Below are 144,179 nucleotides of genomic sequence, written 5' to 3'. Positions count from 1 at the left end.
CTCATACAAAGTACACAGAGTTTGCATGAAGCTACAGCAAGCAGTTATGAAGGAAAATTACATCTTGGTCTTTGGAAATCTTGTACAGTGCTCTAGAAAAACTACAACTGGAATACCCAGATACTGATGTAATTTTGGCACATTTAAGGAAGGAACATTTCCAGATTTAAGGAAGGAATTATGCACCAGAGGCTATGCAGCGAAGGTTCACTTAAAGGGTTCTTGGGCTAAGATTCTTGTCTTACAATGAGAGGTTTATTAGAATGGGCCTATATCCTTCGGAGTTTGGAAGAATGAGAGGGAATTGAAAGATTGATGCTGAGATGTTGTTTCCACTTGCTGTGGAAGGCAGAACATGGGGGTACAATCTCAGGTCAAGGGGTCAATCAGTTAGGATTGAGATTAGGAGAAATCCTCCACCCAAAGGGATTTGAATGTTTGGAATTCTCTACCCCAGAGCATTGTGGGTGCTACATCATTGAATATTTTCAAGGCTGAAGTACACAAAGTTTGGATCTCTCTGTGAATGGTGGAATATGTGGAGCAGGTAGGAAAATGAGTTTCAGGCAAAAGATTTACCATGATTGAATTGAATGGCAGTACAAGCCATATGTTCCACTCTTGTTCCTATTTATTGCTTTTGATGGCCATTTATTATCGCCAGAACTATCATTTGCCTAATCAGATATACCTCTTAACTATGAATGATGGGAAAAGCATGAAAAGGACAACTCTGCAAACTTTCCTACCTGACTTTCAAAGAGCTTTTGGCCCCATAACCTTTCCATCACCATAGAGTATGGTTCCACCACTGCTTCCACTGACCTATTGCTGAAACCCGTACCCATGCTTTTGTTACCTTCAGACTTAACAATTGCAATGCTCTCCTAGCTGGCCCCTCATCTTCTGCTCTTCACAATCATGAATTCATCCAAAATTTTGTTGTTCCTATCCTACCTCAAGTACAAGTATTGCTCACTTACCATCCCCGAGTTTGCTGAGCTACATCATCTCCTGGCCCAGCAATGCCTCATGTAAAGATTCCCAAAGTCATGTTCAAATTCCTACACAGCCTCGCCTCCCTCCTCCTTGCCTCCCTCTCACTCGAACCCTGAAACCCTACAGGATCTCTGCATTCATCCAACTCTGGATGCTTGTGCATTTTTAAAATTCCTACCCTCAGTTGGCTTGTCAGCTATCCAGCCTTAAGCTCTGAAATTTTCTTATTTGACTCCTTTAGGATGTTGTTTTAAAGCCTATCTCTTTAGTAAATCTTTAGGTCATCTGTACTAATGTATATTTTTGACTCTGTGTCAATGCTCATCATAATGCCTTTGTGAAACACTTTGAGGTGCCATACTACATTAAAGACAAATGAATACCAAGTGTTGTAAAAAAAAATAGAATAGCTGCATACAGATGCCACTAGAGAGCAAGGATTGTAAACTTGCTATCACAGTAGTGGAATAATGGCGTCAACAAAGGAGATGGCAGTCAGTCATAGTTAGGAAAGGTAAAGTTGTTTGTCTTTATAAATCCTGATCATCTGAAAAGAATAGTTCTTAATTCTGCCACTGTAAACAATGCCACACTACATCCCCACAGAAACTCCCACTCCCTCCTTGACTGTACTAATGAATGCACTACATGTCCCACGTTCTTTAAGATTAGCCACATATCAATTTTGATTAAAAAAAAACAGATATCTAGAAGTTCTAAATCATGACTATCAAGGACAGATTGTTCTCAAAAAATTTCGAAGTGTTGCAGAGTAAGAAACCGAAAGGTTTTCTTGCCCATTTTTCCAGCAAGGTAAATTGAGGCTGTAATCTAACTCTTGCCAGTAGGGGGTGTGGGCAGAGCTATTCACTCCAGGAAGCCTGCTGCAGACGACAAAGCATATGCCCCGATATAGGAAATTTGTCAAATCCCCAGGGAGATCATCCTCCCCCAACACCCCCCCCATGATCACAACCTCTTGATCGTCGCTGGCCCTTGGATTGTTGGCCACAACCGCCAATCCTCTGACCGCTGGCCTCAACCCCGCCTCTTCTGTCAGGCCCCACGACCATCAGACCCCGCACCCTTAGACCACGGTCCCTTGGCACTGCCCTTTACCCAATGGGCACTGCCATGGTGCCAAGCTGACAATGTCGGGTTGGCACCACCTACTCCTGACCCCAACTACCTGGGGGGCTTCAATGGCCTCTGGTCTGATTGGTTGTTACCATCTGTGATCCTTGAGGTGAGGACCTTCACCAGCGAGGTTGGAAAGGTAAGTGAGCGTGTACTATAACATCCTGGGCTCACTAATGATATTAAAATCAGTTATAAATATTTAAATCAGCCTTGTGCTGATTTTTTGCCTCTTGCTCATATTTCCCACCCTGCTACACTACTCAATCAGCACAGTAAGGCGGAAAAATCCTGCCCAAATCTTTAAACAGTCTAGTCATCCGAGTATGTTGGAGATCTCTGGTTTCTGAAAGACTAGGTATATAGTATTTGATGCAAGATATTAAAACCAGGATCATTCAGTTTATGATTAAAATTAACATTATATTCAGTCAGTATGAGGTTCCAGCAGTCAGAAAGTTCATAGAATTCCCTACAGTGCAGAATGCCATCATTTCTAGTCATTTAATTTGATGGCACAGTCATCAACTATGATTTGTCTTGATTGGACTTATACATGACTTTTCAGATGGAGGATGAGAAAGTAGGGTCCTGAACCTGTGTCCTCTGTTTGAACAGAGGGGAGTATGATAGGATGAAAGCAGAATTGGCGAATGTAGATTGGGGGTGCTGATTGGTTGGTAGGACAGCTGAGGAACAGTGGAGGATTTTTAAGGAGGTCTTTTTCAGTACTCAGCAGAAATATATTCTGATGGTAAAGAAGGACTGCAGGAGAAGGGATAATCAGCCGTGGTTATCGAAGGAAATAAAGGAGAGTATTAAATTAAAAGCTGATGCGTTCAGAGCGCCTAAAAATAGTGGGCGATTAGAAGATTGGGAAAGATTTAAAAATCAACAAAGAATGACTAAGAAGGTGATAAAGAAAGGAAAGATAGATTATGAAGCTAAACTAGCTCTAAATATAAAAAATGACAGTAAATGTTTTTACAAATATATAAAGGAGAAGAGATTGGCTAGAATGAATGTTGGACCCTTGGAAGATGAGAGGAGGGATTTAGCAGTGGGCAATGAGGAAATGGCTGAGGCTTTAAATAAGTTTTCTGCCTCAGTCTTCACGGAGGAGGACACGAATAGTTTGCCGGATATTAAAGATAGAAGGATGGTAGGAGATGAGGGCCTTAATGCAATAACTGTCACTAGAGAGGTAGTGCTCGACAGACTAGCGGGGCTGATGGTGGACAAGTCCCCAGGAGCAGATGGAATGCATCCAGGGTTCTGAAGGAAATGGCAGAGGTGATAGTGGATGCCTTAGTAATTATTTACCAAAATTCCCTGGACTCTGGGGAAGTGCCGGAAGATTGGAAAACGGCTAATGTTACGCCGCTGTTTAAAAAAGGTAGCAGACAAAAGGCAGGGGATTATTGGCTGGTTAGTTTAACGTCTGTAGTTGGAAAAATACTAGAATCCGTCATCAAAGAAGAAATAGTGAGGCACCTAGAAAAGAACGGTTTGATCAAGTAGACGCAGCATGGATTCGTTAAGGGGAAGTCGTGTTTAACGAATTTATTGGATTTCTATGAGGTTGTGACTAGTGCAGTAGACAGAGGGGAACCGGTGGTTGTGGTGTTTTTAGATTTCCAAATGGCGTTTGATAAGCTGCCTCACAAAAGGTTGCTGCAGAAGGTTAGGGTGCACGGAGTTGGGGGTAAGGTGTTAGCGTGGATAGAGGATTGGCTGTCTAATAGGAAGCAGAGAGTTGGCATCAATGGGTGCTATTCTGGTTGGCAGTCAGTGACCAGTGGAGTGCCGCAGGGATCGGTGCTGGGGCCTCAACTGTTTACCATTTACATAGATGATCTGGAGGAGGGGGCTGAGTGTAGGGTGACGAAATTTGCTGATGACACGAAGATGAGTGGAAAAGCAAATTGCGTGCAGGGTGTGGAAAGTCTGCAGAGAGATCTGGATAGGCTGAGTGAGTGGGCGAGGACCTGGCAGATGGAGTATAATGTTAGCAAGTGCGAGGTTATCCACTTTGGTAGAAATAATAGTAGGAGGGATTATTATTTAAAAGGTGAAAAGCTGCAGCATGCTACGGTGCAGAGGGACCTGGGGGTCCTTGTGCGCGATTCGCAAAAACCCAGTCTGCAGGTGCAGGTGATCAAGAAGGCAAATGGAATGTTGGCCTTTATAGTGAGGGGGATAGAATATAAAAGTAGGGAGGTCTTGCTGCAACTGTACAGGGCACTGGTGAGGCAGCAACTGGAGTACTGTGCGCAGTTTTGGTCGCCGCACTTGCAGAAGGATATATTGGCCTTGGAGGGAGTACAGAGAAGGTTCACTAGGCTGATACCAGAGATGAGGGGGCTAGCCTATGAACAGAGACTGCATAGACTGGGTCTGTATTCGTTAGAGTTTAGAATATAAGAACATAAGAACATAAGAAATAGGAGCAGGAGTAGGCCATCTAGCCCTTCGAGCCTGCCCCGCCATTCAATAAGATCATGGCTGATCTGTTGTGGCTCAGTTCCACTTTCCCGCCCTCTCCCCATAACCCTTAATCCCCTCTCTTATCAAAAACCCATCAACCCGCTTCTTAAAAATATTTAGCGAGGCAGCCTCCACCACTTCAACGGGCAGAGAATTCCAGAGATTCACCACCCTTTGAGTGAAGAAGTTCCTCCTCAACTCCGTTCTAAACCGCCTCCCCTTTATCTTGAGGCTGTGCCCCCTAGTCCTACTGTCTTTTTTGAGCGGGAAGAGTCTCTCCACCTCTATCCTATCCATCCCATTCATCATCTTATATGTCTCAATGAGATCTCCCCTCATTCTTCTAAACTCTAGCGAGTACAAGCCTAGTTTATTCAGCCTCTCCTCATAGCTCAACCCCCTCAACTCCGGTATGAGGGGAGATCTTATAGAGACGTATAAGATAATGAAGGGGATAGGTAGGGTAGAGGTAGAGAGATTCTTCCCGCTTAGAAAGAATAGCAGGACTAGAGGGCACAGCCTCAAGATAAGGGGGGGTGTACAGTTTAGATCGGAGTTGAGGAGGAACTTCTTCACTCAAAGGGTGGTGAATCTCTGGAATTCTCTGCCCGTTGAAGTGGTGGAGGATACCTCGCTAAATATATTTAAGTACGGGTAGATAGGTTTCTGATGTACAGGAGAATTAAGGGTTATGGGGAGAAGGCGGGAAAGGGGAGCTGATCCACTTCAGGTCAGCCATGATCTTATTGAATGGCGGGGCAGGCTCCTGCTCTTATTTCTTATGTTCTTAAGGGCTTGTAACACATCCCCACCAACTCCAGGAGCTCTGATGTCATATCATACTTGAACGAGGATTGATAGGTTGAAGGCGGGACTTACACCTCCTCTCAGGAAGAAGTCGCACCTTGGAGAGTTGCTGGCCAACTCTCTAGTCCCCCTAGACACTGCACTGCAGTGGCTGGAAAAGGGACTGCAGAAAAATGCCTGGGACTAAGTACCAGGAACCAGAGGACAGGTAAGTGGCAGGGGTTTGTGAAGATGAACGTAAGGAACATTTGGACTGGTCATCAAAGGGAAAATGTCAGGAAAAAAGACTTGGAGAATGAGAGTGGTCTGGTGTCTTAAGGGGAGGGAACCCCAGTGTGAAGGGATCTTCTGATGGGGGTGCCCACCCCATCCTTCCACTTCTTTCCATCCAAAATTCAACTCTGTTCAATTGTGGGTTTCCCTTCCTAAGCTATAATCTAGCCATTGGGTTGCTACCAGGTTGGGTCAGGTGGGATTCCAGAAAGGATTCCCTCCCAAAGTTTCCCACTCTCCAAATCACACCCCCCCCCCCATGCCCCCACCCCTTAGAATCCACCAGGGAGAGCATACTATTCTGGCCATCATGTTCTCACTCGGTACAGACCCTCCTTCTTGCCTTAGAATTACAACAATACATCACAATACTGTCACTCTATCACTCTACTTCGAAATGATTGAATGAGACATGGTCAGGTGAAATTGCTAACGCAAAATGGGCAATAGCAATTTGGCAGCTCACTCAATGTGGAGTGCTGTCTCTTTCTGCTGTAGATTTTGGGTGTGTAAATGTGCTGCTGATTTACAATCACTCATTTTGTGCTATATCCAAATCTAATTTCATGCTCTGTGATTAAATTTGTAATGAAACAACATAGTAGGGTAAGGCATAACCTAATGGTTATGCAGGAATGCTCAAAAGTTGCTCTTGCCAAGATAAATATTCGAAGGGTGTATTCTGGACACACTTCAATGCTTTTCATGAATCTTTCAGACTGAGTGTTTGTGATTATCCATTGTGGTGTGATTTAATGATGACAAAATCCAGGGTTTACTGCCAACTGAAAGAATGTTTATGTTTGAGTTGGAGATTTGTTGTCCTGGTTAATACCTCTGGAATTTTGTTTACTGGAAGTATCATACCAGCTGTGGAGTTGAGGCTCCTCTTGCTCTAGATTCGGTTATTGCAACTACCAAAAGTCACATGGAATTTTGAACTGTTGAGCACCAGTCTCCTGATGAAAACATCTTCAAAGATCCACACTAATTCTCTGTCAGGAATAACCAAATAGTTCTGATATGCTATCGTGCATTCAACAGCTGTCACATGACGACAAAGACATTTCAGCTTTTTTATCTTATTGTCTACGTCTGGGAGTCATATTTTAGTCCTGCGGATGGCTAAAGTATTGTTTATCTGTTTTGGCTATTGTAGGAACCAGATATTATTCCATTCTGCAGCTCCTTTGAAATTACTAATAACTCAATGTATATAACACAGTTGGGTGGAACTACAAATACCTGGGGTGCAATTCTCCGGGGCCATCAGCCCCAATCGGCATTCCCAATGGCCTGCTGAATCTGGCGAGAGGCCCAAATCGAGATTCCCGCTGAGTGTTAAGCCTGGTTCGAGTCTCCCAGTCCACTGGGCCTGGTGAAATCATGTTCTCGCCCTCTAATCTACATTCATTTTAACATAATCACAGGATTGAAACCTGAATCTCCAGTCTCCTGATATGCTTCCACTTCCCCTCTGATCTCCTGCCACTGGAAGTCCAGCAAGCATCAATCTCTTCTGGTCCTGACAAATAGGAACCTGGTGCCATGGACTCCGAAGGGGCCAAAGGAGTAGGTACTGTCTCCAACTGCACCCATAGGCTCCTCTGCCACTGCCAGGTTGCAGAGGGTGGTCCCTCAAGGGACCTGGGTTGTAGGTGCTCAGGCTGGGGAGAAAGTGTTGATCTTTAATGATTCCCCCAGGATGGGGGTCTTGTGGCTGGACTTCTCCTTGTTGCCATGGAAAACATGGAGATCATGCTTAGAATGGTGACTTTGGACTCCTTTCTGGTAAAATTCTTTATTATTGTTTATGTTCTGCAAAATCTTGGAAGTGGCCTGGTCCCATTAAAATCCACGCCTCCTCAACACCTGGAAGCCTTCAAAACCACAGCAGTAATCCATTCTAAAGTAGAGATTGACATTGGTTAATTTCAGAAGCCCTAGGATTTACCAGATCTCTTTGAAGTACTTTGATTAACAAGGAGCATTAATCATAATGGGGAGATCTGCATGCTTTGTCCTGTAAGCCCCAGCTGCTCTGAAACCTCTGTGAGCTAACTTGATCAACAGCTCAAGAGCAGATCAAAATGGGGATTAGCCAAGGTTTGTTTATACAAGGAACTATGGTCCATTAGCTGCTAGAAGTTTTTTTGACTGACATCTCCAGAGCAGATCAAAAAGTTAATTGTTGATACAATCAGTTCACACTTCATTAAAGTGAACTGCTTTCTCTTTTCACCACACCTGTTCTATCTGGCCCCATATTTTTAACACTGCAGATTTTTTCAAGTCTTGACTCTTCGTAGAAACCAGATACAGTTTCTAATACTGATTTTTAACAATTTTTGTTTCTTGCCAACAAATCTTTTCTTTGAATTCACAGGGCGGCACGGTGGCACAGTGGTTAGCACTGCTGCCTGTTCAATTCTGGTCTTGGGTCATTATCTGTGTGGAGTTTGCACATTCTCCTCATGTCTGCATGGGTTTCCTCCAGGTGCTCCTGTTTAAAGATGAGCGGGTTAGGTTAATTGGTCATGCTAAATTCACCATAGTGTTAGGAGTTTAGCAGGGTGAATATGTGGGGTTGCAGGAGTAGGGCTTGGGTTGGATTGTGGTTGGTGCAGGCTTGATGGGCCAAATGGCCTCCTTCTGCACTGTAGGGATTCTATGATTCTACGATAACCTTAAGTTAAAAGCAAATTTACAAATGTTGGAATCCGAAACAAAGGAAACAAAGAATCTGATGAAGGATTATCCAGACTTGAAACGTTAGCTCTATTCTTCACAGACGCTGTCAGACCTGTTGAATTTTTCCAGCATTTTCTATTTTAGCTTAACTTACTGTTTTCCCCCCTTAGCTTCAAGATTGGATAGGCTGGGGTGTTTGACATTGACATAGAGGAGGCGGAGGGAAGATTCAATTGGAGTACATAAAATAATGAGGGTGGTTTTGACAGAGTGGATTTGGAAGGACCTATTTCTAAAAGTAGAGAAATCACGAGGGGGCATAGGTTAAAATGATAGGCTGAAGGATTAAATGGGAGTTGAGGGGAAATTATTTTAATCAAAAGGTGGCGTGGGGGGTGTGATGGTGGTAGAGGCATTCGAGTTCTAAACCATGCAGTGCATGGTTATCCATTAGAAGTATGGGGCTACTGCCAAGGGCTGAAACATTAATCTTTCAGCCATCAGACACCTGATGGCCCAATGGGTTGCCTCTTCTGCAATTATTAGTCTATAGCCATCCTCTGCAATTATTAATCTATAGCCAATCTCCTCACTTAATCCAATGAGACTCTCAAAAAGACCATTCACATTAGTTAAATAAGACATCAAAATAATTTTGCCAATGACATGAGATGAGGATGTAAAATTTTGTCCATTTGAAAATTGGCTCTTAGAAACTTCACAAGTCTGACTTTTGTTATGGTTACCTCGGATTTGAAATTGACCTTAGAGTTATGACAATACCACACTAACAACAGATCCAACATAAGAAAACAATTAATTAAAGCACTGGATTCTTTCAATGTGATTTTGCTTTCTCTTCATCAAATATTATGTTAATAATATTTCAGTGTAATTCATTGCCACTCATGAGGACATGATAAGGTGCTGTGCAAGAATTCAAGTCTTTTCATGATGGTATTCTCCTGATTTTCAATATCTACAAGTGAAATGGTGGGCAGCTGGTCATTAGGAGGCATGCAAGAGCTGGTATTGGGGTAACTCTCCCTCCCTGCGTGGGGAATGTTTCCCTTCCAATGCTTAGGTGAGATATATATGTGCCAATCTATATATCTGCTTTTATTGTATAGAAGCTCAAAACCCTAGTGTACTGTGCCAACCTGATACTCCTGCACTAGGTACAATTTCAGAACTACATTAGTGGTAGGTTGGGCAGAATATAAAAAACAACAAAGAATGATTTAAAAAATAATTAGGGAGAAATTCGAGTATGAAAGAAAAATAGCTTGAAGTACAAAAACAGACTGTAAAAGTTTATACAGGTATTTAAGAAAAAAAGAGTAACCAGAATTACTACTAATCCTCTAAAGAATGAGTTTGAGGAACTAATAATGGGAAATAAAGAAATGGTGAATGCATTGAATAGAAATTTTGGGAGCAATTCTCCCAGCCCACTGTGCTGCTTGAGTAACGCTGCAAGCTGGGAGACATCAGTGGGGGCTGTTTTGCGGGATTCCCGCTGGATGTAACAGCCTCCGCAAGTCTCTGTGACTAAGATTTCGAGTGTAATCAGCTCCACGCTGGAAATTGTGTCTGTCTTGGCATTGAAGACACAGATAACATCCCTGAAATAACTGTGAATCAAGAGATGAAAGGGATGGAGAAACTTCAAACAATTACAATCACTTGGGAAAGGATACGGAGAAAATTATTAGAACTAAAGATTGACAATCACAATGGTTTTCATCCTCGGGTCTTAAAAGAACTGGATGCTATGATAGTAGGTACATTGGTTCTAATTTTCCAGAGTTTGGCAAGGTCCCATCAGATTGGAAAATAACTTCGCTGTTCAAGAAAGGAATGAAAGAGAAAGCAGGAACCGATTGGTAGTTTGCTTAACATTTGTCATAGGGAAAATGCTAGAATCTATTATTAAGGAGATTATAGCAAGGCACTTAGAAAATCTTAATGCAATTAGGAAGAGCCAAAGTGCTTTCGTGAAAGGGAAGTGCTTGATTAATTTATTTGCGTTCTTTGAGGAAGTGACAAGTAACATGGACAAAGGGTAAATTTTCTTGGATTTTCAAAAGACATTCAACAAAGTGTCACACTAAAAGATACTACACAAAATTAAAACTCATGGTCCAGGAGATAACGTATTAGCATGGATGGAGGATTCATTAGTTAACAGGAAACACAGAGTGGACAATCTGTGACTAGTGGAGTGCCATGGGGATCAGTGCTGGCGCATCAAGTATTTACAATTTATGTAATTGACCTAGATGAACAAATAAGATGATGCTTGTTTTAAATAATGCTCCTTGTGGATGAGGAGATGGCCAATCTTGCTGAAGTAGCCTGATTTAAATTTGCTGCATCAAGTGCAACTCAGTGGTGCTGAACTCATCACTTTTCTCCCTAATACCCCTTTTCCCAGATCAGTATTTTGGCTAACAGTGGACCTGTGAACCTATGGCCGAGGAGGCGAAAGTCACTGCATTGGAGCTGTTGCCATTCAGCATAGGGCTGTACAGAACTTCTGTACAGAGAAAGAAAACCTCAGCATGCCTCAAAGACACAATAGCTGAGAGCAGAAATTTTCAGCTTTTTCATTGAGATTTACCCATAGGCAAAAGGATTTGCACCATACACATCTGGGTAAGATGCTCAGTTGAAGAGTTGGTGCAGACTTTATGGGCCAAATGGCCTCTTTTGGCACTGTAGAAATTCAATAATTATCCTCAATCTATATCTACCCTCAGCTAATATCCCCCACTTCCGCCTGCTGCCTTAACACTCTCAGGCCACCGCCCAGCCTTTAAAATCTACTACTATGACTCTTAAGAACGCAAGAACATAAGAAATAGGAGCAGGAGAAGGCCATCTAGCCCTTCGAGCCTGCTCCGCCATTCAATAAGATCATAGCTGATCTGAAGTGGATCAGTTCCACTTTCCCACTTTCTCCCCATAACCCTTAATTCCCCTGTCTATCAAAAACCTATCTACCCGTGACTTAAATATATTTAGTGAGGTAGCCTCCACCACTTCAACGGGCAGAGAATTCCAGAGATTCACCACCCTTTGAGTGAAGAAGTTCCTCCTCAACTCCGATCTAAACTGCCCCCCCCCACCTTATCTTGAGGCCGTGCCCTCTAGTCCTGCTATCCTTTCTAAGCAGGAAAAATCTCTCTACCTCTACCCTATCCATCCCTTTCATTATCGTATATGTCTCTATAAGATCCTCCCTCATCCTTCTAAACTCCAACGAGTACAGACCTAGTCTATGCAGTTTCTCTTCATAGTCCAACCGCCTCATCTCCGGTATCAGCCTAGTGAACCTCCTCTGCACTCCCTCCAAGGCCAAAATATCCTTGCACAAGTGCGGCGACCAAAACTGCACACAGTACTCCAGCTGCGACCTCACCAGTGCCCTGTACAGTTGCAGCAAGACCTCCCTACTTTTATATTCTATCCCCCTTGCTATAAAGGCCAACATTCCATTCGCCTCCCTGACCACCTGCTGCACCTGCAGACTGGGTTTTTGCGACTCATGCACAAGGACCCCCAGGTCCCTCTGCACCGTAGCATGCTGCAGCTTTTCGCCCTTTAAATAATAATCCCTCCTCCTATTATTTCTGCCAAAGTGGATAATCTCACACTTACTAACATTATACTCCATCTGCCAGGTCCTCACCCACTTGCTCAGCCTATCCAGATCCCTCTGCAGACTTCCCACACCCTCCACGCAATTTGCTTTTCCACTCATCTTCATGTCATCAGCAAATTTTGTCACCCTACACTCAGCCCCTTCCTCCAGATTATCTATATACATGGTAAACAGTTGAGGCCCTAGCACCGATCCCTGCGGCACTCCACTAGTCACCAACTCCCAATCAGAATAGCACCCATTGATACCAACTCTCTGCTTCTTATTAGACAACCAATCCTCTATCCACGCTAACACCTTACCCCCAACTCCGTGCACCCTAACCTTCTGTAGCAACCTTTTATGAGGCACCTTATCAAACGCCTTTAGAAACTCTAAAAACACCACATCCACCGGTTCCCCTCTGTCTACCGCAGTAGTCACATCCTCATAGAAATCCAATAAATTCGTCAAACATGACTTCCCCTTAACGAATCCATGCTGCGTCTGCTCTATCAAACCATTCCTTTCTAGGTGCCTCGCTATTTCTTCTTTGATGACGGATTCAAACATTGTTCCAACTAGAGACGTTAAACTAAATGGCCTATAATTCCCTGCCTTTTATCTGCTACCATTTTAAAACAGCGGCGTAACATTAGCCGTTTTCCGATCTTCCGGCACTTCCCCGGAATCCAGCGAAGTTTGGTAAATAATCACTAAGGCATCCACTATCACCTCTGCCATTTCCTTCAGAACCCTGGGATGCATTCCATCTGATCCTGGGGACTTATCCACCTTCAGCCCCATTAGTCTGTCGAGCACTACCTCTCTAGTGACAGTTATTGCATTCAGGCCCTCAACTCCTACCATCCTTTTATCTTTAATATCCGGCAAACTATTTGTGTCCTCCTCTGTGAAGACCGAGGCAAAAAACTTATTTAAGGCCTCAGCCATTTCCTCATGTCCCACCACTAAATCCCCCCTCTCATCCTCTAAGGGTCCAACATTCACTCTAGCCAGCCTCCTCTTCTTTATATATTTGTAAAAACTCTTACTGTCTTTTTTTATATTTAGCTTCATAGTCTATCTTTCCTTTCTTTATCAACTTCTTAGTCATTCTTTGTTGATTTTTAAACCGTTCCCAATCTTCTAATCGCCCACTCTGAACGCATCAGCTTTTAATTTAATACTCTCCTTTATTTCCTTCAATAACCACGGCTGATTATCCCTTCTCCTACATTCCTTCTTTACCATTGGAATGTACTTCTGCTGAGTACCGAAAAAGATCTCCTTAAAAATCCTCCACTGTCTCCTTAAAAATCCTCCACTCTTAAATTCTTATCCCACTGCAATGTGAGCAACAATGGGATGAAGTATTGGATGATGATTCATTAGACTGAATGCATGAATCTTCAGACATACCATCCATAGATCAAGTAAGGCTTGAACCTCTGAAACCAAGATTGGCTAATATATTAGCATTGAAAGATAAACTAACCATTACTAAATCCCATGTTAATTGTTCCTTTTGATAGGATTCTGGAGACAAAATGAAGCAGGGTGCTGCTTCATTAAGACACTATTGATGATCTTGGGGCTTGTGGAGGATCAATCACATAGGATCCATCACATAGGATCCATGTAGTTGACTTCAAATGTGATTCAATCTCAAACAATTGGAACCAAATAAAATCAAAACACAGCTTCATATTACTAATGATGATTGCTACTGACAAAGCTACCTAGCCTCAGTAAATGTGAGGTCATCCATTTTGGTAGGAATAACAGCAATATAGACTATTATTTAAATGCCAAAAATTGCAGCATGCTGCTGTGCAGAGGGACCTGGGTGTCCTTGTGCAGGAGTTTCAAGGAGTTAGTTTGCAGGTAATTAAGAAGGCAAATAGAATTCTGTCCTTTATTGCTAGAGGGATGGAGTTTAAAAACAGTGAGGTTAGGTTGCAGCTGTATAAGGTGCTGGTGAGGCCATTCCTGGAGTACTGTGTACAGTTTCAGTCTCCTTACTTGAGAAAGGATATACCGGCACTGGAGGGGGTGCAGAGGAGATTTACTAGATTGATTACAGAGTTGAGAGGATTGGTGTATGAGGAGACACTGAGTAGACTGGGGCTATACTTATTGGAATTCAGAAGATTGAAGGGAGATCTTATAGAAATATATAAGATTATAAAGGTAATAAGGTAAGATAGAAGCAGGGAAGTTGTTTCCACTGGCTGGTGAAACTAGAACTAAGGGGCGTAGCCTCAGAATAAGGGGAAGCAGATTTAGGACTGAGTTGAGGAGGAACTTCTTCACACAAAGGGTTGTGAATCTGTGGAATTCTTTGCCCAGTGAAGCAGTTGAGGCTACCTCATTGAATGTTTTTAAGGCAAGGATAGATTAATTTTTGGATAGATAAATTTTTGAACAGTAAAGGAATTAAGGGTTATGGTGAGCAGGCGGGTAAATGTAGCTGAGTCCATGAAAAGATCAGCCATGATCTTATTGAATGGCGGAGCAGGCTCAAGGGGCCCGATGGCCTACTGCTGCTCCTGGTTCTTATGTTTTTATTTCTTATGTTTATTCATTACATCATGGCCAAAATATGCCCTGTATGGCGTGCAAGATATTCGTTTAACTTTCTGCGACAATTTCCATAAGTTCCTGAATTTGTGAATGTATCCTGAATTGAGCAGCCAGAGGCTTCACGCTGCTTTGAATGGTAAATGTTTCCTCTTGACCCTAGCTTTGAAGAAAGTTTTTAAAAGGACTGGTACTGCAATATAGGATGGCAATTAGCCATTAACTGAAACTAAATTAATGCCACGTTCCTATCCTCATGATACCATTCCCACAAACACTGTTTCACATTCACTCACTGCTTTCCTTTACACATGCTTAATAAACACTTGGTCATGAAGCTGAAGAGAGTCAACAAGAACAAATGCCGTTGATGTTGTCTAAATGGACTTTAGCAAGGCCTTTGACAAGGTATCACATGGTAGGTTGTTGCATAAGGTTAAATCTCATGGAATCCAGGGTGAGGTAGCCAAATGGGGGTAAAATTGGCTTGGTGACAGAGACAGAGGTTGGTTGTAGAGGTTGTTTTTTATAACTGGAGGCCTGTGACCAATGGTGTGCCTCAGGGATTGGTGCTGGATTCACTGTTACTTGTCATTTATATTAATGATTTGGATGAGAATTTAGTAGGCATGGTTAGTAAGTTTGCAGATGACACCAAAATTGGTGGCGTAGTGGACAGTGAAGAAGGTTATCTAGGATTGCAATGGGATCTTGATCAAGTGGATCAGTGGGCTGACGAATGGCAGATGGAGTTTAATTTAGATGTGAGGTGATGCATTTTGGTCGATCAAACCAGAACAGGACTTACTCAGTTAATGATAGGGTATTGGGGAGAATTATAGAACAAAGAGATCCAGGGGTACAGGTTCATAGCTCCTTGAAAGTGGAGTCATAGGTGGACAGAGTGGTGAAGAAGGCATTCCGCATGCTTTGTTTCATTGGTCAGAACATTGAATATAGGAGTTGGGATGTCTTGTTAGAGTAGTACAAGACATTGGTAAGACCGCACTTGGAAAACTGTCTGCAGCTCTGGTCACTCTATTATAGAAAAGATATTATTAAAATAGAAAGAATGCAGAAAAGATTTACTAGGATGCTACTGGGATTTGATGGTTTGAATCATAGGAGAAGTTGGATAGACTGGGACTTTTTTCTCTGGAGCGTAGGAGGGTAAGAGATGATCTTATAGAGGTCTATAAAATAATGAGGGACATAGATCAGCTAGGTAGTCAACATCTTTTCCCAAAAGTAGAGGAGTCTAAAACTAGAGAGCATAGGTTTAAGGTGAGAGGGGAGAGATACAGAAGGGTCCAGAGGAACATTTTTTTCACACAGAGGGTGGTGAGTGTTTGGAACAAGCTGCCAGAGGTAGTAGGTACAATTTTGTTTTCTAAAAAGCATTTAGACAGTTACATCGATATGATAGGTATGGAGGGATAGAGGCCAAACGCGAGCAATTGGGACTAGCTAAGGGGTTAAAAAAAGGGGTGGCATGAACAAGTTGGGCGAAAGGTCCTGTTTCCATGCTGTAAACCTCTATGACTCTAAGACAAAGTCAGTGAGGGCCGCTGGAAGGGCATTCATTTTAATTATCATTCGATGAGCTACTGTTACCAGCATGTCAGTGCATGAAGGCAAAAGCAATGTTGTTGGTTCTAATGTTCGACATAAGGTTCTGTTTATCATCTGCTGCGATGTTTCATTCTGCAACTTGTACATTCATTATCGGAGAATTTGATATTTAAGTCCAAAAAGTTAATTCTCGATAAATTATTTTCCAGCAATGCAGTCAGCTTACAATTCCATTCCATTGTCTGGACTTCTATAGTCATATCTGTTCTTTCAGAACTCTTGAAGATAAAGAGGTATCATGCTCCAATTGTGAGCAGATGTATGTCATTAAGAATCCAACCATTGACAACTTTTTTGACACTTCTGATCTTAAGTCATAAATGCAGAAACTCTTCTGAAGAGACAAAGTAGGGGAGTATCTGAAGTGCAGAGAAAACTAGGGGTGGCACAGGGGCAGCCTAGCACCAGGGGCCTGGGTTCAATTCCTGGTTTGGGTCACTGTGTGAAGTCTGCATGTTCTCCCTATGTCTGCGTGGGTTTCCTCCAGATGCTCCAGTTTCCTTCCACAGTCCGAAGACGTGCTGCTTTGATGCATTGGCCAAATTCTCCCCCAGTGTACTCAAACAGGCGCTCTTGCGTGACAACTAGGGGATTTTCACAGTAACTTCATTGCAGTAATAACGTAAGCCGACTTGTGACATGAATAAATAGACTAAACTTTAAACAAGAAATTCGGAAGAGGGAAATACTGAGGACATATCTTATGGAATGCATTACAGAATCAAAACTGAGGAAGGCCAACCACTTAATAATAACTTCTCATGCATAATCAACGAAGATGGGATTCCAGTATTTAACTCTTCCAAATGCTCATTATGGCCTTTGTAATTAATGATCACCACAACACTCAGAATTAGTAATCAATATGTAGTTAGATTTTGGTTCAGGAAATGTGAACCGAAAATGTAATTATTTCTGGATAAAGTTTTAATGAAGCAAGGAGACTGTCAAAAGAAGTGTTTGAATGGAATTGAAGGGGAAAGTGGTAACCAGCAGATTGTTTCCACTTTGCCGCTATATGGGTTCTCCTGCATGTACAGCAATGCAGAACAGTCACATTTAATGGATAGCAAAGATGTGGCTTGTGCTACCATCCTGGGAAGACAATAGACCAGGTTGTGAAATATTCAATAAGTGTAAGGATGCATGATGAAATACTTAATATTATGACATGGGCACTGGCAGAGGGGAGGACAGTTTGAGGTGTTAAGGGATCTAGTGCCTTTGTGAACTTGTCACTCCTTCCGTTATCTTGGGGATTTCCCCAGACTTCATGCACTGTCTTCATCAGCCATGATCATAAGTGAATGCTGGAGAGGGTTGAAGTGTCAAATGGCTCCCTCCAGTCCCTATTTTTTATGTTTCTATATCTTCTACTGGAAGTTGCAGGACAATTAACTGAATTGTGGCTTTCCTTATCAACAGATAAGAAATTTTATATGAGGGTCTCCCTGTAATAGTGCTGGATGAGCGCCTACATTCCATTAGGTTGCCAGGTTTCGGAGCAAGGTCCCAGGATGATTAGCTGAAAGGAAATACTGGAAAGCCTCCAAAGGTACATGTGGCTATTGTTCCTACAGCTTGTCATTTTTAAGAGGGAAATGTTCTGATATGTATTTAAATCACTGGATGCTGTCGTGCAGTCTCTTTTCTCCATTTACAAAAATCAGTATCTCCAGTTGAGGTAAACAAATGTGATGAAGTGATGTGTTAATTTATTGGCAGGGCAAATTCAGTGCAGTGACGCTGCCATAACCTTTAATGTACACTTGCTGACACATTTTCCAAAAAGCATGCCGCGATTCAAGCTTCCCTTTGAGGCATATAACTAGCAGCTGCAACAAGAACTGAAAGGGTATAGGAAATTTATCTCACAACTGATGCTTCAGTTTCTCCTTATGTAAGATACGCCATGCACGGTGGGTGAGTTTGCAGATTCACCATTAACTTAAAGATTCTGTTGTGCAATGCTAAGCCCAAAAGAGGGTGAGGGCAGTACCCATAAAACCGTCAGAGCTGTAGACCTTTTTGGCAAAGGTGAAATGCAGGCCTTAATCCTCAAGAAGTAACAGCTTTGGCTAGAAGGAGCCATACTGCTGCTGGGATGAAATGGATCATGGATACAACAGAATGCACAACGATAGTGTGTTCTTTTGTACATCGCAGTACAGAGTTGAAATAACTCTCTTGTTTTATTTGGCAACAAACAAATTGGATAGCTATAAATCATCTTGACATTTCAAGGTCATTGCTAAATTATCAAAAAAACTAATGATCCATGACATTTGCCCATTGCAGGATTTGGAAACAGGATGCATTGTACATCTGAGGATCTGCTCAGGCATTCCTCCTGGCATCCAAGCAGTGCCAACAGAAGAAGCAATGGCCACCTGTGTTAAAAAGGAGAACAGCAATATGTGCAATGTTTCACTGTTTCCAAATTACATGGCTCTGAACTAAACCTCTGTTCATTTGAACATTTTGAAACCGAGACCTAGTTGTTCTGAGCCAAGGGAGCCAGCAATTCATACTTACAATAATGGGAGAGAAATTTGTTAATTAGGACGTCAAGTTATACAACCCCATATTCGTATAACACCTGTAGGTGTGAGGGTGAATGCTTTCTAAGGGACTGCAATGGAATAAAAACAACGTACGTGATTGATACAAAGTAATCGGTTTATTGCCTTTGTTGGAATGATGCCAATAAAACAATAATACATCACTTCACAAAAACAGTGACTCTGCATATAAAAGTACAAAGATGAATAGTATATGAATGTACAAATACATTTCCACACATGAAAATCTCATTTATGTAATTTTTGTAATTTTCCTTCTGCAATGAAAACAAAAAGGGACAATCAACATGCTCTCAGACAGAACTTCATTAAGAAACACATCAATCACGAGACCATATAAAATTTAGGGATTGTGATAGTGGGGAGGGTAAAGACTAGAGAGGGAAGAGGCTAATGGAAAGGAATAAAACAGAGTGGAGGGGCAGCAGTGTTTGCAGGATGGGAAAGATAGCTGGCACTGGGGACATAGAGGGAGTTGTTACACTGTGGGAATAGAGGTTGTGGTGGTGGTGGCAGCGGTAATGTCCAATTTCTGCATGGAGTAGCGGGGAAATTGCTGCACCTAGCTGGCAAGCTGCATACAATCCCAGGGAAATTCAGCTGGGGGGTGCAAAGGGGGTAACCCCAGAGCTGAAGAAAAATGGAATTTAAATGAAAAACAAAGACAGCGACTGAAATTATGATGTAATCAGAGAGGGATGGGAGAAAGGCATTCGTTAGTGTTTAGTGAAGTAAAATTGACAACGGTTGCCACATGATTCTTGGATTCTTTCTTTTGGATTTCTAACTTCTGGACCAATATACAGGTCAATGTGGGGTAAGTAACAAAGGTGAAACAAATGAAGAGCTAGTTTAAAAATGACTTGGAGAGAAGCTGTTCACTGTTCATCAGGATTTAATTGCAAAGTTATGACCATCAACTTCATTGTTTGTATTATCTGAATTGTACTGCGCAGCAATGTCAAAGTATCTGATCTTCACCCAGAGATAGCAGCGGAATCTACAGGTCTAATCAAGTTACTGAATGACATTGTTGTGTGTTATGTATCCAGGAATATTGTACTGTCTAATTTGACAATTTGCAGAAATGTTACTGTAGGAACATGGAATGGTACAATGGTTCAAAATTGTGAATTTCATTCAATAAGTTGCTAACCTCAGCAAGTTCTAACAAAAGGTCATTTGCCTGAAACATTAATCTAATATTGTTACTTTTTCCACAAATGTTGCTGAGTGCTTCCAGCATTTTGGTCCTAAATCCAGTTTCACTCTGGCTATTCCAAGGTGAAATATTTTCTTATATGTAAGAAAGGAACAATAATCCCACTTATGCCCAATTCTTTAACATTTGAATTAAGACTGACAGTAGTAGAAAAAAAGTAGTTTATTTAGTAGTCAGAAGTAAGGCTTACATTAACACAAAGCAACAAAGCTACTGGGAAATTCCCTTAGTTGCCACAGTCCAGCACCTGTTCGGGTCAATGCATGTCTTTCAGAATTGTGGAGGAAACCGGAGCACCTAGAGGAAACCCATGCAGACATGTAGAGAACATGCAAATTCCACACAGACTGTGACACAAGCCAGGAATTGAATCCAAGTCCCTGGTACTGTGAAGTAGCAGTGCTGACCACATTGCTACCGTGAAACGGAGAAGCAAGCCATTGAAGAAAACTGCAAAATATTTTGTGCATGATTGTGTTTAAATTCACTGACAACAGCACTTTTAAAAACACAACTGTAGTTTTTGGTATTTCACATGCCACAATATTTCTGCAAGTACTTATTTACTTATCTGCCCTCTCATCTCCACCTATATACGCTTTAAAATCATTACTGTATCTCACCAGAAACAGAGTTAATGTTTCAACCCCATATGACTCTGTTTCTCTCTCCACAGATACTGCCAAACTTGCCGAGTTTTTCCAGCATTTTTTGTTTTTATTTTGATTTCCATTTTCTGCAGTATTTTGTTTGTTTTAGGATTATCTTTTCTGTACTGAAAACTGTCTTTTTAAACACCTCACCTACATTTTACATCCAACAATAAGTGTGAAGAGTTTGTGGATTTCTTCATGATTAAAACTAAAATCATCTGCCTCTGCCTCCTCCTTTCCCACTAGTCTACTAGCCAAATATCCCCCAGAATTTCCCACTGTCCTAGTCCCTAACATATTCTTTCTATCTCATAAGACCATAAGAAATAGGAGCAGGAGTAGGCGATGTAGCCCTTCAAGCCTGCCCTGCCATTCAATAAGATCATGGCTGATCTGAAGTGGATCAGTTCCACTTTCCCGCTTTCTCCCCATAACCCTTAATTCCCCTGTCTATCAGAAACCTATCTACCCACAACTTAAATATATTTAACGAGGTAGCCTCCACCACTTCAACAGGCAGAGAATTCCAGAGATTCACCACCCTTTGAGTGAAGAAGTTCCTCCTCTGATCTAAACTACACCCCCCCCCCCTTATCTTGAGGCTGTGTCCTCTAGTCCTGCTATCCTTTCTAAGAGGGAAGAATCTCCCTTCAAGTCCTCTCGTTTTGGCCATGGGACCCACCTCCTGCTTCTTTTACCCTATTCTCATTTGATTGCTGACCACCCAACTTCCCCCTCCTGGTCAATATGTTAATTAATATTGCTCATGGTTCTCTCCCTTCAGGTGCTGTCCTTTGCCTCTTCAAACCTACCATCATCATGCTTCTCCTCAATAAACTACCCTTGACCCCAGTTGGCCTTGCAAATTACGAGTCCATCGCTTTTACACTAATTGCCAAATATAAAAATGCTCATTCACCAGTATAGGGAAAATACCATCATATTTATTTACAGGTTAAAACTATTCAGAGGCTTGCAATGACCCAGAGTACAGAACATTCTTCCCCCCCCCACCCCTTATCTCCCACCCTGCTCCCTAATTGGTTCCCTGGGTCATGTGATCCTTGCTGTGCAGTTTGATCTTTAAAGGGGAATCACCATATATCAAGTTTTGTTTGATAACAAGTGCTCTAGATGCTTAACCAATGTCAAATTGTTGTACCACTGGGAGGCATGCAACAAACATTCAAATCATCCCATTGTATCTCGAACTCTGGCCATTCGCAATGAGATTGTTCACCGCAAACTGAAGGGGGTGATTGTGTGCGGATAATTCATTAACCTAGCGAAATGAGGTAGCGGCTTTATTCTACATAACAGTGTGCATAAACACTGCTTTTACAGCTTACGTGTCTTCCACGCATGGCACTGAAAAATTGGAAAACATAATTATTCAGTGAGCACAGAAAGGAAAATCCCCCCTCTTGACGGGATGCTTGGTCCTTTCCCAGCGCTTTGATTGACTCCATAAATAGCAGGGAGCCGGCTGCTGGGCTGAAGCAGTGGAAAGAATTGTGTTGGGCGAGTTGTTTTTGATAGTCATGGAGCAGACAGAAATGCCGGGACTTTCCAACTTGGCGGATTTAATTCGGGCTTTGCATCAAATTTTTGCGAATGACAAGATTGATGTGAAAGAGGTGCAGAATCTGCTGGAATCATACAAGAGTGACCCTCGCGAATGGTTAAAATACGCTAAGTTCGACCAGTACAGGTGAGAGATAGGACGAGCTGCGTTTCTAACACTGTAATAGAGTCGGGACTGGAAGGAGCGCTCACATTAGATTTCAACCAGTAGAAAGTCGGTGTCCTTTGTATTAGCCCAGGGCTGTTGGGCAAGCCTGCGCTGGACAACTGACCACTGAGCAGATCCTGGTCTTTTGTGTGACTATGCGGAAATTTCGCGCTAGTTTCCCACAGATAAAGGAATGCTGCACTTTTCTAAAAGTGACGCCAACACCATAAGGTTTACTTTGTAACTGGCGATCCACTTTTGTATTTCATGATGAATTCGCACAGTTCTTAAAATCACGGATTTTGCACTTTGTAACGGGAATTTACATTCCCTGGGCACGACTTTGATTTCTATTAAACTCGATGTATGTTTTTCTTTAGATCCTATACTAAAGTATTTCTGGAACATGCTAGTCTCAAATTGCGAATGCCTGGCTGCTGCACTCCGTGCTGGAACTGTTGGGGACCATTACAAAACAGAATTTCGAAATCGCACCACTTTCCTTGCAGCTTGATTACCCACACCCTCTGGGGTGTTTGTCAAGGAGTAAAGTAAATCAGGAGTACCGGTTAACTTTGAAAACAAAGTTGTATTACGGAGGACTTTTCACAGCCCTGAAACGTTCGTATCTCTGGTATCCTGCCAGACCTGCTGAATGGCTTCAGCATTTTTGTTATTGTTGATGTGGAATTTTTTTAAAAAAAGTTCTTGCCCTCCTTGTCTAAGTGTAACTTTTGACCCTTGTCCTATAATACTTGGCTTTACCGATTTTGTACGTGGAGGCGCAATAAGCGTGACTACAAAATTCTGGTGCGAAGGCCACGAAATGATTCTTGCTGCAAGGTTTTACTTTCTGATAAGGTCATGATAAACATGCAAAATATCTTCAATAAGAACTCTAGGAGGGATCAGGCAACGGCGTTCAGTGAATGAAACGGTTTGGGTTTATCATAAATTAATTGCAACTTCTAGCTAAAGGTTTACTCGCTTTTTTCTTTTCCCTCCCGATTTATCTGGGTAGTAAACACTTGTGCTAAATGCCTATATCAGACTATATTTTAAAGAGATAATGGAATGGAGGTGTAGAGAAATAAAAGTGAGACCACAATTGCTGAAAATATGAACTGTCGCACTTAAATAGACTCAGCAGATCAGGCGGCATCGGTAGAGGGAGAGACTTAATACTCTTGAAGGTTTGTCCGTATGTATAAGTGAAAGGCACTTGATCACCAAATGATAAGTTTGTCAGGAATGCTTTGCAAATGATATGTGGTTTTCCAAAAGGAAACAATTCTTTATCATTTGAGAACATGGGGATTGGGGGTGGGGGAGGCAGGGGATGGTGTGAAGAAAGTAGCTGAGAACCATTACTGTTCGGGCTGATATTTCTGCTATCAATTTTAAATCTTAGTATTTTTTTCCTTGTTGCTCACTGACCAGTAATTCTTTCATATCTGGAGCATTTGCAGTTTTTAATCTAATCTGGATTTCCTGTACTTAATTTATATTGCATTTAAAAAAGCTTGAATGGAATTTACTACTAATTGAAGTACTGTAAGTCAACTTCAAACTTTTATTAGACAAGACCTTTTTTCTACTTGCTCTCACCTGATTAACTTTTACCACTAAGCTTTGGAATACCTTGCTTCTTTTTGTGGAGTGAGCAGAACGGTTTTGCTTTGCACTGATGCTGAGGTTGTCAGTGCAAAATTGGACATCTTCAAAGATAACTTGGCTTCTGCAATGGCATTGATTAGCTGCCCTATGACATACAGGCTGTTAAATGCAGGGTAGGTGGAGGTTTGTGCTCTCCCTTTGCCTTAATGTCATCCTTGCAAGTTCTGAACAAAGTCAGTGTGGGACTTTCCTAAATGGACACACTCAAACCAGGGACTCCAGTGAGTAGGCAGGTATGCTTTGGGGTATCTGTAAAGTGTTTCTGCTCTGCTCCTGGGTGTTCCCTACATGTTTTTCAATAGTCTAATTCTTGCTACTTACACCTGCTTCAAGTGCAAGCATGGTAAATTGCCTCTACCACCACCTTGTGGTAGGTGGCAGGGTTGATGAAGGTCATGCATCAAGAGTTAGAGACCCAGTGTGATGGAACTCTGTTCCTTTTTCTGTCCCATATGCTGGATTTAAATGTGCATCAGGCATGTACATAAAAATCTTTCACTAACTATTCTGGCACTTGTCCTAATTTATTACAGGAAATGAAAGTTAATTGGTAGGACTGTGTAGCATAAAAGGCAAACAGATTTGGCATTTGAATTTTTAATTAGACTAGTATTGGCATAATAAGAGTAGAAATGGCTTCAAATAGTGGAAGTTGTTCCACAAATGATTCTCAGGTGAAGGTCCCATCTGGAAATGGTCAGCTCCAAGGCTTTCAGATAATGGCCCTGGAGGCCAAAATGATCTGATTTTTCATAAGGAATTAGATGTAGCTTTGGGGGGGAGGGGTTGGGAGAGAGATCAGGAAATTGAGTTTGATGAGCAAATGAATGGAACAGTCTCAAAGGGCCAAATGGCATACTTCTGCTTCTAGTTTCTACCTTCTTTCTGGTTTAAAACAAATTCTCCTGATTTCAGTCCTAAAAGGTTTATCCACTACCCTTAGACTATGACGCCTGACTCTGGACAGCCCCACCATTAAACATTCATCTGAACCCATTGAACATAATTGTAACTGACTCCACCTCTCCCTTTTGTCAGTCCTCTGTAGCAAGAACAACCCTCAATAAGGAGATGAAAACTGCACACAATACTCCAGGTGTGGCCTCCCCAAGGCCCTGTATAATTGCTACTGTACTCAAGTCCCCTCATGAAGGCCAGAATACCATTTGCCTTTTTCACTGCCTGCTGTGCCTGCATGTTTATTTTCTGCAACTGGTGTATGAGGACATCTAAGTCCCTCTCTCTGTCTATTGACAATCGGATAATCTGCCTTGCTGTTTTTGCTACCAAAGTGGGTAACCTCTTTATCAACATTATAATGCATCTGCCTGCTCACTCAGTTTGTCCAAATCTCATTGATGCATCTCTGCACCCTCTCCACAGCTCCAAGGACCTGAAGTTCATTGATGGCTAAGATCAGGTGTACCACTGGCATTGGCCATTTAATTTATTATACACCTCCCTGTCAGTCACAACTCCTACCTAAATATTAATTGTTTCGTTTCATTTCATCCATAATGAATTACAAACTATCACCTGGCCAATGTGACAGCCGCCTTTGTCAAACACACTACCAACATGTCATGCATCCAAAGGCAGCAGAAGTTATCTGCTCCAATGGCTTTTGCAGTTGTTTGCCTCTTTCAGGTGGACTTCTTAGGTCAGGTGGGATCTAGAATCATGAAGATGTCTTGTTTATTTACTCATTCTACAGTTACAACACAGATTGCCTGTGTGGGCTTTCCTCCACTCTGTTTCCTTCATATCCATACAGCTGTTTATTCCACAAGCTTCACTTCTATCCATCATGGCACTATTAGATGCTTTTTGGAAGTCCATGTACACTACATCAACTGCATTACCTCATGTCACCTTTCCCCCAAATGAATCCACACGAGGTTTCCTTAATTAACCTACAAAGTCCCAAATTATAATTTTTAAAAGCTTCATACCACTGGGATTAAACTAACTAGCCTGTAGTTGCTGTAATTATTTTTTTACACCCTTCTTAGAATTTGCAATTTTTCAGTTTTCTGGCATGACCCCTGTATGCGAGGTGGTTCAGAGGATTGACCAGTGCTTCTGCAGTTTCCACCCATCCCTGTATTCTTGCTTGAATATCATCCGGTCTTGATGTATCAACTGTGCAGCCTGTCTTTCTAATATGACCACTGCCAATCTGTACCCATCCAGTGTCTTAAGCACCTTCCCTTACAGTGGGACTTGGCTAGCATTTTATTCCTTGATCAAGACAGATACAAAGTACTTCATTTAATTTCTCTGCTGCCATGCAGAAAATCCTCCCTTGAGATCCTTGATCTGCTCCTCCTATAGATATCTTTATTAGTGTCACAAATCAGGCTTCCACTAACACTGCAATTAAGTTACTGTCAAAATCCCTAGTCTCCACATTCTGGTGCCTGTTTCTGTAAAAGAGAAGACTTTTATAGAACGTAGAACCCTACAGTGTAGAAACAGGCCCTTTGGCCCATCGAGTCTGCACTGACCACAATCCCACCCAGGCCCTATCCCCATATCCCTACACATTTACCCACAAATCCCTCTAACCTACACATCCCAGAACACTAAGGGGCAATTTTAGCATGGCCAATAAACCTAACCCACACACCTTTGGACTGTGGGAGGAAACTGGAGCACCCAGAGGAAACCCACGCAGACATGAGGAGAGTGTGCAAATTTCACACACAGTGACCCGAGCCAGGAATCAAACCCAGATCCCTGGAGCTGTGAAGCAGCAGTGCTAACCAAGGTGCTACTGTGCTGCCATTTTGGGTTCCCTTAGTGCCAGTCTATCTTTGTTTGCTTTTGGTTTTTTAATTCTCATTCAGCCTTATTTTCACTTGTATTATCCCTGCTGTATACGTCTTTTTCTGCTTCATCTTGCACTTTGAGCTCCTTGGGTGATACAAGCAATTTTTTTCCAACTATTCCTCTTCATGAGAATAGGTTGGATTCAGGAACAATCCAGTGTTCAGTTCCATTTTGACTGAAGATTTAATATCAATTTATCTGAGCTAGATCTGTTCTCTCTATTGAACTCCACCCATTCCCCAATTAACTATCATTAATCTGGATTATGCCACTTTTTTCCATAGCCAACCTAACCTTTTAAGATAGTCATAGAGGTTTACAGCATGGAAACAGGCCCTTCGGCCTAACTTGTCCATACCACCTTTTTTAAAAACCCAATTGCCCACATCCCTTTATACCCATTGTACCCATGTAACTATCTAAATGCTTTTTAAAAGATAAAATTGTACCTGCCTCTACTACTACCTCTGGCAGCTTGTTCCAGACACTCCTCGGCGTCTATGAAAAAATTGCCCCTCTGGACACTTCTGTATCTCTCCCCTCTCACCTTAGACCTATGCCCTTTAATTTTAGACTCCCCTACCTTTGGGAAAAGATACTGACAATCAAACTTGTCTATGCCCCTCATTATTTTATAGACCTCCATAAGGTCACCCCTCAGCATCCTGTGCTCCAGAGGAAAAAAGTCCCAGTCTATCCAGCCTCTTCTTATTACTCAACCCATCAAGTCCCAGTAGCATCCTAATAAATCTTTTCTGTACTCTTTCTAGTTTAATAATATTCTTTCTATAATAGGGTGACCAGAATTGCAGAGTATTCCAAATGTGGCCTTACCAATATCTTGTGCAACTTCAAGACATCCCAACTCCTGTATTCAGTGTTCTGACTGATGAAACCAAGCATGCTGATTGCCTTCTTCACCGCTCTGCCCACCTGTGACTCCACTCTCAGGGAGCTATGAACATGTACCCCATTTCTTCTTGTTGTGTAACTCTCCCCAATGCCCTACCATTAATTTTCCTGGTTCAACCTACCAAAATGCATCACCTCACGTCCATTCAAACCAAACTCCATCTGCCATTTGTCAGCCCACTGGCCCAACCAATTAAGATCCTGTTGCAGTTGGAGACAACCCTCTTCACTGTCCACCATGCCACCAACCTTGGTGTCATCTGCAAACCCACCAACCATGCCCCCATATTCTCATCCAAATCGTCAATGCAAATGACAAACCGTAATGGATCCAGCACTGATTTTCCCTGAGACATTCTGCTGGCCACAGGCCCCCAGCCTGAAAAACAACCCTCCACAACCACCCTCTGTCCTCTGTCAAGAAGCCAACCCTGCATCCATTTAGATATCCTGCAAGATCTAACCCTATGCAGCACCCTGTCAAAGGCCCTGCCACAGTCCATGCAGACAACATTAACTGCATTGTCTCTGGCCACCCCCCCCCCAACAAAAAACACAACCAAATCTGAGACATGACTTTCCACTCTGAAAGCCATGCTGACTGTCCCCAACCAGTCCCTGCATCTCCAAATACCTGCAGATCCCTTCTCCCAAAACCACCTCCAACAATCCACTGACCATAGATGCAAGGCTCACTGGCCTGTAGCCCCCAGGCTTTCCCTGCAGCTCCCTTCAAACAAAGGCATTTGCCACCCTCCAATCCCCAGGCACCAGATCCATGACTATTGATGACCCAAACATCTCAGCCAGGGGACCTGCAGATCTCCCAAGCCTCCCACAACACCCCAGGACGTGTCCCATCAGGTCACGGAGATCTATCCATCCTGATGCACTCCTCCCCTGCAGTATGTACAGTCCTCAAGACGTCACCGTCTACTTCCCCAACATCCATGCCTTTCTCAACCAAAAATACTGATGAGAAACACTCATCCAGGATCCCACCCATCCCCCATCTATCTGCACATAGACAACCCCACTGACCCTCAAGAGGTCCCACTCTCTCCCTTGCCACCCTCCTGCTCCCCAAGATGTAATGATCATTTGCTCACTCTGCTTGAAGTGAGGTCTTTGGCCTGTTGTAATGTTTCCTTGGCAATTTTCAGTGGTGGTTTGCCATTGCCTTCTACTTCCAGGGCAGGAGGAGGTTGCAAACTCTAAATCTACCCCTGCCACAATGAGAATCAACCTGATGTTTGCTATAGTTATTAAGGATTGAATTATTCCACAACAAATGGTTGGAAAATACCTCAAGTGAAGAAATCAGACGTTCAAATACCTTTTTGCTTACAGAAGCATGGTAAGAGCAAAAATCAGGGCTGTTTTGAAATTTAGTCCCCCACCTTTTTTTGTAACAAAGGATTACTGTTCACTCATTTCATAACTCCAGACTAGAGGACAGAGGGATAATCTAAAATGAGACTGAGAAAGTTAGTCACCATTATAACTATTCTATTCTTGGACTGCTTTGCAATTGTCTTGCAAATTTGTTCTTGTAGCTTTATCAGTAATTGATGGCCTATAGAATACACTTGAACAATTTAATGGTATCTCTATGGTTTCTGGGTCTGGCCAAATAGTCTGTCATTGACCAATACTTCTATCCAAGCAACCACTTATTTTATGACCGTAGGATGAAGACCTGTCAGCTTTTACTTCTAAAAATTTTCTTCGTACCCTTTCTCTGGTTGTAATTGTTTTCAATTTCACCTTTATTTGAAAGTAGATAAATCTGTTCAATGGATCTGCCATTTCTTGTTGCCTGTTCTCACTCTCTAGATGACCCAACTTCCTTTCATTGCTTTTATTACCCTTTTTGTATATCTGTGGTATCTGTTTTTAAATATTTTTAGCATGCTTTCTCTTGTATCCCTCTTTATTAATATCTAGTCTGTCTTTGCATTTTATGTTCTGACCTCCCAATAATCTTTGGAATTGCATGCTCCTTCTTTCAGTTTGATAGTATTTTAGCCATGGATGGTGAATCTTTCCCTTAAGATCTTTGGTTGGCGTTAATGTTATGAAATATTGTTGAACATCTTCCACTGCACCTGTACTGACCTACCCTAATATTGATCTTAGAACTGTAAGAGGTATGGTCAGTGGAGAGATAAAAGTATAATTCATGCTGAAAGCCTGGTCCAAGGTGTTAACATTGAATAACATCAAAGGGCAGAAACACTATCAATAGTAAGGTAACTTAAGTACAGGAGGAGAAAGAGAAACAGCTAGCAAGCAGGACTCCCTCAAAGCACACAACTCCAGTCTAAAAGCTGCACATTTTTAGATACTTTGGAACCACCATGCTGAATGGAAGATAAACTTAAAAATATCACATTTGGTAACTATTGGCTGGTTTTAACTTGTAAATTATACTGTGTAGGATTTTTGCTTTCAGACAAGCGATGTTTCTCAAGAGTTCAGGTACATTGATAAACAGAAATGATTAACTTCAAGATGCTGTGTGTACAGTCATTATTGCAGTTAAGTATAGTGTTGTAGTGTATTTCAGTCAGTCTTAGTAATTTAGTAATTGATTACAAGACTGGAGTGATCAATTATGTTATAATCATTGCTACATAGAGGCCCCTGTACTGAGATTATTAATCCTGTATCATGCCACATTACTGGACTGAGAATGACCTGATCTTTGGTTCTTAAATGTGCTGCTCTAAGCAACTGAGAATGCCCTATGAAGTCCAAGATTACTGATTTAATCCAATTCATTTTTAGATTAAAACCACCATGATTTATTGCCGTACTTTTTCACAGGCCCCCTTTTCTGTCATGGATACCAATGTGGACCATGACTGGCTGTTCACCATCCCAGACTTTCTCCATCCTGCCCCCACACTCACTCCTGAGTGACAAGGGGGGTGAGGGAGGCAAAATACCATTCTGGATTCACATCAGTGGTTACACCTGTCCCCCCACTATCTAATGCTTTATAGCTTTTCAAATCTTCCTTGTACAACTGAGCAAGCTAGAGTGCCTTTCAGTTGGTTCTGACTGTACTCCCCAGAAGGGCCAATGCCATCTATCATTAGAGCCTGAGATGCACTCAGGACTCTGGTGCTGCCTTCCTGGTTATCTTGCCTCTCTGACAAATCAGCCATTTGCTTGCTGCTTGTGTACCCTTAACCTGGGGTGTGACCATGCCTAGCAATGGGCTATCCACAAAAATCTCAACCTTCTGGATGTGTCAGTGATGCCAACTGAAGCTCAGGTTATGAACTTGCTTGAGCTGCTAACAGTACTTCTGGTTATCCAAGACACTACCCTGGACTTCTCGCATGGAGCAGGATATGCACTCCATGGGACTACTAAATAGTTACTTGATTGAGCTGCTTCTTGTGCTACAGTCACTTTTTTATATATAGAGAATAATTGAAATGAGTATAACTGATTTTTCATAAGCTTTAATATAAACTATAAATTATTAGCACATTTGGTCACCTGCTTAGTTTGTTTGCTTCTCTCCATTTGAGGTGTCACTCCTCAATCCCAAATTTGATTTGGCTCCTGATCAGTGCTCTTCTGACTTGCTGCTGGTATCTCCTGTTGCACCCTTACTACTTCCCTGCTCTCTCTAGCAATTTCCATGTTCTTATTGAACCAATGTTTTAAGTACCCAACAGATCAAGCAGCATCTGCAGAAAGAGTTAATATTTCAGATCCAACATCTGCACCAGTTTGCTTTTGCTATATTCTTGTCACTCTGGTCAATGACATTTTTCCTGAATTCTCCACTGGATTGATTTTAGTGTTTGTTATCTCATGTTTTAAATTTGAACAAGTCAAAATATTTTCCCATCTATCCCCTCATCACTTGCTTTAGCCTTCTCTCTGGAGAGCCCAACCATGTTCAGATATTCAGTTCTTGTGAATGTTTTCTTGAACCTTCTCCAGTACATATTTTTTATAAAATGAAGATTAAAACTGTACTTGGTACTGTTCTAACCATTGCTTTTACTGAAGCTTAACCAAATCAAGTTTTCTAATTCTATACCTAATAGAAATGTTTTGTTAGCCATCTTGTGCGTACTGCTGTATATCATGTGTCCTTGGATCTCTACTTATTTATCTGTTAATAAATAACTTTGCAATACTGTGGGCAAGATTTGGCATTTAACAACTGAGGAAGCTGAGTTCTTGAAATATCAATATGGGCAATAATGTTGGCCTCTTTAACAAACCCAAATACACCAGAGTCAGGATCTCAGTTCCTCCTGCATATCCAGCCCACTCAACAGATGCAGTTTGTCTTCACATTTGACAGGCAAGAGAGAAGAGACAGGAGGTGTATAAAACTTAGGTGAAGTGGCTGGATATGAAGCACCACAGCCAGCAGGTCTGAGGAAGGGATAGTGAGAAATCCCTAGGAACAGACAGAAACTGCCCCAAGTAAAGGGGGATGGGGGAGAGGGGGGAGAAATAGAAATATCTGCTCCCTGCAGCCTAAGCAGAGGGGGTTCATGTAAAATCCTGGTAATTGAAGAGGACTGTTAGGACAAGGGCACCCTTGTGCTAGACTAAACCAACACTACTCAAGTTGTGCCTAGCTGTATGTTTGGAACTCTCTGGACAGAATGTCAGAAGGCTAGATTGAAAAACTTCCAGATGAGCCATCATTGAAATTAGTTCAAACGATAGAACTACAAGGCATCTGCTTGAAAGATGAAGGTACAGTTTCAGGGAAATTGGCTGACTCATCTGTGATTAACATCTAGGTGGATTGTTGAGAAGTCCATAGGATCAATTTTGATTGCATCTGTCAGTTGTGCGTAAAATGTCTTATCAATGTGCTTATTAATTCTCGTGTGTACCTCATTAACCCCAAATGTACAATATAAATGTTGTAAATTGTTTTCTCTTTCTAACCTTGTATAGTTTATTTTTCTTTAATACCCATGGAAAATTTTGGCCCTTTTTCCTATTTTAGTAAGTGTTCTGAATCTCAAATGTTTATTCTTTCACAGGATACTGGTGTCGACAGCTAAAAGTCTGACAACACCAGGTTTTAGTCCAACCTATTTATTTGATAATATACTCAAGCTTTCAGGGTTAGCCCCTTCGTCAGGTGAATGGAGAGTTCTGGCCTCAGACAGAGCATATAAAGCACAGGCAGTTTAGAGATTACTGATTAGAATGCAAATCCTTACACCTAACCTGCTGTTCAAGACCTGAAGTGGCTGATAGTGTGAGTGGAAGGAGCACTGATCACAGTTTAAAGAGATGTGTATTGTCTCCAGACAGTACAGTAAGTGAGGTTTTGCAAACCCAGGCAAGTCACGGGGGTTACAGATAGTGCGACATGAACCCAAGATCCCTGTTGAGACCGTCCTCGTGTGTGGAAATGTGTACCGCAAGCCCACAGACAATCTCACAATGCTCCTTCTCCAGTTTCCACCCTAAACATGTTAAAGAAGCCACTCCCTATGGACAAGCCCTCCATATACACAGGATTTGCTCAGATGAGGAGGATTGTGACAGACACCTCCAGACCCTGAAAGATGCCCTCATAAGAATAGGATATGGTGCTCGACTCATAGATCGGCAGTTCTGATGCGCCACAGCGAAAAACCGCACCGATCTCCTCAAAGGCAAACATAGGACACAGTGGACAGAGTACCCTTCGTCGTCCAGTACTTCCCCGGAGCAGAGAAGCTACAACATCTTCTCCGGAGTCTTCAACATATCATTGAAGACGAACATCTCGCCAGGGCTATCCCCACACCCCCACTTCTTGCTTTCAGACAACCACACAACCTCAAACAGACCATTGTTCGCAGCAAACTACCCAGCCTTCAGGAGAACAGTGACCACAATACCACACAACCCTGCCACAGCAACCTCTGCAAGACATGCCAGATCATCGACATGGATACCATCATCACACGTGAGAATACCATCCACCAGGTACATGGTAAATACTCTTGCAACTCGGCCAACATTGTCTACCTGATACGTTGCAAGAAAGGATGTCCCGAAGCATGGTACATTGGGGAGACCATGCAGACGCTACGACAACAGATGAATGAACATCGCTCGACAGTCACCAGGCAAGACTGTTCCCTTCCTGTTGGCGAACACTTCAGTGGTCACAGGCATTCAGCCTCTGACCTTCGGGTAAGCATTCTCCAAGGCGGCCTTCACGACACACAACAGTGCAGAGTCGCTGAACAGAGACTGATAGCCAAGTTCCACACACATGAGGACAGTCTCAACAGGGATCTTGGGTTCATGTCGCACTATCTGTAACCCCCGTGACTTGCCTGGGTTTGCAAAACCTCACTTACTGTACTGTCTGGAGACAATACACATCTCTTTAAACTGTGATCAGTGCTCCTTCCACTCACACTATCAGCCACTTCAGGTCTTGAACAGCAGGTTAGGTGTAAGGATTCGCATTCTAATCAGTAATCTCTAAACTGCCTGTGCTTTATATGCTCTGTCTAAGGCCAGAACTCTCCATTCACCTGACGAAGGGGCTAACCCTAAAAGCTTGTGAGTATATTATCAAATAAATAGTTTGGACTAAAACCTGGTGTTGTCAGACTTTTTACTGTGTTTACACCAGTCCAACGCCGGCATACCCACATGTCGCCAGCTAAGCCAGCATTTATTGACCTTGAAGGTGGTTGTGAGCTCCCTTTTTGAACCACTGCAATCATTGTGGTATGGGTACGCCTGCAGTGCTATTAGGGAGGGAATTCCATGATTTTGACCCAGCAGCAGTGAAGGAACACTAAGTCAGGATAGTGTGTGGCTTGGAGGGGAACTTGTAGGTGGCAGTATTTCCATGCATCTGTTGCTGTTGTTCTAGGTGGTTGAGGCCATGAGTTTGCAAGGTGCAGTCAAAGTAATCTTGGTGAGGTGCTGCTTGCATTTTGATGACGTACAATGTGTGATGAAGGGGGTGTATGTTGCAGGGAATGGAGGGGGTGTCAATCAGATGGGCTGCTTTATACTAGATAGTGTTAATTAGAGTTGTGCTCATCAGACAAATGAGTATTCTATCATATTCCTGACTGTACCTTAGGTTTTGGTGAGTCAGGAGCTGAGCTTTATGCCACAGAATTCTCAGTCTCTGACCTGTTCTTCTAACAGTGATGGATCCAGTTCAGTTTCTGCTTCATGGTAACCCCAGGATTTTATTGGGAATCAGTGATGATTATGGCAATGAGATTCTGTCTTGTTGAGGTGGTTTATTGCCTGTTACTTGCCAGTTAACAGCTCAAGCCAGAATGTTGTCCAGGTCTTGCTGCAAATGGGCAAAGACTGCTTAAGTGTCTGAGGAAGTCACAAAAATTTCAGCATCAATCATTTGTGAACATTTCCACTTGTCCTTATGATGGAGGAAAAGCCATTTAAAGATGGTTGAGCCTCAGTCTACATTAAACAAAACTTTATTGGTCCCAGACCAGATCTTGGCAACAATTTTAAGTATCATAACCTGTATTTCAAGTAATTCTCAACTCTGTTCATGTACATTGGTTGAAAAATTATTTAAACACCTCTTCAGATGTAACATTTGAAAGCAAACATTAACTTAGCAAATTGAAGTGATTAAATCTTGTGCTTTGGTTTTATCAACATTTTCTATTGTGGTTAAAATTAGTGCCAAAACATCCACATGACAAATAGTTTCTTATTTGTTTACAGGTATACAAGGAATCTCGTTGATGAAGGAAATGGAAAATTTAATTTGATGATATTGTGCTGGGGTGAAGGCCATGGCAGGTGAGCTGTTTAAATGATTGAAAAATTATTTTATGTTTTAACTTGATATTTCAGCTTTTATGTTAAAGCATTATCAAGCCTAAAAAGTCACTGTTTGAAACCTTTTTTTTTCTCCCATATTATAGCAGTATCCATGACCATGCTGATTCCCACTGCTTCTTAAAAATGCTTCAGGGCCAATTGAAGGAAACGCTCTTTAAATGGCCTGATGGTGAGAAAAAAGAATTGACTAAGAAATCTGAGGCAATCCTACAAGAAAATCAGTGTACCTACATCAGTGGTAAGGCTTCCATATTCAAAGATCTCAAATGTATATAATTGTAATGATAAAATTAAATTTTGCTTTTCATGGGCTCACATGCACTTCCTGTGATCATTGCTCATGAATCTTGTTTATTATTTTTGATCTTGGTGTTCTCTTGCATGCCAAGTACAATTCTGTAATTGGTGGGTAGAAATATAATCATATGTCATTCAGTAACCAGCTGTTAACTATTTGTAAAAGTACATCATTCTTAAATGCAAGAGGCTTATTTTCACATTTGGAATTGGAAACCCAAGCCTGTCACTTCTGCCCAAAAACCGCCATATTTTCATCTCCTGGAAATGTGGGCTGACTAAGTTTGTATCGTGTTACTGCAGCATTGGAGGATTGCAGGTGTGAAGGTAGGCTGTCAGAACATCCACTTTGGTTTGCCAAGACAACAGCTCAGCTCTCCAATATAGTAGTTTTGCCACTTACCCAGTATTCAATTTGTACTGTCCTCAGGAGCCATGTAATAGCAATGGGGATCCTATGATATATTAAAAATATACCACAAACTATCAATGGAAAAGCACAACTTTTCATTACATCATGGAGGGATAAAAAGATAAATTCTCTTACATGGTCATTCTGTTTTAAAACAAACTGCTTTCAGTAACATCAATGATGGATAATCCTTCAATGACCTAGTGAACACTACCCTGCTGAGAATTTTTTTAAACTTTTGAAACTCTGCCAAACATTCATAATGGCCTCAGGTATCCAGGCATGCCCTTGGAAATGCAAAAAAGGAGCCTAGTGAAACACCAATTTTTTAAAGCTGAACCAATATCCTGTCAGTTGAAGCTTACAGACCATCTTGATTTAAATCTTTAATAGTTGTGGGCAATTAAATCACTTCAGATCATGACAAGGTCTCACAGAATGCATAAGAGCACTTCTGCCAAGGAGAACAGGATTCAAATGCAGTTCAATACTTGCACAGTCCTTGTCAATTTGTCTTTGCAGGACAACCCTATAATCAAACATTGCTGTTGAAAACATATGTAACTGTAATACTACATCTGTCGGAGGACATGCCTGTCATCCTTGAGTCCAATCTGGCAGACTTGACTTTTTTAACCCATATCTGTTCTTCCCATTTTTGGGATATGGAAATGTGACAAGGTTCCAAGACTTGTCAGTAATTCCCCCACTATTTTATGTAGTGAAGAGGGCATTTTTCCTGCATTCCTATCTTTAACAATAGCAGTATTAAACTTGCCATAACTGCAGAAGAATGTGGATAAGTACTGAAGGTAACTCAGGACTTTCCCTTGGTCCTTGAACTTCAATTATCTAACATTTATTTACATGAAAGCCATTTTGAATTTAAAAAAAAATTGTAATGCTGTGACAGGAAGACTATCAAACTTTTCCATATCCGTTCATGATGATCCTGATCATCAGTCTACACAGCAAAGTAATGGAAGGGATCATCAAGCAGCACTCCTTGATACTCATTTTGGGCTATACCAGGCCCCTCAGCTCCTGACTTCCTTACAGATTTGTCTCTACATGGACAAGGGCTACATTCAAGGGAGGTAGAAGTTATTGATATCAAAATCCTAGCAGAATTGGGGGTGGGAAGTCCCAGGACATCCCTACAAGAATTATGTCTAGCCCTGACCATCTTCAGCTGCTTCTTCAATGGCCTTCCCTCCATAAGTTAGAGCTGGGGCTATTCACAGATTTTTATTCTGTGCATTCTCAACTCGTCATACCTAGACTGCTTCAGTATCTATGCACTAAGACCCAGACCAGATTCAGGCTTGAGCTGATAAATGGCAAGTAACAATGACCATCTCCCCTTGATGTTCAAAAGCATCACTATACGGAATGCCCCACTATCAAACCCCTGGGAGTTTTCACTGACCAGCATATAAATACTATCTCTGAGAGGACAGAGGGTGGGTTAGAGCAGAAATAGGCCATCTAGCCCATCACATCAGTTCTGCCATTCAATGAATTGATTTATTATTGTCCCATCTATTGGGATATAATGAAAAATATTGTTTGTTGCAAGCTAAACATACAGCATAATGTTTGAGTGCATAGAGAAGGAAAGGGCAGGATGCAGAATATAGTGCTGCAGTTCCTGATTTGGGTGAAGAAAGATCAGCTGAATATATGGTAGATCATGCAAAGGTCTGATGACAGCAGCAAAGAAGTTATTCTTGAGTTGGTTAGTACTTTATCTTTTTTCTGCCCAAGGTGAGTGGGGTCCTTGATTATGCTGGCTGCTTTCCTGAGACAGTGGGAAGTACAGATGGAGTCAATGGACAGAAGGTTGATTTGCATGATGAATTAGGCTACATTCTCAACTCTTTGTAGCTTCTTGCAGGCTTGGTCTGAGCCGGAGCCATATTAAGCTGTGACATATCCACAAAGGATGCATTCTATGGTGGATCTGTTTTTAAAAAATTGAGCCATTATGCACATGACAAATTTCCTTGGTGTACTGAGAAAGTAACTGCATTAGTGGGCTTTCTTAAATATAGCATCAGCTTGGAGGGCAGATTGTTGGTGATCTGAGCACCTAGAAACTTGAAGCTCTCAACATCACCCCATTGATGTAGACTGGGCATGTCCTCTACTACGTTTCTAAGCCGATGCCTATCTCCTTCGTTTTACTGACATTGAAAGAGAGATTATTGTTGTCATACCATTTCACCAAATTCTCAGTCTCCTTCCTGTGCTCTATCTCATCATTGTTTGCGATCCAACCTTCTATGGTGTCTTCAGCAAACTTGAACATAGAGTTGGAACAGAATTTGGCTACACGATAAGTGTATAAGGAGTATAGTATGGGGCTGAGGACAGTCTTGTGGGGCACTGGTGTTGAGGATAATCGTGAGGAGGTGTCATTACTTATCCTTGCTGATTGCAGTCCAATGGTTAGGAAGTCTAGGACCAATTGCAGAGGGAGGAGCAGAGTCCTAGGCCATGAATTTTGTTGGGATAATGGTATTGAAGCTGTATTCAATAAATAGGCATTTGACTTGAGTATTCTTGTTGTGCAGATGTTCCATGATTGTATGGCTAGAGAGAAGGCATCTACTGTGGACCTGTTGGGGCAATAGACAAACTATCGTGGATCCACTACAATCTGGGAGACTGGAGATGGTGTGCCATGACTAATCTGATATGCTCAATTCCATGTTCCCATCTTTACCTTTTGATTCCCTTACTGATTTTAAAAAATCTGTCTATTAGCAACTTAACAAACCAGCCTCTACAGGTTCTGCTGAGAGTAACTCTCCTCTTCCCAAAGCCAATTCACCATCTACAAGGCATATATCAGGGGTCTGATGGAATACTCAGCAGTTACCTGGATAAGTGCGGCTTCAGAACACAGAGCTGATACTATCCAGGACCAATAGCCTGCTTGATTTTTCACCACGTAAAACATTCTATTTTTTCCCCTCCCCTATCCTGACCATGGTTTCGCAGTGGCAAGTGTGCACCAGCTGTAAGGTGCACTGCAGCAGCCTTCAACTATCTTCCAAACTTCCACATCTAGAAGAAAAAGACAGTAGAGGCACAGGAATGCCAACTCCTGTGTTAATACCATTGTGGCTATGTATATACCATATGAAGGGGCAATTATAAACATCCATGAACAAATTAAACTTTCTTTTCCCTATTGTGAATCTGTCTCCTTGTAAGCCTCAGTTAAGAAGAATGAATATACTGTTCTTACTATGTCTTTAGCCTCTCGATTTTTTTTTTCTCCCCAATTTTTTTGCTTAATTCCAAAAAGATTCCATTTGTGCACAGCCTCCACAGTTTCTCTACCTCTCGTTAATCAAATGATTAGTACTTGAAACTATTTCTCAACATACCATGAGTATGACTTCATGCTGCTGTTGTCACCATCCCATAAGTCCTGAGGAAGTTGTATAATGCTGTTGATGCATTGTAGAATGCCATGGCCACCAGTTGTTAAGCTTGACTTGCTTATTTTAAAATATTAGCAGCAAGACTAAGACTTGGACTGTTTTTGACCTCCCCATCCCAGTCATCCTGTTTAGCACTTTTGCTAGATTTGATATGAATACTCCATATTTTGGTGAAGGAGGAGCAATATATTTTAAACTAAAGTAACAACAAAGTTAGACTTGTATAGCATTTTTAACATAGCAAAATATTCCAACCCATTCACCACCTTCTTGAGGGTAATTATGGATGGGCAATAAATGCTCTCCTAACCAACACTGCCTAATTTGAAAAGTAAAACTAGTTGAACTCAAAATCAACAAACTTTTTAAGCCTTTGGAATGCTTGTTGCATTGGTAATTGTTAGTATCTACCAAGTAGAATGGTGGTGGCCTTCATTTTAATGTTATGCCTTATTTTGGCAAAAGAAAACTTGAAACTAGAAATATCAGTTGGATTTTCTGTAGAATCCTATAGTGTAAAAGGAGGTAATTCAGCCCATCAAATCTGTGTGCCAGTTCTACAAAAGAGCATCTTACCCAGCTTCGCCCCCCCCAGGCCAGAGTTGAACCCATGTCCCTGGAGCTATGCAAAGTTACAATTTGATTATCTCTTGCAAACTATCTATTCTATGTTAGAACATAGAACATTACAGTGCAGAACAGGCCCTTTGGCCCACGATGTTGCGCCGACCAGTTAAAAAGCAATGACCCTCTAACCTAAACCAAACCCTTGCCATCCATAAACCTATCCACGGATCTCTTAAATGCCCCCAAACTTGGCGCATTTACAACTGCAGCAGGCAGGGCATTCCAAACACTCACCACCCTCTGGGTAAAGAACCTACCCCTGACATCCGTCCTATAACTACCACCCCTTAATTTAAAGCTATGGCCCCTCGTGCTAGCTTTCTCCATCCGAGGAAAAGTCTATCACTGTCCACCCTATCTAAACCTCTAATCACCTTATATGTTTCAATAAGGTCCCCTCTTAGCCGTCTTCTTTCTAACAAAAACAACCTCAAATCCCTCAGTCTCTCCTCATAGGACCTCCCCTCCATACCAGGCAACATCCTGGTAAACCTCCTCTGCACCCTCTCCAAAGCCTCCACATCCTTCCTATAATGTGGGGACCAAAACTGCACACAATACTCCAAGTGCGGCCGCACCAGAGTCTTGTACAGTTGCAACATGACGCTGCGGCTCCTAAATTCAGTCCCCCTACCAATAAACGCCAAGACACCATATGCCTTCCTAACAACACTATCTACTTGATTCCCAGCTTTCAGGGATCTATGTACACATACACCTAGATCCCTCTGTTCATCCACACTATTCAGAGTCCTACCGTTAGCCCTATACTCCACACATCATCTGTTATTCCTGCCAAAGTGAATTACCTCACACTTTTCCACATTAAACTCCATCTGCCACCTCTCGGCCCAGCTCTGCAACTTGTCCAAGTCCCCCTGTAAACTAAGACACCCTTCCTCACTATCTACCACACCTCTGACTTTGGTGTCATCAGCAAATTTACTAATCCACCCAACTATACCCTCATCCAGATCATTTATAAAAATTACAAACAGCAGTGGCCCCAAAACAGATCCCTGAGGCACACCACTCGTAACTGAACGCCATGACGAATACTTACCATCAACCACCATCGGTGCTCTGTCTCCTATCTGCCAGCCAATTCCTGATCCAATTACCTAAATCACCCTCAATCCCATACATCTGCATTTTCTGCAGAAGCCTTCCATGGTGAACCTTATCAAACGCCTTACTAAAGTCCATATATACCACGTCAACTGCCTTACCCCCATCCACCTCTTTGGTCACCTCTGGTGTCTGAATTCTTATTTGTGCATCTTGTATTCTTAGTTATTGTAAAATATCTTTTCCAAATAAAGCTGGTGGATGAAAAGTGAGCCAGACAGTGCAAGTCCAAGCTTGTTGCTCAAGTTGAGATTTTTTCAGAAAAAGCATGGCAACTAGTTATATTGGTGTTCTTTCAGTTACTTAAATGAGCATCAACAAAAGTTGTGTCTTTGTTTCTAGGTGTTAAATGAATCATGACGGATTTAAATATATTTCCCAGCAGGTACTGTTGGACCTGAGTATTTTCACGCTTTGTTTAATCTACATCGTGCTGCTTTTTGTCTTTAAGATTCAATTGGGTTGCACAGAGTTGAAAATGTGAGTCACACAGAAGTGGCAGTCAGCCTTCACTTGTATAGTCCTCCCTTTGACTCTTGCAACTGCTTTGATCAAAGAACTGGACACAAAAAGAGAGTGAGAGTTACTTTTACAAGCAAGTACGGGGAAATAACTCCTCTTGTAAGTATTGTGTATAAATAGTCAGTTGGTAATACAGAATGGGTATTGCTTGAAAAATTGATGCTTTTTGCCTTGCACTGACTAGGACTGAATTGGTAGAGAATGCTGATTGACAGAGCTGTTCTATCAATGGAGAATTCTCCTCCAGGCAACAGTTAACTGCCAAGCTTTTGTTTAAATTCAAAATTGGCAGATCACTGATCAAGACACTGCCATGGGGCATGAATCAGGGAATGGCTGTCCCCCAAACTTTTTTCAGTGGAAAGAAGTACAATGCAAGGATATGCTTTTGCAAACAATAGCCCTATGTGAAACATGTAGCTTATAGCACATGTACGTGAGCCACTATGAGCTCAACTGATCACCACCACCTTTAAATTGGGTGTCAGTGCACAGGATTGTTAGCAAGTATTTTTCCAACTGTGCAATTGCATCTAATGTTTGACACTTTTAAAGTTTTGCAAGCCCAAGATTGTTTGGATAAATTTTGTACTTTGCCTATGGCAAACAGTTGAAAGGACATACTGTTAGATTACAATCTGCCAGTACTTGGATGTACAGCTAATGTACCTGGCACTGAAATTCATCTCCCACATTATTGATTTGGCATCATCCAATGCCAATGGGCCAGGAAGGCCATCTACAATGTTTTCTGCCCAGAATTAATGGGGGTGATGGTGCGGTAGAGAGATGGGACAGTGGTGCAGTCCCCACCTGTGTCCAGTCACCAAACTCAGGTGAGCATTAAGTTTTGTCCAGCGTGTAGGTCGTCAAGTTTTGTTTTTAATGATGGAGCACTTGTACTGCTTAATATCTGTAAGCTGCCTGGATTGAGTTTGGTTTCCCATTTTAATGCTGTATTTATACCAGAAGTTTTAATTAACCAAAAAGTTGAGGGTCAGAAAAATGCAGCTATTCTTGTATCGATTACATTAAATCAAGATTTGTTTCTCTCTGCTCTTCAGCCAACTTAATTTTGCAACATTTATAGTATTTTCCAATTCATATTGGGCATCGAGGAATCATACTGTTTAAACTAATATTTAGAACAACTCTTTCAGCATTTGTGGAATAAGTGCATGGCCTTGACCATTTTGCAAATAAACTAGAATATTTAATTGTAAACCTGAAATTATTGCTTCATTCATTGTTTCTTTATAACTGGCCCCTATAATCAGCAGGAGAAAGGAAGTATTCTTCTACAATGGCCCAATTTTTTTAAAGTTTGCAAACCTCCTTGGTTATAATCAAAAACATTTAAATCCAATAATGCTCAGTTTGAGTAGCCAATAAGTAATGCTCAGTTTGAGTAGCCAATAAGAATTGTGGCTTAGATTGCACTACTGAGGACCTTTTTTTCCTGTGATGTTGGTACCTTGCACTGAATTTTCAAAAATAGCTGCAGAATAATTCCCAATCTAAACACTTTTTTTTTCCTCATTTTGTTGCAGTGATAGGCAACCTAGGCTAGTGAGTGGGCCACATGAGGCCCTCTATCTTAGTGGACTGCAAGATTGAAATCAGTTATTCATGGGGTCATGGTTAGTAAACAAGATTAAATACGTTTTAATACACAGAATATTTCATAATGAGTTGAAGTCAAAATAAATATTTGCACTTTGGATGCATGGCTCTTACTTCACTTGACCTTGTTTCATTATGGAATTGCTACAGTGCAGGAGGAGGCCATTTGGCCCAATGAATCTGCACTGATTCTCTCTGACAAAGCATCCAACCCAGATCACATCCCCATAACCCCACATGGTTATCCTGCTAATTTCCTTAACCCTCATAAATTGGGACACCCAAGGATCAATTTGGCATGACTAGTTCACTATCCTTGGGCTGTGGGAGAAAACTGGCACACCAAGAGGAAACACACAGACACAAGGCAAATGTGCATACTCCACACAATCATCAAAAGTGGGTCCATGACACTGAAGCAGCTGTGCTAACCACTGTGCTATCTACAGTACATGCATATCACTTCAGTCATGCTGGTAAGAAAAATACTACAAGTAGAAATCGCTGAAAGAAGCAATCTCATCCATGGTCAGATGGGTCACGTGTGTTCCTCCCCTGGGCTTCGCATTGCCCAAGTCTGCTCTGCTGCCTATATGACATTTAGGGTCTGTCACATGCAGCATTAATGTAGTAGTGAGTACAATACCACCTACAGTGATGTAAGAAGGCACATAACCCAGACCTAGGGGGCCAATGTGACATTGAGTATTGATGGGTTAAGACCCAAGCATGGGGACAGCTCCTACTTTGAACCTTTTTACTGTGCATATATAAATAGTTATGCTTTCATAAAGTCACACAGTTAACTAAGACTACTTTCACTTCTGTAACCAATATCTTCGCAACTGGAGTTTTCTTTGCCACAACAAATTGTATATGGTTAAAATTGGATTAGAATGTTCTTAAAGTATTTCATTCACTATGTGGAAAATGAATGTTTCAACTTACCTTCAGTAATTCAATAAACCCCTAAAGTGTGAGCATTTCTCAGACTAATGTTATGATTAAAGCACCATGACTTAGTCAATAAAAGAATGAATGTAGTAATAATAATTAGCAATGGACTTTTCTATTTTCCCCAATAGTTTTTGGGGAAAACAGTGGTTAAACCACAGCTGGCATGTGTTGACCTTCATAAATGAAAGAGCAAAACCTCTTGAACTGTTAGACTGTGACATAGTCTAAATTTTTGTTTTTATTACTTGCAGGTGAAAACAGATTTTCAAGAGAACAACTGATGTGAACTACCAGGCCAGCTCTGAAATCTGTGAATATGCTCATGTAATGTTGCAGTACATGTGAAACTGACCACGTGTTTAGTCTTTTTTTGGGTGGGGGGAAAAAAAGAAAAAATGTAATTCTAATCAATTATCTCTATCCCTATGTTGTAATTTTAAATGGTTAATCTTTATTTCAGTCTTGTATAACTATTCCTTTTCATAGAAAGTGTGCATTATTCACTTTTCAGCTTGGGGGTGGCAGAGTTTAGTGTTACACTTGTAACAGAATGTGCTAATGGTTCGTGAAGACTCACTCCTTTTTAATGCTAACTGAATTTCATAATATTGACACACACACACACACACACACACACACACACACACACACACACACACACACACACTCTGAAAATGCCAAAATGTTCTTTCCTGTAGCATTTTTGGAGACTGCGATAGCAATTTGATTAAAATATGCAATATTTCTTTCTGCAAGAAAACTCTAAATGTACTGATCATATTGCAAATCTGTTGGCTTAACATTTTAATTTGTGTATATATTTTGAAAAAAAGCATTTAGTTTTTAGTTTAATAAACTATGAACTTGTAGTTACTGCCTGTATACATGTGCCTTTAGTTTGTGTAGGTAATGAAAATAGAGTGCAGTTGGTGGAATTAACTTATCCTCCCTTTGGTTACCTGAGAAGTTCATTTGAAGTATACCATGCAAATGAGCTTAAATGGATCTATTTCAAGGACAGGAACTGAGGAATATGGTGGGTACAAAGTACAGCATAGGAACAGGCCCTTTGGCCCTCCAAGCCTGCATCAATCATGCTTGTCTAAAATAAAACTATCTGCATCCTTCCATTCCCATCCTATTCATGTATTTGTCTAATTGCCCCTTCAATGCTGCAAACATACCTGCTCCAACCACCTCTTCATCAGGCAGCATATTCCAGACATTAACCACCCTCCACATAGGTGGGGGGGCAGGGAGACTTGCGTCACACATCTTTTAAACTTTTCCCTTGCACCTTTTAAACTTATGTCCCCTAGTACTTGACTTTTCTACCCTAGGAAATAGCATCTAACTATCCACTCTGTCCATGCCACTCAATCTTGTAACCTTTTATCAGGTCACCCCTCAACCTCTTCTCATTCCAGTGAGAGCAAACTGAGTTTATCCAACCTCTCCTCCATAGCTAATGCCCTCCAGATCAGACAATGTCCTGGTAAACCTCTTCTCTCCAAAGCATCCACATCCTTCTGGTAGGGTGATGACCAGAATTGTACAAGTATTCTAAATGAAGCCTAACTAAGATTCTGTACAGCTGCAGCATGACCTGCCAATTTTTATTCACGATGCCCTGACCAATAAAGATGAGCATGCCTTTATGACTTCTTGTCTACCTTCCACCTGCATTGCTTGGTTAGGTTAATGTGTTTAATCTTGAGGCATAGAGCAAAATTGATGCTTTTGTAATGTGTCATCAGTTTTTTGCTGTTACTGAATGCTGTTGTTTCTTTTCCTTGAAGTGACAGATTGGTATTTGAGTGTGGATAAAATTAGTATGGAATAGCAATGCGCCTGTCTCAACTGACCTTCCTGACTTGGGCTACATGGGATTGAGCAGCAAAGTTGGGTCCATAGCTCCAGCATTGGGTGTGAAAGGAGTGGACAGAAGGAGGACATGCCACTTCTTTTTTAACAGCACTAGTTTTACTTTAACACTATCACTCACTTATTCCACAGAAGGGTTAAGAGAAAGGATGTTCAAAATCAAACCTTGATTTCCAGTGCCTGACTTGTTCGCTATCTTGAACTTATTCATCTGATTATAAAGTTAACATGTCTGAAATTACAAGTTTTTAAAAAATTTATTACCAAAATAATGCCTCTCATTATTGATATGTAAATGGTCCAGCAATTTGTGAATCACTATTGATTGCTGCATGATTTGTGATATTTGACATTTAGCATCACAAAAAAAGCAACTCCTGGTCAAGTTTCACAATTGCTGTATTTGTGTATTCATTATTTAACCACAGCAGCATGTTGGAACTGGTACCTAACAAACATCTATCCTTTCAATAAAGTTTAATTTTAGTGTCACAGTTAAGCCTACATTCTCACTGTATGAGATCACTGGAAAAACCCCTAATCGCCACATTCTACCTGTTCAGATACACAAAGGGTGTTCCTGCAATGTCAACCAACATCCCTGGAAAATAGGGAATAATTGAAACTGGAGCCTTATTCTTGAAAGTAGCATTTGAGAGCGAGTGTTTTATTTTTATCTAAACTTTTTTCCTTGTTCACATTACACACTATGAAATGCTTCACTCTAGCAAAACTTGTGCAATTTATTCAAATCAGTCAGCATTCAAGGAACTTTTAACAGCTACCAATCTCAAGTAGCTTTTCATAATTCTATAACTTGAAACTAAATTGACACAAAATATTAAACATTTGAATATATTTACTGAAATTTATGAATACTCAACTTCAACAGTGTGACACTTGAAATTGGTAACTTACTGGCTACATAGGTTTAAAAATGCTGCAGTTGTGAAAACTATTGTTGCATTTTGAAGATTGGAGAGAAAAGAAAACAATCTTCTAACAAATAAATCAAGGAATGACTTTCAAAGATTTGACTTGAGAATTGCCAGCCATATAATGTTATTGGCATAGATCAGGTTGTTAGGAAGGCACATGGTGTCTTGGCGTTTATTGGTAGGGGGATTGAATTTAGGAGCCGCAGCGTCATGTTGCAACTGTACAAAACTCTGGTGCGGCCGCACTTGGAGTATTGTGTGCAGTTCTGGTCCCCACATTATAGGAAGGATGTGGAGGCTTTGAAGAGGGTGCAGAGGAGGTTTACCAGGATGTTGCCTGGTATGGAGGGGAGGTCCTATGAGGAGAGACTGAGGGATTTGAGGTTGTTTTCGTTAGAAAGAAGGCAGCTAAGAGGGGACCTTATTGAAACATATAAGATGATTTAGAGGTTTAGATAGGGTGGACAGTGATAGACTTTTCCTTGGATGGAGAAAGCTAGCACAAGGGGGCATAGCTTTAAATTAAGGGGTGGTAGTTATAGGACGGATGTCAGGGGTAGGTTCTTTACCCAGAGGGTGGTGAGGGATTGGAATGCCCTGCCTGCTGCAGTTGTAAATGTGCCTAGTTTGGATAGGTTTATGGATGGCAAGGGTTTGGTTTAGGTTAGAGGGTCATTGCTTTTTAACTGGTCGGCGCAACATCGTGGGCCGAAGGGCCTGTTCTGCGCTGTTATGTTCTATGTATTGAGCTGTGGGAATAGGACACACTAGCTATAGTGAAAGGACCACCCTAATTTATAACATGTTTGTAACACTGATACCTCTTTAATGGTAAATTCAAAACTCTTTAAGCTTATTTCACTTAGTATATACTTAAAAGGTCAATGAAACTGTCCTGTGATTTGTATTAAATATAACTTTTCACTTTACAATATCAAATGTTTAGTTCTTTGTCACTGTTAGACAAATGCATATTCACAAACAGTACAAGAGTTTTTCAACAGGTGATTGAATGTTTTTGTCAATGGCAACCATTTATTTGATTTATTTTCAATATTTTATGAATGTTAAAGTATTAGTGTGGCAAATATTAATTTTAGTAAATTTTTTGTACACAGTTCATGTGAACTATTACCACAATAATTTCAGTGATAATTATTACCTGTGATTTTTTTCTTCCAGAAGTATCAAAATGTATCATTTGTCTTTCAGACCAAGAGAACAAAAAATAATGAAGCAGTTATCTGTATCAAATAGAGCAGACATGAGCAACCTTCTTATCACTCAAGGGGCTGATGAGCAAGATAACTTCTTGGCATAGAATTAAACTATATTTCCATAACAAAACATTTCTAAGGAAAAACAATTGCTGAGCAAAAATTCAATCAAGTTTTTTTTAAAAAATGCTAAGTAACAAAAAAACCAGCATGTGGGTGTTATATTTGTTGGTATGCAGTAGTAAGAAAAGCGTGAGAAACAGAAAACTAGCTGTAACATAGACTCATGTTCACATGTCAGTTCTGAGTCAGATGTACATGTCTACCTGGGCTCTAGCCTCGTTTTTCCACTTCCCTCAACACACTCACTGATGTGGTGTTCACTACTCCTCCAATCAAACACTGCTTTACTCCCTCATTTGCAGGTGATAGGCTCACTAGTTCACCCATCAGAAGCAACGGCAGGCGAGAACTGGCAGTACCCATGATCAAGATCAAGGTGAATGGCGGAGCAGACTCAAAGGGCCGAAAGGCTTACTCCTGCTTCTAGTTTCTCAGATGAATAATTCACAGGAGATTACATATTCAATCAAGCCTGTTGACCTGCATATTTTCAGCATTTTATCAATGTTCTTCCAAGAGCAATATGTGATGTCCAAACCTAACTTCACAATGATTTCTAAAACAATTGTTTCCAGGTACTCAGAAGTGCGGGATTGTAGCTGGACAAAACAGAGAAATCGCTCGACAACTTCACCATCACTGGTTACAAATCTTAAAGTTAATGTTAATTGATCCACATGACTTACATCTAGTGTTGACTCAACGATTATGGAATAGTATTTGGCATCTTTAACCTCATTGGTGAATTTCTGAACCACTCTGGCAGTAGAGTGATGAAGTTCTGTGTGTTAAAAGTTAGCCATCCTTGAGCCACAGTATTGATCGCTTTTCAAATGCTCTTTGAGAAGCTCATCAAATTCACTGAGATATTCAAGGCAGATTTAAAAAAAACTCTTTAACTTGACATCAATGACTCATCACGTCCTCTTAAAGGAAATCCCAAGGAAGACAGCAGTTTGACTTCGGCAACATTTCAGCACTTCCCTCCAGAAAGAACGTTTTTTTTTTCCAAACTGAGCTGATAACATAGGATCAAATCTTCCACATCTTTGAACGATCACAAACATTGCTTTGATATGGCATCCTCTGTTCCCCAACCCACTTAATCAATTTCTGCTCTTGTGATGCCCAAATGCAGAGTGTGCTGCTGTCTGCCTTCCCTTAGACCCTGCTCCTTACAGGCCCACGTCTTGGACTTCTCAGTGCCTGGCAGGCAATGCCAGATTGGCAATGCCAGGTACCAGGCTGGCACTGCACAAGGTGCACTGTGACTCCATCCCTGACCACCTGGGGCACCTTAATGGCCTCCGGTCCAACTGACGAGGACATCATGCCTGGTCCCTGTTGCTGATGAGGACCTCCAGCCATTGGTGCAGCCGTTAAGGCAAGTAAGCCTGAATGATTCTGTCCCGGTCTCACTAATAATATTTAAATTCTAATCAGGTAATTTTAGCATAGATGTGACAGAGGTTGAATTCTTCATCTGTGTGGTATTTAACGTTGACACCAGTGGGTAGTTGTTCAATGATGAATCGTCACAAGAAGTAGATGATGCAGGAGAATAGGCCCCAAATTTTTGAAAAATTGGAAAAGCTCTGCACCTTAGCCAAAATTGCACTACAGCCCCAATTCCAGAAGTCCTGCCCCTGCACCCAGCACTCACCATTTTCAGCAGGGGTAGGGAAGAGATGCACTTTGGAATGTGGAAGAATGTGGCCCAAAGGAGGATTCTCATTGTCAGATTTCCTCTTTCAAACAAATAACCTACATGGCACTGACAGAGCCTCTCTCCAATTTCATTAGATCCGTGAAAGCACCTAAGGGGTGATCTTATCATTGCAAGCTGTAGGCTGATGGGTGGAGCGAGTTGGTAAGATCGCGAGAGAACTGAGAAATCAGGTTTGCAACCTCTTTCCCACCTCCTGTAATCTTACTGGCACTGCATATTTCGTGCAATCAGCCTTGCTCCCATTTCCAGCGTGAGGCTGAATAAATTATTTAAATTTATTGTAATGCTGAATTTGAATAAAATTAACGTGCCCGGAACTCAATAATCTGGGCGGCATGGTAGCACAGTGGTTAGCGCTGCTGCTTCACATCTCCAGGATCTTAGGTTCGATTCCTGGCTCGGGTCACAGTCTGTGTGGAGTTTGCACATTCTCCTTGTGTCTGCGCGGATTTCCTCCGGGTACTCTGGTTTCCTCCCACAGTCCAAAGATATGCGGGTTAGATTGATTGGCCATGCTAAGAAATTGCCCCTTAGTGTCCAAGGATGTGTAGGTTAGAGGGATTAGTGAGTATAATATGTAGGGATATAGGGTAGGACCTGGGTGGGATTGTGTTTGGTGCAGACTCTATGGGCCGAAGGGCCTCTTTCTGCACTGTAGGGTTCTATGATTCTATGACTGATTTTGTGACCTCATCAAGGGAGATCCTTTCTGGCGATGATCACGGGAGCCAGATGTGATGACTCACCAGTAGAACTGGGTGGTGAGTTGCAGGGGCCGTTTATTCCAGCTGGGGGTGAGTGTCGATTGGTCCGGCCAGAGAGCCATGGGGGTGGCAGTTGATCAGTCTGGCTGGATGGGGGAGGGAGCTCGCTATCTGCTGCAGAGTCCCGTGATAGCACGGGGAGGGTGAGTGCTTTAAACACCTGAATATATATAAATTCAACTTAATATATATTATTCATAACATCACCCATGAATGCCATCCACCTAATTTTGAACCACACAGTTTGTTTTCTAAGTAGGTTGACTGAAAATGTTGCCTTTAATGAGAACCCAAATTTCAGGTGAGTACTTCAGATGGTTGTTTATATATTCTAATCTCATTCCTGTCCAGTTCAGGACAATTGGAAATTGCCTATGTGTAGATTGCTGCCTATCCTTCAGGTGGCAATAGTCTGAGGCACAATATCAAGGAAAGTGAAAATAATAATTACTGTTATGGTATACAGTGCACACCTGACACCTACTGGTGAAGATCATGGCTTCAACTCCTAATTGGGAATTTTAGAAAACGATCTATTACAATCCATTACTTTGACATCCTTCACATTGGTTAGCAAAAAAAGCACCAAAAAAATAGCAAAATGAGAGTAGTGAAATTGGAGGGAAGTTTCTGCAGCTGAATCAAAAACATTTCAGTCTTTATTTTTAAAAAATTAATTGGATCTTTGCTTTCCCAACTTGTCTAAAAAGGCTAAACATCTTTTCCTTTCTTCCTCTGTGAGCGCCTAAAAATATTTTCCAACATTAAAGGGTGTTATGCATTTTTTGTTGTGAATGCAATACAGCCAATGTGACAAGAATGTTCTTCCCATGTCTTAGTTAATAAAGTTCATGATTAAACAATTGTTGCCTTTGCAAGTAAAGCACCTTGAGCTGATCTTAATTTTGCCAGTTTAGTAGACTTTAATGTGGAGTTTGTTCCTGCATTAACCAGGAATGCTGTTAATGGTGTGTGACTCCAAATTACATAATTAAAATACTCCCACCAGTGTCACCAGGAGTATTATTTGCCTGTTTAGCTTGACTCCTCCACTATTGATAATTATCAGACTCTTTATCTGACATCCAGAAGAGAATAATCAGAAAGTTCCTCTAATTAGGGGTAGTTAGTGGTTAGTACTGTTGTCACAGCACTAAGGACCCTGGTTCAATACTCAGCTTGGGTGACTGTGTAGAGTTTGTACATTCTCTCCTTGTGTGCGTGGCTTTCCTCCTGGGTGTTTCAGTTTCCTCCCACAATCCAAAAATGTGCGGGTTAGGTTGATTGGCCATGCTAAATTGCTCCTTAGTTTTAGAGGGATGTTGGGAAATTAGGAAGGTAAATATGTGGGTTTACGGGGATAGGGCTTGGATGGGATTGTTGTTGCTGGCTCAGTGGGCTGAATGGCCTTCTGCACTGTAGGTGTTCTATGATTCTCTGAATTAAGTATTGGGAAGACTGAAGCCATTATTTTCAGTTCCCCCACCAAACGCCATTCCTTAGATATCAGCTCCAGCCTGCTCTCTAGTAACAGTTTGAGATTAAACAAGTTTGTTCACAACCTTGGTATCGTATTTAACCTTAAGATGAACTTTCAACCATATATTCGCATAATCACTAACATCACCTATTTTCACCTGCATAACACTGCTTGACTTTGTTCCTGTCTCAGCTCATCTTAATTGAAACTATCATTCATGCCTTAGTTAGTTCCTAGTCCCCAACATTCTACCCTCAGTGAGGTCATTCAAAAACCTGTTCTCTTTGTCTTTATCTGAACCCAGTCCTGTTCACCTATCACCCTGATGCACCCTGGCCCACATTGGCTCCTAGTCAGGCAAGTTTCCAAATCCCTCCCTGTTTCTGTGATCTCCTCCAGGCCCGAAACACATTGAGATACCTGGACTCATCTAATTCAGAGCTGCATGAACATCCTTGATTTTAATTGCTCCACCATTGTTAATTATGTCTTATGTTGCCTAGGGAAAGCCCTGGAATTCCCTCCCACACCTGTCTACCTCTCTACTGTGCTTTCTCCTTTAACACAATCCTTGAAATCAACCTCATTGACTATACCTTTGGTCATCTGACCTAATATATCCTTATGAGGCACAGTGTCATGTTTTAAAATTCACCAGTAAAGTACCTTTGATGTTTTATTACTTGAAATGTACTATATAAATATAAGCTGTTGTGTCCTAGCCAGCCTCAAAGTCATAAAGAGCTTGATGTTGGCAGAACTAGGACAGTAATTAACACACCATGATTTTTAGTTAGTTGAGACTTAATTTCCTATTGACACCAGGTATAAAACTTCCAACTCAAAGTGAACAATATACTAGCAGATCCATATCCTGTTGAAACACCAAGGCTGGAATCTTAGCACTGTTCACACCAATGGGATTTTCCTATCCTGCTGCAGTGAACAAAGTTTTGGCTTATAAAATATTTTGTTTTGTAAAATTGCTGATCAGCAATGTTGTTGGGTTAAAGTCCAGACAATAAAGTTTCATAATTATATGCCAAGTCTTTCCCTCAAAGGAGGGCACCACCAATAGAAAGATTCATGATATGTCCAAACTATGATCCTGTCATATTCATTTCTCATGGAAAGCTTCTTGCAAACTGTTGGATGTAGTCATACTTCATAGTCACTGGAGTTTAAATATTTTCAACCTGTGGGCAGATCTAGTCAGTTGTTTGTACCTTGGACTTGTATATGATTAAGTGGGTCTCTGGTCGTCCTGCAATGGCAATGTTAATTAATCAATGACAAACATAATCTTGGAAGATAAGATGCAAATCTTTCAATAAACAAACAAGACTACAATCTCTAGCAATACATGTGGAAATTGATCATGTCCTGGTTACAAGATGGATGTGCCATTAATATTCATTAAGTGGTGGAAGTAGTCAATATACAGCACCAAATGCCCAGCGGTGATGGGAAGCATGTATTTTTTGGAGTTCCAGCTGTATTTGGCCTGGTATAGCGAAATAAAAATAGAAAATTCTGGAAATACTGAATAAGCCAGGCAGCATCAATGGAAAATCAGAAATACATTTAAGATTGATGATCGTTTGTCAGAACTGATGAAACATCATTGATTTGAAACATTAACTGCATTTAACTCTCCAGAGATGCTCCCTAACCTGCTGGTTACTTCCAGCATTTTCCATTTTCATTTCAGGTTCAAGCATTTTCAGTATTTTACATTTGTGGACTTGGTAAAATTCAGTTCTACCAGAATAATTTTTAAAATCCTTAATTGTGAAGGTAATGACTAGTAAAGTAAATTCAAATAAATATCAATGGCCAAATTAATATGGATAAGACATTCAAGTTCGTATGATGTTCACAGGTTACAAATTGTTAGTTACACTCTTACATTAGCCAGGTACATCAGGATTTGTGTGTTATTTTCTGCTTCTACATGTTTGTCATGTACACTGAAGCTATTTTAGCATGTGTAGCATCCAAAAATGCATGAATCGTTCCTTAGCAAATTGTGATCTATAAATTTAGATGCTTTGCCAATTCTTTAATGTACTAACAAGAATATAGAATCTCTTTCTTAATCACTTTCTAAAAGCACAAGTCCATTAAGAAGCACCAAAGAAAATGCACAATATAGTGACTAAATAGAAGACACACTATATATTGTCAGAACCATTGATTTATAGATGAGTAAATAAGTTAAATTACATTTTTATTATATGGTATTTGAGGATTTTCTGTGGGGCGAAATAACATGGGGGGAGGGAGCACACAGATAGCTGAAATGACATACTCCGCACCTACTCACCCTACAGTAATGAAGCACAGTGGCGCTGCCTAATGAGGACTGAGTGGGGCTTCTACCCTTCATTACAGTCCTCTGGATCAGCCAGCCAGTCTGATTGACCAGCAACTCCATCAATCAATTGAGGGGGTTGAGCTATGAGGAGAGGCTGAATAAACTGGGCTTGTACTCGTTAGAGTTTAGAAGAATGAGGGGAGATCTCATTGAGACGTATAAGATGATGAATGGGATGGATAGGATAGAGGTGGAAAGACTCTTCCCGCTCAAAAAAGACAGTAGGACTAGGGGGCACAGCCTCAAGATAAAAGGGGGGCGGTTTAGAACGGAGTTGAGGAGGAACTTCTTCACTCAAAGGGTGGTGAATCTCTGGAATTCTCTGCCCGTTGAAGTGGTGGAGGCTGCCTCGCTAAATATTTTTAAGACGCGGGTTGATGGGTTTTTGATAGGAGAGGGGATTAAGGGTTATAGGGAGAGGGTGGGAAAGTGGAACTGAGCAGCGACAGATCAGCCATGATCTTATTGAATGGCAGGGCAGGCTCGAAGGGCTGGATGGCCTACTCCTGCTCCTATTTCTTATGTTCTTATGTTCTTATAATCCTAGCAGCAGCCAAGTGGCATTGGTGGCCATTGTTGAGACTGCAGAAGAAAAGAAGATCAGGCTTATGGATCCCTGGAGCAGCTAGATCTGGAGTCTTGAGCCAGGAGGATTTGGGTAGGTTTGGGAGAGGAGCAGAGGTGAGGGGGAAGTTTAAAGGCGAGAGGGTAAGAAGGAAGGGGGAGTTTGACTGAAGAGGAGGTTGACCCATTATCAGCAAAGGGCTGCCCCTGAAGACCAATTCCCCCAACTTCCTTTCCAGTCTTTAAACATTTAAGTAAAAAAAATTGGGTTTCCCGCTCTGTTGCCCACAATAAATGTTTTATGGCACAGGCAGTGCATTATCAGGGTCAATTGACTAGATAACAAGCCTAATTGACTCTTAATCATTCATTTAAATACGGCAAGTGGGCTGCTGATTTAAGCACCCAACTGCCCCCTGTTTTATGGAGGTGAGCTTGGAGTGGGTGAGGACGTGATGAAATGGGAACCCCACCCTTTTTATGTGCCATTCCACCACCTCCCCTTGCAGGATACACATTTGCCAGGGGCATGTAAGATTCAGCCCATAATGTTTCGTAGATTAAATAAATTCTACCTATTTTTCCTCTGAAAACTACATATTAGTGGACTTATTTATTATTATGTGCTCTTTTGCCAACATATTCAATTCCGATCTCAAATTTTTAAAAGATCCAGATAAAAGGCTGTATGTTATGCTTAGAACATCTGTGCAAAACTATGCTTGGTAAACTAAAGAATATCATTATACACAAAATAATGTGGTTTTTTTTGACTTGCTTTAAGGGGTAAGGAAAGCCAATTATTTTGTTTGTTTCAATATACATCTTCAGTGACTTGTTCCACACATCAATAAGTTTTGTATAAAACTATACTTCCAAATTCCCTTATTATAAATTATTTTATTTTTAATATGTTCCTTAATTTTCAATGTGCATATCACCGTTAGTTTTATGAGTTATTTGTGCTAACAAGTGTATATCTTTAGTAGGCAGCAAATGGCTCTTATCACATGGTTTTCCATCTGCAATTGAAATTGATTAACATCACTCCTTATCATACCATACATTAATGCCAGAAAAATCATGGCAATCTTATGCGCTTTATCTGCAGATAATGTCAATAATGCATGCCATGATTGAATAAAGAAAATCATAAAATGAACATTATTTCTGAAATGGAACTAATGATTTCCTTTGAAGTTTTTTTGGGTATGGTTTGAAATTTGATAGCATTTCAGCAATGAACCAGTTTCAAGATCCTGGAGGAGGATTGTATAAGTAAATCTAACTTTTCTATCAGTGCTATATGATACATTTCATTATTACTTGCATAATAATTTTTTTATATTGTAAAATTGGTTTAGTTCTACTATATTTTACATGGCTTCACAAAGAAGTGCAAGGTGACCCTGTATCTACAATCAATTCCTATAAGGCCTTCTGTTTGTTTATCTGGACACATCATTGAAAGTTTAGATCCTTGCTTAGATCTCAAGGCAAAGATGGATATTTTTGAAAACTTGGAGAATAAGGACTTGAGCATGATTTGATATAAGAGCTAAAATATTCTAGATTCTAGATTAACAAGTTAGATGATGTCAAATAAAGTAATATGGATGTTCCCAGTCATGGTTTTAAACACGAATAAATAATCAGTTGAGAGTAGACCTGTACATACATATGTTAAGGCTTTGTCACTAGTATTATGATATGGCTCAGAAAGGACAGTAGGACTAGGGGGCACAGCCTCAAGATAAAGGGGGGGCGGTTTAGAACGGAGTTGAGGAGGAACTTCTTCACTCAAAGGGTGGTGAATCTCTGGAATTCTCTGCCCGTTGAGGTGGTGGAGGCTGCCTCGCTAAATATTTTTAAGACGCGGGTTGATGGGGTTTTGATAAGCGAGGGGATTAAGGGTTATGGGGAGAGGGCGGGAATGTGGAACTGAGCCACGACAGATCAGCCATGATCTTATTGAATGGCGGGGCAGGCTCGAAGGGCTAGATGGCCTACTCCTGCTCCTATTTCTTATGTTCTTATGTTCTTATGTAACTGGAATGTGATAGAGCCAGTTCTTGGTACGTTCCTTTCCCCATATGAATTACACTGAAAATCAACAAAGGGATTGAATCAAATCCTCACTAGCTATGTTATGCAAGGAATGGCAATTGTATGGAATGGATTAACAAAGCAGACTGTTGAATCTGATTATGTCAGCACATCCAAGATGAAGTTCCTTACACTTCTAAAGTAAATTTTGTAATGAGACATGTGACATATCATGACATGACATTTCCTGAAAAATGCAATCATTTATACCCATCCCTTGCGTTATCAAGCTTGATTAGCTTTAAGTATACTGTAAGGTGCATTAAAAATGTTAAAGCAGCAAACTATTCAGTCTCAATGACTGTAGTGAAGACTAGAACATAAAATACAAAATCGGAGCAGGAATAGGCCAAATGCCTTTTTGAATCTGTTCCAGCATTTAACAGGATCATTGCTGGGCTTTTATTTCAGAAATAAATTCCCACCCAATTTCCGTATGCCTTTTTTCCATTAGAATGTAAAGATCAATCAGTCTCAGCCTTGACCAAATTCAACAATTGAGCACCCATGGTAGAGATTTCTGAAAATTCACAATTCTCTGAATGAAAGAATTTCCCACCTCAAACCTAAATGGCTGATGCCTTATCAAAGGCTCTGCCCCCTAGTTCTAGACTCTCCACTAGAGGAAACAATCTCTCAGCATCAACCCAGTTGAGCCCTTTGACATGAATGCTTTGCAAGGTGATTATGATGTTTTAAAATTGTCCTTTAACTCAAAGTAAAACAAATAGTTCTAAAAGAAAGTTGTTGAATTCCTGGTAAACATCTTTGTTCAGAGAAATGCTTGTGTGACTTCAGGTTGCCCTGCGGATGAGAGCTGAGAAGGAATAGAATGTCAAACTGAGCTATCGAGTTGCAGTTTTTCTAGTGTCTTTCATAGTAGCTCAAAGCACAAAAGTTGCTACTGTGGAAAAGCAGAAAAAAATGCTTGTGTTAATAAACAATGCAGGATACTTTAATGATTTTATTTCTGTTGAAAAGAAACGTAAAAATGGGTAAAGCTCTTCAGGATTCAGGGAAAGGAGAACAGGTAAGTTGGAGACAGGGTTGCTGCAGAGTTTGGATGGAAAAGTTCCATTCCTACTGTCTTGGTTTTACTAAAGCTGATTAGGTCATCTGACATGGTGTATTAAAGGGATTGGATCAAGGATTCTCTGGTGATTTGTAGCCCTATGACCACATATCAGGAAAAGAGGATTCATTGAAGTGTGCCTTGTTGGTGATAATTGTATCCAAAAGCTCAGTGAGAGTGGAGCAATTGGCAATGGACACTGAAAGATAGTACTTGGAATGGCAAGGAGTTATTGGACTTGGGCAGAGAGCTGGGACTGCCTTTTGATATTACTCATGTGCCCAACATGATGTAAATTTAAAGAAATTTCTCTCTTATTTTTAGCTTGTATACTGATTGTCTGTTGTTTATATTTGAAATATGTCACTTTTAGTTTGCAAAATTTTGTCCTTTTGTATATTTTGTTATGGACAGGGGAGGAAAGCTCTCAATCCATAAATTTTAGAAATAGACTATGATATGTTTCCCCAAAATCTATGTCTGTGAGGCCAAATTTTAAAGTACATCACAGCAAACTCTTTTATGGTTAACTCAGAAGTAAAGCTTACTCACACATTTAAACCTGGGGAATGGTCACAACTTCATGTATACATAATAAGAAGATAGGAAAAAGGATTTTTTACAACAATAATAACTTAAAGGAAAAGCACCACAGACATAGGTATCAGTACATGTGATCATGATTTGGAGATGCCGGTGCTGGACTGGGGTGGGCACAGTAATAAGTCTCACAACACCAGGTTAAAGTCCAACAGGTTTATTTGGAATCATGAGTTTTCGGAGCACTGCTCCTTCACCAGGTGAGTGGAGAGCTAGGTTTTACAAACATGGCATATATAGACAAAGACACAATTGCAAGATAATGATTGGAATGCGAGCCTCTACAAGTAATTACATCTTTACAAGTACAGGCAGTGCGAGTGGAGAGAAGGATAATCACAGGTTAAAGAATTGTAAATTGTCTCAAGCCAGGACAGTTAGTAAGATTTTGCAAGCCCAGGCCAAATGGTGGGGTTCACGTCACACTACGTGATGTGATGCTTGCAGGTTGGAGTTTAAACAGCAGACTGAGTTATGGACCTAAAAATGTAATATTAAAACTTTCAATAGTCCAGCAGTTTGGATCATGTATGTTGCCCATTGGTGAGTCAGTTACAGGCTAACCACAGTTTCTATGCATCTGCTCTAAATCCATTGTTCACCTTAGGATGTAAATTGTGGCTTTTATTGCACCTACACGTACAGCAAGTTTCAATAGCTTCCCCTTTGTTATAGGATCAGGTTAGGAGAAGAATTGCCTGGTGATCCTGGTTTCATTGATTGTAATATGTCATCACAATGACAGGTGTAAGATTCCACAAGGGAGAGGGTTTAGACTTTGTCCTGTAACTTCTGTTGGAAATTTCCAGAAACTGTAACCAACTTGTGAATCATGTGACCAGTAGCAGCAATCTTTCGGTGCAGCAAAGTTCACCTTTTAGGTAAGCAAAAAGGTAAGGTTTGATCTCTGAGTCCAAAATCTTCTTCATGTCTTTGGGACATGGCAATTTTCAGTGGATTGTTTTGGAAATACATCTCTTCTAATATGTTATTGGTCTCCACAGGTGTAAATACCTTTCAGAAATTCTCATTATTCTAAAGCTATGATAGTATGGGTGTCATTTTACTCAAACCCTCTTCATAGGATGACCACCTCAGCTCAGGAATCAATCTAATGAACTTTCATTACAATCCCTCTAAAGTAAGTACATCCTTCCTTAGGGAGAAAGACAAAAACTATGCATAATACGCCATGTGTGGTCTCGCCAATGTCCAGTACAATTGCATTAAGACTTCCTTACTCAACTGAAATCCCCTTGCAATGAAGTCCAGAATACATTTCAACTACTATACCTCAGGCAAAATTTCTAAATTGTAAGACCCATTTTTTCAGCCTGGTTGGCAATGGTAATTTAAGGCACTCGGTGTAATACAGAGATCATGATGTGAATCTCACCAGTAGGGGGAGGTTGGAATCTCAGCATACCTGTGAGACCAGCTGCTGAGCTGTGGAGGCACCATCTCAACTGATGAAGAAACAACGTTCCAAAAGCTAGTGGCTTATGCTACCAAATAAACCTGTTGGACTTTAACCTGATGTTGTGAGACTTCTTACTATGTTTACCTCAGTCCAACACCAGCATCTCCACATCACGGCACCATTGAGCAGACGCTCGAATCTCCCAGTAAACTGTGCACACAGTATACCGGGAGAGCTATCACTCACTCCCCCCTCTCCACTGATATCATCTCCCTCACTGATCACCACTCCAAAGATCGCCACCCTCCTGATCAAGGTGCCAAACATGACAAGCCCTCCCCTGACTCTGCTGCCTATTGTGATTCCCCCCTCTCCCAGACTTGTCTATCCCCCGACCTACACCCATTCTGGTCGGATTGATCCCCCATCTGATCGGACTGATTCCCCTTCCAACTCCCCACCAATTGCAACTGCAAAGTGGCAGCAGGCCCCTCCCTCCCTCCCCCACTGATTGTAACTGCAGAGTGCACAGCAGTTCCCCCCCTCCCCTTCCCCACTGATGACAAATGCAGAATGCCCACCTACTACCACTGTCTTAACAAGACCTGAACATTATCATTCGGGCTCACTTACCTTTGCCCCCTCATCAGTCAAGGTCCCCACCAAATGTGATGGCCACTGGGTGGTTGGGGGGGCAGGGCTGGGCAGTACCATGGGGCAGTGCCAGGCTGGGCTGGCACTGGACAGTATTGGGGTGGTGCCTGATGGGGGCAAGGCCATGACAGGGGAAGGGGGGAGCCCCATACGGGATGGGAAGGGGGATAGTTGATCAGCCAGGCAATGAATGGAGGGGAAATCCACTGGGGCCATGATCAGGGGAGGGGGAACAGTGATCAGGGCTTTCATTGATAGCTACAGTAAGTGTCTAAATGTTGAGTACGTGTCCAAAAGAACAAGTGTCAAAACTATTAAGATTTTGAGAAGTTGGTATGCAATTTATGAGTTACCAGGGTATTGGTGTCAGTTAATTGTCAACAGTTTATGTCAGAAGAGTTTGAAATATTTCTGAATAAGAACTACATCAAAGACACTCTAATATCATCATATTACCCAGCGCTGACCTATGCTATCAAAAGAATTGTACAAGTTGTGAAGAGATTTTTGCAGAAGTATTTACTATTTGAACTAAGCAGTAAGTGCCATGTTTCTCTTTGACACAGGCTAAAAAAATGTACTTTTTTCTTGCAAAATAACCCCACAATCTACAACAGGTTGTTCAACTTTTGAGTTAGTATTTAAACACAAGCCTAGGCAAGGTTTAGTTTTTTAAGCCTGATGTGAACAAAGTACAAGATAAACAAGATAAAGTGAAGGTGTGCCTTGATACCTCAGGCATGAAACTTGAAGAGCTTGGTGCTAGCCAGAAGGTCACAGTGAAAAACCACAGAGGTGATAATGAGAAGTATGCAATTGGAGTTGCTGTACAGAGACTAGGAGCATTCAAATATCTCGTGAAGATAGACTCCATTAGTTCATGCAGATTATTTCCTTGAACGATGAAATCTGGCACCAAGAATGCAGGAGAAACTTCTTCATACAAATTTCTTTTGTGGCCCAAAGTGAAAGTGAGAAAGAAAATGAGTCACAAAGAAACTGGAGGTTTGCTGGTATTACAGGCTCCATAGTAGAACAAAGTGAATCGTGAGACTTAACAAAAAAATTTGAAGTGCTAAACGATCATGAAAACAGGAAAGAATTGTACCCTTTTTTGGATGAACTCCCAGGCACTATCTTATGCCACTTAGCAAAAAATTGAGGCCAAATGAGATTCTCAGCAGTGGGGAAGTGGGCAGAATCAATTCATGCTGGGAAGGTAGCTGTTGACTGCAAAGTGCGCTACTGTGCATGTGCCCCAATCTCCCATTGCAGTGTACACAGTGCACTGGGAGATCTCTCACTCCCCAACTCCACTGAACATTGCTCCTCCTCCTTCAGAATTGCTCCCCTGATCACTGCATCCCCCCAGTTGCTGGCAGATCACTGATCCCGATAACCCCCACCCCCACCACGCATGCCAATCGCCTTTGCAGAGTTCTTTACCCTGCCTCCCCATCTTGGCCTCACCCCCATCATGGCCCTGCCATCTTCAAGCCCCGGCCTCTTGGCAATTCATGAAATCACAAGAGGTGAGAAATTGGGTGCAATCCCGATTTTTTGCCTCTTGTCCGATCTTACTGGCTTGCCTCGCTGATTGACCTGTGTGACGAAAGGGGAATAGCCTTTCAGGGGAAAAAAGCAACAGCCAAATCCATTGCATCACGGTTGGTTCTGCCAGTAAAAAGTGTGGTAATGCAAAAGTTATAGGGGATTCAAATATAAGGGGAATTGATAGATGTTTTTGTGGTTTGCAAACAAGATTCCAGGATGGGATGTTGCCTCCCAGCTGCTAGGTCAAAAGTGTCTCATAGCAGCTGCAGAAGAAGGGGGAGGGTGAACAGCAAAAAATTCTGAAGAGGGAGGGTGAACAGCAAGTTGGTACAAATGACATAGGTTTAAAAAAAGGAATGAGATCCTAAAAGCAGAATATAGGAAGCTAGGAAGCAAGCTGAAAAGTAGAACCTCAAAGGTAGTGATCTCAGGATTAATACAAGTGTCATGTGTCATTCAGAGTAGAAACAACAGGATATATAGGGTGAATTCGCGTCTGAAAAGATGGTGTGAGAGGGAGGGTTCAGATTCCTAGGTATTGGGACTGTTTCTGTTGGAGACGAGACCTGTGCAAACTGAATGGGTTACTCCTGGGCAGGATTGAGACTAATGTCCTTGGGGGGTACTTGCTAGAGTATTTGGGGAGGGTTTAAACTAATATGGCAGGGGGATGGGAACCTTTGTAAGGATTCAGATCGGGCGAATTTAGGGTAAGAGGAATAGATAGTAAGGAGAATAAAGTGGTAGGTAAAGAAATCAAGGGCTAGAGTCAGATAAGGAGGGGTGATTCTGCCATTCTGCTGTGCTAATTGTTTGCTAGAGCGGTTGGGGAGGGTTTAAACTAATATGCCAGGGGATGGGAACTTATGTAAGGAGTCCGAGAAGGAGAGAAGCAAGCACAACATGTGGGGAGAATGTTCCAACTACATCAAAAATCAGGAAAAATGTTAAAAGGAAGGAGAACTCAGGAGATGTTATTAATGAAAGTGTTAGAATTCAAAAAGAAGGTACAAAAAACTAACATAAGAACACTTTATCTGAATGCTCATATCATTCGAAACAAGGTAAATGAGTTGACTGCACAAATCATTGTGAACGAACATGATTTGTTGGCCATTATAGAGACGTGGTTGCAGAATGGTCATGACTGGGAGTTAAATATCCAGGGGTCTCTCACTGTTCGGAGGGATGAACAGAAAGGTAAGGAGATGGTGTAGCTCTGATATTTAAAGATGACATCAGGGTGGTAGTGAGAGATGGCATAGATTCTATGGAAAAGAGGTTGAATCCATTTGAGTGGAAATTAGAAATAGTAAGGAGAAAAAGTCCCTGATAGGCGTAGTCTATAGGCCACCAAATAACAACATCATGATGGGACGAGAAATAAAGCAAGAAATCACTGATGCATATAAAAATGGTACAGCAATTATCGTGGGGGATTTTAATCTACATATCAATTGGTCAAACCAGGTCGGGTCAAGGCAGCCTTGAGGAGGAGTTCATAGAATGTATCTGCGATAGCTTCCTTGAACATTATGTAATGGAACCTAGAAGGCAGCAAGCTATCTTAGATCTGGCCCTGTGTAATGAGATGGGAATAATTAATGATCTTACAGTTAGGTATCCTCTTAGAAGAAGTGATCACGGTATGGTTGAATTTAAAATACAGATGGAGCATGAGAAGGTAAAATCCAATACCAGTGTCTTGTGCTTAAACAAAGGAGATTATGAAGGGATGAAGGAGGGGTTGGCCAAGGTAGACTGGGAGCAAAAACTTTATGGTGAGACAATTGAGGAACAGTGGAGGACTTTCAAAGTGATCTTTCATAGTGCTCAGCATAAGTATATACCAGTGATAAGGAAGGACTATAGAAAATGAGATAATCAGCCATCGATATCTAAGGAAATAAGGGAAGTTATTGAAATTGAAAGAAAATGCATACAAAGTAGCTAAGATTAGTGGGAACCTAGAGGATTGGGAAATCTTTAAAGGTCAGCAGAAAGCCACAAAAAAAGTTATAAAGAAAAGTAAGATGGCTTATGAGAGTAAGCTAGCTTAGAATATAAAAACTGATAGCAAAAGTTTCTACAAACACATAAAACGAGCAAGAGAGTCTAAAATAAACATTGGTCCTTTAGAGGATGAAAAGGGAGATGTAATAACTGGAAATGAGAAAATGGCTGAGGCATTGAACAGATATTTTGTGTCGGTCTTCACAGTGGAAGACAAATAACATGCCAAAAATTGATGACAGGAAGGATATGGCAGGTGAGAATCTAGAAACTATCATTGTATTGGGTTGTTCGGTAGCACAGTGGTTAGCACTGCTGCTTCACAGCTCCAGGGTCCTGGGTTCAACTCCAGCCTCGGGTCAGTGACTGTGTGGAGTTTGCACGTTCTCCTCGTGTCTGCGTGGGTTTCCTCCGGGTACTCCAGTTTCCTCCCACAGTCCAAAGATGTGCGGGTTAGGTTGATTGGCCATGCTAAGAAATTGCCCCTTAGTGTCCAGGGATGCGTAGGTTAGAGAGATTAGTGGGTATAATATATAGGGATATGGGGGTAGGACTTGGGTGGAATTGCATTCAGTGCAGACTTGATGGGCTGAAGGGCCTCTTTCTGCACTGTAAGATTCTATTATCACGAAAGAGGTAGAGTTGGGCAAGTTAATGGGGGGGGCTAAAGGTAGACAAGTCTCCAGCTCCTGACGGAATGCATCCCAAAGTACTAAAAGAGATGGTGGGAGAAATAGCAAATGCACTAGCGGTAATTTACCAAAATTCACTGGACTATGGGGTGGTTCCCACAGATTGGAAAACAACAAATGTGATGCCACTGTTTAAAAAAGGAAGTAGACAAAAGGTGGATAAACTATAGGCCAGTTAGCTTAACTTAAAAAGTTATAAAGAAAAGTAAGATGGATTATGACAGTAAGCTAGCTTAGAATATAAAAACCGATAGCAAAAGTTTCTACAAATACATAAAACGAGGAAGAGTGGCTAAAATAAACATTGGTCCTTTAGAGGATGAAAAGGGAGATGTATTAACTGGAAATGAGAAAATGGCTGAGGCATTGAACAGATATTTTGTGTCGGTCTTCACAGTGGAAGACATAAATAACATGCCAAAAATTGAAGACAGGAAGGATATGGCAGGTGAGAACCCAGAAACTAGTAGGGAAAACGCTTGAATCTATCATCAAGGAATAAATAGCAGAACATCTGGATATAAATTGTCCCATAGCTAAGACGCAGCATGGGTTCATGAAGGGAAGGTCATGTTTGACTAATTTGATGGAATTCTTTGAGAACATTATTAGGGATTAAATTATTAGGGATAGGATTTATAGTTATTTGGAGAGTAATGAGTTGATTGGAGATAGTCAGCATGGTTTTGTGGCGGGTAGGTCGTGCCTTACTAACCTTATTGAGTTTTTTGAGAAAGTGACCAAAGAGGTGGATGGGGGTAAGGCAGTGGACGTGGTGTATATGGATTTTAGTAAGGCGTTTGATAAGGTTCACCATGGTAGGCTTCTGCACAAAATGCAGATGTATGGGATTGGGGGTGATCTAGGGAACTGGATTAGGAATTGGCTAGCGGATAGGAGACAGAGGGTAGTGGTTGACGGTAAATATTCATCATGGAGTTCGGTTACAAGTGGTGTGCCTCAGGGATCTGTGTTGGGGCCACTGCTGTTTGTGATTTTTATTAATGATCTGGATGAGGGTATAGTTGGGTGGATCAGTAAATTTGCTGATGACACCAAAGTCGGAGGTGTGGTAGATAGTGAGGAAGGGTGTCATAGTTTGCAGGAAGACTTAGACAGGTTGCAGAGCTGGGCCGAGAGGTGGCGGATGGAGTTTAATGCAGAGAAATGTGAGGTAATTCACTTTGGTAGGAATAACAGATGTGTTGAGTATAGGGCTAACGGGAAGACTTTGAATAGTGTGGAGGAGCAGAGGGATCTAGGTGTATGTGTACATAGATCCCTGAAAGTTGGGAATCAAGTAGATAAGGTTGTTAAGAAGGCATACGGTGTCTTGGCGTTTATTGGTAGGGGGATTGAATTTAGGAGTCGCAGCGTCATGTTGCAACTGTACACAACTCTGGTGCGGCCGCACTTGGAATATTGTGTGCAGTTCTGGTCCCCACATTACAGGAAGGATGTGGAGGCTTTGGAGAGGGTGCAGAGGAGGTTTACCAGGATGTTGCCTGGTATGGAGGGGAGATCCTATGAGGAGAGGCTGAGGGATTTGGGGTTGTTTTCGCTGGAAAGAAGGCGGCTAAGAGGGGATCTTATTGAAACATATAAGATGATTAGAGGTTTAGATAGGGTGGATAGTGATAGCCTTTTTCCTCTGATGGAAAAATCTAGCACGAGGGGGCATGGCTTTAAACTAAGGGGGGGTAGTTATAGGACAGATGTCAGGGGTAGGTTCTTTACCCAGAGGGTGGTGAGGGATTGGAATGCCCTGCCTGCTGCAGTTGTAAATGCGCCTAGTTTGGGGGCGTTTAAGAGGCCTGTGGACAGGTTTATGGACGAAAAGGGATTGGTTTAGGTTAGTGGGTCATTGTTGTTTTTTTTTTAACTGGTCGGCGCAACATCGTGGGCCGAAGGGCCTGTTCTGCGCTGTAATGTTCTATGTTCTATGTTCTATGTTCTATTACATGTACAGTGGACAATGGGGAACCTGTGGATGTGGTGTATTTGGATTTCCAGAATGCATTTGCCAAGGTGCCACACCAAAGACTGCTACATGACATCAAGGTGCATGGTGTTACGGGTAATGTATTAGCATGGATGGAGGATTGGTTAACTAACAGGAAGCAAAGAATGGGGGTAAATGAGTGTTTTTCTGGTTGGTGATCAGTGACTCATGGTGTGCCTCAGGGATCAGTGCTGGGACTGCAATTGTTTACGATTTACGTAAATGATTTGGAGTTGGGGACCAAGTGTAGAGTGTCAAAAATTGTAGATGATACTAAGATGAGTGGCAGAGCAAAGTGACCAGAGGATGCTGGAAGTCTGCAAAGGGATATAGATAGTCTAAGTGAGTAAGCGAGGGTCTGGCAGATGGAGAACTATGTCGGTAAATGTGACCTCATCCATTTTGGTCAGAATAACAGTATATTGGACTATTATTTAAATGATAAAAAAATTGCAGCTTGCTGCTGTGCAGAGGGACCTGGGTATCTTTGTGCAGGAGTCTCAAGGAATTGGTTTGCAGATAATTAAGAAGACAAATGGAATTTTGTCCTTTATTGCTAGAGGGATGAAGTTTAAAAACAATGAGGTTATGTTGTAGTTGTATAAGATGCTGGTGAGGCCACACCTGGAGTACTTGTGCAGTTCTGGTCTCCTTACTGATAAAGGATATTTGGGACTGAGGGGTGCAGAGGAGATTCACTAGGTTGATTCCAGAGGTGAGAGAGTTGGCTTATGAGGAGAGACTGAGTAGACTGGGGCTATACTCATTGGAATTCAGAAGAATGATGGGAGATCTTATAGAAATATATAAGATTATGAAGGAAATAGATAACTTAGAAGCAGGGATGTTGTTTCCACTGGCGGGTGAAATTAGAACTAGGGGGCATGGCCTCAAAATAAGGCAAAGCAGATTTAGGACTGAGTTGAGGAGGAACTTCTTCACACAAAGGGTTGTGAATCTGTGAAATCCCCTGCCCAGTGAAGCAGTTGAGGCTATCTCATTATATGTTTTTATGGCAAGGATAGATAAATTTTTGAATAGTTATGGAATTAAGGGTTCTGGTGAGTGGGTAAGTGGAGCTGAGTCCACAAAAAGATCAGCCATGATTTTATTGAATGGCGGAGCAAGCTCGAGGGGCCAGATGGCCTACTCCTGCTCCTAGTTCTTATGTTCTTAATTGCACGTCGGCCGATTTGTGGAATTCCTGTGAGCATTCGTGCCGTGCATGCATTTCCCAAGCCTGGATTTCTGGCGGCTGGGAGGTGGGTTAGCAGTTAAAAAGTATTTTAAATGCTATTAGTGGGCCTGGGACTGAATTCTCCAGGCCCGCTAGCCTCTTCCATCCTGCCTGAGTGTTTCACTCCAGTGGGGCTTACTATAGCTCCCCACTTTTGAGGAACTGACGGGATGACCCCACTGGAGTGAAGGGGAGAATTAAGGCCGCTCAGGGAATTGGGCAGCATGGGGTGGTGCCCCCTACGTATGGGCACCCTGGCAGTGCCAGCTTGTGTCCCTTGGCTCTGCACAAGGGACAATGTACCCAGGCCCAGAGATATCTTGGCACTGCCCACCAGGCATGGGACAGCGCCTAATGGACAGGGTCTATTGGGTGTGGGACGTATTGTGGCGGGGCCTGCTGCGCAATTAGTGTTGGTGGGGGGGGGGTGTCCTGCTGCCACTCTGCATTGGGATTTGGTTGGGGTGGGCTGGGTGTATGGTCAGCTGGAGGATCTGCAGGGTGGGGGTGTCTATTGGATTGGGGTCTGCTTGCAGAGGGGGGTCTGCCTGTGGGGGAAGGTGGGGGGAATCATCCCTGCTGGGGGAGTGGGCTGGAGATCAGGGCGGGCTGAAACGGGGTGTTTGGGACTGGCCTGCAAGTAGACGGGGGATTGCAATCGGGCCATGGAGGGGTTGGGGGACAGCATTGCAGCACTCAGGCTGGGCCATGATTGACTAGCTGGCAAAGAGGAAGGCTGACAGTTTGGAGCCACTGTGCATGTGCACAGGCCTGCTGGTTTCAGCCTCCCTGAAATTGAATGAGATTAATGCTGATGGCCTCTGCAGTGGACAGAGTGTGGGAAATTTCTAGTGTGTACTCCCACTGAGAAAACCAATGTGAATTACTCCAGTTTTCCTGTGAATTCAATACTTAGAATATTTTTGGGAGAATCACCCCCAAGGACCTAGTAAGAACTAGTAGAAATATGAAAATAAATGTTAAAAGTGCTCATCTTAAGGTTTTGTACCTGAATGCTAGGAACATTTGAAACAAAATGGATGAATGATTTGCATAGATAGATGTAAAGGGGTATAATATAGTTTTCATTAGGGAGATGTGGCTCCGAGGTGGCCTAGGATGGGAACTAAACATTGAAGGCTCTTCAGTGTTTAGGAAGGACAGAAAAGAAAAGGTGGTAGAGTTGCATCGTTGATCAAAGATGATATTGATATCATATTGAGGAAAGATATTAGCATAAATGATATGGAACCTGTATGGTCCAGTTAGGAAACAACAAAGGGCAAAAACATTGGTGAGGGTGGTACACAGACTACCAAACTGTAGTGGTAATGTTGGAAAAGCATTCAACAGGAAATCAGAGATGCATGTGTAAAAGGAACATCTGTGATTATGGGTGACTTTAATCTGCATATAGATTGAGAGAATCAAATTAGTCACTGTACAATAGGGGAGGAATTTCTAGAGTGCTTACAGGATGGCTTTCTAGGGCAAGACGTTGAAGAACCAACAAGGCAATAGGCCATCTTGGACTGGATGTAGTGCAATGAGAAAGAATTAGCTGGCAATCTAGTTGTGAGAGAACTCTTGGGGACAAGTGACCATAATATGGTAGAATTCTTGGTCAAGGTGGTTAGTGATGTAGTTGATTCTGAAACCAGAGCTTTGAATCTCAATAAAAGTAACAATGATGGCATGAGGCATGAATTGGCCATGATGGACTGAGAAACGTTACTGAAAGGAATGACAGTGGAAAGGCAATAGCAGGCATTTAAAGAACAAATAGGTGAACTCCAGAAGCTGTTTATTCCTGTTTGGCGCAAGGGTGGTAAGGGAATTGTAGCCAAATCATGGCTTACAAGGGAATTAGAGACAGTATCAGATTCAAGGAAGAAACGTGCAAATTGATAAGAAAAAGCAATAGGCCTAAGGGTGGGAACAGTTTAAAATTCAGCAAAGGAAGATCAAGGGATTGATTAAAAAGGGGAAAATAAGAGTTTGAAATTAAGCTGGTGGAAGCATAAAAACTGACTGTAAAAGTTTCTATAGGTATGTAAAAAGAAAAAGATTGACAAAAACAAATGTAGGCCCCTTACAGTCAGAAATGGGAGAATTCATAATGGGAAATAAAATTATAGCTGAGGAATTAAATTCATACTTTGCTTCAGTCTTCACAAAGGAAAACTTGAATAATGTACCAGAAGTTCTAAGAGAAACAAGTATTAGTGAGGAGCTGAAGGAAATCAGCATTAGCAGAGAAATGGTTCTGGGGAAATTGATGGGATTGAAGATGGATAAATCTCCAGGTCCTGATAATCTTCATCCCAGACTATTACCTAGAAATAGTAGATCCATTGGTGGTTATTTTCCAAAATGCTTTAGACTCTGGACTGGCTCCTACAGGTTGGAGGGTAGCTAATGTAAGCCTGTTATTCAAAAAGGTAGGTAGGGAGAAAACAGTGAACTATAGACCAGTGAGCCTAACACCAGTACTGGGGACATTGCTAGGGTCCATTATCAAAGATTTCATAACTCAGCATTTGGAAGGCAGTGGTATAATCGGACAAAGTCAGCATGGATTTACAAAAAGGAAATCATGCTTGATGAATCTATTGGAATTTTTTGAGATGTAACTAGTAGAGTTGACTGAGGAGAACCAATGGATGTGGTTTATTTAGACTTTCAGAAGACTTTCAACAAGGTCTCATATAACAGGCTACTATGAAAAGTTAAAGCACATGGGATTCCACATAATGTCTTGACATGGAAAGAAAGCTGGTTAGCATTTATACAGCAAGCAAAGAGTTGGCATAAATGAGTCTTTTTCTGATTGACAGTAACTATTGGGGTTCCACAGCGATCTGTGCTAGGACCCCAAATGTTCACTCTATATATTAATAATTTGGAAAAGGGAACTGAATGTGTTATCTCCAAATTTGCAGACGATACAAAGTTAGGTGGGAGGATGAGCTGTGAGGAGGATACAGAGATGCTTCAGCATGATTTGGATAGGTTGAGTGTGTTGGCATATACATGGCAGACATAGTGTAGTGCAGATAATTGAGAGTTATCCACTTTGGTAGCAATAATAGGAAGACAGATTATTACTTGAATGGGTATAAGTTGAGAGAAGTAGATAGTCAGTGAGACTTTGATGTCCTTGTGCATGAGTTGCTGAAAATAAGCATGCAAGTACAGCAAGCAGTAAAGAAGGCAAATGGTATATTGGCCTTCATAATAAGAGGATTTGAATATAGGGATATTTTGTGGAAATTGTATAGGGTATTGATGAGGCCACACCTGGAATATTGTGTGCAGTTTTGGTGTCCTCATCTGAGGAAGGACGTTCTTGCAATAGAGGGAGTATAGCAAAGGTTTACCAGGCTGATTCCTGGGATAGCAGATCTGTCATATGAGGAGAGACTAAGTTGGTTAGGATTATATTGTAAAAAGTCTGACAACACCAGGTTTTAGTCCAACCGATTTATTTGATAATAGACTCACAAGCTTTCGGGGTTAGCCCCTTAGTCAGGTGAATGGAGAGTTCTGGCCTCAGACAGAGCATATAAAGCACTTGTCTGTGCTTTATATGCTCTGTCTGAGGCCAGAACTCTCCATTCACCTGACGAAGGGGCTAACCCCGAAAGCTTGTGAGTCTATTATCAAATAAATCGGTTGGACTAAAACCTGGTGTTGTCAGACTTTTTACTGTGTTTACGCCTGTCCAACGCCAGCATACCCACATTAGGATTATATTCACAGGAGTTTAGAAGAGTGAGAGGGGATCTCATAGAAACTTATAAAGCTCTAACAGTATTAGACAGGGTAGATTCAGAAAGAATGTTCCCAATGGTGGGGAAGTCCAGAACTAAGGGTTATATTTTGACGATAAGGGGCAAATCTTTTAGAATTGAAGCAAAGAGAAACGTCGTCATCCAGAGAGTGGTAAATGTGTGGAATTCATTACCACAGAATGCAGTTGAGGCCAAAGCATTGCCTGATTTCAAGAAGAAATTAAATATAGCTCTTGGGGCTAAAGGGATCAAGGGATTTGGGGAGGGATCAGGATATTGAATTTCATGATTAGCCATGATCAAGATGAATGGCAGAGCAGGATCCAAGGGCCAAATGGCCTATTCCTGCTTCTAGTTTCTATGTAAAATTGCCTGCTCATGTTTGATTATGATAAATCAATCATTGCTACAGTCCCAATGATGCACTGATGTTAAGGACAAACTTCTTTTAACATATAAGTTACTCAGGAAGTACCAGCTATATGTGTTTCAGTTGTGATTATGATTACAGCATAAATAGGTATGTAATGCAACCTGTTAAATTTTCAGGTATTGTTGATTGTTTAGTCATATTTGAATATTGCTGAGAGACATGTCATCAAAGTTTTTCATTGTGTATTCATCAGGATAAATGCAAGAATGCCAAATTTCATTCGCTCTCAATCTTTTATATATGGGACAAAAAGGTGCTGATTGGCACCATGGAGCCGACAGTTTTTTATTCATTCATTGGCGTGGGTGTTGCTGGCTGGTCAGCATTTATTGCCCATCCCTAGTTACCTGAGGCCAGTTGAGAGTCAACCACATTGCTGTGGTTCTGGAGTCATATGGAGGCCAAACCAGGTTAGGTCCACAGATTTCCTTCCCTAAAGGACTTTAGTGATGGGTTTTTCCAACAATTGACAATGGTTTCATGACACCAGTAATTTTTAATTCCAGATTGTTAAAAATTGCATTCAAATTTCACCATCTGCTAGCTGGCAGGATTTGGATCCAGGTTCCAGCACATTAGCTGAGTCTCTGGATTAATAGTCTAGCGATGATACCATTAGGCCATCCCCTCCTCCTAACCAATCAACATGCCAACCAATCAGCACCACATTTCTCCAATAATATAAATGGTTGTGATCATTTGAAATTTGACATTCCTGTTCATCCTGGTGAGTGCAAGATGAAAAACTTCTGCAACATTCAAGTTATGTGCTGACAAACCAATTATTTGGTCACACTGGATGTATTCTGGAAAATATGTAACGCATAAGATTTTTAAGTAAGGGAGGAAGTGTAGGGTATTGCAAAATTTTGTTATATTGTCCTGTCTGTTGGAGAGGTGTAAACAAGGGTGTTCAAAAATTGGTGCCTGCAGTTGATTATTTGTTTTATTTGGTGTAATTCAGAATACCCATAGACTATCATGAAGTCACTTGCAGCTTAGACAAGTATAATAATGAGGGCCACTACATTGCCGACTGCAGCAACAGTAATTTAGTGCGTGCGACACGCTTTAAGTAAGTCCTTTGCTAACTAAAGCAAAACTAAAAGCTGTCTGAATTAGGTAAATATTTGATTTTTTTTCTTGATTAGATTCCTATTTCGATACCAAGTCAGGTATTCCAAAAATAATAGCCGCATGCTCCTCACTGGTTGGCATTGCGAAATAGCACAATTTACTTTTCTGCTGCTGGTCTTGAACTCTGGCGGCCGCCGTCGCCGTTAAATCGGTCTTGCGGATGGGGGAGTTCCCAGCGGACTCGGTCCCACCCACCTCCTGTCCATTCGTTCATGTTTCGGAGAAATTCCGCTTCGGTTCCTGCTGTCACTCGGTGTTCCGGAGGGGTAGCAGTCCAGTCGTCATGATCAAAGCCATTCTGATATTTAACAACCACGGCAAGCCGCGCCTCTCTAAGTTCTACGAGCGCTATGTGAGTAATGAAGAGGGCCGGCAGAGCAGGGGGGCCGTTAAACTGTCAACTTCCGCGCTAAACCCACCCCGGGACACGCGCTCCAGGCCACATTCCAAACCAGAGCTCAGGATAAGGAAAGGCATCTTTGCACTTTGAGGCTGAGCGTCGATGTTGGGCAATCGAAGGGCATGAAGCAGGTCCGCCCCGCTTCACTCCACTCCATAGCACTGTGCTAATTTAAACTACACTCGTACCCACGGAGTGTGTTTTGAATTCCAGGATTGTTTGCCTGCGCGAACTTATCCCCCTGTTGTATTTTATTTAAGAGCACGCAGCACGATCTTTTTGTTTTCAAAATTGCTGAATGAATCCTACCGTATTCTTTGCACGAAACATTATAAGTATAGAATTACACCACGACAGACTAACTGAATAATGTTGCTTGCCGTTCAGGTCAGCTGTAGGCAATGCTCTTTACTCATCTGTCGTACAGATGCACGGAATGAGACAATCTGCTGAAACTAGATCAAGAAGAAACACAGAACCCAGTGAAAACTAGGATCAAATTAGCCCCCTGGATCACAGAGTTTTAAACTTATCGAAAACAAAAAGTTTTAGAACTTCAGTACTTTGGAACTGTAGTGTGATCTTAAAGCTAACAGCGACTGACTTGCAACAGTTTGCTTTTTAATTGGGTAAAGAGCGATTGAGAGATAGCAAGGTGTGATATTAATAATTAATGTTGAATAGTGCTGATCAGTGAATTGAGCTGATGCTACTCCATTACTCCTGTCAAAATAATAGCAAAGGGTATGTTTATTTAATTATTATCACAAGTAGGCTTACATCAACATTGCAGTGGAATTACTGTGAAAATCCCCTCGTGGTCACACTCTGGCGCCTGTTTGGATACAGTCAGGGAGAATTTAGCATGGTCAGTACACCTTACCAGCGCGTCTTTCAGACCGTGGGAGGAAACAGGAGCACCTGGGGGAAACCTACGCCGTCATCGGGATGGGGGAGGGGGAGACACAGGTGCAAACTCGACGTAGTGGCCCAAGCCAGGAATTGAACTTGGGTACCTGGCGCTGTGAGGCAGCAATACTAAGCACTGTGCCATCATGTTGCCAATATTTACTGCAACCTAATTATTATTGCAAACAGACACATGACATTCACAAATTTGGCCTGACCCAAAGTCCTTTCAACCAATGAGATACAGTTTTTTTTGCACCGGAGGAAACGTTAAAGCTAATTTGAGCACAAGTTCCCACAAACAGCGATGATAATTAGATAATCTGTTCTTGAATGTGTTGATTGAAGGTTGAATATTGATCAGGACACTACAGATAACTTCCCTGTCTTCAAAGAAGTGCCATGGGATCTTTTGCATCTTAATTTAGACAGCAGATGTGAACATCTGGTCAACACCTCTGACTGTGCAGCTCAGACTTTTGCACTCAAGTCTCTGGAATGGGACTTAAAACCTTATGACTTGAAGGGAGAGTGCTACATGTGAGTTATAGTTGACATCATGCAGACAAGGTACTGAGTCATTGTAATTCTGTGCGACTTTTTTTGGACTAATAAGTCTAACAGCATCAATGTCATTTAGGTCTGAGACGTTACAAACATTGCGTTGTCATTCATGTCACATCAGTGATATCAGTTGCGTTAACATGGTTTCACTAAGTTATAAATTATTCTTATTTATGATTGATCATTATCATTCAAAATTACTCTTTTGCGTTCCCTTTATTATGTTGTGAAAATTAAAGTTGGCGGATGTTTGCAGTTGATTTAGTTTTCAATGCTTGGTGTGTATAGTTGTGTGGGCACAATATTGTTTTGTTTGTAGTGAACCCATTTCTGTTGAGTGCACAACTTTGAACTGATATTGCCTTAAAGTTTTGAAGCACATTATTTTTCCTTTTTCTCTGTGTAAAACATTACTGGATGCAGATTCTCTGAGAATAGTTTTATGAACTGAGCTCATTAAATTTCAAGTTATCACTTTGAAATTGGTACTTGCTAAGAGTGATGTATAGTTAACAGAGCAGTTGAGCTTGTGCATGGTGTTGACCTTCAACATAATGTTAGGAGAGTTGATTGTGTTGTTTTCTCTGGTCTTTTGTTCAAAACATTGGTTCAGTTGAGAACTTTTGAAATATCCAATGCACTGTCTTGTTTCACCCAAGTTCGGTTTCAGTAAGTTCTGCTTTTGAGCACATCAGCCTATAATCTTTCACCTATGCACTTTAAGCCTGAAATTATAGGCTAACAGTTTGTGGGCTGACAATTGCAGAAGGAGGAAACCCTGGTTATTTCCAAATTGGACAGTTTACATCAATTCATAAGAACATAAAAAAAGGAGTAGGCCTTCAAGCCCGCCCCACCATTCAATAAGATCTTGGCTGATCTGAAGTGGATCAGTTCCACTTTCCCGCTGTCTCCCTATAACCCTTAATTCCCTTGTCTATCAAAAACCTATCTATCTGTGACTTAAACATATTTAGCGAGGTAGCCCCCACCACGTCAACGGGCTGAGAATTCCAGAGATTCACCACCCTTTGAGTGAAGAAGTTCCTCCTCAACTCCATTCTAAACTGCGCCTCCTCCCCCACCCACCCCCCTTTATCTTGAGGCTGTGCCCTCTAGTCCTGCTGTCCTTTCTGAGCGGGAAGAATCTCTCTACCTCTACCCTATCCATCCTCTTCATTATCTTATACATCTCTATAAGATCCCCCCTCATCCTTCTAAACTCCAATGAGTACAGATCCAGTCTATTTAGTCTCTCTTCATAGTCCAACCCTCTCATCTCCGGTATCAGCCTAGTGAACCTCCTCTGCACTCCCTCCAAGGCCAATATATCTTCCCGTAAGTGCGGCGACCAAAACTGCACACAGTACTCCAACTGTGTCCTCACCAGTACTCTGTACAGTTGCAGCAAGACTTCCCTACTTTTATATTCTATTCCCCTCTCTATAAAGGCCAACATTCCATTCGCCTTCTTGATCACCTGCAGACTGGGTTTTGCGACTTATGCACAAGGACCCCCAGGTCCCTCTGCACCTTCGATTAGGAAATTTGAATAAGGAAATGCTTTGCATTGATGCCAACTATAGTATCACTTACCTTGACTTCATCCTATTAGAAAACTTTGCATCTTTAAATAATTGGATTATAGCTTTGGTTTTGATTTTTTTTGTCTATTGTTAATCATCATAAAGATATTTATTTGGTTTCCGTGATCAATGATGGTGCATTTTCCAGTTTTGTGGTCTGCAGCTTGAGATGGGTTACCACGCAAAATAAAATTGGTTTCAAAAGGTATTACAGTTAAAGAGAACACGTGTTTTCTCTTTTTGATCAGTTAGTTTTGGATCTGTTCAGTTCTGTTGTGGTTTGTTCTTTTTGCAGCTAAGAAAGCCAGTTAATTATAACTGTGCCTGAAGCAACAACAATTGGCTCGCGCTATAATAAGTGGTTGAATTCTCTGTTATGATGTCTGTACTTTTTCACACCACCAATTGTGCAGATGGCAAAATATTACTTTTGGTTTATTTCACAAATTCAAAATAATTTGTCCAGTATCTGCGTAATCTACTTTGTTAAATGGGATTTCAGAACTACCATAATCTCTTGGACTACTTTGCATAGCTATTATCAGAATTATAATAGGGATCGTATACAAAGTAATTAGTAACATTAGTGCTGCTCCAAATGCAGGTGTCTGTTTAGTGCCATATCTATGCTGATGCTTCAGTATAAACCTGAGTGAGCGAGAGCATTCTCTGAATTGCATTCCAGTGGATAAGACTTTGAAGCAAAGGTCCTGCTCAGTGGATGTTAATGAACCTTTTATGTCAAAAATAGTAGGTTTTTAATTCATTAATGAGATGCAGGCATTGCTGGAAAGGCCAGGACTTATTGTCTATCACTAATTACACTGGAGCACATGGTGGTAAAACTGCTGCAGTTGGTGTGGTGTTGGTATACCACAAAGCTGTTAGGGAATTTTAGGATCAATCAGGAGTTTTACGATTTTGATCCAGTGACAAAGTAAATCTGGATGCTGTGTGACTTGGAAAATATGGAGGTAATGGTTTTCCCATACATCTCCTGCTCTTGTTCTTCTGGATGAAGGAGAGCCTGGGTTTGGGAGGTCCTGTCAAAGAATTCTCAGCAAGTTGCTGCATCTTATAGTTGGTACACATTGCTGCTCCTGTGTGGTGGTGGAAGAAGTGCAAGTTTAAGATGGTTGATGGAGTGCCAATTAAGTTGGCCACTCTGTCCTTGATAACTTTCTGTGTGTTGGACCTGTGCTCATCCAGACAAGTGGAAGGAAGTGTATTCCATCACACTCTGACTTATGCCCTGTCAATAGTGGGAGAGACGGTTAGACTCTCTTATTGAAGATGGTAATTACCTGTCCCTTAAGTGGGAAGTACTATCACATGATGTATTGCCGGGTGTCCCTGGAGAGGGAGCATGCGGTGTCCGCGGGCACAGTCAATGCCTTCCGCGCCCGTTGGGCACTGCAGGGGCTGAGGTGTGTTATAGACCCCAACAATCACATTTTGATTTGACGTGTCTTAAGTTTCCTTTGTACTTTTTTTGTTTTTGTTCGGGCCGTTCCCCCTCCTTTTGGAGAGCTGCCCCCTTTTTCTTTGTCCTAATGTAATTTGAGTTTGTTTACTTGGTTTGACCCAAAACCTCCCACCCCCCCACCCCAATCTTGTATGTTGTCCAAGTCTTGCTGTACGTGGACACAGACTGCATCAATATCTGATGAGTTGAAAATAAAGCTAATACTGCACTCAACAGCATCCCTACTTTTGACCATTTGATGGAGGTCAGATTCTTCATGAAGGAGCTGAAGATGGTTGGGCTTAGGACATAATGCTGAAAAACATAATCAGCAATGTCTTGGCTGAAGTGGTTGGTCTCCAACTAACATCATTTGTGCTGGCTATAAGCAGCCAGTAGAGACATTTTCCCCCTTGATTTCTATTGATTCATGCTGGTAGATTGGGTGGGCAAAAGATTGACAGAGCATAATGTTGGAATGTGTGAATTTGTCCACTTTAACAGGAAGAATGGAAAAGCAGGACATATTTTAAATGGAGTGAGATTGCAGAACTCCAGGGTCGATAGGTCAAATGGCCCCCTAGGATCCCTATCAAGTCTGCATCAACCGCAATCCTGCCCAGGCCCCATACCTGGAACCCACACGTTTACTCTACTAATCCCCTGACACTAAGATTGATTCGCCATGCTAATTTAATCTGCACATCTTTAGACTTTGGAAGGCAAACGGAGCGCACGAAGGAAATCCATGAGACACCAGAAGCACATGCAAACTCCACACAAACACTGACCTAAAGCTAGAATTGAATGGTGGTCCCTGGCGCTGTGAAGCAGCAGTGCTATCCACTATACCACTAGGATGTGCGTGTTCTTGTACCAGAAGTTAGTATCCAGGTACAGGAATTGATTGGGAAGGTAGATGGAATGTTATCATTTATTGCAAGGAGAATAGAATATAAAAGAAGAGCTGCTACAGTTTCACAGCATTGGTGAGACCATGTCTGGAATAATGTGTAAAATTTTGTCTCCTTGTTTAAGAAAGGGCTTGAAGTGGGGTTCTGAGAAGGTTCACTCAGCTGGTTCCTGGGTTGGAGGTTAGTTTATAAGAAAAGGTTTGGCTTGTCTCCACTGTAGTTGAGAAGACTGAGAAGGTGACCTTATTGAAACATAAAACCCTGAGGGAACTTGACAGAGTGATGCTGAGAGGATATTTTGCCCTTGTAGAAGAGACTGGAACTATGGGACACTATTTTTAAAAATGAGGGCTTTCCAATTTAAGTTGGAAATTAGAATTTTAGTTAGTCTGTGGCATTCTCTTCCCCAGAGAGAACTGCAGGTAGGGTTATTGAATAATTTTTCAAAGCTGAGCTGGATAAATTCTTGATTGACCAGGGAGTCAAAAGTTAGCAGACATAGACAGGCAAGTAGAGTTGAGGCCATCATCAGTCATGGTGTTCATAAATGGCAGAACATGTTTGTGTGAATTCAATTTTACGACTGTTCTTTTCTGCATTCTTTCAAAAGAATGCCTTCAGGTTACCCTCACTGTTGAATTCCACAAGTTTTTGTTTGAATCTAGGGCTGTAATAAGGTTTGGAGTAGAGTGGTCCTGGCAGAACCCAAACTGAGCATTGGTGAGTGGATGAGTAAGTGCTGCTTGATGGCAAGGTCAACGCCTCCCATCACTTTGATTTAAAGTAGATTGGAGTGGTAATTTGCCAGAGTAGATTTCCTTTTTTTTGTGGGCTCACATATGTGGACAATTTTCCACTTGTTAGGTTGATATAATTGTACTAACGTAGTTGACTCGAGGCATGGCTAGTTGTGGAGCACAGACTTCCAGCACTACAGTTGAGATGTTGTTAGGGACCGTAACCTTTGTTATATCAAGCTTGCGCTGCTCTTTCTTTATCACCCAATAAGGGAAATAAATTGGCAGAAGTCTATCATCTATAGATATTTCAGGAGATGGCTACAGTTGATGATCTACTTGACATACCTGGTTAAAGGTTGCAGGTGTTTCAGTCTTGCCTTTTACATTGAAATGCTAGGCTTCCCCCATCCAAGTGTGGATGGAGAAGGTCACGGAATCTCCTTCTTTACCCCCCCTTGCCTAGTTGGTGTTTACCAGGATTGCGAAGGTTAAATGGTCTGTTAACTGAGAGATCGCTTACCTGTGTTCATAGCAATCTGCATCTGCTTTTAGCATGTTGTCCTCCTGCATGTAGTGCTGTAGTCTCAACAAGTTGATGCCTCTTTTTGGTATGCCTGGTGCTGTTCCTACAATGTCCTTCTATGCTCTCCTGGATTGATAGTAGTGGTAGAGTAAGGGATATGCTAGGCTGAAAACTATAATAGCATATAATTCTGCTGATGACCTCAGTGCCTCATGGGTTTGAGTTGTTAGATCCGTTCTGAGCATAGTGATTCTGCTACACAATACGATTAAGGATGTTCTCAGCATGAAGGCAGGACTGACAAGTGTGCAATGGTTACTGCAACTCGTGCTTTCAAGGACAGATACATCTGTGTTAAGTAGGTTATTGAAGATTGTCATAAGCTTTCCCTCACATTGGTTGTCTTGCCATCCATGATTTATCAAGCCAGGCAGCTATGTCCTTCAAGACCCAGTAGCAATGCTAGTCTTGGTGGTGAACATTAGAGACCCCACTTAGAATATATTTTGCCCTTGCTATCCAAAGTGCTTCTTCCAAATGTTGTTTAATGTCGAAGGGTATTGATGAAGGCGGCTAGGTCACAATCAGCAGAGGGTTTCCTTGTCTGACATTGACTTACAGGACAGGCCATAATCAAGTGGTGATGGTGGTGTCTGGAATGTTGGCTGATTCTGTGCGCTTTTGCTTAAGTGGACTACTGGGACAGCTCTCCAATTTTGACACATACCCAGATGTCAGTATGGAGAAATTTGCAGATTTGACTGGCCACATGCACCTTCTTAGCTGATGACAGGTGCTGTGTCAACCTTATTCTTCCTTGACTTTTCTGTAATGGTTTGATTTGGATTGAGGTGGTTTACTAAGCCGTTTCAGAGGGCAGTTAAGAATTAACCATATTGTGGGTCTGGAGTCAAATAAAGGGCAAAGTGGATAACAGGATTTTATTCCCTAAAGTGAACCACAGGGTGTTTCTATTAAACCGGTCACTACTATGGAGGCTGGCTTCTTTATTCCTGATAAATTTGTTTAACTGAATTTAAATTCCCCCGCTGCGGTGTTGGGATTTGAACTCATTCCCAGATCATTAGTCCCAAGTCTCTGGATTATTAGTCCAATAACGTTACTACGCTACCTACCCTATCTTGTAAAGAATTGCAGCTGCATTTGACCACATGAAATGCAAAAGGTAATTGTGTAAAACAGCATTCTAACATTTTCAAGGCCTTCTTGAGTGCCAATATACAAATACAATTGCATTTAATTATGGAATGGAAGAGAAATTGGCTTTCCTAGCAATGTTTAAGCATACTGTAACTGAGTAATTCAGCCTGAGCACTCTAATGGAGATGGAATGTGATATTCACAGTGCTTGTTTACAGATGGAATCATTGATAATAGTGGCGGAATAATGTGTGATGGTGATTTAAAGACACAATGTACAAAATTAAAGCATATTGGCTTGTGTTTCTTTTTGTAGTATTGCTATGAATCTGACAAATAAACCCAGTGACCACATTTGTACAATAGAAAAATAATTTGATATTTTCTTCTTGGTTTTGAATTTATATTCCTCACATGAAATGTAACTGGTAATTGAATTTTAGCATCAGAGCTAAATTATTTGAATTACTGAGCCATATCTTGCTGCTTTGTGGATTAAACAGCACATCTTGCACAAAGTGACCTTGCCTTGATATATTGTTATAGGATTACCATTGAGCCGCGTTTATGCTCTATATGGTACATGCAAATTTCTGAGGTTTTAACTTCACCATCATTAAAAAATTTTAGTTATCAGTATTTACAGTCATTATTCTCTGAAACTGACAAGTTGCTTCGGATGTCCTGTGGTTTGGTTGTAAAATTTTATTTGGTAATGCTTCTTTGAAGCACCTTTATAATGCATGTTGTTTTAAATATTTATCCATTTCCTTTTAAAGATGTAATCACTATTCCATTAACTCTGTGTCAAAGAATCCCATACATTTTTAAAAAATCTTTCTTAACATTAAACAAATTGAGAGCAATTTTCTTTTGGCTATAAAATATTGCAGTGTGGCTTGAGTATGCTGCATGTGGTAACTCATTCCTTCACCAAGAAGTCTTGTAGGTTGCCATAAATGTCTGTGATGTTCTGCAGGTCCCACCTATGAGATCCATAAGAGTTGCTCTCCCTTTAGTTTTCGTCTCCCAATTCAAGATGTAGCTGAGGTTAGATGTGTAAAGGCATCTGGAAGTGGAGTGATCTCAAATCAGGACTCAGTGAATAGTGTAATTCTTAAATATGTTAAGAAAATTTATTTGGCTGATTTACATTCTGAATAGTCCTGTTTGTGTGGTTGTTCTATGGTATGCACCACTTCTCCATACAACTTGCTGGAAGTGTAAATGGGGGCCCTGCAGTGAGGTATCTGGGTCCTTGGTGAATGATGGAACCAACAGAATTACATTTAACGATTGTGAACGAAATAGGCTGTTTAAATTAAACTCTCTGTCGAGTGTAGGAAAGAAGAGGGGGAAGATAAGTGAAATAAGCAGCATATGTAACATCTCTTAACATTTATTACACAAAGAGAGCTGTTCCCTTCCTGCACCACAGTGATCAGTGACATTACAATAATTAATTCAATACTATTGAAGGATATTTACACTATTCACTGAGTCCTGATTTGAGATCAGTTTAATAGAAATTTAATGTACAAATTCACAAAGTTCTTAATAATAAGGAATCTAACGGCAAGATGCCATTTGCATGAAGCAAACCACAATGCAGTCTAAATTGATGATAACATTCTGGAAAGCTGCAATTTGAGGTGTATTCTTTTTATCTCCCAAAAAATGTGTTTGCTGATTTGCACATTTGACAGTAAATTTGTGCTGATTTGATGTTTAACTTTTTTTTTGGGGAAGTTTTAATACTTTTAAGTTATCGGATTTCAGGAAGCGGAGGGACAAGAACATGTGCTTGCCACTTGGTCTTCAACCACATATACCATAACTGCATTGAGACAAAATTAAAGCAGGTAAAATGCTTGAAATGCTGCCAGCCTGTGAACACCTCTGGAAAGATCAGTGGAGTTGGCATTTCAAATGTGGACCCTATGCAGGCACACAAAAATGATTGGAATTAAAAGCTCATCCATCAAGCCTGCCCCACGGAAAAAATCAGTAAGGGTTGCGCTTGAGGAAAATGAAGCAAAGCATGCCTCAATGTAGAGGAGACTATGAATAAGTAAAGCTGTTTATTTTAGCAACCTAATAAATATGGTCAAAGTAAGAATTACACAGGAATTTTTTAGGCAACTAAGATTGAGTTGATGTGTTTTCATTTGTAATTAGCGGCATTTCCATATGTGGAAACTGTGTTCAAAGCTCTTGTTGCTGTGTGCATTGCTGAAATTTAGTTGGACAAGAAAAATAGCTGAATGCCCTTAATGAATACAAGGAAAGATTAGCACGTCCATTACGCTGTGCCTATGGCACCCTGCTATTTCATTATCTACATATTGTCACAAGAAATAGGAGCACGAATCAAACATATGGCCCATTGGGCTAGCTCCACCATTCACTAGAATTAAGCCTGATCTTGGGATTCAATTCCATTTTCCTGCTTGCTCTCAATATCCCTTGATTCCTTGCGACACCAAACATCTGCCTGTCGCAGCCTTAAATTTTTTTAACAATGAGCACCCACAACCTGCTGGGTGAAGAATTCCAAAGACTTAAAACTGAGTGAAGTAATTTTTCCTTATCTCAGTCCAAAATGATTGGCCCCTTACTCTGAAGCTGTGCCCCTGTGTTGTCAAATTATCAGACTGGTCATCTGACACCCAGTACTGGATGAGTAGAGGTTGCTTCCAGTTAAATTTTGGGAAGAGTGAAGCTGTTGTTTATTGCCTCTGTTCCAAATTGTATTCCCTAGTTTTCAACTCCATTCCTCTTCCATGTAACTCTCTCGACTGTTTGCAGCACGGGTATATGTTGTCACGAGATGTCTGTTTCCATCTCCATAACATTACTTAACTCTGCCCTTGCTTTAACTCATAAAAGCATAGAAACCCTACAGCGCAGAAGAGGCCATTTGGTCCATGGAGTCTGCACCGACCACAATCCCACCTAGGCCCTACCCCCACATCCCTACATATTTATCCGCTAATCCCTCCAGCCTACTCATCTCAGGACATTTGGGGACAATTTTTAGCATGGCCAACCAATCTAACCCGCGCATCTTTGGACTGTGGGAGGAAACCGGAGCACCCTGAGGAAACCCACACAGACACAAGAATGTGCAAACTCTACACAGACATTGACCCAAGCCGGAAATCGAATCCAGGTCCCTGGAGCTGTGAAGCAGCAGTGCTAACCACTATGCTGTACATCTGCTGCTGAAACCTTCCTTCATACTTTTATTATCCATAGACTTGACCATTACAATGCACCTGGTTGACCTTCCACAAATTTGAAGTCATGCAAAGCTGCTGCCCATGTCCTTCAGAAGAATGAGGGGATATGTTATAGAAATATAAGATTATGAAGGGAATAAATAAGACAGAAGCAGGGAAGTTGTTTCCACTGGCAGATGAAACTAGAGCTAGGGGGCATAACCACAAAATAAGGGGGAGCAGATTTAGGATTGAGTTGAGGAGGAACTTCTTCACCCAAAGGGTTCTGAATCTGTGGAATTCCCTGCCCAGTGAAGCACTTGAGGCTAACTCATTAAATGTCCTTAAGGCAGGGATAGATAAATTTTTGGACAGAAATTTTTGAACAAAGGAATTAAGGGTTATGGTGAGTGGGTGGGTAAGTGGAGCTGAGTCCGCCAAAAGATCAGCTATGACCTAATTGAATGACGGAGCAGGCTTGAGGGGCCAGATGGCCTACTCCTGCTCCTAGCTCTTCCGTTCTTAAAATGAAGCCCATGGAGTCCAGGGGGAGTTGTTTGAGGGGGTGGGAGGGAGGTTGGGCGTGGTTTGTTGGTGGTGGGAACTAAAGAAAAGGCTTGAGAAAGCAGGGAAGGTTAACAAATAATTTCATGATGCAACAGCTAAAGGGAGTAGTGAAGGATATAATGGGGGGAAAAAAAAAGTTATGTTGACGGCTGTAAATTGTTGCATTAAAAAAATCTGAATGCAGCATGAAGAGATAAAGAAGACAAAGACTGACCCAGCAAAGTGAGGAAAAAATAAGATGAGATGTAAGCAGAGATGTTAACTCAGATTGAATCCAGAAGATTGTACTGACTCAAAAGATAAATGTTCTTTCCCCAAGCTTGCATTGAGCTTCACTAGAACATTCAAAGGCATATTTCAGCATGGGAGCAAAGTGGAGAGTTAAAATGACAAGTAACCAGAAGCTCTGGGATGTGCTTGTGGTCCGCATGGAGTTGTTACACAGTGGCCACCCAATCTCTGGTCACTCCAGAGAATAAAAGGTAACTATCTCACCATGTATTCAAAGGTATTATTGTCATCTAATCCCCATCATCAACCTTCTTGGGATGTCCATGAACAAGAAAATTAACTGGACCAGCCATGCAAATACTGTGGCTACAAAGAGCAAGGTGGATGCTAGGTATTCTGTGGTGAGTGACTCTCACCCTGACTCCTCAAAGCCTTGCCACAAGGCATAGGTTAGAAGTGTGGTGGAATACTCTCCAATTACCTGAATGAGTGCAACTCCAACTAGCACACTAAGCTCGACACCATTTTGGACAAAAAACCTGCTTCATTGATGCTGTTCCAGCATTTTAAGCGTTCACTTCCTCCACCATCAATATATTATATCTGCTGTATGTACCATTCAGTGGTGCACTACAGCAATTCACCGAGGCTTCTTTGGCACCTCCCAAACTTGTGACCTCCACCACCTAAAAGACCAGTACAGCAGTCTCATGGAAACAGAACCATCTTCAAATCTCACACCACCTTGATTTGGAGTCTTATTGTCATTCACTCAATGTCGTTCAGTCAAAATCATGGAAGTCCCTAAGTGGCATGCTGTGGGCATGCCACTCCCAAACAGACTGTAATAGCTTCTTGAAGACAATTAGGAATGGGCGATAAATTAGAGAATTAACCAAACAAAATATCGTGAGACAAGAATACATCGTGAAGGAAGCAAAGATATGCTATAATAAACTGGACTGATATAATTAACCTCCATAGCTGCAGGAAAATATAAAGTACGTTAGTTACCAGTCATTTCGTCAAGCTATTAATGTTGTTCTTAATGCAGGAATTATTTTATATTATTTCTAATATATTAGGCATTTCCTTTCTCCTCGGACCTTCAGCCTTAAATATATGACAAAGCAGTGCATTGGTTCCTGCATTATTTTGCCATGGATTCAGATATTCTCTGAGCCTATCCACCTTCCTTAGCCCCACTACTCCCATGTCCTTTTCCCATGACTAACGTCCAACTAGAGCTTTGGGTTGGAATTCTGCAGTCTCACATGCCCTTCTACTGTTGCCAGTGGGAACGTAGAATTTGAAGCTCAGCCAAATCTCCATTCACAGCATTGGGATCGGAGAATCCCAGCTGCAGGAGAGGTCAGAAAATTCTGGTCTTGTCTATTTACACGGTTTGAAGGAGAAGGCAATTTTATGTATGGTATTTACTACTATTTCTTTCCTTTGCTGTTCAGTACTGTCCACTTTGAGCTTTGCAGCTACAGGTGTCAGCATAAAATACTATTTCAAAAGATGCATTATCTTTTTTATGTCGTAACGGATGCTTTTAAATAATAAATCAACCTGTATCCATTTACAGAGTGAAGACACACAACAACAAATTATCCGGGAGACATTTCACCTGGTGTCAAAAAGAGATGAAAATGTCTGTAATTTCCTAGAAGGTGGCATGTAAGTAATGTGAATCTGAGCAAAAACACTGTTTAAGACAAGCACTTCACATGAACCAAAGACACAAAATTACATTTGTGTATAGAATATCATTGAAAATGGATACAGTATAACTGCTCAGAATTTTAGACCAAGCTGCGTATTGTGTTGCATTATGTTAAGCTCAGTGTCTTTGCTGAAGGTAACCTGATGCTACATTTGTTAAAGCCTTCAGAGTTCAGGGATAACAAGTCACAAGTTATGTTTACAATTTTTTAATGCAAGTATTGCAGTTATTCAGTTAAACAAGCAACTTATCAAATTATAGTTACATTCAGGTCTGGGTTGTGTTTTGACAACAAGCCCCCTTTTTTGTGACTATGGTGAAAATGCTTCCAAAGCAAGCACAATGCATTTTCTGTTTGAAACGTATCGAATGCATGCCTGTATCAGAATACACATTTATAGAATTGGGCGTTTGCAGATTGCATTTCAGATATTGTAAACCGTGGACACACATAGGATTTGGGCCAATTCCTGGGAATTTGGAAAGTTGCTATCGAAATACTTGTTTTACACTAAGTGAATAACAATTGTATTAATTGGTTTTTTTAATGAGTCAATTGAAGAACAAATAGGGGAAACCGTTGATCACTTTTTTCTTGTTTTGATAAAAGCTGTGTCTCAAAGTAATGCATAACTTTTGTTTTCTGTAATTTTCTTTTAGGTTAATTGGGGGAGCAGATAATAAACTTATTTACAGACATTATGCAACGTTGTATTTTGTCTTCTGTGTGGATTCTTCAGAGAGTGAACTGGGTATCCTGGACCTAATTCAGGTATGTATACATGAACCTCTTATCAGCTTTGAGGTATCTGGTAAAGATAATAAGGGTTAATTACAAATCACTTCAGCCATAGATGATTGTCCCCTGTTTTTGGTACAAATGAATAACACCTGCAGCAGTTGCTTGCTGAACATAATTAGACTAGTTTCTGTATTAGAACTGTAATTTCAGTTTTAGACTGAAATTCTGGAGTGGTGACATGACTAATTTGATTTAATAGATTAAGGAGTCTTTGTTTTGATGTTGGGCTCAGTGTCTGACTTTAGCTTGTACCACGAATAACAACAACAGAAGTTAAATACAACAAAGAAAGCCACTTGCCCATCTTATCAATCCAAAGAAAAAATGTCAATGATTTTTTTTACAGTGAACAGCCCATACTAAATACTTGTTGTTCTGGCTTAAATTACAGGGTGAAATGATATAATTTATTATAATTTCATAGTACCGATACAGAAAAGTAAATGTGCCAGTTCAGTCTTTTGGTTGTAGTAAAGCATTATGTGGCCCATGAACACATTACAGTTTGGCAGTAATAAACCAATTCTATAAGGTCAATTAAATCAGTGAACTTTGAAATAAAATGATCCTAGTGCTTTTGTCCTGTTTAATGACTAGCTGACTGAAAGTGTCTTCAGTCTTTTTTGCATTTAATAACCTTGAGTTATCAATCAACCTTGAAGTTTTTCTCATTCTCATGGTCTTGTTAGCAAAGATTGATTTAGCTAATCGTTGTCCTTTGGGGTTATTGAAAAGTACGCACAATGATTAGCTGGTATTGCAGCTGATAGATGTGTTAATCTGTTAACAGTTGATAATTTATTCTTGATTAACACTTTCTCATTGCACAATATTGGATCAAAATAGCCTGTTCTCCTGTTAGTTCCTTGAGATACTGATCTAGAAAACTAACTTACGTATACTCCATGTATTCTTCTTCCACATTATTACTGCAAATTTGTCTTGCTCATTCTGCGTGAAGATTAAAATCCTCCATCACCATATTACTTAAAGTAACCTAGGGGAGGTAGTGTTATGTATTCTATGGATTGTATATATTGGAGCCACATTGCACCAATAATCCAGGGAGTGTAATGGTGGAAGTTTATTTTGAATTCAGGAGAAGTATTAAATGAAGTGCTCATCTTGAATGATTTCCAATTTAAATTACTGTTGCAACTGGGCTCATTCTGGCCAGTAGTGCGTGTTCAATCGCACTTCTAATTTAAAGAGGGGTGTTTTTGTCTAGGTACAAATAGAACAAATTATATAGTATCACCTTTGTGATTTTATCTGTTTAATTCTGTTATACTGCTCATGGGCTTTGTTTCCATCTCCCCAATTTTGGGCTACTCAATAGTGCTTAGTATATCTCACTTAGCATAGTAGTAATATCACAATGAAGAATGTTGTTATTGTAAAGCTGAGAGTTTGAAGTTATAAAGATTACTTCCACCTCCATTATTGTGTACAAAACTGCCTGCAACAGGGAGATAGAGGATAAAGTCCCATACCTTACCTCCTGTTGATTCACTCATCAGCTTGCATAAACCTAACTTGACAAATATACCCTTCAGGATGCTACTAACTCAGTTAGTGGTGATATTACTTAGCAATTCTTAATGGCGGACATTCATTCTCTGCCTTTGCTTCCCTCAAGAGTTTCTTCAAAAGTTATGTTAAATATGGAGATGTACTAAGTCATTAGTTGACAGACATTAGGTATTCAGCAGAAAAAGGCATTCTTCAGCCTTGTTTGATTGAGGCCTTTTGATTTCATGGGTCTAAAGTCAATCTGAAATATATATGGATGGATTTATATGTAGGTGGAGTAAGACACACTGAAGGATAGTGATCGAGTAATTGGCCTTCCATTGTTTGCTGGAGCAGATGAGTGAAGGAGCAGAGAGACAGCTAAGATTTTACCTGTTAAAAACCAGTTTAAAATAAGTTTAAAGCACTTTGTTCTTTGTAGAACTGTTTAAAGCATTTATTTATTGTATTTACTGCTTTAAGAATTCTGAGGGAGTGGTTAGCAGGCAGTTGTGGTTCATCAGATTTAAATCAGTGCCAGGTTTAAAAGGAGGCCTGGTGTAGACAGCGGGCAGCGTCTGAGCGGGCAGCGGAGTGAGTGGGCAGCATAGTGAGCTATTAGGGCTTAATATCAAAAAGGGCTTGAAAGAGAAAAGGCCAGGTGAGTTCGTTTGAAAAACAAAAAAAACAAAAAAAATTTTTTCAAAACTACTACAGTAAATAATGGAAGGGCATGTGATGTGTGGTTTCTGTATGATGTGGGAACTGGTGGACCCTAGGGTTCATCCCAGCGACCATGTCTGCAGTAAGTGCAGGTTGCTGGAGGAGCTCCAGCTCAGGGTAAATGAGCTGGCCTCTGAGCTACAGACACTGAGGCTCATCAAGGGGAGAGAGGGTGCCATTGTCAATGGGGTGCAAGTGACATCCACCCCCCCTAGACTGGCGAACTCTAAGGGTCAGGGACAAGAGGGGGCTACTGGGAAGAGGAAGGGGGGTGAGGAGCGGAGGCCTCAGCCTCTTAATCTGCATAACAGGTTTGAGGTTCTTGCTTCCAAGTTGGACGAGAACGAGGCAGGTAAGGTTGGTGAGCAAGCTGCACACGGTACAGTGCTGCAGCAGGACATAGGCAAAGAGAAAAGGAAAAGGAACGTAGTAGTTATTGGGGATAGTGGGGTGAAGGGTATTGACACTGTCCTTTGTCACAATGACAAAGTGCACAGAAGGGTGTGTTGTCTGCCTGGTGCTCGGGTCTGGGATGTCGCAGCTGGGCTGCAGAGGAACCTGGAGTGGGAGGGTGAGAATCCGGTCGTTGTGGTACATGTGGGTGCCGGCGACGTAAGCAAAATGCAGACTGAGGATCTGGGGAGGGAGTATGAAAAGCTTGGAATGGAATTAAAAAGTAGAACCGACAAGGTGGTTATCTCTGGGCTACTGCCTGAACCGGGTGCAGATGGGCGTAGGGTTGACAGGATTAAGGAAGTGAATGGGTGGCTCAGGGATTGGTGTGGGAGGAATGGGTTTGAATTTATGGGGCATTGGCACCAGTATTGGGGTAGGTGGGACCTGTTCGGGAGGGATGGGGTTGGTCTGAACCGTGCTGGGACCAGAGTGTTGGCGAATCGAGTAAAGACTACTGTAGACAGGGCTTTAAACTAATTAGGGGGGGGGAGGGTGTGAGGGTAGGTGACCTTACGAGGTCTAAAGTTAAGGAAAGTGTACATGTAAGGGAAGAGGCCGAGGATGTCCCAATAATAGAGGGAGTAGGGGGCGTGAGTATAGTTGGTGGCGTTACGACAAATAGGGTCCAGGTGAAGGCTGGGATGAAAGCACTTTATCTGAATGCACGAAGCATTCGGAATAAAGTGGATGAGCTGATGGCGCAGATCGACACAAATGGATACGATCTGGTGGCCATTACAGAGACGTGGCTGCAGGGTGACAGGGACTGGGAGCTGAATGTACAGGGCTATCAAGTGTTTAGGAAGGATAGACAGGAGGGAAAAGGGGGGGGCGTAGCTATGCTGATTAAGGATAGCATCACGGTGGTAGCAAGGGATGATATTGGAGCCAAGGAGCAGAGGGTGGAATCATTGTGGGTGGAGATTAGGAACAGCAAAGGGAGGAAGACGCTGGTGGGTGTCGTCTATAGGCCCCCGAATAATGATCTGGAGATGGGAAGGGCTGTTAACGCGCAAATAAGTGCGGCGTGCAAGAATGGGACGGCCGTAGTTATGGGGGATTTCAATCTGCATATTGATTGGTCGACCCATGTTGGACGTGGGGGGCTCGAGGAAGAGTTCTTGGAATGCTGCCGGGATAGTTTCCTCGAACAGTGTGTGTTGGAGCCGACGAGGGAGCGAGCTATCTTGGATCTGGTGCTATGTAATGAGGCGGGTAGAATTAGGGACCTTGTGGTGAAGGATCCTCTTGGGGAGAGTGATCATTGTATGGTGGAGTTTCTGGTGCAGATGGAGGAGGAGAAAGTGGGTTCCCGGACACGCGTCCTTTGTTTGAATAGAGGGAAATACGGTAGGATGAGAGAAGAATTGGCGAATGTGGACTGGGAGAGCGCGTTGGAGGGAGGGTCTGTTAAGGAGCAGTGGAGGATCTTTAAGGAGATCTTTCTTGGTGCTCAACGGAAATTTATTCCGATGGTCAAAAAGGATAGTAGGAGGAGAGGTAATAAGCTGTGGATAACAAAGGAGGTGAAGGAAAGTGTTAAACTAAAAGCGGAGGAATTTAGAGTAGCTAAGAGTAGTGGGCGAGAAGAGGATTGGGAGAGGTTTAAATGTCAACAAAGATTGACAAAGAAGTTGATCAGGAAGGGTAGGAGAAACTATGAAGCTGGGCTAGCGCTTAATATAAAAAAGGATAGCAAGAGTTTTTATAAATATATAAAAAGGAAGAGGCTGGCTAGGGTGAATGTTGGTCCTTTAGAGGATGAGAAAGGGGACCTAGTGGTAGGGGATGGGGATATGGCTAAGGTATTGAATAATTTTTTTGTTTCTGTCTTCACGGAGGAGGACGTGAATAATTTGCCGGGTGTTAGCGATAGAAAGGTGGTAGGACTGGAGGGTCTTAATGACATTACTGTTACTAGAAAGGCGGTGCTCGACAGACTGGAGGGGCTGATTGTGGACAAGTCCCCAGGACCGGATGGAATGCATCCGAGGGTTCTGAAAGAAATGGCGGAGGTGATAGTGGATGCCTTGGTGGTTATTTTCCAAACGTCGCTGGATTCCGGGGAAGTGCCGGATGATTGGAAAACGGCTAATGTTACGCCGTTGTTTAAGAAGGGTGCCAGGCAAAAGGTGGGGAATTATAGGCCTGTTAGTTTAACGTCTGTTGTAGGTAAAATGTTAGAATCTGTCATCAAGGAGGAAATTGCGAGGCATCTTGAAGGGAATTGCTTGATAGAGCAGACGCAGCACGGTTTCATTAAAGGGAAGTCGTGTCTGACAAATTTACTGGAGGTCTATGAGGATGTGTCTAGGGCAGTGGACAGATGAGAGCCGGTGGATGTGGTCTTTCTAGATTTTCAGAAAGCGTTTGACAAAGTGCCTCACAAGAGGTTATTGCAGAAGGTCGAGGGACATGGAGTTGGGGGTAAGGTGTTAGCGTGGATAGAAGATTGGTTGTCAAATAGGAGGCAGAGAGTGGGGGTCAACGGGTGCTATTCGGATTGGCGGATGGTGACTAGTGGAGTGCCCCAGGGGTCGGTGCTGGGGCCTCAGCTTTTTACCATTTATATAGATGATCTGGAGGAGGGAACCGAGTGTAGAGTGTCGAAATTTGCTGATGACACCAAGATTGGGGGAACGGCAAATTGTGCGGAGGGTGTGGAGAGTCTGCAGAAGGATCTAGATAGGCTGGGCGAATGGGCCAGGAAATGGCAAATGGAATTTAATGTTGGCAAGTGTGAGGTGGTCCACTTTGGTAGGAAAAATGGTAGGAAGGACTATTACTTACGAGGCGAAAAACTGCAGCAGGCGACGGTGCAGAGGGACCTCGGGGTCCTTGTGCATGAGTCGCAAAAACCCAGCTTGCAGGTGCAGCAGGTGGTCAGGAAGGCGAATGGGATGCTGGCCTTCATAGCAAAGGGGATTGAATATAAAAGTAGGGAGGTCTTGCTGCAGCTGTATAGGGCATTGGTGAGGCCGCAGCTGGAGTACTGTGTGAAGTTTTGGGCGCCGCACCTGCGCAAGGATATTTTGGCCTTGGAGGGAGTGCAGAGGAGGTTTACTAGGCTGATACCGGAGTTGAGGGGGTTGAGCTATGAGGAGAGGCTGAATAAACTGGGCTTGTACTCGTTAGAGTTTAGAAGAATGAGAGGAGATCTCATTGAGACGTATAAGATGATGAATGGGATGGATAGGATAGAGGTGGAAAGACTCTTCCCGCTCAAAAAAGACAATAGGACTAGGGGGCACAGCCTCAAGATAAAAGGGGGGCGGTTTAGAACAGAGTTGAGGAGGAACTTCTTCACTCAAAGGGTGGTGAATCTCTGGAATTCTCTGCCCGTTGAAGTGGTGGAGGCTGCCTCGCTAAATATTTTTAAGACACGGGTTGATGGGTTTTTGATGGGAGAGGGGATTAAGGGTTATGGGGAGAGGGCGGGAAAGTGGAACTGAGCAGCGACAGATCAGCCATGATCTTATTGAATGGCGGAGCAGGCTCGAAGGGCTGGATGGCCTACTCCTGCTCCTATTTCTTATGTTCTTATGTAATGTGGGATTTTGACTGAAGGACATGATGAATCTGAGGTTATGACTATATCAGTATGACTGTATGTTGTTTCACTGTTTGTAGAACTGTTCTTCTAACTTGGTCAGCAGTCCACAAACGTTAGTTTGAGGAGGCTACTGTACTTAATGCCAATGTGTCATCTTGATATTCTGCTTGGGTATTGCTGATAACTCCATCTGATGTTTTTGTTTTTTGAAATTTGTAATGATTGATTTCCAGGCCTACATATAGCGTTTGACTGGAAAGGCCATAACATACATATATAGCAGTTCTCATGAGATTGCAATAAATTTTTCTCGTACAAGACGATGGCTGAAATTTTCTGGCCGTTCATGCTGGTGTGCATTCGGTGACATGGTTTTCTCAGTGGTGTAGGGTGGCTTCAGTGGGAAACCTCTAACAACAGCGGGACCAGAGGACCCAGACACCTGCGAGTGGCACACCACCTCTTGCCACCATGAAAAAAAACTGAGGGAAGACTAGCGAGCCTCCCCCCATGGATTTTGAGATTGGTTTAAACCTACCAAGAAAACTTGTGAAAGTTAATTAAAATCAGTGCCCTGGAAGACATCTTGTGATATGAATTTTGGATTATAGTAACTGCACACAACCAGCCCAAGCTTCTGTTTTTTTTCTTAAAGCTGCTTTATATTTAACTAGTATCTCCATGCACTATTCCATAATCAAAAGGGTGCATACCCAATGTACTGAGAATTTTGCAAAAACTGTTCATGGTAGCGCTTCCACAAGTGCAAAGCAACTCTGATCATCATGCTTCTTGTATCTTTGAAGAGCACAAACTGGAACACCTTTTGTTAGGATTGAGCAAATGTTGCACGCAGTCCATTATTTTCTAGACACAAATGCTAATAGAAGAAATAGTTGGGGATTGATGGCTTGCATTAGGTGCCATGTGTATATTCTCCTTGGAGGCATCATAGGTCAACTAACTTATAAACTAAAATGTTGGCCTGGAGTTTGATTAGTAGTGCTTGCTGCTTTCCTCAAAGAAATGCTAGTGATCTGTGGTGAGAACTGTACGTCCTGTCAACGTGCAGTGGATTATAGTGTTTTTTAATGAGGATTTCCAAGGTGGAGCTGCATCAAGCTATCCTCTCAGCTAATCACATATTAGAAAACTTTGACAGACGGTCAATTAGGAAATGAAAGTCAATATAATCAGATCACTATATATAAAAAAAGAGCAAAGTAAAAATTGGGGCATGCAGATGACTTGTAGGTATAAACTACCCAGCTATCATGAAAAACTTTTCTGGAGACATTTAAGAACATTTCAAAAATGTAGCATTTTTATTTTGGGGCCAAATCCACTCTTCCATGTTATCACTCTTATTGCTATTTAAACTCGGTGACACCTGATTTAAACAAGGTGTAACTTTTTAAATGTGTTCCTAAGTGATTTGAGAGTCGAATAGGAACATTGATGCTGCACCAAGTGATTTCACTGATCTGGAGTGGAATGGTGGGGCATCCATAGTGCCGCCTTGTGGTGGAGCAATCAATGACAATATAACTTCAGGAGGGACATATTCTTTGCTCACATTAAATCCTGAAGTTGTGATCCGTTTCAGAGGGTTGACAGTTTGATAATGAATTGCCCACAGTTCCAGGTGGACATCTGTTACATTTTTCACATTTGGTTACGCATTCAAAATATCAAAAATAGGTAGGCAAGTAATTGACCTGAAATTAACAAGAAGACCTCAACTGGAAAATGTGGGTATACTGACCCGGAATTAGCTATTTAAAGCAGTCATCTTAAAGCAGAGGCCATGTTAGCACCTAAACGTCAGAACCATGCTTCAGATTTGTGTTTACTCAAAATATGAGTTGAAGATTCACAGTTAAACTAACACAAGAGCAGCCAGATCATAATCAATTACTTGTAATTAGAGAAATTCTACACAATTGCTACTTGCCCCAGCACATAGTAAACAGATCTAGCTATGTCTGAAGTGTTTTTGTTCTACAGAGTGTAATAGATTACAGCATATTTGACAAATTGTCTTGTACTTCTACCAGTGTTCGCATGAATGTCATGAGGCACATATTAGACTTATCCATTTTTGATTTTCTGACAACAGTGACTCAGTAATAAATTATAGTTTCTGCCATTCTTTCTTAAGGTCATAATTTATCTCGCAACACCAGGTTAAAATCCAAAAGGTTTATTTAGAATCATGAGCTTTTGGAGTGCTGCTCCTTCACCAGGTGAGTAGAAATGTAGGTTTCGCAAACACAGCATGTATCAACAAAGACACAACTGCAAGATGATGGTTGGAATGCGAGTCTTTTCAGGTAATCAAGTGTTTATAGGTACAGGCAGTGCAAGTGGAGAGAGGGATAATCACAGGTTAAGGAGGTGTGAATTGTCTCAGGCCAGGTCAGTTAGTAGGATTTTGCAAGCCCAGGTCAAATGGTGGAGGTTACATGTAGTGTGACATGAACCCAAGATCCTGGTTGATGTCGTCCTCGTGTGTGGAGCTTGGCTATCAGTTTCTGTTCGGTGATTCTGTCTTGGGCGGCCTTCAAGACACGTGACAATGCAGAATCGCCGAGCAGAAATTGATAGTCAAGTTCCGCACGCGTGAGGATGGCCTCAACCAGGATCTTAGGGGTTACATGTAATGTGACATGAATCCAAGATCACGCTTGAGGCCATCCTCATGCATGTGGAACTTGACTATCACTCTGCTTGGCGATTCCGCATTGTCATGTGTCTTGAAGGCTGCCCAAGACAGAATCACTGAACAGAAACTGATAGCCAAACTCCACACACGAGGACGGCATCAACCAGTATCTTGGGTTCATGTAACCCCCATCATTTGGCCTGGGCTTGCAAAATCCGACCATTATCAGCACTCCGAAAGCTCATGATTCCAAATGAACCTCTTGGACTTTAACCTGGTGTTGAGACACTCCCTGTGCCCACCCCAGTCCAAAACCAGCATCTCCACATCAACAGTAATAAATTATTCTGAGCTAATCCAGCCATACCTGGGCTCTTGGTAGGGAAACTTCCTGCTAATTACCATCTGCTGCCCTCCCTCAGCTGGCTATTGGCAGTACTCTGTTAAACACATAGAAGAAACACTTATGATAAAGCACCAAATGTACTCTGGGTGACTTCAATATCCATTAGCAAGAGTGGCTTGATAACACCATTGTTGACTGAATTGGCGGAGTTGTGAAGGGCACAGCTGTATTATGAAGCTATGCTTTGTATTGAAAAAGGGACTTGATGAATTTATTGGCTGGAAAACATGCATTAAAATTTTAAAAGGACTAAAGCCACCTTCCAATAACTTGATCTCACTGAAGGGTGAACATTTGCATCACTTACACTTCTAAATTCCAAGCCCAGTGAAATGGGAGACAATCTGCCTGCAAAGCCTCAGGAGGAGCAAATACCTTGGAATATGAAAGGAGGCCATCTTCTACTCTATTAATAAAATCATTCGGACAATCATCTGAGTACTTGACTGGGTGAAGACAAACCATTAGACGTAGGCTGTGATTCTCCCAAATTGGGGCTAAGTGCCCGTGCAGGCAGGAAACAGAAGGTTTCTGGCTAGCATTAGTCTTTCTCCCACCTAATGAGGTGCAATTTGTGCATAGCAGACAACCTGCTGGCCAGTCCTGCTGTTCTGAGACTGGTCACCGTTTTGAAAAGTGATCCAATCTCTGTTCCGCGATAGGCCTCCCTCCCACAAATAAATACTGACCAAGGGAGCACCACCAACCCGTTTCCAACGAGGGGGATCCTAACACCACCCCTAAAACTATCCAGGCATGAGGATGATCAGATGTCCCTACTCAGCCTCCCTCTGCCCATTTGCCCCTCTACTGCTGCCTGACTGTAGTGGACAGGTTCCTCAAGGGTGTGAGATTGGGTGTAAAGGGTTGACCACTCACTTTCTGCACCCGGAACAGATGATGTATTATGTGCAATCAGGCCTGCCCTGTCATGGAATAGAATGCAAAATACCCAGATGCATAATTAATTAAGCTGGTGCCAGACGACTTGGTGTGTTTTTCCTGTTGGTGTCTGCAGTGGGAAACACTCCACATTCCTGCCCCCAGCACAGGACTTCTCCCTGAAATGGGAGAATTCTGCTCATGGTTTCTTGACAGCAATTTTTTTAATAAATTGTTATATTGATTGTGAGTGTGATCTTAACATAACTATTGAGTTACCTAAATACTATTCTAAAATTTTTTGACTATATATTAAAAAAAAACTTGTATCGTCTTTTTAAAACTTGGATGATGCTGCAATTTTGAAGGACCACAAATTTCTCTTAAATTCATCATAACTTCCATGTATAATGTGTAACTATCTATATCAACATGAGATTAACTGCAAGAACTGTACTTTGGCAATTAATTAACCCTAAACAGCTGAGCTGGCACTGTACATTCCCACTTCTCAGTTTAGGAATACTACCTTTTTAAGTAAACAGCTTCTTACATTTTAAGCTTAATGACCTGATGATAAAATGACGTAGGGCGGCACGGTAGCGCAGTGGTTAGCACTGCTGCTTCACAGCTCCAGGGTCCTGGGTTTGATTCCCAGCTCGGGTCACCTGTGGAGTTTGCACATTCTCCTCATGTCTGCGTGGATTTCCTCCAGGTACTCTGGTTTCCTCCCACAGTCCAAAGATGTGCAGGTTAGGTTGATTGGCCATGCTAAGAAATTGCCCCTTAGTATTCAGGGATGTGTAGGTTAGCGGGTAAATATGTAGAGGTATGGGGGTAGGGCCGAGGTGGGATTGTGTCTAGTGCAGACTCGATGGGCCGAAGGGCGCCTCGCTGCACTGTAGGGTTCTATGATTCAAAAATAAAATTTGCATATATTGGCAAATAAGGTCACTTGTCTTAATGTATGCAGCCATGACAACAACCAATAAGGAGAACTTTCAACCCAGGAACAATAAAGTAACGTGAGCCTCAGTTCCTTTTATAATGAAGGAATTGTTAGCTAATTAGTTTTATAGCAGGATTAGATTTTAAGGTTGCGCAAATTAAGACTAGGTACGTTCTAAAGGATTTTTTGTGCTTTTGTTAGGTTAGAAAGCAGGTACAGAAGGCTGCAAAGAATGTAATAAAATCAGATTAGATGGAAACTAAAAGTTTATATAAATTGCATAAAGGGGTGTGTTTGAAATCAGATTGTTCATTCTGTTATTGAGATTTAAGATCCAGATCAATTAAGATGAATTAAAGAATGATAAAACACAGTTAGAACGTGAAGAAGGAGGATCAACTGAAAAACCCATCCTGACTAAAAGATACTTATTGAGAGAAGGAAGGGAATATGCACTTTTGTGGATCTGATGAGTTCATCAAGTTGTGAAGGTCTGTGTTGGGTGTGATAAGTATAGTTATGTTCCCTTTTTTTGGGCTGTTTTAAAAACTAATCTGGTGTAGAAAAAGATTGAAACATTTTAATTAGACGCATGTACTGTGCATTGAAATGGAGAATGTTTAATAATATGTATTATTCTTGCACATTTTTACTTAACTAATTCTGTATTATAACTTCAAATCTGTACTAATTACAACTGTTTATATTTCACTTTAAATAAAATTTCTTTAAATTCACTTTCTTCTGTTACCCTGTGGATCTGAAGTATTGTTCGAACCTGAGAGTTGAAACAAATTACTAGTGAATTGGGTTGATTCCAATTGGACATCTATCCAAAGATCCTTGCAAAACAAGGAAGCACATGGGAATACTGCCATCTACAAGTACTCATCGAAGTAGCACACAAGGGTAATTGATGTTGGCAATAAATACTGACTTTGCCACTGACACCCAACTCCTATGAATTAAGTTTTTTTTTAAATTTAATGGTATAGTTCAAGGTTACAGAACCAAAGGGCCAGATTTTGCCTGGGGAGACAGGATTTTGGAGACTTGTTAATTTGAGTTGTCTGCTCCAACTGGGAGTAGACAAAGGTTCAGATTTTGATGGGAACGAGTGATTAATTGAGAATGGATCTGGAATGACTACCAAATAGGGGCTGGAAATGTTTACAATGGAGGTAGGATACCAGAAAATGTGAGCTGGGAATGCGAGCTCTTGAGGAGCTGCCTAAATGCACCAAGTTAATGGTGAGGATGACTTGACTTAATCACTCCTGCCCCTGCTCTCCTCTCAAACGTTGTCAGAGTCAGCAACGGATGTGAGCTATCATGATGCATCCCAATGCATTTGGTTGTCCACTCTATTTGGCGTACCCACTTAAATGACAGTAAAAAATACCAGTACTAGAAACTGAAAACAGTTTCCATTTTAGCCAGCTAACGTCAGTGAATGCTCCCAAAGCATCCAAGGATGAGATTGCCATTGTGGGACTAAGGGTTTTGCCTCAATACCATGCCTTAATCTCCCAAAGGAAGCCTGTTCTGCTTCACTGCAGACAATGTGTTCTTTCTTTCCCACACCAATGATCATGTACCAAGTGTAGACAACTTGTGTATTTTACTCAGTGGTCATTACTCAAACACTCACTGTGGTCTAGACCTAACCTAACCAAACCATTTTATGCTGGTCATGTGTAAGAATCATCCCACCAATATTGGACTTAATGTGACAATATGATCATGAGTCATGAAACGCTATAGTATAATTGGGTAATTTGGCTACAAGTTTGCACTGATGTTTTGCTTTGCATGATCCAATTTTATTGCCCCAGTTTATTCCTTTATCAGTTATCCCCTCTTAGGGGTGGCATGGTTAGCTCTGCTGCCTCGTAGTGCCAAGGACCCGGATTTGATTCCTGGCTTGGGTCACTATCTGTGTGGAGTTTGCATGTTCTCTCCGTGTCTGCATGGGTTTCCTCTGGGTGCTCCGGTTTCCTCCCACAGTCTGAAAGATGTGCTGGTTAGGTGCATTGACCCAAACAGGTGCCGGAATGTGACGACCAAGCAAATTTCACAGTAACTTCATTGCAGTGTTAATATAAGCCTTACTTGTGCCCAATAAAGTTAACTTTAAAACTTGTGTAATTCTCTTTTTAAAAATATTGATGGTATTCTAATGGCAATTTATGGTATAGAATTCTACATTTTAACCACAATCAATCTATTTATGCAATCTCCTTTAATTCTTTCCAATTGTCGTCACTATCTTGCAGATCAATGAATACAAGCTATCACTATTAACTCTCTTCAAACCCACCTTACTCTTTAACAGCTCACTTGGCTTGTCCCCCAATGTTATCCACTCTCTTGAAAACCCATGATTACTAAAATATGCTCTTTATAATTTGAAATATTTACGCTCTCTCTCAAAATCCAGACAACTTATACTACTTTTTTATGAGACACCCAAAACTGTACACAGTGCTCCAATTGCAGTCGAATGTGAGTTTTGACCGAGTTCAGTATTAATTCCTGTTTTTGTATTATAGTTTATTAATGCAAAATCAGGGATTGTGTTAGCCTTCATTATGTTCTTACAGTTGTGCACCAATAGCTATGTCTCTGCACAGGAAGGCTTTCCTACACCATTTAAAATCTTACAATTTTAAGATTACTTATTTCATCTAAACTTGCTGCTGAAACTTTTTGCTTCAGATTTTTCTTGCGTTGAACTGCCACCTATTCTTCCTGGCCTAATCTGCCATTCTACAGATGTTCATGTTTCTAACAATTTGCATCATAATTTGCTGTTATCAACAAACTTCAATACTTAGCTGAATTCCCAAGTTCAGAACTGTTGCTTAACTAATTTAAGTATGAGCAACTCTAACAAAAACATTTGTGGAATCATTGCTTACCTTATGTTGTCAGTTACTATAGGAAGGGGATGCTGGATTTAAGTTACTTCAACATTTTAATGAACTGATTAGGCTACCTTAAATCTTGATTCTGTACTTTTTGAAAATGGCGTGATTGGTTCTTCAAAAATGAACAGAATTTGTATGGTGCTAAGTGAATAGCTGAATATAATGCTCAGTGTGACTTGCTTCAGAAAAAAAATACAAGGAATATCCTGCAAGCAACACATCAGAAATTAATTAATTGTGGTTATGATATCAGAGACTGTTAACATTTTTATTTTTTGTTTTGGGAATCTGCAGACCTAGATATTTATGAAAAGAATGAAACCACAAAGTTTATGATTTTAAACAAAATTTTACTAAAAGTCGAAGAACATGAATACTAAGGACAATGTTTGATTTATGTTATAGATATTATATGCCCTTCAGTTATGAAAGGTGAAATCTTTTTAGTCAGCCCAAAGAATATCAACTGATTTGTGTTTAAAAAGCTGCAGACAGCTTGTTCCAACCATTTGAAAGAGAGTCATCCGTAGGAATCTACCACCCCCCCTCCCCCCCCCCTCTCTCTCTCACACACACTCCCCCCGCCCCCCCCAATTGTTTATCTGTCAGGTAGTTTCATCACATGGGAGGAGTGACTTGCTTTTTCCAAGAGATCAACTTTCAGAGAAACCTAGTTCTTGAAGGGACTATTAACCAAGGGTAGAATAAAAGTTTATTCCCAAAGCACATGGTTATCACAAATGAGGTGGGGGAGGAGGAGGAGGGAGTGGGGAGGGAACTAGACTGAAGATTAGCAAGTATTCTAAGATGGTAATGAAAAAGTGAAATATTAGAATAGGAGCATGAAGTAGCAGCTCACCTAATGAATAAACTTCTCTTCGCAGGGATTCTAACAAACTTTGGCTAAGATCAAGTGTAGTATCGACATGCTGCACTTGGTTGAAGTCATTTGGTTACATCTCAGCTTCATTTGAAGCAATTTTTTCAAGCGGCATCTCGGCCTTTTGGCTAAGATGCAAATAAGATCAAGCCTTGGAGGAGGAACTACACCTACTCCAATCAGCTTGGATCATGTAGGTCAAGCCCAAGACAGGTGGTGAGAGCCCTGTCTTGTCAGCTTGGATCGGGAAGGTCTCAACTTGTTGGGACTCTGAGTTGGCTTTAATTTGACTTGATTGGATTGGAATAAAGTAAATAAAAAAAATTAGAATAGGAGGAAATCTGAAATTTCAATCTGAATAATAGACAGCTATATGACAGATTTGGATTGATAACATTGGCACCTTGTAAATGGAAATCCTCTTTACTCACTGAAAACATTTGGTTTTATACTCAATTTCAGTAAACTCTATATCACTTCACCATGCTCTAACTATTGCCCTTGATTAGAGCTCCCTCTGTCCTAGGAATCCATGCACAGCACCAGTCTGGCATGGTGCCAGACAGCACAACAGCATCGTTCTAGCTGTTAACTGATCTGCATTGAATGATATATCAGCCCATTTTAATTTCAGGTCTTCTATTTTTGTTAGGAGTGCTCCATAAGCTGCTTTGTTGGGATGATCCCAGGTTGCACGGTCACTAAAGGAAAAATTAATCTAACACTAGTTTAAAGTTTAGTTATTAGTGTCACAAATAGGCCCTTGTTAACAGTGCAATGCAATTCCTGTGAAAATCCCTTAGTCGCCACGCTCTGGTTCCTGTTTGGGTGTACTGAGGGAGAATTTAGCATGGCCAATGCACCTAACCAGCATGCCTTTTGAACTGTGGGAAGAAACCGAAGCACCTTGAGGAAACCCACGCAGACATAGGGAGAATGTGCAAACTCTGCATAGACAGTAACCCATGCCATGAATCGAACCTAGATGCCTGGCATTGTGAGGCAGCAGTGCTAACCGCTGTGCCACCCTACTAGTGTAGTTGCTTTCATAGTTAGACATCAGAAGGTTAGTAGTTCTCAACATATGACATTAGCAATTTAAAATTGATTGGCCTGAGAAGCTGGCCCTTTGAAGGTGGATTTTATTTGATAAGAAACCAATTCTATAAAATGAATTGCACTTTCAGAATGAGCAATTAAACTTCAGAGGCTGAGGTAGTGAGAAAATAGAAAGTATAGAACGGAGATAAAACTAAAATTGAAATGAGAAAGGGTGAATTCTCTTACTCTTTCTACAGAGCAAATGCAGAGAAAGTCTCTGCACATTAATGAAAACATTTCCAATTCAAAACTAAAGAAAATGGCATTATATTCAGGATAGAACTATAAGGGGACTATTTGAGAATATTGGGAGTTGTATAGGTTACATCCGTTACACTTTTCCAAGTTCACGTAATTTAGCTTGACCAATATTTTCCTCTGATGACCAACACCATTATTGCTGTACACAGAATGAAAGCTGTACAAGTATACATGATGTGTTTTGGTAAGATATGATTAAATGATACATAAATGTTGTCTTTTTCCAATTGAGTTTGTTACTGCATAACCATGCGCATCTTGGAAACGTGAACAGAAAAACTTGACTTAAGGAGGTGGGTCTCTTGTAAGTAGCAGGGTTCTAAGGATTAATAATGAATTCATCCTTTGTAAAATGGCAGTATCACTCCCTCCACAAGTGGTTGATTGCCTGAAAACTGAAATATTCTGACACGTATTGCTTTGAGCTAATGCTTTACCAGAATCAGGCACAAGTTAACTTGCAGAACGTTAACAGTATTCTTACTAAATTAACTGCACGTTTTGCAGTGGTTCATAAAACAGAAGTACTGCAATAATTGATTGCAGCAAGTCATTTTTATAACCTAAGAGAAACTCAAACTTAATGTTCCTGATTTTAATTAGAATCTTTTCTTTTTGGGATCACATTATGATTTATGTTTAACGTCTTAAATTTATGTCTTCATTTCTTTCCTTTTTTTAATAAATCATGTTGGGTTAGGTAGCACTTTGAAAGTAAATTAATGCTCTCTCTACTTAATACTTTGTGATGACAGCTGAGCCAAAACCAAGAACTCTCAGCGCACGAATCTGTGGGCACCAGTCCATAATTTTGAAAGCTTCACTGCAGGCCACTGCTGCTGTACTTAAAAAAAAAAGTAGGCTTAATGGGAATAAAATAAGCTTGCACAGGTCCAATCCAATTTCCAGAATGTGCATCATCCGATGATGAGACCAGTTGTCATGAAATGCATTGGTTTTAATCTGACATATTTATAGATGTTGTGGAAAATGCCGCACAGATGCAATCATGGCTAAATCTTCCATGGATAAAATCTTCAAAGGTCCTCTGTGTGTATTTGGTATAAATACATGCAGGAAAGGAAAGTAGAGGTATGGCTGAATGTCAGTTTATCCAGTGATTGCATAACGCACCAACTTCAAATAGTAATAACATATAAGCTGAATATTTGTGTCAGTAGAACATTTTGTTGGAAAATTTTGTTCAAAGCCATTTAAAGTATGAGCACTGTTAACTGTTGTATTGTGGGGGTGGAGAGACCACCTGCACATGGCCACTTGGAGCCTGGTGTTGAGTGATATGCTTGGAATTCTGCCGTCCATTGTGAAATGGCAAGCTTCCAGGAGCTGAGGCCTGTTTTGAATGATTCCTTACTCCTCTTGAGTCAGACCACTTATTACCACTTGAGATCTGAGAAATTAAATCTGTTGACTATAACATTGAAAACTGTAAATACATTTAATGTTGTAAAACTGATAACAACATAGGCTTCATTTTCAATTATCTCTCCCCAATCAGGTGACTTCACAAGGGAAAATGTGTGAATGTCTTAATCTGGTAATGGAGTATTCAAAAGCAAAATTTTTTTTGATAAACTTATGGTAATGGTAGTTTGATAGCTAAATTTATTGCAGATGCCATTATAACATGGGACTCACTGACAACTCTTTGCTAGTGTTAGACTGCCCCAAGTTCTCCATATTAATTACATATTATCCAGTGCTTTTAAGAAAATGTGATCTTGGAGATCTGATAATAGAACAAAGTTTTTGTTTAGTGTTTTTTAAACTTCTTTATCCACAGTATAGTGTAAACAGGACAATCTCTGTTGAACAACTATAATAACTATCTGGATTTATATGCATTATTGTTTCAATTGACTTTGCTTTGATTTACAGTTTTGTAGTTTCATAGTAAATCCAACAAGGGGTGCTATAAACTAAAACAGCTGCTGTAAATAATCTCAATAATTTCACTAATGTTGATGAGTATTTGTTTAAAAACTTTCTTTAGTTTTTAAAAATAAGTTTGTATTATTTGAAACGGGAATGTGCAGGGCTGCATGGAGAGGCGGGGGGAGTGACACAAGGTGAATTCTGCATCAGTGAGCAGTACAGCCACAATGGGCTGAAGGGGCTGCTTCTACTGTTCTGTACCTATTCTGTAATGTACCATTTTATAATTGTACCAGGAGAAGTGGGATGAAATGAACATTCTTCGCAATGTGCTTTGTGGCAATTTAGTTAACATTTTGAAGTAATGGAATGGAAGCCAGGTACCTTCTCCATGGACAAAATCCATGAACTCTGATCCTGTTATAGAATGTAATTGTCAGAGTAGGCCCTCGAGTAAAATACCAGGTTATTGGGCAAGATCCAACCTTAAAGGAAGGTGGACAGCTTTTGGTTTCGTTCCTCGTATGAATTTTCATTGAACACTCTTTCACTGAACAGTATTTGTCATTTATAAAAGTTAAAGCCTTTCTAACTTTGAATAATGGACTGAAAAGGAAACTTGAATGTATGGTGTTTAAGGTTTTATAACTTCATTTTCTTCCCTCTCCAGTGACTCTTTCCTTATCTGGTGTATTCCTCTTAGTGTGTGTGGGATTGACAGCTTGTTTGGGGCAATGTGCACTGCTTCAGGTCACAGCCTGTAGCCTACTGCCAAATATAACGTCCTAATACAGCAGATCCCGTCACACAATCACATTCTGTTCAGATCCCAAGTCAGAGTTGATGCATCTGGGATCCAGATCTCACAGACCACATGGAAAATAATTCTATCAAAAATAAACCACAACTTAAAATAATATACAATATTGCATGTATTCCAAATCATATTTGGTGAATTAAGAGAATAATCCAGCCTCAAATCAGATTTCATGGGTTTCCATTGCTTTGTATTTTGCTATCTATGTTACCCATTAGTGAAATGGTGCCTGCAAGCCTTGTTTTGCTATCATGTAATTACTGGGTAGGTTACTTCAATTAATGAGCAATGCAACATTAATATTAGTTTGTGTAATAATTTGAATTGTACAATCAAAAGAAACTTTGTTTACTTTAAACTGCGTTTGGTTCACAAATGATCAATGATTTAACAGCACAACCAAAAATCCCAAATTATTGGAAATCCCAAATTATTGTGAGTCCCAAGTTGACTCAATTGGTAGCACTCAGTCTTTTGGGAAGATTGTAGGTTCAATCCTGACTTCAGGTCTTGAGAACATAACTTGCTGATTACTTGGGGATAGTGCTACGGTTTAGAAGGTGCTGTCTTTCAGATTAGGCATCAGATTGAGGCCTTGTATCCGCTATTCAAAACAGGTCAGAGTTCTTGTGTCCTGGCCTGCATTTGAATCCAATTTTGGGGGAAAAAAAAAGTAACCCAAAATTCAGACTAACTGGATTTTTGTTTGCCAACATAACAATTATGGCTGATTGTGAAGTGCTTTGGCAATCCTGGGGATATATGAAGTGCTATATCTATTTTTTTCTCTTCCTTACTCTTGCAAGCTCTCTCTCTTTCTCCCTTTTAACCTCACTGAGCTAATCATTTAGGACTAAAGTGAGGAGAAATTTCTTCACTCAAAGTGGGGTTGGGGGGGGGTGGTTGTAGGTTTATGAAATTCTCAACCCTTGCGGGGTGTGCAAGCTGCATTGCTTAATGGATTTTTGGAGTCTTAGGAAATGGGGGGATATGGGGAGCAGGCAAGAAACTGCAGTTGAAGCTACAGATCAACTGTGACTACTGAATGATGGAGCAGTCTTCACAGGCTGTGGCCTAATCCTGCTTTGGTTTTCTATGTTATGTTCCTGATCATTTTCTTCTCTCCTCTTTAAAAGAGATAGTTGAAAGCAAATTGTAAAGTTAATTTATACTATCTTTTTGATGAAAGATTGCAAATCACTTTGAAAAAATGGACTGTCTTCGGGAGAAAAAAATTAAATTGTTTAAGTCTGCTTTATAAATGGAGTTACTTATGTTCTTTGTAAATTTATGGCTTAGTGTAGCTACATTGTGTGACATCAGTTATATGACTATTTTAAACTATCAAGCTGAAAGTTGCTGTGTTGTGTTTGTAGATTTTTCTTGGAATCATACTTCAATTGATCCTCCATTCATGTTATCAGTAGTAGTAGCAGGTATGTTGTAGTGGTGTTAAAGCATTCACTTTTTTTTTCTTCAGTGCACAGTATGAATTTTTGTCAGACAAATATTGTTTGTTTTCTAGAAACGTGGATCTCTAAATGCTGCTTCAGTATTTGGATTGATTCCTAGGTTTTGGGTATATCTTCTGTAATTCTGTTTTTCTAGGCTTGAAGTTAATAACTAATAACTTGTTTTGATATAGGTTCATAATGGATGTTGATAATTGCCATTGCTGAGTCTGTTAGTGCTAGAAGCTTTTGCTCATTTTACTGTATTTTAGTTTTACTAATGCAGTAAAAAAATTATGAATTTGCAAAAAAAATTGGAAGTTGCATTTTGTGCTTTTGTACCACTTGCTTAGACATGTTTTCAGTAATTGAAATATGATTTAAAGGCAAGCTAATTTTAAAGGTAATCTGCTTGAGGCTACTTGAATTGGAGCTGACAGAACGGTTAGCCTGCTTACATGTGTTGTTGATTTGTAGCCTTCCAAATGTGTTTTTAACAATTTGATAAAGGCAGAAATTGGATTTGAATTTTTTTGTACAAACATTTGCATAGCTAAAATGATCAAGTGTTGGCCACAAGTCTCATTGCTGAATTGTTTTACTGTGGGATACTGCCATCATTCCACTTCATCTCCTTAATAGTGTTGATTCCAGAACATTTTGACAACTTTTTGCGTTCAAATGCATTCAAAAAATCAGTAATCATTTGCCATGAAAAAATGTGATTTGGAATGAGACTTCAATTAGTCATCAGTGCTCATAGCCATTTTTTTGACGTCAAATGCAATGTAATCTGAATTAAAATCAGTCATTAGGCCTCCCCAGACACTCTCACCCATGTCCTAAATCTCTTCCCACTCAGGCCTCACTTAATTACTAATGCCCTCCACCCCTCTGAGCCCCCACACACACATGCCTTCCTTCCCACTTGTACTGTACCTTGCCTCCCACTCAGCCCCCATTTGTCTATGCCTGCTCTTTACTCCTGCCCTGCCTCACCCCACCCCACAAACCCCCTGCGTGCTCCATTCTTATCCAAGCCTTAGATTGAGGCTCCTCCCATGGCCTCTGGCCATGGAACAGTTAGTGGCGGGGACACAGGAGGCAGCACCATGAAGAACCATTGTGATTGGAATTGTGGCCTCTGCATCTTCCGATCACCAATGTGAGTTAAATGCAGGTGGCTTTGATTCAAATATAGCTAGTAGTGCATGTAACCATGCACATGTTTCTGAGATGTGGTTGTTTGCCTGAAATCCTTTCTGTTGAGATTTGACGATGAAGTTGACTTAGTGTTACAAGTAGGCTTACATTAACACTGCAATGAGATTACTGTGAAAATCCTCTAGTTGCCACGCTCTGGCACCTGTTTGGGTACACTCATGGAGAAGTTGGCGTGGCCAGTGCACCTAACCAGCATGTCTTTCAGACTGTGGGGGGAAACTGGAATACCGGAAGGAAACACAGATATGGGGAGAACATGCGAACTTTGTACTGAACATGACCCAGGTTGGGAATCGAATACAGTTCCTTGGTGCTGTGAAGTAGCAGTGCTAACCACTGTGCCACCGTGCCGAAGTGCACTGGGGACTGAAATGTTTATATTATTAGCATCTATTGCCCTTATCTTTGGAGAAGTTGAATTTTCTTCTGTTCAGCTATATATCTCAGATTGCTGCTGACAATCCTTGGTGAATTGGACAAGTCTGTTGTATCAGCAAGCATTTACAAGTTAATTGACACTGTGTGGGGGACAGCATATTGGGTTGCTGGATCAAGGCTAAGTGGTCACAGTAGTTCAACAAAATAAGAAGCTTTATGAAGGAGATGTGTTCTGTAGAAGGCTGCAAACCTACTTTGGCCAGTTATCTGTGCTAATGATCGATGATGTCACTACAGGTGATTTCATGTATGCAATATTGTAAAGGGCTCTGTTCAGTTTCAGTTCTGCTGGTAAGCAATCACTGTAAATAACAACATTTCCTCCCGCTTTAAATCAAACATCCCCCAACACATTCAACAAGTAAAACATGAACAATCAATTAACATCAATGGTCAATAGGCCAGATGATTTGGAGCTTATAGTTTTCCTCAGGCATCTGCTTCTTGACACCTCCTGTAACCTCTAGTGTCTTTTACTTGATGTGAATGTCATCAGTAGCTTGATCCAGAGTCGACATTGTGACTTGAGGTTGACTTGGTGCTTAATCTGCAACTCAGATGCTGCTTTCCCCAATTGGTTCTGTTAACGTCAGGTTTTTGGGAAGGTCTGGGTTGTAAGTTTGTAATTGGACTTTCTGCAAGTTCTGCCTCTGAAGGAATGGTTCTCTTCCCCCAACAGTTGATCTGCATGCCCCCTTCAGATGACATTGTCTTGGGTTTGGACGGTGTAGGGGACAGGTTTGGTCTGTGCTTTGATTGTGGCAAGAACCCATTTTTCTTGCCAGAACCTCTTGACCCTGTTTTTTTTTCCACCAAAAGATCTGATCCTGTTGCTTTTTGAACAATTTACTTAATCTTGAGTGGTATTAATAAATGAAATTTTGCCCACAATTGTTGTTTGATCATCAGTAGCACTGGAGAAACCTTCAAACCTGGGTTTACACTGAAGGTCTTTCTTCGAAGCATCATGCCCATTATCTCAGTATTGGATCACTTCAGGTGTACTTCTTGTCCTGAGGTGACAGTAATACTATCTACCTGTTCAAAGTAGAAAATGCTTCGGTTTGAATTACTTGTTGATGAACTAGTTGATAAAGGTGGTTGGGAAAGCCCATCTGTATTACCATGAAATGTAGTGAAGGTATTTGATAGTATAAGTGTGTGCTGACAACAGCAATGCCATCTCTGCAATCTGTTTGCTGCCAATGATGGAATCCTTGAATGAGGTCCAAAGATTGTCATTAATGGATGATGGTCAGCTAGTAATGTGAATTTTCTTCCATACGGTAATTGTTAGAACCTTCTTTATTCCAAAGATAATGCCCAAGACTACTTTCTTGATTTGTGCATGATTGCTTTTGGCTATACTCAGTGTTCTAGATGCAAAGGTCGAAGGGCCTGTACTGCGCTGTATTGTTCTACGTTCTAAGGCTTTAGATTTCTCTTCATCTGAAGGCATGATGTGCGACACCATCACCCCAACATCATAGGGTCACGCGTCAAATGGTAACTGTGTAGGAATTGGTTTGGATCAAAATATGTCAGGGCTTCTGACTTGAGCAATGATTTGAATTATTGTCACATGTATTGGTATACAGTGAAAAGTATTGTTTCTTGTACACCATGCGGACAAAGCATACCATACATAGGAAAGGAAAGGGTGTGCAGAATGTAGTGTCATAGTTAGGTTATAGAGAAAGATCAACTTAACCTGAGGTAGGTCCATTCAAAAGTCTGATGGCAGCAGAGAACAAGTTGTTTTTGAGTCGGTTGGTTCATGATCTCAGACTTCTGTGTGTTTTTTCCGACAGAAGAAGGTGGAAGAGAATGGCCGGAAATTTACTGGCACGATGGGTGAGGCCCGCAGAATGGCCCTGCGCAGGATTTTATGGATTTTGAGTGAGGCTGTAAAATCCTGGCCAGTATGTCTGGGATGTGTGGAGTCCTTGATTATGCTGGCTATGTTTCTGAGGCAGCAGGAAATGTAGACAAAGTCAGTGGATGGGAGGCTGGTTTGAATGATGGACTGGGCTTCATTTGCGACCCTGTGTAATTTCTTGGACAGAGTAGGAGCTGTACCAATCTGTCATGCAACCAGAAAGAATGCAGTCTATACATCTGTAGCAGTTGGTGACAGTTATAGTGGACGTGCCAAATATCCTTAGTCTCCTGAGAAAGTGGAGGTATTGGTGGACTTTCTTAACTATAATGCCCACTTGGAGGGATAGGGACAGGTTGTTCTAGACCCTAAAAACTTGCGCGCTCAACCCCATTGATGTAGACAGGGGCATGCCCTCCACTTGGTTTTCTGAGGCCAATGACTATCTCCTTCGTTTGACACTGAGGGAGAAATTATTGTTGTTGCATCAGTTCATCAGATTCTTTATCACTTTCCAGTACTCCATCTCGTCATTGCTTGAGATCTGACCCACAATGGTATGCTTGCACACTTTCATGTTGATCCACCCCTCCCACTTTTTATGGCACTGCTGCCAGGGGCCCAGGTTCGATTCCTGGCTTGGGTCACTGTCTATATAGAATTTGCACATTTTGCCCGTGTCTGCATGGGTTTCCTCCCACAGTCCAAAGATGTGCAGGTTAGGTGCACTGGCCACGCTGAATTATCTCTTAGTGTACCTGAACAGACACCAGAGTGTGGCGACTAGGGGATTTTCACAGTAATTTCATTGCAGTGTGAATGTAAGTCTACTTGTGACTAAAAAATAAACTTTAATTTACTTTATACCTACACAGTAGACTATGCAAAGGTTTCAAAATGGTTATCAAACTGGGGACAAACCTTCCATAGTAATTTAGTAAGCCTAAGAAGGATTGAAGTTGGTTAACACTCTGCACTACATAGGTAAAAGCTTTGACCTGAGGGAGAATTTTCTCGTCCCATCTGCCATGGCAATTGTAGCATGTGGGGGGCGGACCGTGCAAAGGTCTGTTGCCGTTAGGTGGTTAAGCGCAGCCAGAAAATCCTGCCCCTTGTGTAACACAATCCTTTCCCCAGTATTTGGCGCCGTACTTACGCAAGAATATTTTGGCCTTGGAGGGAGCGCAGAGGAGGTTTACTAGGCTGATGCCGGAGTTGAAGGGGTTGAGCTATGAGGAGAGGCTGAATAAACTAGGCTTGTACTCGTTAGAGTTTAGAAGAATGAGGGGAGATCTCATTGAGACATATAAGATGATAAATGGGATGGATAGGATAGAGGTGGAGAGACTCTTCCCGCTCAGAAAGGACAGTAGGACTAGGGGGCACAGCCTCAAGATAAAGGGAGGGCGGTTTAGAATGGAGTTGAGGAAGAACTTCTTCACTCAAAGGGTGGTGAATCTCTGGAATTCTCTGCCCGTTGAAGTGGTGGAGGCTACCTCGCTAAGTACTTTTAAGACGTGGGTGGGTGGGTTTTTGATAGGAGAGGGGATTAAGGGTTATGGGGAGAGGGCGGGAATGTGGAACTGAGCCACGACAGATCAGCCATGATCTTATTGAATGGCGGGGCAGGCTCGAAGGGCCAGATGGCCTACTCCTGCTCCTATTTCTTATGTTGTGTTATGTTAAGTGATTTAATAAGGGTGATTTGAAACTTCATTCATACATTTTAGCAGGAAACTCCAAAATATATTTTTGAAATCCCATTTTAATATTCACATACTATGTTTTCACTGAATCACCTTGACTAGCTCCTGCATAAATTTTCAAGTCCTCTCTCTCCCTAATTAGCTGTTATTCATCACTATAAAAATAAAACACTTAAATTATTTGCATTAAATGAAATCCAGTTTCATTCTTTATCTTCTAGCTTTACAAATGAAATGCAATTGCTTTTAGCTACTAACTTCAAAACTTTTTAAAAATTATTATTTCTTTTAACAGGTTTTTGTGGAAACATTAGACAAATGTTTTGAGAATGTCTGTGAGCTGGATTTAATTTTCCACGTAGACAAGGTAGTATTTGTTCACAATTTGTGTTAATTATACTTGCTATTGTCAAATGGTGGCCCACTGAGGTTCAATACTGCTGGTTCATTTATAGCTTGCGTTTTTAGTATTGCAGTGACAGCCAAGAACACATCCTTCAAATAGAAAAAAGAATTTGGATTGGGAAAGCCTTTTGTGTAAAACACATTGAACAAACCAAGAAATGTTTACTTGCAGTGGTCGCCACTGTATAAACACAATGTGATGTGTGAAAGATCTTCTGCTCCTTTACTTAATTGAAACAATTCAGGAAGTTTATAAAAAGAAAACAAAATTCTACAACAGACATTTGATCAAAACATTAGCTTTGTTCCTATCTCAGCACGTGCATGTGTGGTTGCAAATGCATAAACACATCTCTATTCACCAACATTTAGGTGTAGATGTATAATTTACATGAGAAGTTTTTGAAGTGTCCCCTAGCTTTTTTACAAATAGTTATGAAAACACAGTAGATATTTTTTAGAAGATGACATAAAAATGTCCTATCAATACAGTTGACTGGTACTGATGAAATTTGGCACATGTCAGCTGCACAATCTACAATTGGCTCAGAGTCACAGGTCTGAATATATTAGATAAAAGCATTATTTTAACATGTTTTGTTTCCCTTCTAATTCATGTTAATTTTTTGATGATTGATTCTGGTTTTCTAAAACTAACTTTTAACTGAAGAAAGTTATTCATCAAATACAAGACCAGGCATTTGGAAAACACTTCAGTTTTTTAAAAAAAGGTTCAATTGATAAACACTGTCACATTTTGGAATTTTTTAAAAAAATTCTTTAAATCTTCAGTTTGAACCTTAACAATTGTTGGGTTTTTAAAAAAGCAGATGGGACTTTTCAGTAAGTATTTTAATGATTTTTGTGGAAACAGTAGCCATACTGCATAGTCACAAGCGGATGTATTCTTAATATGAGGTAGTTATTGTGCAAGTATCCGTAAAATAGCTGTAGGAGTAGTGGGTACTCTGGGTACTTAGAATTATATAAAGTTTACGGCACAAAGAGCCACCTGTGTCTGTGCTGGCTTATGACCTTTGCGTGCTCCATGTACTAAATTTACTAAGATGGTTGATTACAAAGTGGTTCAAGCAATTTGATAATAAAGTTATTATTTTTTATAAATACTTGAATTTCAAATTAAATTAATCTTGAAATTTGGCCCTTTATATATTCTTAATGGCACTTGCAATTAGTATTTGTAATTACATTATTACTACAACTTTGAAAATATTTTAAGATTATTGGAAAACTAATAAGAGGCCTGCAGACTTGTAGTCAAATTAGTTTCTATATTGCAACAGTACTTTAAATACAAGATGTCTAGTTATTCTTTCATCAGAGACTTTAACAAAATCAAAACATTTCACATTGGGAAAAAAAATACATAAAACTGTCCATGTATAATAACAGGCTTAGCAATATGATGACAAATCTTAAGTGCCTGGCTTCACAACTTGTTTATAGTCTTAGATATGAAAGTCTGATTGGGAGTCGTTTATGCCTTAGTTGAAGGCACCTGCGCAAAGATATTTTGGCCTTGGAGGGAGTGCAGAGGAGGTTTACTAGGCTGATACCGGAGTTGAGGGGGTTGAGGAGGCTGAATAAACTGGGCTTGTACTCGTTAGAGTTTAGAAGAATGAGGGGAGATCTCATTGAGACGTATAAGGTGATGAATGGGATGGATAGGATAGAGGTGGAGAGACTCTTCCCGCTCAAAAAAGACAGTAGGACTAGGGGGCACAGCCTCAAGATAAAAGGGGGGCGGTTTAGAACGGAGTTGAGGAGGAACTTCTTCACTCAAAGGGTGGTGAATCTCTGGAATTCTCTGCCCATTGAAGTGGTGGAGGCTGCCTCGCTAAATATTTTTAAGACGCGGGTTGATGGGTTTTTGATAAGAGAGGGGATTAAGGGTCATGGGGAGAGGGCGGGAAAGTGGAACTGAGCAGCGACAGATCAGCCATGATCTTATTGAATGGCGGGGCAGGCTCGAAGGGATAGATGGCCTACTCCTGCTCCTATTTCTTATGTTCTTATGTTCTAATTATTTGCATCTGTCGGGCTCAATATTATTTGAGGAATATGCATCCCATTTCCTTGAAACCTTTCTGTTATAGTTTCATCATCTTTCAGTGAAGAAAACAGCTTCCTAACTACGTTTCTCCAGGGCTATTGTCTTTGTTTGGATGAAGAGCCATCATCATACAATGAAAGGTCAATGGGATCCACCTCACACTCGTCTAACATTGATTGCGTTTTGATATCCCTGTGGATCAGGAGAACACGGGATGAGTTGTTGGAGGAGGCTTGGTGGACTGATTGGCCCGTTGATGCTCTTGCACAGTGGGCTCGAAGGGCTAGATGGCCTACTCCTGCTCCTATTTCTTATGTTCTTATGTTAGCACTGCCGCCTCACAGCTTCAGGGACCTGGGTTCTATTCCCAGCTCGGGTCACCGTGTGGAGTTTGCATGTTCTCCCTGTGTCTAAGTTTTTTCCGGGTGCTCTGGTTTCCTTCCGCAGTCCAAAGATGTGCCAGTTAGATTTATTGACCATGCTCAATTGCCCCTTACTGTCCCAAGATGCGTAAGTTAATGGGATTAGTGGGGTAAATATGTGAGGTGACAGGGGAGGGCCTAGGTGGGATTGTTGTTGGTGCAGACTCGATGAGCCAAATGGCCACCTCCTGCATTGTAGAGTTTCTATGATTCTGTGTTTTCTATGAATGAGATGAGTAAATTTCAAGTGGCTGTGAGATTCCTTTACTCAGGTCCATATTTAATTAGACATTGGTTGCAGGCTGTTCTGTTTTCAGTTCAGATGCTGAAAGATACATGGTATGCTATAACCAACAGCTTTTGTATTCAGTTTTAGAAATATAGCTTTAAGTTTTCATAATATCTTCACTGGACATGACAATATGTTGATCTATAATATGCAGACTTTAATTGTATACTAAACGTTACAATTCTTTTTGTTTCTTTAATTTTTTCACGGCATGTGCAAGTCACCGGCATTTGTTGCCCTTGAACTGAGTGACCTGCTAGGCCATTTGAGAAGGCAATTAAGAGTCAATGAATGAATAAAAAAGTGCATTCATGACAGATAATAAAAAGTGCTTTAATTATGAGTCCATTACTCAGTTTTCAGATTTTTTGCTTTCGTCACTCTCACCCCAGTGCTGCAATGGGGAATCCCTCTAGGAAATTACCAGATAAGGATTTACTTGGCAGTTGTTCAGAAGGACTAATTCCCTTGGACAGCTGTGCTGAGAACCACCTGACAAAATGATTTACGCCACTAACTTTGTGGGGGCGGGGTGCGGTGCTGTTCTGCTAGTTTTACTCTGATAGTTACTGTAGAAGAGTTAAAAGGAAACAAAGCATTTCCTCCTGCCCCTTCCAACTCTCCTTGGGCTTGCCCCCCTGATCCAACTCTCCTTCCCCCTTCCCTCCCAGTCTGACTCCACACCCTGCTTTCCAATGTCTGAACCTGTGTTTACCTTTCAAACCTACCTCCTCCCTTCAAATTGTCCCTTTTAAACACTTGCTTTACGACAGCTGGTGCCCTGTCTTTCCTCTCTTCCCTTCTTTTACTCCACACAGATGCAGCTGGGGGCACATTTCGCTGCTCCTGTCTCACCCAGACTGAGAGAAGAAAGTTGAGCAAGACCGGGGCTTTGGGATTTCAACAAGGCTAAATCCTTCCAGAGTAGCAATCTGCTGTTGATTGCAGCTCAGAGGAAGTTACAGGTCATTGACTCAAATTCTGGTTTTTGTCATATATTCAGGCTAAATTTCTGGACAATTTTCCCCCCCTTTTCCTCGTTGCATGTGGTACTTCTTTTCTTGCTTAGTAAGTACATAAAATGCTTAAACCAAGCTGTTTTCCCTAGACAGAGAAAAATGGGGTATAACATTTCAGATCAATGACCTTTTGTCGGAACTGATGCTTGGTGTTCCTTCTTCTCTTAAAATTATCTTGGCCTTCTTCCTTTTAAGTAGAAAGTGTGACCCATGAATCGCAATACCCTATATTTGGTACGTTATATAGAAGATTGCCTCTGCATGTTTGAAATGCCACGTGTGGCCCCTAGAAATTAAAACTGTCAACAAATTGAAAAGGCCTTTGTTTGTACCCAGCCGCTTGGGTTATTTCTTCCAACATCCACAATCTCCTGGTTTTTGGAAAGGTGGGGTTCTCTAGGTAGAAGTCAGTGCAAGTTGCAGAGGAAGCAGTGCCAAAGGATATTTTTTATGTTTAATATTGGGAAATATCTCTGACAGACTTTTAAAGCGATAAAGCCCTTTCCTAGTCAAGTCCAAGCATTGGATCTTAAAAAACTACTCTTTTTAATATAAAATCTACTTTTACAAAAGGTACTCTTGCACAAAGTTTCTGCTGTGTGTGCCTTTATTTTGTTTATCTGAGATATTAAGATGAGGCAGATTGCTTCCTGAGTCTATATATGAAATATATACATCAGAATTTTCTGGTCCTGCTGCAGTGGATACAATGAGCCAGCCAAAACTCCCTTGACTTCAGTGGGACCAGAAGAACCTACCAATGGATGGGACCATGTACAGTGAAACCCGATTTTACGTGCCCTGATTTTGCGCAAATTCGGATATAACACGAATCATTGGACCCTTTTTTTTTGCTTTTTCTGGGGAACTGTAAATGGGATAGGCAGCATCCAATTCTTCCATCCACATCCCTCTGAACTAAGTTACCTGAGATGGAAACTTTTCCTTTGAAGTTTTCTGTTAAAAGTTGTACTTTGTACGTGCAAAGAATAATGCATAATACACTACCTAGAAGAATTGAGAGGGGTTCCGTAATGATGCTTTAAGTTGATAGACTGGCAGAAATAGTTCACAATTGAAATCAGAACATAAAGTTGGATATAAACATAAGAACATAAGAAATAGGAGCAGGAGTAGGCCATCTAGCCCTTCGAGCCTGCCCCGCCATTCAGTAAGATCGTGGCTGATTTGAGGTGGCTCAGTTCCACTTTCCCGCTTTCTCCCCATAACCCTTAATTCCCTTGTCTCTCAAAAGCCTGTCTGCCTGTGTCTTAAATATATTTAGCGAGGTAGCCTCCACCACTTCAACGGGCAGAGAATTCCAGAGATTCACCGCCCTTTGAGTGAAGAAGTTCCTCCTCAACTCCGTTCTAAACTGCTGCCCCCCCCCCCCCCCGAGGCTGTGCCCTCTAGTCCTGCTGTCCTTTCTGAGCGGGAAGAATCTCTCTACCTCTACCCTGTCCATCCCTTTCATTATCTTATACGTCTCTATAAGATCCCCCCTCATACAGACCCAGTCTATTTAGTCTCTCTTCATAGCCTAACCCCCTCATCTCCGGTATCAGCCTAGTGAACCTCCTCTGCACTCCCTCCAGCGCCAAAATATCCTTGCGCAAGTGCGGCGACCAAAACTGCACACAGTACTCCAGCTGCAGCCTCACCAGTACCCTGTACAGTTGCAGCAAGACCTCCCTGCTTTTATATTCTATCCCCCTCGCTATAAAGGCCAGCATCCCATTCGCCTTCTTGATCACCTGCTGCACCTGCAGACTGGGTTTTTGCGACTCATGCACAAGGACCCCCAGGTCCCTCTGCACTGTAGCATGCTGCAGCTTTTCGCCCTTTAAATAGTAGTCCCTCCTACTATTATTCCTGCCAAAGTGGATAACCTCACACCTGCTAACATTGTACTCCATCTGCCAGGTCCTCGCCCACTCACTCAGCCTATCCAGATCCCTCTGCAGACTTTCCACACCCTCCGCACAATTTGCTTTTCCACTCGTCTTTGTGTCATCAGCAAATTTCGTCACCCTACACTCAGCCCTCTCCTCCAGATCATCTATATAAATGGTAAATAGCTGAGGCCCCAGCACCGATCCCTGCGGCACTCCACTAGTCACCAACCGCCAATCAGAATAGCACCCATTGATACCAACTCTCTGCCTCCTATTAGACAACCAATCCTCTATCCATGCTAACACCTTACCCCTAACTCTATGCCCCCTAATCTTCTGAAGCAACCTCTTGTGCGGCACCTGATCAAACGCCTTTTGAAAATCGAGAAACACCATATCCACTGGTTCCCCTCTGTCTACCACACTAGTCACATCCTCATAGAAATCCAATAAATTCGTCAAACACGACTTCCCCTTAACGAATCCGTGCTGTGTCTGCTGTATCAAACCATTCCTTTCCAGATGCCTCGCTATTTCTTCTTTGATGACGGGTAAAGTTCGAGGAAACTGATCTGAGGACGAGGAAAGAAACTATCAAGGTGTGAACCTAAATAAGAGTGTTTTAGGATGTTAAACATAGAACAATACAGCATAGTACAGGCCTTTCAGCCCTCAATGTTGTGCTGAGCTATGTCCAAACCCAAGATTAGGCTATCCTACTTCCTATATTGACCTATGTTAGGTTAGCATTGGGTCAGTTTGAACTCTGATTTTCTTGAACCCCGATTTAGCACAACCCTGCTTTTGTTGCGATAACATTTTATGGACCCCAACCATCTCGTTATAACGGGGCTGCACTGTAATCTGCAAAGTGGAAAATTAAAATCTTTTTGTATAACCTGTGCTTAATGTAATTTTAATTTTTTTTTAAGGTTCACAATATTTTGGCAGAAATGGTAATGGGTGGAATGGTTTTAGAGACCAATATGAATGAAATAGTAACCCAGATTGATGCTCAGAACAAAATGGAAAAATCTGAGGTAAGAGTTTTGCACCTTGAAGAAAATAGCTTTTATCTTGCATGGCTGTGGATCCTGCATGTTTCTTGTGCCTTCTGTTGTAGCTTATTCTTTAGTGCCAACAGCCAGCTTGCTTGGTGTGCTAAGCTATTGAATGACAATTTAGGTAGCATTACTCTGTGACAGATCAACAGCAGTGATGATGCATTGTAAAATGCAGGCTTACCAGTGGGAATAATACAGTGCAATGTGCACAATTTGGTGACAAAACTTTAGGTGTGCAAGTTTTGGTGAAGTCGAAAGCTGCATGAATGAGTTTGCATGTATATTAACCTGAAAGATTTAGGCCTTGACAAATTAATCGTAACTCTGCAGGTTTAAGGCACTGGTTCTTGCAAACTAAAAGTGCATTGACCATAAATGACTTAAAAGAGAAATGCTCTGATGGTAGCTTCAGTTTACCAGCTTTTGGAGGCTGATGCCTCTTTAAAATATCTTTCCATTTAATGCCCAAAGTGTGCCAAGTTAGTTGGTCTTAATCTTGACAATGTTTGTAGTTGACCTAAGTGCTTCAGGATTAAAGAGGAAAAAAATCATCCAAGACTAGCTACTCCAGAATGTTATTTAATGACTCAAGGGGGTAGGTTAGCTGAATTGGCCAAATGGCTGCTTTATGATGCATAGCGACGTCAACAGCATGGATTCAATTCCTGTACCAGCTGAGGTTGCCCATAAAGGCCCCACTTTCTTAACCTTGCCCCTTGCATGAGGTGTTAAAAAAACACCATCCTCAACTCTTTCTCAAAGGGGAGAGCAGCCTATGGTCCTCTGGGACAATGGCAACTTTCATTTCGGTGACCCATGCTGGCAGTGGCATAATGCTGGACTGGATAATCCAAAGACCCAGCTAATGCTCTGGAGATGTGGGTTCAAATCCCACACAGCAGCTAGTGGAATTTGAAATTGCTTAATAAATCTGGAATGTGAAGCTAGTCTTGATAATTGTGACCATGGAACTATTATCAATTGTTCTAAAAAAGTTTATCTGGTTCACTAATATCCTTTAGGGAAGGAAATCTGCATAAATGTGGTTGATTTTTAACTGCCCTCTACATTGGCCTAGCAAGCCATGTAGTTCAAGGTCAGTTAGGGATGGGCTACGAATGTTGGCATCACCAGCGACGCCTACATTTCTTGAAAGAATAAAGTGACAAAAAAAGGTGAGTATGTGAATGGGATCACGCTAAACCATGATGCTCACTATGATCGAATAATCTGTTCACATTCACCATTGAGACTTGCATATGAATAATAGTTACTTGGACAAGATGCTGTTAGATGTCTACTGCTCGTGGAACAGTTTTTGCGTGAACTTCCTCTTCAGAGTTTTACTACTTCAGGACAGAGTTCAAAAAATACATTTTCCCTTGTTTTTATGTGCATAAAAATAACTTGTTTGCATGTTGTTGATTAGTGCAGCGACTACTAGCAATTAGAAACAATTGTAACCACTTGAAGCAGAAAATTATAAGATACAACATGAGAGGCCTTTTAGATCATTGTGTTATGTTGATTCTTTGCTAGATCAATTCAACACTAATGCTATTGCACTCTTCTTTTTCTTCATACAAACCTGACATCTTAAATTGCAAAATAGATTGCTTTAGCATCTGACTGAGAAAACAGATTGATGTTGATATCTCTCTTAGACTGATCTGTATGTCTTCTACATTTTCTGTCTTTATTTCACCTTCCCATCAAAATGTAGTTTTCCTATTTGTTTCCTAACTGGAAACTAAGTGAGAGAAAAACAAGTAACACAACTTATAGCATTTTAGTTTTCAAATATGTTAACTTTATTACAGTTTTTTAAACAAATATGGCTAATGCACAGCAATGTATTAAAAGCATTTGGTGTAAGATATAAAAATAAGGTTTCAGTAGAGCAGATTTAAATTGTTTTTGAAACTTTCAGTGGAAGCTTTTGTTTGCTTATTTTCATTAGCCCATGGATTGGCCAACATTCCAACTAATAAAGTAATGAAGCCCCTCAAAACACTTCAAACGCATTTAATAGCTCAGAAGCAGCATGTCAGAGTAAGAGCATGGTTGTGGGATCACAGGCTTAATTTCTTCCTTTCACCTAGCTAGGTCTGTAATTGCATGCATTTTGCTGAGCAGAGCCCAGCTGTTTCCCCACTGAGAGGCAGGGAATTTTTAATAAAATGTTTTACCTGAATTGCTTTAATGTACTTCTGATGATCATTGTGGAATGGCATTGATTAAAGGTGAGGGGCAAGCCAATCAACATTCTAACCCTGTGGTCATAGGAAATGGTTCATGGAAAAGATTAAAACATAAATACCCTTTCAGTTCCCCTTTCAATAAGAAACTAACTGTCCTAAGAAGGCTACTTTTAATACGTGCTTTAGGTTGTACTGCTGTTCCTGAGTCATGTAAATATCATTGCCTTTCTCAGATCTTTGGGCATTTACACTTTTGTATTTGACTTTTGAGTATTCTCAGGTGCAATTTATACATCTTAAAGTTAATTTAAAATTACTTGGTTGATCCCTTTGTTAAACTAGTTCAGATGAAAGTTTGATATTAATAAATAAATTTAATAATATACAATTTTTAAATGCTAGATTGAGAGGATGATGTAGGAGTAAGGTGGCATATATTCTTGAGTTTTCTTATTTCATGTACATGATATCTATGTGGCTTTCATTAACTTTTCTAAACTGTATTTAAGCCTCTCAAAACTGCAGAATGCACATTGAAAGGCTGGGACTGCTCCATTTAGAGTGGTGCTAGCTAGAATAATCCTCCCTAAATGATCAATGTCAAATATCCTTGGTGTTTAGCTTCATTGTCATTTGATCAGTTGAGAATCCATTGTGCGAACGCTGTACCCTAGTAATAGAATGCAGAATTTCAGAAGAAGACTGTGCAGATTCTGGGATTGATGGCTGAAGGAATAAATCGAGACTCTCCAAGAACCTGTTAGCAGTTAAACTGATGGTATCTCAAACTTTTTATGCTGCTGAAGACAAATTGCATGCATTAAACATTGTCAGTTTGCGTGACTTAGTGGTTTTTAAGAGATGTGCTTTATTTGGATTAAATTACAGACTCTGCTGGTTTCTCCTTCCCAGATAACAACTATATAGTTTTTGTGGTAACTGTTTGTGATTCTCCTTAGATTGGAGGTAGATCAAACTCTCCTCGTGGATTGGAGCATAGATTTCCATCTTCCATGTAATTTATAGAACCTGTCTGAATTTCATTCCACTGAAAATTGGTAGAATAAAAAGCAGCTAGCTTCTGTAAAATGTGAAACCTGCCCCACAATTACAACTTTTGTGGTGCCAATACATATTTCAATCTGTATCTCCATTTATTAGCTCACAGTTGGTTCTAACTTCCAACACATTGGTGAATGTTTTCCTAACTTGAACTAAAATAAGATCTTGGAAAAAGTTTGGCATTAGTTTGGCCTGATGAGTTTGAATATTGCTGCCACTTATCAATGTCTTCAATGTTTGCTTAATCTGAGCTCCAGTCCATCTTTGGCATGCATTTCAGTCACCTGACCTCAGTGATATTATGGCTACAGAGGAAATTGTGCAGCGATTTTTAAGCAGTTATTTGTTCTTTTTTTAAACGGCAGGTAAATATATTTGCTTTAGTCAATGGTAGGCAAAGCAATCTCAAGTACAGCTCCATTCTACTAGAATACAACCACTCCATTCAATGCTGTTGAAAGCTTTAACTTCCAGAATGGACTGATCAAACTAAGGCTATTTTCCTCTAGAAAAGAGAAGGCTGAGAGCTAGATTTAATGCATCTTAAGTGGGAAATATGGCTTTTCCTATAATAAATGTGTAAGGAATTTCTGCCTCTAGTCTTGAATCACAGAGAAGGCCCCACCAGTTGGGCCTCTCCTTCATGTGTGTTTCCCAGCTGGTGGGCTGAACTCACATCTGTTACTTTAAATTCTGCCCAGCATACTTAACGTTATGGACAAGTTTAATAGGATGGAGTTAGTGGAGATGCCTTCACTTATGTGGAAGTTCAAAACCTGGGATCATATCTGATAGCCATGAATAAATCCAATAAATAGTTCCAAGAGAAGCTTCTTTACCCAGAAAGTCATCACAGTGCGGAACTTGCTGCCCCAAGGAATAGTTGAGGTGAATAGCTTATGTGCATTCAAGGGGAAGCTAGTTACTGTATGCAGGAGAAAGGAATAAATAGAAGCTTATGCAGAACATGTTAGACTTAAGTGTTTTGGAAGAGACTTTTGGGGGCATAAGACAGCAGCAGAGACCAGTTGGGTCAATTTCCAGTTTCTGTGCTGAAAATCCTGTTACTGTAGATTCTATTTGTAAGTTGTGATGCATGTTGTTCTCATTTTATTCCTTAACATTTTGTCTTTCTACAAAACAGGACATTTGTTTAGTACTTCAGATTCTATAGCGTAACTTCAAACTCTATTACTTCTTTGGTAGCAAAGAGCTGTGAAGTTCTCTAAAGACACAATGTTCTCATCATGGAAAAACATACTGTATGGGTGGATCAGGTTACATAATTCAAAGTCTTAAAGCAAAACAGTAGTTCAGAGTAGTTGAGAAGTGATTTCAGGTTCTACAGTGTGAATTTCCTTTTGCTACTTGATCAGATTGAGGAAAATCTCATTTGACCATCATAGAGCCATAGAGATTTGTTGTAAACTGGTCCCATTCTAACTATGCCAGCTCTCTTCTAAAGCATTATAGATCGAATTATATTGCCCTGCCTTCTCCTTAGCTTCCATGTGAAGCTTTCCATGCTCTTTGTACAAAGAAATTGCCATCTCCTTATCACTGATCCCTCAACTAGGCATTTCGTAATTTTAAAAAGGTCTGTTTAAATTTAATTATCCTTATCTGCTTCAAAGGAAATAGTCCTATTATGCAATTTTCCCTCAGAAAATTGCAGTCACGTATTCTGAATTATAAATGGTGCAGTTTTCCCCAGAGAAATGGACAGCTTTTCTCTCCAGATCTTCTGACACATTATTTTAAAAGAAAAGCAGGGTGGCGTGTTTCTGTTTTCATTCCTGAGGGTGGGACCTAAAGACACAAGCAAAAGGCTGCCCCCAATCCCAGTTGAGGTTAAAGATCCTCTTTTGCCCATCATCACCAGCATTGGGGCATTGGCGTTTCCCCACCTCCTACAATGCGGCAATTGCCTGTAGGGTGGCATGATGGCATAGTGGTTAGCACTGCTGCATCACAGTGCCAGGGACCTGTGTTCGATTCCTGGCTTGGGTCACTGTCTGTTTGGAGTTTGCATGTTCTCCCTGTGTCTGCATGGGTTTCCTCCTGGCACTCCGGTTTCTCCAACAGTTTGAAAGACGTACTGGTTAGTTGTATTGACACGACCAGGTACCAGAGTGTGGTGATTAGAGGAATTTCACAATAACTTCATTGCAGTGTTAATGAAACCTTAATTGTGACTAATAAATAAACTTTAAAAGTACAGGCCTCCCCTCTGCTGGATATGAATCTGATTACATTGCGGTGGCGAATGGAGCTGGAAAATCTCTCCTCTAGTATCAGCAGTTACCCCCTCAAATCATAGCTCCCCATCCTTAATATCATTCTATGCTATACACCAGATGTTCTTTTACAGCTTTAAGATATTTCTGTAATGGAACATTCAGCTCTGCATGCAGTCCTGTTACTGGTCTTTCCATTGCCTGTTATAAACTATGTTAGGTCTTTGTTCTTGTGTTCAATTTATAAAACTCAGTTTTGTGAGGGAACTTTTGAGCTATATTTATGCAGTGTCTTGCCAGCTTTGGAAAAATTGTAGTTTATAGTACCAAGCTGTTTGAATGAAAGACACTAATCAAGTCTTAAAGATACAGATAATGTGAGTGGAGAGGATTAAAGAGATGTGTATTGTCTCCAGCCAAGACAGTTAGTGAATCTCACTAACTAAATAAATTCATGCTCACTAACTGTCCTGGGTGGAGACAATACACATGTCTTTAAACTATGCTTAACCTTCGCTCTGCTCACATTATCTGTACCTTTAAGACTTGATTACCTGTAAAGACTCGCATTCCAACTATTTTCTTGTAAATTGAGTTTGTATCTATATATGCCCTGTTTGTGAAAACAGAACTTCCACTCACCTGATGAAGGGGCGGTGTTCCGAAAGCTTGTGGCTTGTGCTACCAGATAAATCTGTTGGACTTTAACCTGGTATTGAGACATCATACTGTGCTCACTCAAGAAAACCAGATATTTACACCTCATCACAATACAATGAGATGAGCCACCATTTACAGAATCTGGATTGATTGAATTTAAGAATTTAGCTACTTGTACAATTGAGTTTGGTTTTAATGACGATATATATGTCCAAATAAATGGTGTTGCTAACGTTTTCGTCCGATTCTATGGGAATGCATTTTTGACCCTACTCCTTGCATATTTGCAATATGTAGATGTTATGTTTTCTACATTTACCCAGTAGCTACGTTTAAGAGCTTCCTTGTGCACCTTAACGCTCTCCATCCTGCATGCACCGTTGAAATGGAGCAGTTTAACAAACTCCCTGTCCTTGCCATGATAGTTGAGAAATCCACTAGTGGATTCTGTACTAGATCAAATAAAACCTTTGCTCAGAATAGCTAAAGCTTTGTAAGTTTGGTTGCTTAAAATTTGCTATAATTTTATCTTGTTATCAATCTCGCATTATTGACAAAAGGGAGGTTGAAAATTGGGCGATTGGTCTCTTTGTAGGAACATATTGGGCAGCAGGGTGGCACAGTGGTTAGCACAGCTGCCTCATAGTGCGAGGGATCCAGGTTCAATTCCCGCTTGGATCATTGTCTGTGTGAAGTCTGCATGTCCTCCCCATGCCAGTATGGGTTTCCTCCAGGTGCTCCGATTTCCTCCCAAATTCCAAAAAGCATGTTGGTTAGGTGCATTGACCATGCTAAATTCTCCCTCAGTGTACCCGAACAGGCACCAGAGTGTGGCGACTTGGGGATTTTCACAGTAACTTCATTGCAGTGTTAATGTGAGCCTCCTGATGATGCTAATTATTAAAACATAAGAAATAGAAGCAGGAGTAGGCCATTTGGCCCTAAAGCATGCTCCACCATTCAATTAGATATTCTGCCACAATGTAATTTTCCTGCACTGTCCCAATATCCCTTAATGTCTTCGCTGTCTAGAAATCTATTGACGTCTGTCTTGAAGATACTCAATGACAGAATTTCAAAGATTTATCACCTCCAAGGGAAGAAATTTCTCCTCATCTCAGTTCTAAATGGCTTACCTCTTGTCGTGAGACTGTATCCACTGTTCTACACCATTCTTTATTTTCCGTCCAACCAGAAGAAACATCCTTCCTGTACATTCAGAAAACCCATAGTATAGGCTCTCTCTGCTTAAGAGCTGGTAAGGCACCAAGACCAATGGGACGTATCTAAGAATATGGAGGGAAGTGGGAGTGGAAATTAGAGGCCTTGTGCATAATTTAAGGGTTCAATTGAGGAATTAGAGGCCGAGCTCTCTGTTTTCAGGCTGCTTGCCCATGCCAGCACTCCATACGGAGGGAAAGCGGGAGTGTTTCCTGCTGACACTGGCAGCATCTATCAGGTAGGATTCACCCACCTGAAAGATGCAAATGAGCTCATCTTGGGGAAACTGCTGGTCAGCCCCTTTTTACCCCCTCCCCACCTCCATCCTTTCAAAGGGCTCCCCAATTTCTGCGCTTGCAGACAGGCCAACCTCCCCCCCCCCCCCCCCCCCCCAAAAGTGAAATGATGACCCCCCCCCCCCCCCCCCCCCCCAACCACCAAACCACTTGAACGGGGGTGGGGGGACTACCAACCCTTCAATGAAGACTGACATCCTCTGCTGTCTCTGGAGCCCAAGTAGAAATTCATTAAGCTATCAATGAAGCCTTTTTCAAAGCACCACACTTATAAATTTACAGAGATTGTGGACGAGATTTTGCAGCCTTGCTTGAGCGAGATAGGAAATTCCCGCCTGAGGTCAATGGAAATTTTCATTGTCGAACCTTTGCCTGCGCTGATTCTGTAGCGAGCGAGGTGGTAGAGTTCCAGCGCAAAGGTTTCCAATGGGATCAAGAAGGTTCCAAATGTTTCAGCTTGCTAGCAAAGCTCAGACTTCAAGTCAAAACTGTAAGAATACACGAGAGCTCACTGCACAGCCGGTGCGGAATGGAACCCATCCTCCCACCGCACACCCCCCACCCCCCCAAATGTGGAAATGCTGTCTATCGGAGATCTTCAAAGTGGTCTGCTCACACCTGCAGCTTCTGACAGGGGAAAAGGACCATCTCTGCTGCAGAATGAAGTGCTGCAGTGCTATTACAGGCTGCCAGGTGACTAGGGGGCATGGAGATTAATGTGAGCTGACCACTTCAAAACTTTCACAGCCGACAGGTATGACTGAAGATGTTGATCATGTGGTTGCCTAAAATCACCATGTCAGGCATGATCCTCAGGTCCACCAGGACTAGAAGGGGCAGACCAGCCATGAGATCCTCATCCTGGGAGACAGTAGCGAATTCCACTCCTTAACCTAAGCCCTCCCAACACCAAGAACCCTTTTTGGGGCCCTTCCTCTACAGCATGGCAGTAGAAGAAGGAAAGAAAAGCCACTGGACTTACCTCCTTGACGTGCCCACGGGGCCCAAGGTGCTAGGCCAGGCTGACAGTGCCAAGATGCAAGGGCTGTGTACAATTTTGGCATTGCCAAAGCACATGGGGGTGTGAGGCAGAAAGAGAGCTCGATTGGAAGGGGGGGGGACGGGAAGTCTGACAGGGAACGGGCCTGAGTGGAGAGTCTGAATGGGGTCTTAAGCGGAGTCTGAGGAGAGAGGAGGAATGTTGGGGGGGGGGTGGTGGGGGGCAGTGGAGGGTGGAAATCGGGTCACCCACATGCCTGTGTGGTGGGGAGGGGGGGTGATCTATGATTTTAATGGTGGGGAGGTAGGATGCCCTTCTTTTGAGTCTTGTTGGTGCTCCTGTGTCTATGCTGAGTGATTCCCAGCACTGAAACCCATCCAGTGCAGTTCTCACTGAGGGGTCCAGGTGCATGGTGTGGAATGATGAGTGGGCCATCAAACTCACTGTATTACAATTAGTAGGTTTGCATAATTATCAGGTTGCTACCTGCTATGGGTGGGAACCCGATCAGGGCCATCAGGGCCGGTTGAGTGAATCCCCACAATCATCACACCTGTCAGTAATTCTGATTTTTGGCTGGCACCTCATTCAGTGGAGCATCAGGATACCTGCCAGCCATCTGAAGTTGGTAATTCCACCCCTAGATTGTAGTCTGCAACGGGAGCATGTGCAGGGCTTCAGGGAAAAGGTGGGAGGGTGGCACTAAGTAACTTGTTCCGATGGAGAGCTGGCACAGAGACTGAAAGGTCTCCTTTGCTTCAACTATTCTTGCAAAAGATGAAAATGGGGAACTAAAAGCATACGTAATACATAAGGATTTTTTGTTTGTGCAATGTTAACCCGTAACAGGTTTTAAACTGCATTTGTGCAACTGAACTGATCAGGAGTTTAATTTTTTTTTAAAAAAAGCAGCTGTAAATCTGAAACTGAAACAGTTTGAAACACTGAAGGTCAGGTAGCATCTGTGGAGAGCATGGTGGGGCTAATGTTTAAGACATTTTTGCCTTTATCCAAAATACTACACAAAACCCTGTAGGAAGAAGCACAAAGAATGGACTACACATGAACTGAATTATTAAAAGGGTCATAAAAATGAACAATGTATAAATGAATTGATCAGTAGTCTTTCTTATCCTCAACATTTTCAACCCCAAGTTGTGTTTACCACCGGAACTCTGCAGTGTGAATTATATGTAGGAGTTTGTGGCAGGTCAAAGCCTGCACCCTATCCCCATATTGCATTTTAGTTATTGCAGTGGTGAGCATCATTTGTTTATTGACATATCCTGGCTGCTGCTGTTCACATGGGAGTAAGCAGATGTCCTGAAGCATGGAGAATTAATTGAATTATTCAATCTGGTTCAATGTCCATTAAAATTAAGTTCTAGAATGTGTTTGTTTTTAAAAGGAGTTTTCCCATGACCATACAGGAAGTTTTTTTTAAACTTAGTGGTAGAAAAAGACAAATTACACATGGAAATTATACACTGGTGTATTATTATGTTACCTCCCAAATAGTTCAAATCAGCACACAGCTGAAATTCTTCGCCTAGGAAATGGTTCTATAGAATGGCATCAATTTGTTTGAAGTATAGACAAAATATAGAAGAAATAGAGAGGATATTAGAATGCTAGTCATTGTTATTTGTGATCTTTGGGAAACTACTGCATAGTTATCTACATTTTGCATTTTCTCTACACTAAACTTCACAAGTTAGCTGCTTGAAAAGCTTTGTCATTTAACAAATGTACATTATTTAAAGGCTGTGGTTTAACTTTATTTAAAAGCATTAGCTTGCATGGAAGTTGAGTTAGTACCCTGCAGAGCTCTTTAACATTTATTCTAGGTTACCTTTGTACACCAGCTCCTTCTTCAATGGGGTGCTTTGGAAAAACATGTTGCAGCCATGCATCATTTTCACTCTCAAATGTCATAGCAGGACAAGAAAATCAGAAATTTCATAAGATGTTTACTGTGTCTATAAACTCCTGACGTCTATTTCCATGGCAGCTTATACTGATTGAACTAGAGAGCTATATGCTTATGACAATACATTATGTTACAAATATTTTGCCAGTATGACATCGCAATCACTTGGTGCTAATGCTGATCTTGTAGTATAAATCAGCAACTAGGCCCCAAGCTCCCCTGAAGTGAAGCGGAATGAGATTACCTCCTATTGATCAGAGTCTGACGCTAAATTAAGACTGCATTTACATGTAATAGCAGGGTTTGGCAAAATCAAATGCTTTGCACTGAATCTAAAGCAGGGGCTTGCATGCACCCTAAGAATGGAGAAAGAAGTTTGCATTACACCTTTCACATCCTCAGGAGATGCTAATCACTTCACAAGCAGTCACTTAGGATTTTAGGCAATGTGATAGTCAATATGCACACAACCAAATACCATTAACAGCAATGAGATGAATGAAAGGTTGATCTGTTTTCAGTGTTATTAGTTAAAGGAAGCATATTGGCCCAACATTGAGAAAAAACTATATCCTATTCTGCAAAAAAGTGCTTTGCCTTCCACCTTAATGGAGCTACATAGAAAGTACAGCAAGCGGGAATAGTCCATGTTGGTGTTTGTTATCCGTGTGAGCCATAGTTCTAATTACTGAACCTGCACTGTACCCATTTACCTATCTAACCTATTCTGAAATGTTGATATAATCTCTGCTTCAGTCACCAAATTCTTCAGAGAACATAATCTGGTTTTGCTTCCACTGGGAAGATCAAGTTGTAATTAAATGGTAGATTGTCAATGGCTCATGAAAATTGCTCTACTTCAGGAACCACGTCACAAAAATTACTTTGTACGAATGGCCGATGTGACATTACTTCTGTATGTAATATACATTTTTATACCTTGAAAGTTATTTCGTTTCTTTGGGAGAGAAAGCAGCTCCTGATGGACGGTATCATTGGTGAAGGAGGAAGTGACAATTGTTCAGAGATTTGTTTGTTGTTCAGTTCATTGCCAAAAAGGTGTCAGACTTGAGAAGGATGCAGCAAAAGTGGAGCTGGGGCATGGAGAGGAAAATGTTAAAAAGACATGACTGGAAAAAATGAGCATGTGAATTTATCTAAAAGGGCTGCTTACAACCAGCTGTTTGGAAACATTACTGCCCAGAGGGCTGACCAAGGCTCCAACAACATAACTCAAGCTGCTAACAGAAAACCAGTGCTTATTGGCCTCATGGTCACCGGACAAAACTCTGCCTCTTTTAATTGATGTGCTAGGATTGACTATCAATTTTACTGGCTGTTTTCTGCGATGTTGCTTATAACAGTATTCAGAATAATCTGGAGAAATGGTAGTTGTAAACATTGATTCTTAGATGTAGTCCGATAAATTCCACAAACGTAAAAACTTTAATACTTCACAAATGCATACTGGCCAAGTTGCCATAGTCAGTTTTAAGATGTGAAGCATCAGGATTCATGGGTGTAACCAGTTTACAACTGCCCTATCAAGTTATACAGGTGAGTGCTCCATTTATAGGCGGTGGTTCTAAGACTGGAGGTATGATATAAAAGCAGTTTGAGAGTGTTTCAAGAGTTTCTTAAAGTAAGATTATAGACATAAGTAATTTTGAGACTGATGTATTAAAATTTATTTTAAAAAATCTTGGTAATTTTCTTACATACACTTCCTGTTTTGGGAAGTCACTGGGCATTCACAGTAAGTACTACTTCCATTTGGTGAATAGGTCCAAGGGATAGTTTTTCAAATTAACCAAAATATTCTGAAATTTGTTCTGGCTTCAATGAATCAGTAACTCCTATTCTTGCTGCCCATTGTGAAGTGCTTCTGCTATTTGTTACATGAACAGAAAAAATGCAGCAGCTGAACTGGTTTATTTTTGTGTTTAATTAAATATCTCCCAGGTAATTTATTTGTGGTAGAAAATAGATAACTTTAAATTCTTGACATTCAGCCATTGAAAGGGAACAGGAATGTGAAATTGTAATCTGAATTCTTTTTTGTTGGTATTTTAGTACTTGGATGTACTTATCTTTCCTCTCCAACCACTTATCCAGCATTCTATAAATATACCTGTATGTTCCCCAGTAATTTGTTCTGCTACAGTGTACTGTAGCTGGGGGCGGGTATTCTGAAGGTAATAATGTCTTGCAGTGTACAGGCATTTAAAGATTGCAACAAGTTTCAGACTCACCAGTAAGATATACACAGGTGCTGAATGGAGTTAAAAGATATCCTGACCATTTCCTAATGAATATGCCTGTGTCATTAGCCAATTTCTAAATGGATCCTAAAATTGGCTTTGATATATATTTACCGCTCCTCATTGCTATTCAGTGACCTTGATTTGAAAATGTTCACACGGACATCAGGAAGGACAATATCATTCCGGATGAATAGTCAACTGGCACTGTCTGGGTCACATTTCAAAGAAATATTGTTTCTTGGATGAGATAGTGGGGGAGTTGAAATCATAGCCCAGCATTAAACAGTGCCTTTTTTGAGGAAAACGAGTTTCAGATTGTGCTAGAGCAGTTCGTTCTCCACAATTTGTGTATAACAAAAAATACATTTTGTCCCCATCAATGGTCTTGAAATCATTCTTCACTTTCCAAGACTTATGACCTTTCTAGCTATTTCCATTCTTCTCTCTTACAGACCTTTATCCTTCAGTCTCCCAGACAGGACAGATAGATACTGTTACTATAATCTCTCAGGTACTGCAGCCTTTAAATGGCCCACCACAATTCTTTTTCTTGTTGTTCACAACTAGAAAGCAAAATGATGTCATCACAGTAATGGGCCACTTGTGGGGTAACCATGGGAAGATAGCTTCTTATCATAAGCCTCTTGGTAGGGATGCTATGAGGTTCCAATGCCAAATTCTTAAGATGATCCTAATTCTTCCTATAGGTTTCTCCCCATTTTGTTCTATCTGCAGACTTCATTTTGTTTTCTCTTTCTAGTCACTGCATGCGTACAAAACAACTTGTAGAGTGTATCAGGCTAGCAACATGAAACTTTCTCAGCTGTCAAGAGTTTCATCCATTCATTATCTAATAGTTGTCCCCTATGAAAATTAGAAGAGATTGGAAAAACTTTTAACAATGCTTTCTTCCCATCTATAATTTGATTAAAAGCAATTGAGGTGGTAAAATGCTATATCATTAATTCTGATAAAAGCCTGTTTGTCATCTAATGATGATTTCTTCTGTAATTTTTATTTGCTTTCAAGCTGTGAAACTTCTTTTGAATCCACCTGATTTATAAATGATTCTTCTGTAAATTATGTCTTCAGTGAACTGTCATCTAAATTTTCATTCAAGTAATTGTATTCAATTTACTTCATTTTATATTTTGTTTAATTCCTTAAGTTTTATAATGTAGCCCTCCTCATACATTTCATAATGTCGCCCTTTTGTGTATGTTCTCTGTGCAATCATTTTAATGTTAATGTATTGATCTAGTTTTAATTTGTAACATTGATAATTTGCATAAAGACCATTGAGTAATTCCATCAACCCTATGTACTACTCATGTATCTGGTGTGTTCTCTAACATTTGAGCCTGACATTTTTCAGGATTTTTCAGTGTATTTTCATTTGCTGTGAGTAAAGCATTAGTTCTGTGCATTGCTTGCTCTGCCTTTGGATGAACTCTTATTACAGATGAATTACTAGAATGGTTAAAGCTGTTGGTAACTCTGTTGCTTGAACACTGCATGAGCCTGCGCAGTGATAATTCTTTGTCTATTTAACTTTTAGTGCATGATTTTAAAAAATGTTAGAGTGAATGAATATGTGAAGCAGAGTATTTTGTGGGAAAACTTTTTGTTTTTTATGCATTGTGAGAAGTTGTTCAAATGTGTCTTTTTAAAAATTGCCTTCAACTAGGGGCCTAGGTTACTTTGTTTTGCTTTTTTCTATTTTTTTTTGGTCAAATGGTTGGATTTCTTCCAAGGTGGATTTAGAATACTCTAACCTAGAAGTGTGTTCTGCAGGAAAAGCAGAAGATGCTGGAAATATACAAAAGTCTATCAGCATCTGATGTTCTGAATTGTGCCCTTTTGTCATAAAATCCTGTCAGATAAGTGAATGCATACCTAAAGGTGATGCTTGTAACTGCTAGCCATACTTTCCAAGTGATTTCTGATTAATATAAATTGATCCTCAGAATTTTGTTACAACTTAAAGAATTGACATGTTTAAAGTCACAATTTAACCTTCAGTTTTACTCAGGATAACTCGATTGATTCCAGCAGTTGACAAAATATTGCCATTTGTAATCATGCCCAGAGATAGTCAGGTTAGAGTCACCTTTGAGTAAAGATGAAGCTTTACTTGAAGCTGTGATAAATCGAGGAAAGAAGAACAAAATTAGCCTTCACTGGGCTTTGGTTGAAGATAACATTGTGAAATCCTGCCTCCAATTGAACAAAATAATGAATAGCCCAAGAATATTTCCTTTTTCATATGGTGACATCAGTTAGATATTTACTGGCTAAGTGAGTTTTGACCATCTCTAGTTGATATCCTATAGAGTTACACTACTACTTCAGAGATATTTACTTTTATCTCCTATAAACCCATGGTAGGATAGATTGGTTTATTTCATACAAATCAGTTGGTTTTTGTTGGAACAGTGCAAATTGATGGAATTTTGATGGGGGTTCTATGATATCTCACTCAAGGTCAATGTAAACTTTAGAGGAACAATCTCGGTTTCCACTAATCTTGAATTAAAGTTGCAGTGAAAAATTGGGAGAATGCTTTTGATTGCAGCTAAAGGTGACATTGATCTGTGTTTAAAAATAAAAACATCATAACCATCCAATGCTAGTAGCATTTTCCTAGTGGAAAAAAAAGGATCAAGTAGAATCCAGAAGTAGGACCTGCATTTTTGTAAAGATGTCAGCTTTAGACCAGTAGTAGCACCGATGCAGGGCTGCACTCTGAGGAGCTGTCTTTCAGATCAGATACTAAACCAAGGTCCAATCTGCCCTGTGTACATGTAAGCAATCCCACAACAGGATCCTATAGAAGAGCAGGAAGTTCTCCCCAGAATCATGGTCAAAATTTATCCCTCAGCCAACACTAAAACAAATTGTATGGTCATTAAATCATTACTTTTTGAAGGACCTTGGGGGTGTAAATCGGCTGCTCTGTTTCCCTATATTACATTGTTTTTTTAAAACAAAGTTGACTGTAAAGTGCTTTGGGATGTTATTATGTCATGAAAGTTGCTATATAAATGCAGGTGTGTTTTTGCTTTTTGGCTTAATATCCTATTTTGTATTCTGGATATCACATTATAGGAAGGTTGTGAACACATTGGAAATAGTCCAGAAGAAGATTACAAGAAGGGTTCCAGGGATGAGAATGGATTGGAGTTATGAGGATAGGTTGGAGAGGTTGGAATTGCTGTCCTTGGAGAGGAGAAGTTCGAGAAGATTTTGATAATGGTGCTCAAAATCATGAGGGATCTAAACAGTAGATAGGGAGAAACCGTTCCCACTCATAAAAGAATTGAGAATGAGAGTGCACAAATTTAAAATGATTTGCAAAAGAAGTAAATGAGATGTGAGGAAAAAATTTCAAACAAGTGAATAGGTTCTGGAACGTACTCCCTAGATGTGTGGTGCAGGCAGGTTCCATTGAGGCATTCTGGAGGGCATTAAATGAATTTTTGAATGGAAACAATATGCACAGCAATAGGAGAAAGTGCCATCCTCTTGTCTAAGTCATCATGCTCAGTTGAAAAGCTTAATGATAGGCTGAACAGCAATTTTTCTGCACCAGAACAAGTCTGTGATTTGTGAATTTGCTTCTACCAGCTCTCCAAGCACTGTATTCCAAATCATAACTTAAAGGATTTTTTCCTTATTTGCAGATAGACATAATCATACTAATTTCATCTTATAAGAACATAAGAACATAAGAAATAGGAGCAGGAGTAGGCCATCTAGCCCTTCGAGCCTGCCCCGCCATTCAATAAGATCGTGGCTGATCTGTTGTGGCTCAGTTCCACTTTCCCGCCCTCTCCCCATAACCCTTAATCCCCTCTCTTATCAAGAACCCATCAACCCGCTTCTTAAAAATATTTAGCGAGGCAGCCTCCACCACTTCAACGGGCAGAGAATTCCAGAGATTCACCACCCTTTGAGTGAAGAAGTTCCTCCTCAACTCCGTTCTAAACCGCCTCCCCTTTATCTTGAGGCTGTGCCCCCTAGTCCTACTGTCTTTTTTTGAGCGGGAAGAGTCTCTCCACCTCTATCCTATCCATCCCATTCATCATCTTATACGTCTCAATGAGATCTCCCCTCATTCTTCTAAACTCTAACGAGTACAAGCCTAGTTTATTCAGCCTCTCCTCATAGCTCAATCCCCTCAACTCCGGTATCAGCCTAGTAAACCTCCTCTGCACTCCCTCCAGGGCCAAAATATCCTTGCGCAGGTGCGGCGCCCAAAACTGCACACAGTACTCCAGCTGCGGCCTCACCAATGCCCTATACAGCTGCAGCAAGACCTCCCTAGGTCAGAGAAGGTTTAGAATAAAATGTTGCAGCTCTTTTAAGTAAGCAATTCTATGCAATCATCTTTGTCAATAATGAAACTGCTACAAAATCATGTAACAGTTTCTGTTTTGTAGAAATAGCCAAAAATATTAAGATATCCCATTGTTCCACTTAAAATAGTGCAAAATTGAAACCTTTTCAGTTCATTGTCATAGAAATATTCTTGGGCTACTGAGTAAACTGCACAGTTAAACTTTGTTTGCTGCAATAACTGAATTAGTTTATTATCTTTTGGGTTGTTCAGATACTTGAGGCATGATTTTCAGTTGTCTAAATAGAAATTATGAATTTAATTCTTTAAAAATATTGAAGATCAATTCAGAAGTTGGAAGCAGAAACATTTCCACATTTTGTTCTTGTCCCTAAAAGTATGTATAAAGGACACATTTGCAGTTCTGCAAATAATGGAACAGTTCAAGTTTGTTCATTGATAGAATTGATTAATGAGTTTCAATTTTGTGTGCTTGTATACTCATTCACTAATTACTTTTCTTTTCAAATTTACACTTTTATATAGGCTGGTCTAGCAGGAGCTCCAGCCAGAGCTGTATCAGCAGTGAAGAATATGAATCTGCCTGAAATGCCTCGAAATATTAACATTGGAGATATCAGCATAAAAGTGCCAAACCTACCCTCATTTAAATAAAAAAAACTTCACTTCCAGTTTGGGATAGTTTCAGAAAAGGTTTACCATGTAATTGTCTACCAAATAAAAATATTGAATTAGTATTGAAAAGTACGTTGGGAAATTTTATTCTGAAGTGCACCAGTGAAACAAAAAAAAATCATTTGTGCTTGATTTTGTTTTAAATCTGATCAGTTTCCTTTGTAATGTCACATTTATAGCTACATTCCGGTGCTCTATGAAGTGACTTTTACTGTGTGCTGGCTGCTATTTAAGATAACTTATTTAAGATGATGGTGACTTTGTACATTCTATGCTGTTGAACTATTCTTTGTATATCTGATGGATTCCATATAAATAGTAAAGCAAACACTGACTATTTTTGGGATATTTCTATTTATTTAGAAGTGTTGTATAGGAGCCAAAGAAGCTAGTACGATAAATTTTTCAGTTGCAGTGTTTTGGTGGCTTAAAGATAAGAGTTTTATCAGAACTTCAAATGTGCAAGTTATGTCATCCTTTCCAGTCTAAAACTTACTGCAGAATCCAGCTTCAACAAGCCAGCCAGTTACAATATTTTGCTGATGATGTATTTGTGGTAACACTTGTGTGTGCTTATAGTTAATGTCAGCAGCCTTGGACAAGGTTAAGGCAGACATCATCATGGAGTTTTGCACTAGTGTTTAAAACACAAAGTTATTTTTTAAAGTCATTTTTTGGCTTGCCCGGGATGGAAAGGATAAAAGTCATCAAGTACAAATAAACACTGGTTTATGACCACTACTTGCACGTTTGTTGTAGGTTTGACCTGAAAGCTGAGTTGTTTAATTTTTATAATGGAAATGCTAGTCCATTGAGCACAATGTTAACCCTATGCATTACTTGTAAAAACATCAAACAATTGTGAAATATTTATTGTTTAGAAATGTATTTATGACTGGAAGATTACTTGAAGTTATTGGAAAAGCATTTACAAATTACTTATCAGGTGAGAAAGAGACTTAAATACTTAACTGAAAGGGAATAATTTGAGGAATATTTGCATAGGTGTAATTTGCAGTGCCCAGTTATGGGGCTAAATAACACAGCTTGTAATGATTTTCAGATCAGCATTAATTTAGTTTTAAATTTAATTTCAATAGAATATATGTTAAGTAGTGAGTACGTAGTGTTCAGCAAAGCAAGCAGCTGTAATTGTTATAATTTTTATTTGATGATTAATAAAGTTGTAGTTATTTTTTTCCCTTCATGGTTTGCCACCCGAAGTTACTGGCTCCATCTTTGCGCAACATCTCCAGAAATACAAATGCAAAATACTGATGATGCTTGAAAGCTGCAGTACAAACATATGTTGGAACTGCTCAACAGATAGCATCTGTGGTGAAAAAAACCGTTAACATTTCAGCTTGATGACGGTTATTTTGTTTTTCTAATGTGATTTAGGAACTATAACTTCATATATATACGTATGCCTAAACATCCAGAATGCCACACCACTCCACTGCATGACAGGCTGGGTATCAAACTAACATGGCAACAAAGGTTGGAAGTGAGCTGAAAGGAAAGTGGCAGAGCACAAAGAAAAGGGGACATGACCTCTTTCTGTCCAACCCCAAAAACCTAACAATGTATCAGAACACACCACATAGCACAATCCAAGAAATACATTTGATGAAGCTTCAGCATTTGAAAGTGTCCTGGGAGCTACAAGTCACAATATAGCAGTAGCAAGTATCCATAAATAAATCCAGGGAGGTTTTCAGAGCAGAATGATCTATTCCTGCTCCTAAATCCGATGTTCTTATTTTAAACTAATATAATTGCAATGTCTAGTTGATTCAAAGTATGTTGGTGCTGCTGGCTAGCATTTTTTACCCATCTCTAATAGTGCACTGTCAGCTTGAACAGTTGTAGCCCCTGTGCTGTCAGTGCACTCAGTGCTGATATGGAGGAAATACAAAGATTTTGACTGAAAAACAGTAAAGGAGCAGCAATATATTTCCAGGGTGGGATGGTGAGTGGCTCGAAGGGAACTCCTCATTGGTGGTGTTCTATGTATCTGCTGTCTTTGTCCTTCTAGATTAGTGTTGTGGATTTGGAAGTTGCTGTCGAACGACTCTTGATGAATTCTGCTTTCCATCTTGCAGATGAGGCATATGAACAAGGAGCAGAAATAGGCCATTCAGCCCCAAGAGCCTGCTGCACCACTTAAGATCATGGCAGATCTGAGAGTAATGTCAGATCTATATCCCACCTACCCATGATATTCTACTGGCCCTTTGCTTACCATAGAACCTATCCACCTCTGCCTTAAAAGCATTCTTACAAATATACGTTTGTCAATACATGTGACAAATCAAATCAGATTCTCTCAGGATCTTGTAGGTTTCATAGGAACATTGGAGCTAGGAGCAGAAATAGGCAATTCAGTCCTTCGAGCTTGCTTCACCATTCAGTCAGATCATGGCTGATTTCTTGGTCTGAACTCCACCTCCCTACCTGTTTTCCCCGTATCCCTTTAACCCCTTTGAAAAATCAGAAGTATATCCACCTTCTTGAAACCATTTAATGATTCCGAATCATACCGCGCTATGGGGCAGTGAGTTCCACAAATTTACCAGTGTCTGCCAGAAGTAATTCCTCCTCACTTTAGTTTTAAATCTACTGCCTCTCAACCTGTGACCTGTTGTTCTAGATTACACCACAGGAGGAAACATTTGATCTACTTTATTCATCTCTCTCAGTATTTTATATACTTCGATCAGATCCCCTCCCGTCCTTGTAAACGCCAGAGAGTATAAGCCCGAACTGTTTAACTTCTCCACATGCGTCAACCCTTTCATCCCGGAATTGATCTGGTGAACCTCCTTGGAACTTCCTCTAATACCACCACATCCTTTCTCAAATAAGGAGACCAAAACCCCAGATGTGGTCTCACCAACACCCTAAACAACTGCAACAACCCATGAGTCGCAAAAACCCAGCTTGCAGGTGCAGCAGGTGGTCAGGAAGGCGAATGGGATGCTGGCCTTCATAGCGAGGGGGATTGAATATAAAAGTAGGGAGGTCTTGCCGCAGCTGTATAGGGCATTGGTGAGGCCGCAGCTGGAGTACTGTGTGCAGTTTTGGGCGCCGCACCTGCGCAAGGATATTTTGGCCCTGGAGGGAGTGCAGAGGAGGTTTACTAGGCTGATACCGGAGTTGAGGGGATTGAGCTATGAGGAAAGGCTGAATAAACTGGGCTTGTACTCGTTAGAGTTTAGAAGAATGAGGGGAGATCTCATTGAGACGTATAAGATGATGAATGGGATGGATAGGATAGAGGTGGAGAGACTCTTCCCGCTCAAAAAAGACAGTAGGACTAGGGGGCACAGCCTCAAGATAAAGGGGAGGCGGTTTAGAACGGAGTTGAGGAGGAACTTCTTCACTCAAAGGGTGGTGAATCTCTGGAATTCTCTGCCCGTTGAAGTGGTGGAGGCTGCCTCGCTAAATATTTTTAAGAAGCGGGTTGATGGGTTCTTGATAAGAGAGGGGATTAAGGGTTATGGGGAGAGGGCAGGAAAGTGGAACTGAGCCACAACAGATCAGCCATGATCTTATTGAATGGCGGGGCAGGCTCGAAGGGCTAGATGGCCTACTCCTGCTCCTATTTCTTATGTTCTTATGTTCTCTACATTTATACTCCAGTTCTTTTGCAATAAATGCCAACATTCCATTTGCCTTTTTTTAATTACATGCTGCACCTGCATCCTAACTTTCTGTAATTCATGAACAAAGACACCCAGATCCCCATCTCAGATGCATTTTGAATCTGCTTTCCATTTAGATAATTTGCCTTTCTATTTTTTTCAGCCAAAATGGACAACTTCCCACTTACCCACATTAAACAGAGCCCCTTGGCATATCCATCGCAGCAGGACTCCACCAGTGTAGACAGTATTGACTCTCACATCACCTTAAAAGCCTGTGAATTCTATGTAGCCCGACTTAAATAGGCTATGCATACTTAAAAACTACTTCAAATATGTTAACTGGACTCGAGTCCGGTTCATGCCATTAGGAAGGGGCAGCGACACTTACAAGCGGCT

General features: G+C 41.0%; 2 protein-coding genes across 4 annotated transcripts; both read left to right on the top strand.

Moving 5' to 3' along the window:
• The first annotated feature begins 22,200 nt into the window (after positions 1-22,200).
• Positions 22,201-45,602, top strand: cdo1 (cysteine dioxygenase, type I). Its single transcript, XM_080188984.1, has 5 exons — positions 22,201-22,423; positions 35,588-35,665; positions 35,791-35,945; positions 42,078-42,247; positions 44,980-45,602. The coding sequence occupies exons 1-5, from the start codon at positions 22,254-22,256 to the stop codon at positions 45,007-45,009; spliced, it is 603 nt and encodes a 200-aa protein (XP_080045110.1). The 5' UTR covers positions 22,201-22,253; the 3' UTR covers positions 45,010-45,602.
• A 29,056-nt stretch (positions 45,603-74,658) lies between these two features.
• On the top strand, positions 74,659-140,472 carry ap3s1 (adaptor related protein complex 3 subunit sigma 1). 3 transcript variants are annotated; one of them, XM_080189698.1, is made up of 6 exons: positions 74,663-74,870; positions 88,391-88,482; positions 89,189-89,300; positions 115,355-115,426; positions 122,096-122,203; positions 139,984-140,472. In XM_080189698.1, the coding sequence occupies exons 1-6, from the start codon at positions 74,679-74,681 to the stop codon at positions 140,110-140,112; spliced, it is 705 nt and encodes a 234-aa protein (XP_080045824.1). In that variant the 5' UTR covers positions 74,663-74,678; the 3' UTR covers positions 140,113-140,472. The 3 variants fall into 3 exon arrangements, with proteins under 3 accessions (XP_080045826.1, XP_080045825.1, XP_080045824.1); XM_080189699.1 differs by lacking the exon at positions 115,355-115,426 and having other exon boundaries at positions 74,660-74,870; XM_080189700.1 differs by lacking the exons at positions 115,355-115,426; positions 122,096-122,203 and having other exon boundaries at positions 74,659-74,870.
• Positions 140,473-144,179: the final 3,707 nt, after the last annotated feature.

Source organism: Carcharhinus amblyrhynchos, chromosome 5, assembly GCF_965287045.1.
Source record: "Carcharhinus amblyrhynchos chromosome 5, sCarAmb.v2.hapA, whole genome shotgun sequence".
Lineage (NCBI taxonomy): Eukaryota > Metazoa > Chordata > Chondrichthyes > Carcharhiniformes > Carcharhinidae > Carcharhinus > Carcharhinus amblyrhynchos.
This window is presented reverse-complemented; position numbering and strand designations above follow the sequence as displayed.

Bases quoted from the DNA above. Each gene is read 5' to 3' on its own strand.
- ap3s1 (XM_080189698.1), top strand. From the start codon at position 74,679: ATGGGGGAGTTCCCAGCGGACTCGGTCCCACCCACCTCCTGTCCATTC. The intron at 115,427-122,095 runs GTAGTATTTGTT...TTTTTTTTTAAG, and splicing joins TAATTTTCCACGTAGACAAG to GTTCACAATATTTTGGCAGA. The intron at 122,204-139,983 runs GTAAGAGTTTTG...ACTTTTATATAG, and splicing joins ACAAAATGGAAAAATCTGAG to GCTGGTCTAGCAGGAGCTCC.
- cdo1 (XM_080188984.1), top strand. From the start codon at position 22,254: ATGGAGCAGACAGAAATGCCGGGACTTTCCAACTTGGCGGATTTAATT. The intron at 22,424-35,587 runs GTGAGAGATAGG...ATTTGTTTACAG, and splicing joins GCTAAGTTCGACCAGTACAG to GTATACAAGGAATCTCGTTG. The intron at 35,946-42,077 runs GTAAGGCTTCCA...TTTGTCTTTAAG, and splicing joins TCAGTGTACCTACATCAGTG to ATTCAATTGGGTTGCACAGA.